The following is a 144,179-nucleotide window of genomic DNA, read 5'->3' on the forward strand; positions in this document are numbered from 1 at the left end:
AGACTTTTTCATGCTATGTATAAAATTCAGGAAATGAGAAAATTAACATTTTGGAGACTGGAGAGAGTCACTGGAAGGGTATTAATAAAAAACATGTAGCCTGAGCAAATAACCTCCTTTATTCACAACTAAGGATGTTCTTTATGATGGAATAAACTATTACCTTGAATTCAAGTGAGCACATTAAATAAAATTTAGAAGAGCCCAGATAAGTAACAGGTGTAATTTTCTAATGAGGAAATGTATTTGATGTCATGTATATACAAATAATATATATGCACTTACATGACTATAGATGTATCTGAGTCCCTCATTATTACCAAGGTATTTATCTTCTTAATTCTCAGCTATCTCCAGATACACAATGCCTATTTTTTCTAAGTTTTGGAGTGAATCAGTGACGGAAGCAGAGAAACAGTCCAGAACTTCTGAGGCCTCCTCTTTCTCTTGTACAAATGAAACACATGACTTTGTTTTTATGACCTTGAAACCTTAAATTTTAATAATTTAAGTGGACTGCATATGTGACTTTAAATATCAATTTACAGCCTTTCCAAAATTAATTGACTAAATAGTTATGATAATCAGCTGTTTCTGCCACTACTGTTTTTTCTTTAATGTCCAGATAAAAATGGGAAGACTCATGTACTTGAATATAGTTAAAAAATGGACTCTTCTAGTTGTTGTGCATAACAAAGCAAAGGTTAAATAAGGTAAAACTGGACTACATTTATGCTGTAGTAGACTTTTCAAAATATTTAGCATACAATCTTGACCTTTGAAGAGGTTGAGAAGACAAGTGCTGTCAAGTGGCTTTTACTCATACAAAACTGAGCCAGCATCAAAAATGTCGGCAGAATACTTTTTTATTTTAATTTAATACTCTTGGCATTTTAATTGGAAATGCAAGTACATTTTAATACCAGGCTGCCAAAGCTAAGGAATTCTCTACTCTGCACGGATGATTTTGCTGCTCAATATGTAGCACAGTTAACCACTTCTCTAAATTTGGAGCGCTGTATGAAAGAGGGGGGCAGTCACCTTTTCACAAAATTAGAACACTCAGAGATGCAATAAACCAAAGATAAAAATACTCAGAAATAGTCCTGGCAGGACAGAAGTCAGAAGATGGTGCTATTATAACAGAACTTCAGAGGCAGCTGGGGCTCTACAGGAAACCAAAGCATACAAGTCAGGCTGAAGAGAAACTAAACTCCAAGTCCAAATTGAAAGCTGATTTCAATATATGTTGATGCTCAGCATCTCACTGAGTACATCTTACAGAAATGTACTCACTGAAAGGTCCTTTGATTTCACACTTTGGCTTGCTTGAACTGATCACATCAAAGGAGAAATACACAGAAAATCATACACTTTAAATTACCATTCACAAATTTCTGCAAATTTGTTTGAATCTTACCAGCTCACTTTAGGGACTCTAAGAGGAAAATTGGAAGTTGTCCAACTTTTCATAAACAGACTACTAAATTTTATGCAATATCAAAAGATTAAATTGTGACTGTGAAGGAGAAAAACCTGATATTGGTGGGAAAATGGATAAACAAAAATATAATTACCAAAACATTTGGTTGCATGTAAATGAGCAGAGTAATTACCCACATAACAAGTGGGGGATTAGAAATTCATGAAATTAGAGTAGTTCACAGGAAGGCTAATTGTAGTAATTGATATGAAGAGTGAGATGGATTCTGCAGGCTTTGAGCAATTATTGAAATGAGATTAGAGAGAAAAAGACAGAACCATTAACCAGAAAACACCACAGATGTGTTCAATTGTCTGACAGAGTTTTCTTTCTTTCTAGAAAAGCCATAGTGCAATTTTTGATATCTAGAATATAAAGAATGCGCATTTACATTATGGAAGTCCAACTGGGGACAGGCGTCCTCATCACGATCCAAGCATGTTAATGAAAGAGGTGACAGTCCCTGGCTACATTTCTGTACCTTTCTGAAGGATATTATTCTATTGTGTGAACTTCTACTGGAGCAATTTGTTTAAAAAAAAAAAAAAAAAAGGGCAAAAGTCATATCTGTGAGCTGAAACAGCTTGATTAGCCTGGCCTTGCATGAACACTCAAGCAGACTCTCCTGGAAAGCTGATAGGCTACAGTGCTTGGACATGCACGTCACCTGATTCCTGCCCTGACAATCATGATTTGACTCATTTCTTACAGCATTTTCAACAGCAGAGGTCACGTAAGGGAAAAGTCAGAGGAGTGAGGAAAAAAACATTGCAGGAAGCATTTTGCAATGATGCTTAGTTGTTCTAGAGTAAATCTGGAGGAACACTGCTGCTTCTACTGTAGTGTGTGTTTACATCATGGGAAAAGAAGAGAATGGTAAAGACTTACAGACAGTCAGTGGAAATGGGTTGTAACATGATTGAAGAGAGGGGTCAAATTCTTTCCTGCCAAAAATGAGTAAACCTCTGTGAAAATGTCAGTGAAGCTTCACTCAGAAATGTCAGGAGAAATTTTAGCCAGTGTGGGAATTTCCCAATGAATATTTTTCTGTCGTTGAAACAGAGCCACATCTTTAAGCACTTCTCTGATTAAATGCAGGCATTTTCATCAGGCTCTGTGTCAGAGAAGGGAACCCTGCAGCTTCCAGGCTCCTTTCCACAAATACGTGAACTCACAGTCCATAGGCCTGCTGGCTCATTGTCAGGGTACATCGGCATCCCATGGCCACAAACCTTGCCAGGCTGATCGGGCTTCTGGCAGGTGTGGACACAGTCTGGGCTCCCCCTTCCCTGGTGGCCATTTCCACAACATTGGTGTGGGTTCTGCAGATCAGCAACAATATGTTTAAAAACTCTAAAAAAATGCTTTCATGATCCTTTTTAAAACTTCCAGTTGAAGTCTGGGAATTTTCACATTCAGTTCAGTTCTGAAGCATGAAATTCCTTCCCTGGAATTTTAAGTCATGACCTTCACCCATTCTTTGTTGTGGGTGGGTGCTTATAAGAACACGACATTAAATAATCAACCAGTTAATAGTATTCTGGAATTAGTAACACTCTTATTGCCTCCCTGCCTAATACACATAAACAGAAATAATCAGAAATATGTTTACTGGTATGAAATGGAACTGTTAATTTTGATAGATTTTGTATTTATAATGTATCTGAAAATGAAAACCTGGTCCTTGAATATACGTCTTGAGGTAAGCAATGTAGACCCACCTAATTAACAACTCTTCAATTTTGAATAAATTAAAAGATTTCAAAAGATGAAACGTAGTCTCCATAATTTGCCTCCAAGTTTTTTACTAGCTACATTAATTACATTTTTAAAGAGGAAATTGTGGTGAAGAGGTTATTAAATTTATAAATATGAAATATGAATTACGAAAATAGTATTTTTATTAATTATCAAACTGTTAATAACCAATAAATCACCAACTTATATACATGTTCTAGTGCACGTTCATGAAATAGATTCCACAAGTGGCTTAATGTTATGATTAGAACTTAATTGAACTATCTATAGACCCTTTCTATATTTACATAACGAAGGGTGCAGTTTCGCCGCTTGGCCACTAGCCCCGGCGGGACGCGGGCAGCTTCTGGCTATACACAGCAATATTATAATCTTTCTATGTGTCAGCGCTTACTCTGCTAGACGCGGATACTTTGAACTGAGTGCTAGTGGATGGAAAGCACGTGGATGATATTCTGTAGCTGTTGTTTGTAGCAAGGTGGGGGTCCTTGCAGACGGTTGCTGCTGGACTGGTTCCTAGTCGAGTTGGACGGCAGTGTTGGGTTACTGTCTCCTCTCTTCACAACAGTGGAGAGGGAATAATGGAACCTGGGCTTAGCACGGAAGCAGGTTCCCTTCAGGACTCGGTCGATTCCCTCCAGACAACAGGGATCGGTCCTGGTCAGGGTCGGCCCGTGGGGTCGGCTCTCAGAGTCGGCTCGCACGATGGGCGGGGCGACGGTTGCTGGTAGGCGGGCTCGGAGGACGCGGCAGCAGGCAAAGCTACAGGGTCGGCCCAACCACGGCGATTCTTGGGGCTGATGCAAACAGCCTTGGGGAGAGAATGCAGCTACGTTAGGTGGCGGATTCTTGTTTACTGAGCTTAAAGGAGCAATGGGACTCTCAGAGTGGTCCTGGGTTCAGTGCAGTATAGGCACGAACAATGCCTTAGTCTTCCCTGAGGTTCACAGGGCTCAGAGCAGCACACGGGGCGGCTCGTCTCCCGCTATGGCGGGGCTAGGCATACGTGGACTCGGTATCGATCAAGCCCCTTCTCCCCGGCAACTGGGCAGATCTTACCCTCGGGGGTCGGTCCAGTCCTCCGGTAGCACGGTGGGCTCTCCCGGTCGGTACAACTGGCTGTAGTGATGCTGGGCTCCTCAGCGTCGCTAAGGTCCTCCCTCTGTGCTTCTCATGATGCAGAGGCTTTCGGTATGCGTGCATGTATAACAGGAGCTAACAACAATAAGCTCAATGGCAAAGGCTGCAGCTCAAGAGTTGCTCTCTTGAGCAATCACAGAGACAAAGTGAAAGAGGGGGCAACTTGTTTACCAACTGGGGTGATACTTATAGATTCCTCGAGGCTGGGCTTGACCAATGGGCACTCTCATAAACAACTGACTTCAGCCTATAGAAAGTGTGAAGCTAGAATTATGCCCATACTTGGTGTCAGCACGAGCACTGCATGCGCTGGGTGCGTGCTGGCCTGGCTGATGCCTTGGCTTTTGTCTTCCTTCTGGAGGAGGGGGAACTTGTCCACATGCTGGGACAAGATTCAGTATCTGGGCATAATGTGCCTTCACCACAGAAACCAATTACAAAGTTTTGTTTCTTGTGAAATGCACATTTCACAGAAAGGTTTTGTGGAGATCTGTGCACTTGCCTACGTATCTTTCTCCACAAGAATTTGTGTCAAGATAGCAAATCAGAAAAAATCTAAATGAGTATTAAAAAAAAAAAGTAAACAAGGTTTCTCAAAGATTCACATTCCAATTAAACAAGTAGCTGACTTGACAGGTTTTGTCTTTGTTCCATCCCTACAGCAGTCTATGAAAAAGCATTCCCTGTTGGGAGCTATTAGTCTTGAATAATAAAGCAGATAACATGCAGAGAAGGCTGAAAAAAGCCATTGCAGAGGTTAAGGGAGAAAAAATAATTTGGAAAAGGAATCCCAGGGGCCCGAGTAAAGGGGAAGGCACTTTCTTGTGGCAAGTTAATATAAGACAGCTAAGTAACCAAGAAAGTAATCACGCCTGAAAAGCTTTGAAGTGTTTATGTGTCATGTTTCTCTACCATTTTTTGTCCAACTTTTGTTCTCTGTGCAGTTGAGTTAGATACAGGTTTGCGCCTGGACTTCTTTGTGAAAGAATTTCTGAGGGGCTGAGATGCCAGAAGAAGCTCCCTCCAAGTTTTCTCCTCACAATTTAATCAAAGATCTTTCTAATTTTTACAAAGGTTTCTGCTCCAAGTAAGAGACCCAGAAGTGACCAGGACAAGTTACACAGAGAAAATCCTGCTCCCGTATCTCTGCTTCAGCGTTATTATCTGAGTTGTTCCCTAGAAAATGTGTTTCTTTCATATCTCCAGCCATCTGCTCTGAGATCCTGTGGTACACAGATCTTAACACAGTCTCACTCTTAACACATTGCTGAACTTCCCACTGAGCAGGAGGAAGATGTAAGGAAGAAAAGTCAGGGATGTATCACTGCCTTCAACTCTACTGGTGCAGATTTATGACAGTGCTGAAAAGGTGCTCCAGGATCTGCTTCAAGGAGATCTTGGTCAGTTTCCAACAAAGCTTTAAAATATGATAGCCTTCACATAGGAAAGATGTGGTCCGCATCCTGCATGTGCTCCAATTTTCCTGATTACTGTCCATATTTCCGCAGTCATGAAACTAGAAAAGTACTTGGTAAGTGCAAGTCATCCATTAAAGTTATGAGCTGCAGGGACAGAGCTGTCGAGTGTATGCATCACATAACCGGAGTGTGGAATAAGGGTTAAAGCACTGGGATCCTGGAGATCTGTTTGTCTTTGCTCTACTGCCTCTCATCTGCTCTTCTTCCAAACAAGTCTCTTCACTTCTCTGTACCTGTAAAGTAGCAATACTAACAACACACACTTCTTTTGTAAAGCATTAACATCTGCTAAAGCAATGAAAATATCTTAATTCATATTAATAATAACTGATGGTGCCCATCTGGAAAGAAAAAAAATTCAGGAACAGAACAGAAAGTATTTAGTTGGAAATATAGCAGTCAGGAAAAGTGTCTGTGTCATGTGTTGTATATATGGAAAACAGTATACAAAAGACCCATTTAATTCACATGAGATTCCCAGTCCCTCATGTACCACGTTTGGCACTGATTTAGTTGAATTAAGATGGCAAGAAAACCTCCTCTTGCTGCTTTTTGTTAGATTTTTAGTTTAGCTTTCTTTTGTTTTTAATCAAGTTCTTGCTCAAACCATGTGAGTAAGAATTGAGCAACACATTGTAAATCACAGTTTGCCAGTTCTGTGACTGCAGATGAGATAGTAAAAGATAATGCTATATAATTCACATGTGGCTTGTTTGTCATTCAGGCACCACATGCCAGATTCTCCCTATGTACAGCTGAATGTATGAGCAGCAAAGTTAGTAGAGATTGCAAAGAGCAACATTTTAAAGTCCTGGTTATTAGAAACCTTTGGTTATTGCTGAATCAATTCAGAATCTTAGGAGGACAAACCCAAACCAGTTTTTTTAACCATCTTTGAGTAAAAGTCATTTACCATGAAGCTGTTCCAAAAGAGAAACTGATAAAAAAAATCCCAGAAAAATGATGCAATCAGCAATCAAACCTTTTCCAAGTAAATGGAAGAGAAAATTATATTCCAAGATGGAAGTGTCTGACATCCCATCATGATAACAAAAAATGTCTGCAAGCTTCGCATCCCAGTTAAAAATCCCAGTAAAATTTTTTCAACAATGTAACACTATTTTAAAGGTACCAGGGATTGTCATTGACTACAGTTGCTCAGACAAGGTCTGTAACTGATACATTGTCCTAAACCTACTTTGTAGTCTTTGTAGGAAATACAGCAGAACTGCAATCCAAAGGAGCAATTTATGTTGTCCTTAAGGAATGTCTCAGTTTGAGTTTCTACAGTATATAGAAAAAATGATAGAATAAACCAGGTTGGAAGAGACCTTCAAGATCATCATGTCCAACCTATCACCCAACACCACCCAATCAACTAACCCATGTAACCAAGCACCCTGTCAAGTCTCCTCCTGAACACCTCCAGTGACGGCGACTCCACCACCTCCCCAAGTATAGATGTTACTCACAGCAATTTCATATATACCATTTAATAAAATAACACCCCAGATTGACTCCTATCACAATATAAAGACTACCTACAATTCCATCGTCCTGTACCTGCCAGTGTGCAAAATAAACAGCTGTGCATTCCTGTGCAGTTATAATGGACTGGTTTCTTATTCCTGGAGGTACCTGAGCTCTTCATATTGCTCCATTTATATTGCCTACCAAGTCACACAACGCAAATGCATATGTACCTAAAAGTCTAAACAGACCACTGCAAAAATACAATTCATGAGGTTGTAAAGAACCTCAGTCAGGACAACCCTTCAGACAGAAACACAACAGAATAAGGAATGATCATCCTTTTTGTTTGAAGACATGAGTGTTGATTGGATATATTGCCATGTTGTCAGCTACCAGACAGCTTTATATGTATTTGATTTTGAGCTTGATCTTGTATCAGAAAACTCCTAATGCAATCCAAACGTGTGTTTTTGGCTATCAGCAAGTGTCTCCCACTCTTGTTCTGTCATTAATGAATTTGTAACTATTTGCCATATATGAATATATAAATATATGAAGTTATTGTCGTGTATTTCAAAAGCAAAATCACAGAAGAAAGTAGTATTTCAAGTTTATTGTGTCTCAAAATACAGAAATATATTCCAACAGCATATTTTAAAGAATAATATAATAATAATCTTCAATGTCTTATTCTCAAAATGCTACACCATTATTTAAAAATATATTACTTAATGTACCAAAAATTCAATTTCCATCAAATTCCATTTAGAACAAACTGATTTCAGAAAAGGATATCCACTTACCCAATTTATACAGAAATGAATTAACTTCCTGAAGACAACCCAGGAATTTACTTCACTCCAGAATGGTAATTCAGTTGAAAACACTAAATTTTGCTACATATCCTCGTGCATGTACTGCCCATAAACATAGATATGTAGGTAATATCAGTATAAAATGGAGATGGAATTGGAAAATTGAACTATTGTATTAAGAGGAAAGAGTTCCCAAAACTGAAATCAGAACTCTTAATTTAAAAAAAAAGAAAAAAGTTAGTGTACACATAAAGAGGCATTTATTTATTTATTACTCCAATAGCAGAATAAAATAAATTAGTTTCTGAAAAACAAAACAAAACCAAACAAAAAAAGCCCCAGTTGCACATTCACACGCATGTACAGAGTCATATGCACATGTTGATTTTATCAGTCTGTAATAATCTGAGTTTTCTGATATATGCTTTAAATAACCAGAGAAGTCAGAGTTTACATGAATAGGTTATCTAAGGAGAAATGGATGCATTATGTTCATATTTTGACAGCTCTTTGAGAACTATTTAAATGAACCCTTTTTAATCAAGGCAATTGAAGATAAAAGCATATATATTATAGTTAGCCATGTAATAAAGAGAAAACAGAGTTTCTATTTTCCCATTATCATAACACTAAAACAAAGGAGTGTCCAAAAATATTAAATGTGGTTGATTCAAAATAAACATATGGGTGGCTGCGGTGGGAATGATAATCTGCAATTAACTGTGCAATTCTCAACCACAGGATTTAATTTATTATTTGTATGGATTTAAGAATTTTCTATATTACAATAGTTAATGCTAAAAAAGGGAAATATATCCCATCTTACATCTTATGATTTAAACCAACCTCCACTTGACAGAAAAGCAGATGTATTGAAAGAAGACTGCAAAATACCCAATGGCTCATTATGAAAGGTGATTTTTCATCTTTGCCTGAAAACAGCCACCATCAGGGACAAGATTTTCAATTAAACAACTGCTGCATTCCCTGTGTCTTCCCTTGCACGCTCTGAAAACACATACAAAAGTGGGAGCTAAATAAAGCAAAGTCCTTCCATACCCTTGTCTTCTGTATATTTTGTGTGTATAGTAGCTCCTGTATATAATGGGAAGGCTTGCGTGGATTTCTTTGTTTGATTTTACCTTGTGCTGTTATTGTTAAAACGTTTACTGGAGCAATATAGTGGATAATAAACTGATGTGGTTTGAGGTAAGAATGTTGTAGTTAAATTTTTAGTCTTAACTTGGAAAGTCACAGATAGAGGCAAGAGTCTGTCTGCACAGAATTCCCAAAGCTTTGAGCCTTTTGCAAACTCTGCAGCCCACAAGCCAAGAAGTAACATACTCCTCCAGTTACACTCATCTTGTTAAAGAAAATAGAACAATTATGTGCAATCTTTTCACCTCTATTTTCTATCTACTATTTATTTACTTAAGCACTGTTCAACGTTTCTCTTTTTCTAATGGAGCAGAACATCTGAAAGAAAAAATATGTTTAGACAAGCAGTTTTGTTTAGTTTTTTTTCTGTGCCTTTCTCTAAGTAAATACCCCACCACAGTTTTCATTGGAACAATGTGACCAAATTTTTAGTTCCTTTAACAATACAAAGCAGTTACAAAAGTTCTGGAGTTTCTACCTTTAAAAATTTCTCTACAAAGACTGTACTTTAAAATATTGAAGTGGAATGAAATGGATTCCATTATGGTCAATTGGAAAATTAGTGAATTTCTACTGCATAGTGAAGTGACCCATAAAATAAGTGGGTTTGGAATTTTGTTCATACAAAAGAAATTATATACTTTTAAATAAATAAAAGCTACTATATACATTATACTGTACATTTAAATGAGAGATGACATGAAATGGAATAAATTTAGGATTGACTTTTCATCAGCAAGTCTCATATCTTGACTTTATTACAACTCTGAATAAAATCCTGTGCTTTAGATTAACTTATTTTTTATTTTAGTGGCAGCCACATGAACGCACCACCATATTTCTGTATTTTTTTAAAATTACATTGGAACTGTCATCAAAGTAGAGTACGGAGATTGCATTCAGTTTTGTTGGTGCACAGCATGGCTTTGGTACATGATCAGGGAACATCAAGTGAACCTGAAAGACAGATAAATACATAGTTCATATATCAAACAGAGAGGTACAAGGACAATGTCAGTGCAAAACATGTCTTTGCAATTCAGAGAGTGCTGTGGTCACAGATTTTCCTCGGTTAGCAACTTTAAAGCACAGCTTACCTCCAGAACATTGCTCTGATTTCAATTGCATGGGTAGAATTATACAATAATAGCAGATGGAGAGATAAATGAGGAAGGCCAGCCAAGATGGAAAGCTGAGTCTCACATGAAATTTAGAAAAAGGTTGGAGTCAGGCAGCTGCTCAGGAAAACACTTAAACGTATTGTTAGTAACAGCTGTGCTGAGGACAGTGCTTAACATGAAGCACAGGCTCAAGTCCCTGGTCTCTTGGGGCTCCCAACATATGCTAAAATGCTTTCCTCGGTCAAGGTCTCAGAGTGGAGTAAAGTCTGTTGCAGACAGCAAAGGTCGCGCAGGCAAAGGCTCATACTGAAATTGGTTTCAGCCTATGTGTGACCGTTTGAGGCTGTGCCTTTAAGAAGAGGACAGTACTGGGGCACTCTGGCTGAATGTTTTGTAAACAAAAGACAGGTCTAAACAAATTTCATTGGTAGATTGGTAGAATGCAACTTTAAGTTTAGAGTGCAGCTGAGACATTGAACAGTATCCCAGAATGAACAAGATCTTGTGGAAATATCTGAAAATGGGGGAAATAAAAGTTCTTTGTACTTGAAGGAAGGCTGAATGCAATGTTCTACACATGCTGAAGACTTGGAAACTGGGGAGGTCAGAAAAGAGTGAGTTGTAATAAAGAGGGCAAGAGATTATTAAGGGATGAATGAAGAGTTCAGCAGTAATAGGTTTCATTTGTGCATTATGTCTTTGTAAATAAGTTAGAGCCATCTGTTTTACAGTGATATAAGACCAGAGCTTTTGCCAGACAGCAGAGAACAGTCTACCAGGAAACAATTTTTACATAACTGTTACCAATAAGAAGAAGGGCAGGAAGAACCTGCACTCCCTATTCGACCTGGAGGGGAACATGGTGACTGAAGATGAGGAGAAAGCTGAGGTCCTGAACACCTTCTTTGCCTCAATTTTTAACAGCAAGGCAGGAGTTCAGGACGAGTGGCCTCCGGAGCTGGGCGATGGGGTTGGGGAGCAGTGTAATGCCCCAGAAATCCATGAGGAATTAGTTCGGGACCTTCTGAGCCACTTGGATATTCACAAGTCCATGGGACCGGATGGGATCCATCCTAGGGTGCTGAGAGAGCTGGCAGATGTGCTAGCTAGGCCATTCTCCATCATTTTCCTCCAGTCCTGGCTCACCGGTGAGGTCCCAGATGACTAGAAACTGGCCAGCGTGGTCCCCATCCACAAGAAGGGTCGGATGGAGGAACCTGGAAACTACAGGCCGGTCAGCCTGACCTCAGTGCCAGGGAAAGTGATGGAGCAGATTATCCTGGCGGCAATAACTGCGCACCTGAAGGATGGCCAAGGGCTCAGGTCCAGCCAACATGGATTTAGGAAGGGCAGGTCCTGCCTCTCCAACCTGATCTCCTTCTATGATCAGGTGACCCGTCTGGTGGATGTGGGGAGGCCTGTGGATGTGGTCTACCTGGACTTCAGCAAGGCCTTTGACATCGTCCCCCACAGCAAACTGCTATCTAAGCTGTCAGCTCGAGGCTTGGACCACTATGCTCTGTGCTGGTTTAGGAACTATCTGGAGGGCCGAGCCCAGAGAGTTGTGGTGAATGATGCCACATCCAGCTGGCGGCCAGTCACCAGTGGCGTCCCCCAGGGATCAGTGCTGGGCCCTGTCCTCTTCAACATCTTCATTGATGATCTGGATGAGGGGGCCGAGTCAGTCATCAGCAAGTTTGCAGATGACACAAAGTTGGGGGCAGATGTTAGTCAGTTAGAGGGTAGAAAGGCTCTGCAGAGGGACCTCGACCGACTGGACAGATGGGCAGAGTCCAATGGGATGGCATTCAACAAGTCCAAGTGCCAAGTGCTGCACTTTGGCTACGGCAATCCCATGCAGAGCTACAGGCTGGGGTCGAAGTGGCTGGAGAGCCCCCAAATAGAGAGGGACCTGGGTGTGCTGATCGACAGCCGCCTGAATATGAGCCGGTAGTGTGCCCAGGTGGCCAGGAGGGCCAATGGCATCCTGGCCTGCATTAGGAATAGTGTGGCCAGCAGGAGCAGCGAGGTCATTGTGCCCCTGTACTCTGCTTTGGTTAGGCCGCACCTTGAGTACTGTGTCCAGTTCTGGGCCCCTCAGTTTAAGAAGGACATCGAAACACTTGAACGTGTCCAGAGAAGGGCAACAAGGCTGGTGAGAGGCCTTGAACATAAGCCCTATGAGGAGAGGCTGAGGGAGCTGGGATTGTTTAGCCTGGAGAAGAGGAGGCTCAGGGGTGACCTCATTGCCCTCTACAACTACCTGAAAGGTGGTTGTAGCCAGGAAGGGGTTGGTCTCTTCTCCCAGGCAACCAGCACCAGAACAAGGGGACACAGTCTCAAGCTGCGCCAGGGGAGGTTTAGACTCGAGGTGAGGAGAAAGTTCTTCACCGAGTAAGTCATTAGTCATTGGAATGGGCTGCCCAGGGAGGTGGTGGAGTCATCGTCCCTGGAGGCGTTCAAGAGGAGATTGGATGTGGCACTTGGTGCCATGGTCTAGTCATGGGGTCTGTGTTGATAGGTTGGATTCGATGACCCTCGAGGTCTCTTCCAACCTTAGTTATACTGTGATACTGTCTTTTGAAATAAGTGATAATAAATCCTGAAGTAGCAGTTTAGTAAGAGTTTAAACACACATTTAAAAAAAGTTTAACAAATGGATACCAAACACTGGAGAAAAGAATGACTGTGCTTTGTCTAGGCAGATGTTTGCTCTGCCGTAATGCTTGGTCTCGCCAGCTCACCAGCCCCTGCCACTCTGCCTGGAAGCAACATGGTCCTGCAAGCCCCACATCACAGCAATGCCCACAGCCTTTTCAAGAGTGAGCCTGGAAGCCAGTATGATTCAACATACTGATCCACTGACTTGTATGTCCTGGAGGTTAATGCTAGTCCAGCACCTGTTCTGAGTGTGACAGGAAGTGAGAGAGAAGGAAAAAAACTTACACATGGGGTGTTGGACCAGGTGACATGCAAAGATCCCTTACAAAGCCTTCAATGATTCTGTAATTCTATGATAATTCATTACATGCATTCTGTCTTGTATTTATATACATCTCTATTTTCTGTCTGCCTAAGTGCAATCTAAGAAAAAGAAGAGACAGTGAGGCACTGGCCCAGCATTCCTCCTATTCTTGTTGCAAAAGGGGAAAAAAAAAAAGCCAGTAAAATTTGGAGGGGTACCAAGGAACAATCACTTCCCAACCCAAAGAGTGGGCTTTTTGAGAATGTTGTAATCAGTATGGCTTGGAGATTATTACATTTGAGTTAGGGTGTGGTGTATGAATAATTGTTCCACAAGCCATCTCCATGTGCACACCTTGTGTAAATCTCAATTTTGTATAATTTAAACCAGAAAGCATTCAACTACTGTTATCTCATCTAATTTTTGTGCAGTTAAAATTTAATTAGCTTCATGATATTTTTGGCTGCACAACTGAATGCATGTACAGTACATGCAGAGGGAGATACACAATTCCAAAAAGGCCATAAAAAGGAGGGGAAATTTACGTATCCAATATATAAAACAGGAAAAACTGCACAAATTTCTTAACATTGGGAAATTATTCACTTTTGGAAAGGGCCACTTCTAATTTAATAGTCCATAATTGCAGTAGGGAACTCTAACTTGGGGAATCTCACTGATATTGGCAACTTTTCTGGACAGTGTTCACACAATGTTAAACTATTGCTTGCTGACCTGTTTCTTTTTCAAGTCAGAACTGCCTATGTGCTGTTCTTGATCATCTCCTAGGCACTTTGCTATATTCCTTACCAACTGGCAATTGCTGTTCACTTTCACCTGGACTCCTTACCACAGTCCTATTTATTTTCAGCCTCTGACATTTACCCATCTTTTTGTAAATCTTGCTGACTTGCATTCTGGTATAGAAGAATGATTCTTCATTGATGGCTGGGCTTTGAAGATGTGTAAATGAGAAGTTGAACGGAAAGGAATAGTTCTCAGCACATTGCTGAGGTTTTAAAAATGTCCCTCTCCTAGAAATACTTGACAATTTTTACAAGCATAATTTGAAATAATCAAACTTTGTTTCTGGGTGGTGTTTTTGGGGTTGTTTTGTTTTATGAGAGGTTTTGTTTGGAAGGGTGTCCTTCCAGGAGGGTAGTAAGCTACACACATTTCTGGAGGGTAAAAGATTTTTCAGGCCCAGATTTTTTGTCAAAGTCAAAGAAAAAGCTCAACATCCCTGGACAGACTAATCAGCACACTGTGATGATCAGGACACTTCCCTGTCACCAGTTTAAATCAGGAGGAACTTTAAACTCATGGTTCTTTAATTGCAGTAAAGTATCTTGACCTTTCTAGAAGTTAATAAGTTATGGCAACTCTTTCCTGTTCTGATTTTTTACTCCCACTCCCTCCTTGTGTATTAAGTCTCATTCCTCTGCTTTTTAATCCTTACTGATGCTGTTCAGAGCCAGTTCTTCAGCTGGCATGGGTGAAAAATCATGACCAGATATTGGACTAATGGCATCACATTTAGGCATAGTCTAAAGGTCTTAATTTCTGTAGCTGAATGATGCTGGAGTAGAGGAGGCCTTGCCAGCCCCTTCAACTAAGATCATCTTTTTGGCTGCTATAGTCGATGCACAAGACTAACATAAAAATTAGCAGAGGCAGAAAACTGGCTGCAAATCCCCTTTTGCTTGTACCAGGCAGAGTAACAGATCCAAATACACTTATTTATAAATTGCATGTTAGCCAAGCATGACTGAACACAACTTCTTACATGCAAATGCATCTACTTGCAAAGCTTCACATTAAATTCCTTTTTAAGTATCTCTGCCAACATCTGACAACAGAGGTCCACAGAGTGGCCAAGTGTCAACATTTCTGGAAGGTATAGCATGGAGATGTTAACACAGTTCAAATAAGGTGCAAAAAAAGCTCTTGGAAATGAGACTAGAGGGCCCCTTTGGTTCTTGTCTACACAATTCTCCAGGAAATATGACACAATCTTCTCATGTATTAAAGAGAAATTAAAGAGAAATCTACCACACAGGCCACTCTGGACGGTTCTTCCTCTCTCCAGCATAATCATCAAAGCACATCTTTGAAATGGGTCATCATTTACCCATAAATAATTGAAATTCAATAGTAGTGTATAGAGAGGAAGAGACAGCTGCTGTGCCAAAACACAACTGCAAAACAGGCATCTACAACATAGGCAGAGGCATACCAGAGTCTGAACAATGGCATGGTTTGTTGCATTCATGTGGGCATTGAGAGGGAAAGAACACTCTCCATCGCAGTAAAACGCAGCATAGCCCTCCGGTGCAATAATCCAGTCCTAAAACAAGAATAAATGAACCCACTCACTTTTTTTTTTTTTTTTTTTTCTTCCCGCAGAGAATTTAAAACTATATTAAACTAATATTTGTCCAATTAATTTCACAATGTGTCATGCTAAATTAGATCTTTTGCCCCAAATAAACAAACAGAAAAGTATTTGCTTTGTTCATGAAAAATGCAGATGAAGATTAAATTAAGTTTAGAAATCTGTACTTAATACCAACTAATGAGGCTGTAAAGGGTCTATATACCTTTGCCAGAAGACTTTTCTTTGCAGATCAAAAATCTTGGGTTCAAAAAAAGTAATTAAAATTAATCCTCTTTCTTCTGGGTACTCAGTACCATTAATTGTATTATTGCATGAGACGGAGGGTTGCTTGACATTACCCGTTGGAATGTCACTGAATCATGCATTTTGAGTATTTCTAGCAACATAGCAAGAGGAAAAGACCACAAGAGGGGAAATATTTTAAAATGTTAATGAAAGCTATGTGTTTAGTTTGATGAATTCGTCTTTTGCCAGACAAAGGTAATGGAAGTGTTGTGGGAAGGAGAGAGTATCAAGAACTTAATTTGTGGGTTTTGTTTCTTTTTTTTAATCTCATTTCACCCTGCATTTCACTGATCAGATATTGTACAGTGTAGTTTTGGTTTTCCAACTGAAATTTTGAATTCTCCAAGTATTTTTCCTAAAGAAAAGGGAAAAAAAATATATTTTCTCTATGGCTGCTTTGAATGACTGATCTGAGAGTCTCACACATCTCAGGGTTTATCAGAATTCACTGTTTATAAAAATGAAAAACCTGTTGATACCTGAAAAAAAAATCTGAGCTCTAAAGAGAGACAATTGTTCACTTGTTCGACAGACTGAGTTCAGGTCAGTACCACAAGCCTGCTGTGTGGCTGTTGTGGCCGGTTGACGTTGCCCCCTTAAGAAAGGGAATATGGTGGACGGAAGTTGGTAAACGGAAGGAATAGTCTAAACTAATTTCATTGGACGAGTGGGAGGAAGCACCTTCTGAGCTGGGACTATACTGGGCACTCCGGCACCTTATCTTCAGTCTTGCTTCCGCCTTTCCATGGTGCAGCAGCTCTGCAGCTAACTCTGTGCTGGGCTTTCTGCCAAGGCCTCGGCCTTGAAAACAAGATACCAGGCCTGTATATTAACTCTTTTCCAATTAACACAAAACTGCTTTTAACTTCTTTCTTTCGCTCTCTCTCTCTTCTAACCTAATCTGGGGAAAGGGGGGAAAGAGGGGAAAGAGGAGGTGGGGAACCCCCTCTCTGCCGAGGGGTTTACTCTCATTTCTGTGTTACTCTGTTGTATATCTTTGTATATATTGTAGATATTGTAAATTTGTAAATATTCCCCCTGCAAATCCTACATTGCTTTGTAAATATAGCTCCACTGCTTTGCTAATTCAGCTTGCGAGTTTTTTTTTTCCCTTCCCTTCAATTTTTTTTCCCTTTTACTTTACAAGGGGGAAGGGAGGAGGTTTCTTGGCCTTGCCCTTCCACCCACCACATTTTTTTTTATTGGCGCCCAACGTGGGGCAGATAATTAGTTTAATTTATTATCTGATTGATTTAGTGTTTTCCAGCTGAATTAGCAAACATGAAGGTATTGTGGTTTGTGGAGCGATTATTCTTTTCAATTTTTGGGGCTCTGGTTTACAGATATTGTTTGGGTTTGATTTTGGATTACCTGGGTAAATATTTGGTGCGGACAATTTATATGTGGGTTATGTATAGAGTTAAATTATGGTATGGAAAATGTATTAATTTATTATGGCCAGTGAGATACAGGAATGTTACCTCCACCACTCTCCCAATTGAGATAAAGGGTTTTAAGATTCCACCTGAGGAGACAGTAACTTTAGGTGATGCCTGGGATCCAAAGGTGATTTATCTCATGTCTATAATTCTGCTGCTGGTGATAACTAATGTGTATTCTCTGTATTCCTGGCGTCGGGAGAAAAAGGTGTCCAGAGCTTGTTTTGTTATTAAAACTAGATCAAAAAGAAAACGCCGTGGCTCTGGATCAGTCCCAGAGTCATCTAGTGACGAGGACCGTGGAGAACCCGTGTCAGTTAAAAAGAAGGCTAAAAAGTTAATTGGTAAGGCAGCTCTAAATGACTTTGCTGATTCTGGCAAGCAGCCAAGGGCATCGGCTGGTATCAACATGGTGCCTGCTCCTTTTCCTACTCCTTCTCCTTCTTCTTCTTCTCCGTCGGCCAGTAATGGAGCAACGTCACTTCCACCCACTCTCTCGGTGGGACCGGAAGTCACTGCCCCAGCAGCTGATTTATCTCAGGACCTGTCAGCTTCCATTAAGGTGGCTGTAAATTCAAACACAGCTCCAGTTAAGGTGGCTCCTTTAAAGACTAGAGCTGGAAAGGGCAAAGATGGAGAAGAAGAGGAGGAGACTGATCCTGGTGAGGGGCCCTCTACTCTAAAAGATCCTGCTCAGGAGGAAGAGAAGGTTTGTTTTAAAGATCTAGCTAACCTAGTGAGATCAAAGCAGGATAGAGATGAAGCTAGGAAAGCAGCTGGCAAAGGTGGTTCTCAGCTTAAAGAGATCCTTAGGAGAATGACAGCAGGATTTTACGGGCAAAGAATTCAGGGAGATGAAGATCAAGATGATATTACAGACTGTTCGTCACCACGGGAGGAATTGCAAAATGTCCGTAAAGATTTCACCAGGGCAGATAAGGAGCCAGTTCTAGCTTGGCTTAGTAGATGTTATGATACAGGTGCTTCAGCTCTAACAGTTGGAGACAAGTCAGCAGCTCAGTTAGGAACTCTCTCAAGGGACAATGGAATAGATAGACATCTAGGTGAAGCTCTCGGTAAGGTTAATCTGTGGATACGCCTTTTAATGGCGGTTGCCCTGAGATACCCTTCCCGAGATGATCTCCCATGGAATCCTAAACCCTGGACTACCATAGATGAGGGAATTAAGCGCTTGAGAGAATTTGCTGTTAGAGAGCTACTCTATGGTGAACATGAAACTCTGAATCCTGATGACATTCCTGTGGGTATTGGTCTAGCTAAAAAGATCATCAAACTTGCTCCTTCTAATTATGCAAACATTCTGGCAAGCAGAATTGTGTCAAGAAGTTATGGTGGAGCTTCTCCTACAGTTGGCCAATTCAGTGATCAAATGAGACAACTGGAGGATAGCATGACACGTGGTTCTTTGGTTTCAGCCATTAAGACTATGTCTGGTGATATACAAAATTGCATAAGAGAGTTAAAGCATGAATTTAGAAATTCCATATCCCAATTGGCACAAAGGGATAATTTCAATTCTTCCTCCAGGTGGGTACAAGCATCATCTGTGAGGAATACACGTCCTCCAAGGAGGTCATTCCAAAACAGGACATTCCAAAACAGGTCGTTCCAAAACAGACCACCAAGGCAATCACGTAGAACTATTTGGATAACTCTGCGTGATCAATTTGGTGAGAACATGAACCGCTGGGATGGCCAACCAACTTCTAATCTTTTCAGGAGACTGAGGGAATTGCAAAGTGGCAGAACCCAAGGTAACAATACCAGAAGGGTAGCTGTTACTTCCACAGTTCCCCAGAACAACTCTTATGGCTCCAACAGTGGCTCCAGTCATAACATGCAAAGTTATAACCCTGCACAATATGTGCAATGCACATGTGCGCATGTTCCCCATAACTAGGGGTGCCCTGCCTCCCGCCAGGGGGAGGAGAGGGATAACAGAGATAATAGAATCTATTGGGATGTGTACATCCAGTGGCCTGGCACTTCACAATTTCAGAAGTACAGGGCCTTGGTTGACACAGGAGCTCAGTGCACCATAATACCATCAAATTATCAGGGATCAGAGCCCATAACTATTCTGGGAGTCACTGGTGGATCTCAAGAGTTAAGTAAGGTAGAGGTTAATATAAGTTTAACTGGTAAACAATGGAGAAAGCATACAGTTGTGACCGGACCTGACGCACCTTGTATTTTGGGAATTGATTTTCTGAGAGAAGGGCATTTCAAAGACCCTAGAGGTTACAAATGGGCTTTTGGAGTAGCTTCTATAGAAATTGATGGACAAAAATTGAAGCTATCTGCCAGACCTGAACTTTCTGATGAATCTGCAGTTGTGGGACAACATAAGATACAGGACATTAAATTGCCGGTTGCTTCTCAGACTGTGCATCACAGACAATACAGAACCAACCGTGACTCTTTGTTGCCCATTCAGAATCTGATTCGTCAGTTGGAGAGTCAGAAAGTCGTCAGTAAAACTCATTCACCTTTCAACAGTGCAGTGTGGCCTGTGCGGAAGCAGAATGGAGACTGGCGTCTGACGGTAGACTACCGAGCCCTGAATGAAGTAACACCACCTATGAGTGCAGCAGTACCAGACATGATGGAGCTACAGTATGAGCTGGAATCCAAAGAGGCCAAATGGTATGCTACCATAGACATTGCTAATGCATTTTTCTCTATTCCCATAGCAGAGGAATGCAGGCCTCAGTTTGCTTTCACCTGGAGAGGAATCCAGTACACTTTCAACAGGCTGCCAATGGGCTGGATCCACAGCTCAAGCATCTGTCATGCAGTGATCCATGATGCTCTGGAGAAAGGAGGTGCTCCAGAACACATCCAGTTCATCGATGACATCATCGTCTGGGGCAAAACTGCTGAGGAAGTCTTCGAGAGAGGTAACAAAATCATTGACATTCTTCTGGATGCAGGTTTTGCCATCAAACGAGACAAAGTGAAAGGACCTACCACAGAAATTCAATTTCTGGGAGTGCGATGGCAGGATGGACGTCGACACATTCCAGTGGATGTGGTAAATAGAGTCTCTACCATGGCAAGTCCCACAAACAAGCAAGAGACCCTATGTTTCTTGGGGATAGTGGGATTTTGGAGACTGCACATTCCTGGATACAGTCAGATTGTGAAACCTCTGTATGATGTGACTCGAAAGAGAAACCATTTCCACTGGGGACCTGAACAACAAGCAGCCTTTGACCAAATAAAGCAAGAGGTAATTCAAGCAATGGGTCTGGGACCTGTCCGAGATGGTCCAGACATTAAGAACATTTTGTACACGGCTGCAAGTGACAATGGTCCAACCTGGTGCTTGTGGCAAAAAGCTCCAGGTGAGATACGTGGACGACCTCTTGGTTTCTGGAGTCGAGGTTACAGAGGTTCAGAGGCTAATTATACTCCAACAGAGAAAGAAATCTTAGCTGCCTATGAAGGAGTGAAAGCATCTTCTGAAGTGATTGGAACTGAATCACAACTTCTTCTAGCTCCCAGATTACCAGTTTTGAATTGGATGTTCAAAGGCAAAGGATCCACACCACATCATGCCACAGACTCAACCTGGTCTAAGTGGATGGCTCTGATAACACAGAGAGCTCGAATGGGAAATCTTGAAAGACCTGGTCTAGTGGAGGTGATCTCAAGTTGGCCTGAAGGCATCAACTGTGCTAAACCTCCAGAGAAGAAAGTAACTCGTGCTGAGGAAGCTCCTCCTTATAATGACCTTTCTGATGATGAAAAGAAATATGCTTTGTTCACAGACGGTTCCTGTCGTCTTGTTGGGAACAAGCGAAGGTGGAAGTCTGCAGTGTGGAGTCCAACACGCCGAGTTGCAGAGGCGAAAGACGGAGAAGGAGAATCCAGTCAGTTCGCAGAGGTAAAAGCTGTCCAGCTAGCTCTCGACGTGGCTGAACGTGAGAGATGGCCAAAGCTTTATCTCTACACCGACTCATGGATGGTAGCCAATGCTCTATGGGGTTGGCTAAAGAACTGGAAGAAGAGTGGTTGGCAGAGGAAAGGAAAACCCATTTGGGCAGCCAACCTGTGGCAGGACATTGCTGATCGAATCGAGAGAATTCCAGTGAAAGTGAGACACATCGATGCTCACATTCCTAAGAGCAAAGCTACTGAGGAACAGCAACACAACCATCAGGCAGATCTAGCTGCAAGAGTTTCTCAAGTAGACATGGACTCTAATCTTGATCTCGACTGGAAACACCGAGGTGAGATATTCTTAGCTCGGTGGGCTCACGATTCGTCAGGACATCAGGGCAGAGATGCAACATACCAATGGGCTCGTGACAGATCCATAGACATTTCCATGGATGCTATCACGCAAGTCATCCATGACTGTGACATTTGTGCTGCTATTAAGCAGGCAAAACGACTCAAGCCCTTGTGGTATGGTGACAGATGGTCCAAGTACAAGTATGGTGAAGCTTGGCAGATTGACTACATCACTCTACCACGTTCTCGTTCTGGTAAGCAATACGTGCTTACTATGGTAGAGGCAAACACTGGATGGTTGGAAACTTATCCAGTTCCACATGCAACTGCACGCAACACCATTCTTGGTCTGGAGAGACAGATCCTATGGAGACATGGAACTCCAGAGAGGATTGAGTCAGACAACGGAACTCATTTCAAGAACAACCTTGTAAAGAACTGGGCAAAAGAGCACGGTATTGAGTGGATATTCCACATTCCCTACTATGCACCAGCTTCAGGGAAGATTGAACGCTACAACGGTTTGTTGAAGACCACTCTCAAAGCCATGGGAGGTGGATCTTTGAAAAACTGGGAAAAACATTTAGCACAAGCAACCTGGCTGGTAAATAGTAGAGGTTCAGTGAACAGAGCTGGACCTGCACATTCAGATTTGCTACGGAAAGTAGAAGGTGATAGAGTTCCTGTTGTTAGAGAAAAGAACCTGTTAGGTAAAACTGTTTGGGTATTTTCACCCTCAGGAGAGGCTAAACCTGTCCGAGGGGTGGTTTCAGCTGAAGGTCCGGGTCACACTTACTGGGTAATGCAAGAGAATGGTGAAATTCAATGTATTCCACAAAGAAATTTAACTTTAGCTGAAAGAAGTTAATTTCGAACTGTTGTACAGCTACATCGCGTCCAAAGGAAGAATCAATGAGGAATCTACGGTGCACGAACCCTGAGATCCCTGAGAGCCCTGAGTCATCTTCAAAAAGGGCAAGAAGGAGGAACCAGGGAACTACAGGCCAGTCAGTCTCACCTCTGTGCCTGGAAAGATCATGGAACAGATCCTCCTGGAGTCACTACTCGCTCAAAAGAATAGTGAAGAGGTGATTGGGAACAGTCAGCATGGCTTTGCCAAGGGCAAATCCTGCCTGACCAACCTGGTGGCCTTCTATGAGCAGGTGACAAAATTAATAGATGAGGGGCGAGCAACTGATGTCATTTACCTGGACCTGAGCAAAGCCTTCGACACTGTCCCGCACCACATCCTGGTCTCCAAACTGGTGACACATGGGTTTGATTGGTGGACCACTAGATGGATAAGGAACTGGCTTGATGGCCGCACCCAAAGAGTGGCTGTCAATGGGTCCATGTCCCAGTGGAGGCCAGTGACAAGCGGAGTCCCTCAGGGATCAGTCCTGAGACCTATCTTATTCAACATCTTTGTGGGGGACATGGACAGTGGCATTGAGTGCACCCTCAGCAAGTTTGCTGATGACACCAAGCTGTGTGGTGCAGCAGACACGCTGGAGGGAAGGGAGGCCATCCAGAGGGACCTTGACAGGCTGGAGAGGTGGGCACAGGCCAACCTCATGAAGTTCAATAAGAGCAAGTGCAGGGTCCTGCATCTGGGTCGAGGCAATCCCAGGCACAAATACAGGCTAGGCAGTGACTGGCTGGAGGATAGCCCTGAGGAGAGAGACTTGGGGGTGCTGGTGGACAAAAAGCTCAACATGAGCTCTCAGTGTGCACTTGCAGCCCGCAAAGCCAATCAGATCCTGGGCTGCATCAGGAGAAGTGTGGCTAGCAGGTCGAGGGAGGTGATCCTCCCCCTCTACTCAGCCCTGGTGCGACCCCACCTGGAGTACTGTGTCCAGTTCTGGAGCCCCTATTACAAGAGGGATGTGGAGGTGCTGGAACGTGTCCAGAGAAGGGCCACGAGGATGATCAGAGGGCTGGAGCACCTCTCCTATGAGGACAGACTGAAGGAGCTGGGGCTGTTCAGTCTGCAGAAGAGAAGGCTCCGAGGTGACCTAATTGTCGCCTTCCAGTATCTGAAGGGGGCCTACAGAAAGGCTGGGGAAGGACTTCTCAGGATATCAGGTAGTGATAGGACTAGGGGGAATGGAATGAAGCTGGAGGTGGGGAGATTCAGGCTGGATGTGAGGAGGAGGTTCTTCACCATGAGAGTGGTGAAACCCTGGAATGGGTTGTCCAGGGAGGTGGTCGAGGCCCCGTCCCTGGGGGTGTTTAAGAGCAGGCTGGATGAGGCTCTGTCCAGCCTGATCTAGTGTGGGGTGTCCCTGCCCATGGCAGGGGGGTTGGAACTAGATGATCCTTGTGGTCCCTTCCAACCCTGAATGAAACTATGAAACTATGAAACTATGAAACTAAGAGACCCTGAGAATCCCTGTTTCCCTTTTCTTCGCTTCGTCAGTGAAGAAATGAACTGTTTTCCATTTTTCTCATTTTCTGATTTTCTTGGACTTTTGAATCATCTTCATCTGAGCATAGCCGGAATGGACTATGAACTTTACTCACGAACTGTAAATATAGTTTTGGATTGGATGGACAGTATGAACAGCCAATGAAATTGTTTAGAAGGGGTGGACTGTGGCCGGTTGACGTTGCCCCCTTAAGAAAGGGAATATGGTGGACGGAAGTTGGTAAACGGAAGGAATAGTCTAAACTAATTTCATTGGACGAGTGGGAGGAAGCACCTTCTGAGCTGGGACTATACTGGGCACTCCGGCACCTTATCTTCAGTCTTGCTTCCGCCTTTCCATGGTGCAGCAGCTCTGCAGCTAACTCTGTGCTGGGCTTTCTGCCAAGGCCTCGGCCTTGAAAACAAGATACCAGGCCTGTATATTAACTCTTTTCCAATTAACACAAAACTGCTTTTAACTTCTTTCTTTCGCTCTCTCTCTCTTCTAACCTAATCTGGGGAAAGGGGGGAAAGAGGGGAAAGAGGAGGTGGGGAACCCCCTCTCTGCCGAGGGGTTTACTCTCATTTCTGTGTTACTCTGTTGTATATCTTTGTATATATTGTAGATATTGTAAATTTGTAAATATTCCCCCTGCAAATCCTACATTGCTTTGTAAATATAGCTCCACTGCTTTGCTAATTCAGCTTGCGAGTTTTTTTTTTCCCTTCCCTTCAATTTTTTTTCCCTTTTACTTTACAAGGGGGAAGGGAGGAGGTTTCTTGGCCTTGCCCTTCCACCCACCACAGCTGTGTACAGGGTTATTATGCTCTACAGACTTGGGAAAACAGTCTCTGACTGAGTCTTTGGGCTACTGTGAGGATAAATATACTACAAAGTATCAGACAGAGCAATGAGGCTGTATAGCAGGATAAGTCTTTCCCAGAAATTATATAAACTTAGCATGGTGTTATAAAGACCACAGAACAGTGATCCAAGCTCTAGTTCCCTACAGATCCTACTCCAGTGAAATCTCTCTGACCTGTTATAGTCTGCACTGAACCACGGAAAATTCAAATGTTCCATTGCTTGCTGTGGGGATTTTGGTTTTGTTTACCACAGATCTATTAATATCTTGAGTAGCAGTTCAGATTTATCTTTATGTGAACTAATCCAGATCTTAAAGCCATTAGTGCATGCAAACTCTTTGAGAGAATAGCAGCCAAAAAAGGTAAATTGTCAGTGACATGGATTTGTTACAAAATGCATTTAAAGAATTTGTCTCTCATCAGTAAAATGCCAATTACCATGAAGAAAACAGACTGTAAATAACGGGATGCTGTAAAACAAATTGTCCCAATTTGAACTGATAGGAAACACCATTTATGACTTTCATATCTGCCATCCTAAGTCTCGGAAGCTCACATAAAGTTCATGTTTCTTACAGGCTTGCTTTTGCTCGCTTGTATTATAATCTACAGAAAGAAAATAACAACAATAAATTGTTTAGAAGTATTGCTAGATCAGACAAGATTTAGCTATTTTCGAGCTCATCACCAAACTGTGCAAAGGAAAAGAACAAGCATACTGTCAGTTATATTTCTAGGGATTTAAAAAGGCAGTGTAAAATTGGAAATGCAGAATCAACAGTGTTGGCCTGATATAACTTTTACGCATGGACAAAACAATGCACAAAGCATTAAAGGAAACAGGTTTAGAGGTTGCCTGGTTGCTGGCTAGCTAGATAACAGCTCAGATAATATGAACACAGTAGATCCAAGCACAAGTGAGAACAAGGAAGCTGCCCGAGCAGCAAGAGTCCTGGTTAGGAAAGCCAAAGCAGAGTTTGAGTTGAATCTAGCCAGGGAGATTAAAGGGAATACTAACAACTTTTACAGGTATATTAATGGGAAGAAGAAGACTAGGGAAGGTGTGGGCCCCCTCAGAAAGGAAAATGGTGACATGGTCACATGTGATGAGGAAAAGGCTGAGGTACTTAACTTCTTTACCTCAGTCTTCACTGCAAGGGCCTCTAGCCACACTCCTGATGTTATGGAAGTCAAAGCCAGGGACGGGGAGGAAGAACTGCCCATTGTAAGTGCAGATCAGGTTCGTGATCATCTGAAGAACCTGAAAGTGTTCAAGTCCATGGGACCCGACGGGATACACCCACGGGTACTGAGAGAACTGGCAGAGGAGGTTGCTAAACCCCTCTCTATTATATTTCAAAAGTCCTGGCAGTCTGGTGAAGTCCCCACAGACTGGAAAAGGGGAAACATTGCCCCCATCCTCAAAAAGGGCAAGAAGGAGGAACCAGGGAACTACAGGCCAGTCAGTCTCACCTCTGTGCCTGGAAAGATCATGGAACAGATCCTCCTGGAGTCACTACTCGCTCAAAAGAATAGTGAAGAGGTGATTGGGAACAGTCAGCATGGCTTTGCCAAGGGCAAATCCTGCCTGACCAACCTGGTGGCCTTCTATGAGCAGGTGACAAAATTAATAGATGAGGGGCGAGCAACTGATGTCGTTTACCTGGACCTGAGCAAAGCCTTCGACACTGTCCCACACCACATCCTGGTCTCCAAACTGGTGACACATGGGTTTGATTGGTGGACCACTAGATGGATAAGGAACTGGCTTGATGGCCGCACCCAAAGAGTGGCTGTCAATGGGTCCATGTCCCAGTGGAGGCCAGTGACAAGTGGAGTCCCTCAGGGATCAGTCCTGGGACCTGTCTTATTCAACATCTTTGTGGGGGACATGGACAGTGGCATTGAGTGCACCCTCAGCAAGTTTGCTGATGACACCAAGCTGTGTGGTGCAGCAGACACGCTGGAGGGAAGGGAGGCCATCCAGAGGGACCTTGACAGGCTGGAGAGGTGGGCACAGGCCAACCTCATGAAGTTCAATAAGAGCAAGTGCAGGGTCCTGCATCTGGGTCGAGGCAATCCCAGGCACAAATACAGGCTGGGCAGTGACTGGCTGGAGGGTAGCCCTGAGGAGAGAGACTTGGGGGTGCTGGTGGACAAAAAGCTCAACATGAGCTCTCAGTGTGCACTTGCAGCCCGCAAAGCCAATCAGATCCTGGGCTGCATCAGGAGAAGTGTGGCTAGCAGGTCGAGGGAGGTGATCCTCCCCCTCTACTCAGCCCTGGTGAGACCCCACCTGGAGTACTGTGTCCAGTTCTGGAGCCCCTATTACAAGAGGGATGTGGAGGTGCTGGAACGTGTCCAGAGAAGGGCCACGAGGATGATCAGAGGGCTGGAGCACCTCTCCTATGAGGACAGACTGAAGGAGTTGGGGCTGTACAGTCTGCAGAAGAGAAGGCTCCGAGGAGACCTAATTGTCGCCTTCCAGTATCTGAAGGGGGCCTACAGGAAGGCTGGGGAAGGACTTCTCAGGATATCAGGTAGTGATAGGACTAGGGGGAATGGAATGAAGCTGGAGGTGGGGAGATTCAGGCTGGATGTGAGGAGGAGGTTCTTCACCATGAGAGTGGTGGGACCCTGGAATGGGTTGTCCAGAGAAGGGCAACAAGGCTGGTGAGAGGCCTTGAACACAAGCCCTATGAGGAGAGGCTGAGGGAGCTGGGATTGTTTAGCCTGGAGAAGAGGAGGCTCAGGGGTGACCTTATTGCCCTCTACAACTACCTGAAGGGTGGTTGTAGCCAGGAGGGGGTTGGCCTCTTCTCCCAGGCAACCAGCACCAGAACAAGGGGACACGGTCTCAAGCTGCGCCAGGGGAGGTTCAGACTCGAGGTGAGGAGGAAGTTCTTCACCGAGCGAGTCATTCGGCATTGGAATGGGTTGCCCAGGGAGGTGGTTGAGTCATCGACCCTGGAGGCGTTCAAGGGGAGATTGGACGTGGCACTTGGTGCCATGGTCTAGTCATGGGGTCTGCGGTGTCAGGTTGGACTCGATGATCCTCGAGGTCCTTTCCAACCTAAGTGATACTGTGATACTGTGATACTGTCCAGGGAGGTGGTCGAGGCCCCGTCCCTGGGGGTGTTTAAGAGCAGGCTGGATGAGGCTCTGTCCAGCCTGATCTAGTGTGGGGTGTCCCTGCCCATGGCAGGGGGGTTGGAACTAGATGATCCTTGTGGTCCCTTCCAACCCTGAATGAAACTATGAAACTATGAAACAAGATTTAGCTATTTTCGAGCTCATCACCAAACTGTGCAAAGGAAAAGAACAAGCATACTGTCAGTTATATTTCTAGGGATTTAAAAAGGCAGTGTAAAATTGGAAATGCAGAATCAGCAGTGTTGGCCTGATATAACTTTTACGCATGGACAAAACAATGCACAAAGCATTAAAGGAAACAGGTTTAGAGGTTGCCTGGTTGCTGGCTAGCTAGATAACAGCTCAGATAATATGAACACAGTTGATCCAAGCACAAGTGAGAACCTGATCCAAGATATGAGCGGCCTAATTCAAAAGAAATATTGACAATTATAAAAATCTTATTGAAACAACAGAATTTCCATATGTCTGTTATTTAAATATTGGGAAATTTCATACTTACTTTTTAACACTATTTTCTGGAAATATTCACCACTTGATGATATTTAGTTGGTAATACTAATGTAAACAAGTAGATTAACTGATGCCTGAATGTTCCTGTACTGTCAGTGATGTGTCAGGATAGGACACAGAGAACCTTCCATACATCCTTCTCCAGAACACTTAATCCTGGAGAAAATCTGGTACTTTTTGCTTACTGCCTCTGAGAAACAGGAAAAGAAGGGAACAGAGTCATGCCTTCACCACATTAGCACTCCAGAGTTGGTTTATAGTGCTATTCAAGTGACACCATCAGTGAGGCATGCGATAGAGCAGGGATGACAGGCTGTCTCCTCTGGTTCCCTTTCAAGAATGCTTAAAGTTGCTTTTTTTTGCACCAAAAATAACAATTGTGGAAAAATACCAAACCAAACAGCCCCCCCAAAAAACCAAAACAAAACCACAATGGTGGAAGTTCACAATAACAAAAAAATCCCTTAAAAACATGGAAGACACTGGAAAAGAAACAAAACATTCATTTTTTTAGAATTTTTTTTTTATCATTAAACATCTTGAGGATGGGATGGGAGGGTCTCTATTGAAAAATTCCTAGAAAGTTGAGAGGCCTTTTTCACATAAAATCAAAGGAGAGGAGTTCTACAGTTTGTGAGATAACCCACTGTAGTGCTTCATCTGCAGAAAACGCTTCCAAACAGATGACCCTAAAAGAGCTTTTCTGCAAATTTACCAAATGTTCTGATCTGCTCTATCATTCTTTCTCTGGGTTCTCTTCAGATTCGTTCTGTCTTTCTGCAGATGTGACAGCCAAAATTGAGTACAGTGCCAAAAAGTAAAATAATTATTTCCTATGATATCCAGATTATTTGCCAGGCAGCCAGTACCAGAACAAGAGGACACAGTCTCAGGCTGCTCCAGGGGAGGTTTAGGTTGGATGTTAGGAAGAAGTTCTATACAGAGAGAGTGATTGCCCATTGGAATGGGCTGCCTGAGGAGATGGTGGAGTCACCATCATTGGAGGTGTTCAGGAAGAGACTTGATAGGGTGCTTGGTGCTATGGTTTAGTTGTTTGGGTGGGTTGGATTGGTTGATGGGTTGGATGCGATGATCTTGAAGGTCTCTTCCAACCTGGTTTATTCTATTCTATAGTCAGTAGATTCCAGAACAGGAGCTTTGTAGCAAAACCACACTATCAAATGATTAGCTTCAGAGCCTTTTTTATATACTCCTGCCTCATTGTCATAGGATTATGTTGTAGATTAGGTCCACTCATATGCAGGTCAAGCAAATATGTCATAAAACCATTGTGGCTGAGTAGGAAACTTGACTGAGCTCAAATTCAAATAAGAAGTAGATGTAATGTGGAACTGGGATGAGGTACACAGAAATAACGTAAACATAGTGCCTGGGCATTCTTTGTCTTGTTTTTGACTGGTAAGATTCATCCTGAGGACTCCCAGTTCCTGAACCTAGTGAAGCTGAACCCACAGTAAAAGAATTTGAAGATATATGAGTCCATGTGAGCATAAGGAATGAATTTCAGGGTGGGGAATGAGCTGACCAACATTATTGTGAAGTCGCTTCCTGCTGGGTTTTGAGTATTCATAGTGACTGGATGATATTTCTGATGATTCAAAAATGGAAAATGTCACACCCGTGTTCAAGAAGGGCAATCAGCTTAACTTCAGTTTCTGGGAAGTCTGTGGAGCAAATTGTCCTAGAAGCTGTGTCCAGGCACATGAATTACATATTTGGGAACAGTGAGCAAAAACTGTGCCTAACCAACCTGATCATTTTCTGTGATGAGCTGACTAGCTTTGCAGGCTCTTGAAGAGCATTGAGTGTTGTTCACTTTGCTTGTAGGAAAGTTTTTAATATAGACTCCCATAGTATTCTTAAAGCCAAGCTGGTCAGATATGGTTTAGATAGGTAAAGGTAAAGGATAGGTAAAGGATACAATGGATGGGCTACTGGGAAAAAAAAGGGTTGTGATCAGTGGTACAAATCCATCTGGAATCTGGTTATTAGGGATGTCCCTAAAGGATCAATACTGATGCCAATAGTGATTAATATCTTTGTTAACAACCTGGACTATAGAACAGAGCATGCTCTCTGCAAGTTCACAGACTATACCAGATCTGGGAGGAGTGATCAGTCATTCAAATTACCAATAAAATGTTGGATTGATTCAGATCCAGAAGAGACTCAATGAGATGTCAGTCAAAATACCCATCCAAATTTTAATCTTATTAGTAATGTAGACTTTGGATGTGATTTTAATTTTTTTCTTTTATTTTTTTTTTTAAACAGGCTGCATACCTGCTTTCTGTTTAATATGCCTGGGCCCCATCTCCTGAAACTCTTTCAAAAGCTGTGCACAAATCAAGATCTAGCCATTTGCAGTACTAAATAACTTGTTCTAGTACCACCAGGGATCTTAACTTGAACAATTTTTTAAAAAATTATCAGTTGGAAGGGAAGAACTGAATTGCCCAGCGGGCCTTTCTTTTTGCCATGCTGAGAATACAGTAAAAGTAATTGCGAGGTGCAAGAAATTAGAAAATAAGGTGCCAAAAGACAAAATGCAAGACACAATAGGAAGGTGGGGAAAAAAAACAACAAAAAACAAGGGGAAAAAAGAAACAGAAGAGGAAGAAGAAAAATCAAGGAGAAAAGGAAAGCATGAATGTAATGAAGTAAAAAATTATGTGTAGAGAGAAGTGTAATCAAACTCTGATGTATAAACAATAACTATCTGAGTTTGGGTGCATAACATCTGGCTGGATAGATGAGCATTTTTCACTGTTAATATTTTGCTTAGATGGTGTAGAAACAAGATTATGGAACAAGGCTGGAAACTGAAGATCTACATTAGACAGTGAGATTTGTCCATCACTGTGTCATTTACATCAACTGTGTATCGCATCAGGGAGTGAATGAGAATTGAATATGGCCTGTTGACAGTCCACCATGTGGAAGATGAAGGGTAGAATATTTTGGGGGTTTTTGTGGTTTAAATATGGAGAGACGAATTATACTTCTAAAGTGCTGCTCATTATCGGAAGCTGTAAAGAACTAAGAGAATCAGCTTTCTTGCACAAGTCTACAGGGATGTAATCTATCCTTCAGTTCCTGGGGCTGGTGAATAGGAGGAAAAGGGAGTAGTTTTTTCCTGATAACCACACTCCCCATGGAAGAATTGTGTTCTGCAAAGATGCAATGACTGGAGTAGTAAAAATGTCTTCTCCCCTCCACGTGCTTTTGCACACTGGAGCATCTGGGTGGAATTAGCATGTTGCCTTTGCCATCAGTGTGCTCATCTATATATTTTAATGAGTATTGTTCCAACAGTTATTAAAACAGAAAGGATTTGGAATCACAGTGTGAAAAGTCTTATCACTGATCATTAATGGCAGGAGGGTTTGTATTTGCAATATGAGAAATGCTATTGCAAACTGCATGGCAACAACATAGAAGCTCATTTTTTTGTGGTGCAGGAGCTGCTCCTCCACAGAGTTTTGCTACAGAAGATGTTGCTCTATGAGGTTGTGGTTACTTACATGTTTTCAGCTTCATCACTAGTTCCAGTGTGCCTGTATCCTTCTGCCTCCACCTCCAGTCAGAGTTCAATGTCCTTGCCTTTGATGCAACTGCACATGCAATTGTTCCATAACTTGATTTTATTTTAATAGTATGTTTTTCTTGAAAGCAAATGTTTTTCAACAGAGATCTGTCATATCAACATATACAGTGATGTACCTCTATGCATATTCAGACCAGGGGCTTAAAGAGTTTAGGAGAAAATTTGTTTCATAATGTACATTTTACTACAGATGCTCTGATTTTTCTTGTTTTACATTTCTGGAGCACGGCTTGATGCATAGATGAGGCTGACCAGTGTTTTGAGACACAGAAAGCTCTTCCTGAGGTGACTGTCATACAAATGCAACTTGCTGGCATGTGTTAGAGTCAAATTTTTCCAGGGAAGTTTGTGTTCTGCAATAACCAAGAAGCTTAACAAATCTCTTCAGTTCTCATTTCCTTGTCAGCTAGAATCATAAGATTCAATCTGAAAGCGTGACATTCATATTTAGGTATCTTGTATATACCATGTACTCAGATGATTTTCCCTTCTCCCAAAATAACGATTCTCAAAATATGTAGATACTTTCTAAGAAATGTGAAAAATCTTTCTGTGATATTCTTTGTGCTGAATGTTACTTACCCTTGAGATAAGAGATTGTGTTTTGGACTGAATGCAGTTGCACAGATCATAGTTGAGTGTATTTAAAGAGAAACAAAATCAATAAAACAAAACACACACAAAAAAACCCCCTCATGTCATGTCATTCCATTCAAAGCCCTTTTATGAAAATAGAGAAGTGCATCATAGAGCACCAGCAAAATAGAAGGAACAGTCCCTGCAGGGGAAAAAAAAAAACAAACAACTGATCATACTAGAATTACACAAAATGCAGATTCAATTTGTCTACTGATGTAAATTTAGAGAGAGCATCAGCTAGCAAGCCTAACTGATGTATCTGTTTGAGCCACATCTAAACCACAAGATGCTAAGGTGATTTTTAACTTGCACTGTTACCAAAAAATCTGAAGAACTTTGAAGCAGGTAATGAAAAGAAAATGGTTAGTCAATATAACTTTATAAATAATAAACAACTGAAAAAATCCGCTTTGCTACATATATGTAACGATTTTATTTGTTTTTACTAACAAATAGCTAAAGTTGTCCCATTTGGGACGTCTTTCATTATTTCTTTAAAACTGCTACCCTGAAATATTCCTTAGTAAGGGGTCAGAACTTAACTGTGCAGATGAGTTTTGTTGTATAGTTATACAGAACGTGTGAGAATTTTACAATACTCAAAAAAACAAAAAAAAAAAAAACAACCAGCGAACAAACAAAAGAACACCAGAAAATAGAGATCCCTAACACCTTAAAAGATGTCAGGGGCTTTTCAAAAGCTAATGTCCTCAGGGAGACCATGTGCATCTCTAAGTCATGTACCTTGAGGTTCTCAGTGGAAACTAAAGAAATTGCACAGTATTTTTTCTACCTATAAATCATATACAAATAAACTGAGACCATTACTGAAACCAGTAATAATTTCTCCTCTTGATCAAGCCCCTTTTTAAGTTTCTAAACATGTTTAAATACTTATTTTTAACGTTAAAGTGGATTTTTATTCCAGTAGATCACAAGGTAATCTTTATGTTTAGAAAGAAAAATATTATAATAATTTCTATTATTTCTTTAGTTTCTCAATAACAATTTGTCCTTGTTAAGGCAAAATTCATCCTTGTGCAGAAGATCAGGAAAGGCTTATGCATTACATTAAAGGGGCTCTCTAACCTGCCACTATTGAAGTTTTGAGATGGATAGTTCTTAAATAAATTAATTCCACTCCAGGGCTGATTTTTTTCCACTAAATACTAATTTGTTTATTTGTAGACATCCATGTAGCTTAAGAATAGCGCCTATACTGAGGTTTTGATGTGCTGGTACCAGGTCTGTCATGGTTTTAGAAAGATAAAGACACTCTACCCACCCAAACCAGAAATGGTTGATCAAAAGGAAGAATATTTATAAAATGACCTTATGCCTCTAGATGAAAGAACAGGTATAAAATCGTTTCCAGACTCTAAGGGTATTAACAACATTTTCACATGCATTTTTTTCAGTACCTTTCAGGTAAATAATGCACCAAATGACATCTGCTGGAGAGGCAACACAGCTAGGTACCAGCAATCCAGGGTGTTCCTGAAATGCATAGATGACAGCTTCCTCCTCCAAATGGTAGAGGAACCAACAAGAAAAGGTGCTATGCTGGACCTTGTTCTTACCAATAGGAAAGGGCTGGTGACCGATGTGAGGCTCAGGGATAACCTTGGCTGCAGTGACCATGAAACGATAGAATTTAAGATCCCCAGGGCAACTAGGAGGATGTGTCCCAAGCATACAACCCTGGACTTTAGGCATGCAGACTTCGAACGCTTCAGGGATCTGCTGGCCAAAGTATCATGGGACAAAGTCCTAGAGGGAAGAGTGGCCCTGGACAGCTGGTCAGTGTTCAAATATCATCTTCTCTGTGGTTTGTGACCATCTGAAGAGCCTGAAAGTGTCCAAATCCATGGGACCTGATGAGGACACCCACAGGTGCTGAGGGAACTGGCAGATGAGGTCACTGTGTGTGGTGCAGAAGACACACTGGAGGGAAGGGAGGCCATCCAGAGGGACCCTGACAGGCTGGAGAGGTGGGCCCATGGCAACCTCATGAGGTTCAACAAAACCAAATGCAAGGTCCTACATCTGGGTCAGGGCAATCCCAAACACTGATATAGGCTGGGCAATGACTGGCTTGAGAGCAGCCCTGAAGAAAAGGACCTGGGGGTGCTCGTGGATTAGAAGCTCAACATGAGCCACTAGTGTGCACTTGCAGCCCAGAAAGCCAATCACATCCTGGGCTGCATCAAGAGAAGCATAGCCAGCAGGTCGAGGGACGTGATTGTCCCCCTCTACTCCACTCTGGTGAGACCCCACCTGGAGTATTGTATCCAGTTCTGGAGCCCCTACTACAAGAAGGATGTGGATGTACTGGAACATGTCCAGAGAAGGGCCACAAGGATGATCAGAGAGCTGGAGCACCTCTCTTATGAAGACAGACTGAGAGAGTTGGGGTTGTTCAGTTTGGAGAAGTGAAGGCTCCAAGGAGACCTTATTGTGGCCTTCCAGTATCTTAAGGGGGCCTACAAGAAAGATGGGGAGGGACTGTTTAGGGTGTCAGGTAGTGATAGTACTAGGATGAATGGAGCAGACATAGAAATGGGCAGATTCAGATCAGATGTTAGGAAGAAGTTCTTCACCATGAGGGTGTTGAGACACTGGAACAGGTTGCCCAAGGAGGTGGTAGAAGCCCCATCCCTGGAAGTTTTGAAGGCCAGGCTGGATGTGGCTCTGATCAACCTGCTCTAGTGTGAGGTGTCCCTGCTCATGGCAGGGGGGTTGGAAATAGATGATCCTTGAGTTCCCTTCCAACCCTAACTTTATGATTCTATAATTATAAATTCTTTCAATTCAGGGATAACCTTTGTATTTACAACAGCAAGTATCAGCTGGTCTGAATTCTGTCATAGGTTGAGTTTATGCTTTCACAGATTGGTTAAACTTCCACATTTGCAGTAGTCAGGTAATTGTGTTACATCTTGACTTCTTGCACTCAGTCTCTGGCTGAGGCTTCCTAGATGTGCAATTGGGGTGCAACACTTTACTCTCTCTGGTTTTCTACTCTGTGTAGCAAAGATCTCATCTGGTTCCTTACTACCTAGGACTAATTTCAAGCTCACATACAGCCTTACCCAAACTACTTGGTCCTTTCACCTTGCAGGAGTCCATAATGGATGTAAGTGATCTGACACATGGTAGACCATGCTCAGGACCAACACAATAGAAGAGGTTTAAGCAAAGCTAGAGGAGTATATAGAAATAGAGTGGGAACACCCTTTCTGACAGTTCCACCAGGTACCAGTATCTTTGAGCTGCTCTGACTCCAGTGCATTTGAGCAGGTGCCCACAACTCCCATAAATATGCTAGTAAATCACAGCTTCATCTTACCCCCGATACTTGGCATTCTAGAGGATTCCTGATGACTACTGGATTTGTTGCGGTTTTGATTTTTCCTTTTGTTGGCTGCTCGGACAGAACGGAAAAGCACTTCACTTGCCTTGAAGAATGCAACCATGAATGGTTGCTTTGACTGAGGGCCATGTCTTCCAATCAGGCCGGCAGATTTAACATTGATACTTCGACCTATAAAGTAATGGAAATTATAAGTTAAAAGGTGGACTCCTGCCTCTCTTGAAGCCATGGTGGGAGTTCAGCTGCTGACTGAAGCATGGAAAGGATTTTGCCCATAATCCTATATATATGTGATTAAAAAACCTAACAGCATTTTTTTGAATGGAACATAAAAGACACCAAAAATAAAAAAAAAGGCAACAATTTGCAAGTTCCAACAGCTTTACAGCTAGTTTGTCATTGCATAAAATTGCAGTCCCTTTGTGTTACATGTCTCATTCATTACACAGATATTTTAATTTAGTCTCATGCACACGTCTACAGAATTGAAAATTAAATGAGCCTCATTAAATTCTATAGGGTCTAAAAAGGATAATATAATAAGGTCATCTAATTTTTGTGTCACTTGAGTGTGAGTTGTGAAACCTTATAGTCCCCAAAGCAAATAGGTAGCAAAACAAGTATAGATAATAAATATACTTCTGCTATAAAAATAAATACTGTGAAGTGTTACTCCAACTGATATTCATTCACTAGCAAAGGTAGAAAGGCATTTAGTCATTTAAGAGAACCGAGTTTGAAATATGTACATTATTGACTCTGGTTCTGTTCCCAGGGGGTGTGCATATTTCTTTAAAATATTTGTTTAGTCAAGACTGTGTGATAATCTCACTATATTATAGGATCTAAACCTCACTAAAAGAAAAGAAAGCAAAGCAAGTCACTGAAACTGCATCAGTGACATTTTAGCAAATAAACCCTTGCTCTTAACAGAATTTATTTTGGCAGCATTAACGCTTTTGTGCGTACATGTATTATACAGAGCCCTTCAACAGTCAGAAAATGAGACAGTGTCATGTGAAGCTGTGCAGCTGTGCTGGGTGGGGGACACAGAGGTCCTTTAAACGGGAAGGTGCAGACACAGGCGTTGTGTGTGCTGTGTGGCATCGGGACACCTGGGAATTCTTCCGAAGGAACTGGAAAAGTTTGCTTTGTGCATGACGAAGGCACATCTGCCTCACCAACGTGTAATACCTCTAACACAATCATCCTGGAAAAGAAATCGCAAATAAGCATAAGAGCAAACCTTATAGAAATAAGCATATAGGTTTCCTTTTCAAACACAAACTTACAGTGGCTGTAAGCCAGAGTCTATATTTCTTAGAAAAACTCTATCACTGGCGTAAATGAAAGAGGCAGTTTGATTTGTGGTTAAAGTAGTTTCCATTCTACTTCCACTGTAACAAATGTATTAATTCAGCTCAGACTTCCTTCTTCTGGCAGCCTTTTTGCAGTAAAAAGAGAAATTAGAAGTTCCAGCCAAATACCATACCTTGAACTGACCCACTTCTATACATAAACACTTTTACAACATGTTTATTCAGGTGTAGCACTTTAAATTGGTTTAAGATGTTTCCAGTGACAGAGAACCCAGCAAAGGCAGGAGAAGAACTGAGAAAGTTAGTAATTATGGAGCAAAGTAATTGGCAACATATTCTGAACAATTTTGATAATTACTTTTTTGACTGCAAAGGAAAAATATATTTGTTGAAGCTTCTGATTTCATTTTAAATGGCTTTTTAAAAGTCCTGTGTTTCTTTAATTCGCCTTTTCATGTGTTTGAGTTTCTATTAAATAATTCAGTAACATTAGTTTCTATATGTTCCAATCTTCTGTTGCAAGTCAGATATGAAAAACTGTACAGACTATTTTCTATTATTGCAACATGGACAAACTAGTCTCCTAACACAAAGTTCCAAGTTTCCCCTCATTTCTACAGGGAATATTTTTGCTATTTTTCTTTATTTTGTGTTCCAATATCTTTCAGAATTTTAATTTTATCTGTAGAAGATTAATACCTTACTGGTGGACATTTTAAGAATACTATTAGATTTATATACTGAGGGCTGTAAAGATATGTGGAGCTTTTCTGAATTTAAATCTAGAGTCTCTGAATTTACAATGGTGGATATTGTGTGTGAATCAAAATATCCTTCAAAACAATGTGAACTCCCTTTAAAATAACATTTAATATTATTAAGTTTCCTCTGGGTTTCCTTTAGACTTCAGCAATAAGATGGCTATTAAGATTCCACAAGTTAAGGCTTGCTTGGTTATTCAAGGTATAGAGATATACTATGAAAATTAATCCTGTAACCCACAGCCTTTTTAAATACAGAAACAGCTCATGTGACTTTATTCCTTTATTTGCTTGATCTTTTAAGCCGCCAGCATGAGTTTTCAGGACTCATTTGTTCAATTCATGGATGGTATATGCACTGGATTTGCTTCTAGTGCAGTGAATAGGAAAACTTTTATTGACTTCTGTGTGTTCGTCATTAAACCTTTTTTCTCTTGGTTTATCATACATCTTAGCTTAAGTGCAGCTTTCAGAAAATGAGGACAAAGCTTTCAGAAAATGAAGACAAAGCAATCAAAATATACACTGCCCTTGAGATGCTATATTTCTTCCAAGGAGGATCTCTGAACTATTTGGTTTGGAAATTCAAACCACATATGCTGTCTCCATTTTAGTTTGAGAAAGAGAGAAAGAGAGATAGGAAGGGAGGGAGGGAGGGAGGGAGGGAGGAAGGAAGGAAGGAAGGAAGGAAGGAAGGAAGGAAGGAAGGAAGGAAGGAAGGAAGGAAGGAAGGAAGGAAGGAAGGAAGGAAGGAAGGAAGGAAGGAAGGAAGGAAGGAAGGAAGGAAGGAAGGAAGGAAGGAAGGAAGGAAGGAAGGAGGGAAGGAAGGAGGGGGGGAGGGTGGGTACATGTGGGAGATTTCCTTCAGTCTAAAAACACAAAGCTATGTCCCTTCCTGAACAGAAGGTATTTCAAAGTACCCTGCTTCTGAACTGCACCAAGATTTCTACTACTGCTGTAGTAGAAGTCTGTAGCCCTCACCTTTGTCTGTAACATGGATTTCAGAATGCAGTAAGAAAAATCTTACCCTTATCTGAATTGGCCTTTGTAGCAAAAAACTTTCACAGACTTTATTTATAGTACACTGATTTAGTCTATGATTTCTTGTAAGCATTTACAAAACTCTTGGTTTCAGTGACAACTGGAAATTCAGCTCTCTAGCACACAGTTGTTCCATACTGTTGTGTTAGAGAAATATTTTCTAAAATCAGCTGAATTACTCGGGCTGACCTGTTCAAACTACACCTTCCTTCAGAACTTCATGCACATGAAACTGGTAAAACCAAAAGAGCAAGGTGTGTGTCTCTGCTTTTTTTTTTTTTATTTTTTAAGCATCTCTGAACAAGAATTTAATTCTGAACAATTGGGTTGGTTTTAACTTTCCATCATATCTTTAATTCTGAGGAAAAAAAATAAATAAAAGAAAAATATAAGAAACTGATAGAAATCAGCAATCATATAATTAAGTTAATTAATACCTGCTTCACTGAACCTAGCCACTGCAATTTCCCCTGCACCTAAAAAAAGAGAAATAAACATAATGGATTTACTCTGTGCAGGGGCAGTCCAAAGCCTTTGTATACCTCACATTCTGGCATATGCTTCACTGTCCTGTTATCCTAATTTATTCTATGTTCATACTGACAGCTATGTTTGAAGACTAAGACTTAAAGCATTATGCTCCAAATCTGCTGAACTCCTTAGTCCTTATTCATATAATTTTGAGTCTTTGGCAAGATGCATTTGTTTGACTTGGCATTTAAACTTATTTTTGGCTTTCATTCTTTTTGATAGTAAAGTGCCCCTAGCAGTTGACATAAAAGCAAGTAGGGAAGTGATGGTTTGACTGACTGAGCTGAATTAATATTATTTGCCTTTTCACAGTCTGTCCCCTAATAATAATAGAATCGCTGCTGCAGAAATTCCTGTGAAGTTCAGTTTATGTAAATGTCCCAACTTGACAATCCTGATGATTTTTTCAGTCACAAAGTAAGAATAGCACTCGGAACGATAACTGTGGGGCTATTTTCTGTGTCACTATGTCCACTCTTCCACTGTCACTTGCTGTGATATCATACAAATTTTTTCAAGAACTGTTCAAGGTCTATCTTAAAAGTTCATTTTCCTGCTCAGCTGCTCCAAATGGAAATGTAAGACCCCTTTGAGCTTTCAATAGCAATCTATCTCACAGATCTGACCTGGAGATATTGCCTTGTTTTTCATACCATTCAGAAAGCTGACTATTTCTGAGATCATCAGTGTGGATGCCAACAACAGTGGTAAGATTTGTGACTTGGCTGTCTCTCGTCTGGCAGTATATATTTTATGTAAGGCATTGAGCAGACACTAATTTTGCAAGAGCTTTCAGCCATTATGCATCTTGGCCAGATTTACACTGGCAAAACAGAACAATGAGTGTTTCCAAGGTCCATAATTTTGTCCTGAGTCATCGAACTGCAGCAAACCACTCATATTGTTATGAAAAACAACCACTTATTTACTTTCAAAAATGTTCTACAAGCCACAAAACACATTTTACAGATTAACTACTACTGCTAGGTCACAGTAGTTATTTTGGTTAGAATTTTATATATTTATAGATGTGAAAACTTTAGTGATGCTGAGAGCTCATTTCTGGATTGCTGGAAAAAAATAATTTCCAATGTCACACCTATGGTTTCCTTCTCAAGGAGACTGATATCTGAAATAAAGATTGTGAAAGGCTTTTTGGAGAAAGACCCTGAGCATACAAGGTCAAATAACATCTAATATTTGAGCAAAGAATCTTCCTGAGGCTTTGAGTCTAAGAGTTTGCAAAATAATTTTCAAAATTAGACAGAAATTTGTATGGTTTCTCATGCCTGAGCAGTGCTTTTGTGAACAATGGGATTTCACAGAAACAAAAGAATTGAGGTAGAGTTTGGCTACCAAAGCTTAAATTAAGACTTATTAAAAATGGAGAAGGGGAAACCTAACAACATGATATGGTTGTCTCTTAGCTGTGTTGGCGGGGAAGACAGAGAGGACTCGCACCCGGTTCCAGGGGAGGACCGGCGGGCTGTCATAGGGATGCTTGGGCATAGGGCCTGCGAGGAACCGCACCCGGCAAAGACCGGCGGGCTGTCACAGGGACGCCTGGGCATAGGGCCTGCGGGGGAGAAGCGGACACCGGCAAGAAAGGCAGCGAAGCATAGGGCGCGCAGACGTCGGTGAATATGGACAAAGAGGTAGCGCTCTCCTTATTTCATTGCTTTTTAGAAAAGCATAAGGCGGAGATCTCGCCCAAAGTAATTCCTGGGGTTTTGGCCCATGGATCCGCTTTAGGGTATTTCCCTAGCGGAGATAGTTATTTTGATGAAACTTGTTGGAGAGAGTACGGGACCAAGTTGTGGGACTTGGTAATAGATAGTGATAAAACTGCTATCAAGCTGCAAAAGCCGTGGCGAGAATGCATAGACTGTATTAAAAAATATAAGTTAGAACAGCAAATGGCTGCTGCAGTTACAGTGAATTTGTCAGGACGAGATGCAACCCCAGTCCTATCTGAGTTGCAGCCGAACGATGTATTTGAAAAGTATCGACCGATCGACCGGGGCCGCCCCCAATACATCTTGCGGTGACCACACCACGTTTGCCAGCCGCCACCACTGCCGTTTCGCCTCAAGCAGAGAAAAAGCCAAAAAAGGGCAGCAAAACCTGTGCCTCAGTGTGTTCTATCCCGTTCATCAACATCTTCCTCTGACATCGCCAGCAAGGGCTCAGATTCGGAAGATTCAAACAGCGCCGACTTTGCTTTACAGCCCCTCTTAGAAAAAATGGAGCGCTTGGAGGCTCGCGGTTACGGCATTCCTACGACCACACCCCTCCCGCGACCCCCAATGGCCCCCACGGGCACCGACGGCTCCGGCCGAGGCCGCACCGACAGCTTCGACGACACCAGCAGCACCGACCGTAGCGGTGGCCCCGGTGGCTCGCACCAGTGCCCCCCCCCCCCAGCGGCTCCAGCTGCGCTACACCACCCACCCCCTCCCCCCCCCAGCGGTTTCTGGTACGACTAGTCTACCAAAGCTCTGTTCTGATTTAAAGCAACAGTGCTAATTTCATCATTTCTGATTGTAATGTCTTTCAGAGTTTTGTTATTTAGAGTTTTGCTAAGTTTTCCTAGTAAGCATAATGAATGGCAAGCATTTGGTATTTACAGGTATTTAGTACATAGTAATTGCAGTAAGGTGTATGTACTTAGTAATGACTTCACATTGTAAGATTTTCTTTTAGTTCAAACCTTCTTAGTTGTGTGCCTAGGCATTTCAAAGGAGCTCTATGTAATATAGTTAAGGTTTGTAGTAAATAGGTATTCATTTTTAAAAGTATTCCTTTGCTAATGTGCAGAAGAATCAAGACTATGAGGAAACCGCATTTCCCATGAAGTCAAACATCGATCACAATAACTGTTATGATAATCTGGGATAAAAAGCATCAATCAGAAGAATGTAACACAGCATCATGTGAATTAGGACTGAATATTATGGTTGGTTGATTGTTGTGTGATTAGAGAAAATGTTCATAGGGACTTATATGTTATCTCACCAGTTTGCTATAATTTTACACACCTAGAGGGAAAATCAAAACTCATAACAACACAACATGCATTTTCATTTTCGGTTGAAAACATCAACAAACAAATAAATAAATAAATTAAAAAAAAAAAAAAGGGAAAGAGAATACCCCATAGCAAAAAAAAGTGTTTTAATGGTACCAATAAGAGATTAGTGTTACTAGGATGAGCAAAAACACATTATTATGTGTAATTTTATATTGGGCAAAGCAATGAAGCTCTTTTGCTCTTGCTGTTTGCCTGCAAGTTTTCTGTCTGTGAAGCTAGAGCCTGGCCAGATCTACCTTTACAGATTAAAGAAATCTTGCTACCATTAAACAATTTATGATTTTTGACCATCCTAGAGAAAATAAAGATGCAACATACCCCTGAAGCAGATTGTAAGAGACAGTGCTAAGGATTGCATTTGTGTCTTAGTTTCTGTGTGCAATGCATACAGGCATAATCAAGTCTTCTCTGTCAATAAGAGGCGTGAAATGTAAAGATTGGAACTACTAAGATCTAAGTTCTTCTTTACAATGTCTGTTATCTTTGACCATGTATTATGCCAGCTCTGTTAGAACATTCTAACTAGTTCAACTTAAGCTTTGTGCCTTGTATGGGTAACATGGACCAACATGACAGGCAATAACGAATTTTGTTTGAGCTTACAAACTGGGTGAACCTTGTCAGACATGTTTAATAGGGATACCCAGATTTGATGTAAATATGTTTGTTAATTATAGTAGTAATAATTTTAGTAATGAGAGTGAAGTGGCAAATTGTAGTGCATTATTGATTAAGGGACTGACTCAGCAGTTACTGTATGATCCTGAAGAACTGTGACTGTTGGGCTCACAACAAGTTGGCAATGCGTCAGCTAACCATAGTCACACATGTATGATATTTGGAGCAAAGTTTCAAGGACAGCAGGGCTTTTGAGCAAATGTTGGCACAATGGGGTACAATACCGCTTGAGATAACAAATAGTTCTGAAGGATGTTACCACTCAGGTGTTGGAATAGTTATTGTTAGATCAGAACTCATTGAAACATGTGTTACTGCAAAATCATGCTGCAATTAATTTTTGTTGTTAGCTCAAGGGCATGGATGTGAAGATTTTGATGGAATGTGTTGTTTTAACCTGTCAGATCATAGAGTGTCAATACATGCTGAGATTAAGTGACTAAAGAATCATACGCATGCTGTTACAATTGTAAAAAGTCCCTTGAATGATTGGTTAAGATCAATTCTTGGGAATGTGTCACAGTGGGTTATACAATTGATAAAAGAAGCTTTAAGGTTTTTAGGTATTATTGTACTAATTTTGATTATTGTTAAACTTGTTTATAATTGTATTATGCAAAGTATTCAAAGGATAACCTCCAAGGCCTTACTTGCACAAAAGAAAAACGGGGGAATTGTTGGGGTTTGGTTTAAGCAAGAGGGGACATGAGTCCCAGGAACACCTGTGCAATTCAGGCCTTGAAGGATTCTCTGTTGATAATATAGCAATGGAGTAGGAGCTGTGGGGAAGTGCTGATTGCTTTGGTATGCTGAGGTCAAGCTGCCCCTGAGAAGAGGCAAGCAAGATATGGAGGAGGCAAGATCTGGGAAAAAGAGCAATTAGACTGAGTAGAAAAATTCCAGAGTAGTGAAAACAATGATGTAACCTTTTAGAGAGAAACCAATAGTATGTGTTAAATTAGAATAGAATTAACTATGCATAAGATAAGACTATAAATAATGAAGTGTGGAACAATAAAGTTGGATGATTACTATCACTCATATTGAGTGCTGTCGTCCCTGTCTCCATTCTCGTCAACTAATCAAGGTGAACTCACTCCTGATATTTTGCCTTGTAAATACCAGATCCATCAAAAAACTTAAGTGTAATAATCTTGCATCATCCTTCAGAGTACCTGACAGTTAACATGGTCATGTAAGCTAGTTGTCAAGGTTGACTGGGAACTACAGGATGAGACTGATAACATTTAATGTTGTAAAGGTGAGGCTGAGGCCAATGTAAAGTATTCAGCCAACTACCCGAAGAAGCCAGAGTGCAGCCACAGGTTCCTATGTGTTGAAAGCAATCCAGCCATCCTATGTGATACAATGAATGTGTCCATGCTGCCTCTATGAAGGCTTTGTTGGAGCAAGGAATCTTGGAAAGCCCAGGTTGAAAGGAGAGGCTAAGAGAGAAGAACCTCACCAAAACTTCCTGCAGCACATAGGATTAGGAGACAAACCCCTTTCCATTATACCCAAATCTGTGATGGAGAGAGCATTGGCTAGTCAAGGCTTCACTTGGATCAAGGAGCCTATTTCTTTTTGGTTTCCCTTTTCTCTGAGGGAAAAAAAACCCAAAGAAATAAAAAAAAAAACCCAACAACAAAAAAACCCAGCAAACTGAAGCCATTTGGTAACAGAAATCACCTTAGTTAGCTTGGACTTTTTCAAGTCAGCACTGTTTTCTTCCCCTCTGATGTGCAGGCTGATGGAAAACACTGAGAGCTGTAGTAAACTAAGAAAAGACACAGAACTACATGGTGGAATACTAGGATATTGGGTGCTGTGTATTTGGAACCTGCTTTATACCATGGATCATCAACAGTCATGACTGCACATTATTCCCCTCTCCCATTTTCTGTAGACAGCATTAGGTTCCCTTCAGCAGTGATATAAACAGCAGAAGGAATATTCTTGCAGCTATTTATACTCCTTCAGGAAAAGTGATGTTCAAACTGATGCTAACTTCCAACTATAAAGATGTTAAATGTTTAATACAAATGTGCTGATTCACTGGAACATGTTTTAAGTCTTAGGAGATGTGGTATATATACAGCAAAAGTGTTGCATGGAGATTTTTGAATTGTTTCTGCATCTGCATTGATTTTATGCTGCAATTCATCACACACACACACACACTTCCACCAGTGTGAAAATGATCACCTGTCATTTTAAACACCATGGAGAGTTTTGGTGTCAAAAGGATAGAAGTAGCCAAAAGGGGATGCTGCAGAATGTTGAGGAGACATTAAAAAAGAGAATAAAAAAACCTGATCCTTAATTTACCAGAGCCTCAGGGAAAGAGTGCATTATATGTTGACAGCTTCCACATGTGTCATGCAAACCTTTTATTCTTACTGTTCAAAATAAAATGTTCCATTAAGACAAAAAGTCTACATTTCATGCAAAAATGAGATGTATGATACCAAATACTGTCTTAAAGAAAAAAATAAAAAATACTCCAATGTCATGTGGCTTTTTGTACTTTTTCAGCATTTTCAAAGGGGGAAAAGTATGAATTACAACAACCAGACATTCTTCCATAGCTATTTTTATCACACTGTTATATTTAGTTACTTTTAAAATTATTATTATTAATGTAGACATTATTATTATTTATGCAACATCTTCAAAGGTCACTGAAGAAATATATCTACACAAGTAGCTGCCTAAAAAGTCACTGAAGTAAGAAAGTGTACTCTTAGTGGATATAACAATGTAGTAGCACCTCAGTGTCTTAGTCATTATTAGCACCCGATTTTAAAGGTGCTGTGTGAATAAACATGAAGATTAATACGTGTTTATTGACTTGATTATCCAAGGCCTCTGCGCAGCATCTGAATACCTCAAAAAGATCCTCTGACCTAACAGAATCCCATTTAGCTTAATGGTCTGTTGAAATAGGTCGACAAACCAGGTCTTATCATGTGTCTCCAGTTATGCGGGCAGTTCTCTTCTACCCCACATAAACACAATGAACAGCTGAAGGCATGGAGAAATGTGCTTCAGACCTGTACAAACTGAAATTCACTTGAGCCAAGAGAAGTTTTTTTCAGCTGATTTGAACCAGTCTCTGAGCTTTCATAGAAAATTGGTTGGAGGGAAGGTGGGTGGGGTTCTCTGGGTTACAAACTGAGTCCACTGCATACTGAGTCATGTATAAAAATTCATGTTCCATCTGTACACAAACGTGTCATTCAACTGCTGGTGTTTAGAATAGCTTCCAGAGGTAACAGCAACCCAATAAAAATAATCAAAGCCTTAAGAGCAAAATTGTAAGAGCACGAAAGGACGGTTTTCCTTACACTAAGATGAAGTGGTATGGCACAGGTCTTCCCTGTAGTTTTGAAAACTTTAGTCCCTAGAAGGGCATTCTTCTTGCATGAATAAACTGAAAAGGGAAAAGAAAGTGAGGGAAGATGGGATTTCCCTCTTAACTCGAGCAGCTGTGTAGAGAAATTCAAGTGAGGTGCAGAGGTAAATCTGCTTGTGGCTTTGGAATTTAAAATAGAAAATTATTTGTTATGTTTCTGATTATGGAACTAGGATTGGGAAAATGTTTAAATAAACTATTATTTTACAATTTCTTGAGTGTATTAACCTAAAAGTTTCCTTTTATCCATAAAGCTTCCTTGCTGTTTACTAAATGGATATAATTTTAAGGCTAGAGCAAGCAAACCACTGGTTCCAGGTTTCTTAATGAATGCCTTTCATGGATATATTATTTTCCAAAATTTCTGTATTTGAATCTCCTGGAAAAAAAAAGTCAAGGACAGAGTTTATTCTGGAGTAGAAAAGCTGGCCAGAAGCCAGTCCACCTAATTTGGATGCCTGATGGAGTTGTCACCTCTCCAGATATTTAAGGCCTTAAAAATGGCCTCACAAAACCAGGCTGCCTAACAGAGCCACTCTCCATCAGTCCAAACTCAGGTGTGATGCCTTTGAAGGCTGTCTGAATGCAGCAGCATGGTCTGCTTCACATTGCTACCTCCCTTTTACACTGACCATGTAGGCAATATTAGGTGAAATAGTTGTCTGCTCTCAGCAGCCAAAGAACTTGCTGAAAAGGTATCAGAGGCTTTGTTCACAGCCCAGTGGAGCCTAAGGGAGAATTCAGATAAAAAACAATGAGAAAATGTAGTCAGAACAAAGGAAGAAGAAGGAAAAAAATTAATCCGTACACCAGGGCTTCTTCTGCTACTCATTAACATTATGTCAGCTAAGGTTTAGATTAACTGGCATCATAGATCTCTTGACCTCTGACACGAAAAGCTTCTTGAGTATAAAGAGCTAAATCCAAAAGTTTACTTGTAATGTAGCATGGACTGAGTGAACCATCAAAGAAAAAAGACAGTATATAAGTCTCTCTTTATTAGTTTCTAAAGTCTAAGTAAATAACATTTCTTCTAAAACTAGTATTTTGCATTGAGATGCGTTTTCACTTTTTACTGAAGAGCATAACTGTGAATAATGTAGTAGACAAATAAGTCTGCACTAAAACCACACAGCTCCTGATTGCAGGTTTGATAGTGTTCTTTCTCATTTTCAGCTAACTAAAATGTTTGAGATTTCAAATTGTTCTATGCTTATAAACTCTGAATTGTCACCTGTTATAAAATAAATTTTATATAGATTGTAGATTTACCTCAAGCAACACTTCCAGGACAAGATGTAGGCAGGCAAAGATGCTTATTACGTTATACAGCAAATTTATATAGTCTATCAGAAGGTACGTGTCACATCTTAATTAGTCATTTTCCTACTGGCATGCATGTAATTAAGGCATACAATAGGTCAAAATAATAAAGCAATATTTTAACACATCCGACCAAATTCTGCCTAATTTCTCTCCTTCAGTTACAAGGTGTTTACATTCCCGTCAGAGTCAAAGACAAAACATAGATTTCTCTAATTTGAGCAAAGGCAAGTCTTCCCTATAGCCTTCCAAAGCCATCTGAAAACAACCTCTTCCCACATCTCCCCCTTTCTGTTTTCTAATAGAACAACACTTTTGATTGACCTTTCTAAAATTCTTTGCATACATAGAAGCAAGCAAGTTAAAGTTAACTATATAGCAAAAGCTAAAGTTCTATAACATAGTGTTAAAAAACCCCAACACCCTTTCAGAACAGATTCCTAGGAAGAAGTGGTAAGAGCATTATGATCTACAGTTATGATCTTACCGTCCTCAGTTTCAACACAGAGTTGCAAGCCCAGATTGTTCTGTGGATTAATCACCCAGTGGTTGCTGGTCACAGTAATGTCAAACACAAACCAGCCTACATCAGAAGCTTGAGCCTTTCTTGTGTCTAGCAGGAACAGGTCTGCATCCCTAAGTTAATGGAAAAAAAAGAGAGTTAAGACATTCAAATATTACTGTTTTTTGACCTTAATTTCCTTTATGACAATAGCTTCCTGGAGTCTAAATGAATAATCGTTTGACATATCTTTATCACGTACACAGTACATTATGTGCTGTAGCTAACATGCAATTGTTAACTATAATACAGATATCTCCCCGAGAGGCATTTCTGAAATGAATCTCAGCACATAAAAACTACATCTCTAAGGAAACAGAAAAAAATCAGCTTCCTCATATAAATACACAAAATATATAACAGAGGCTTTGTATAAAGGATTCCTCTTTCAGCACCAGAATGTCTCAGGAAGATAAAATTTTATAAGCCATTCAGCATAAAAGACAAAAAAATGTCAAAATCATGTTCCAATTTTAAGTATAACTCAAAGGCATACTGTTGCTAAATAAATCTATTATTAATAACATATGGCAGCAGCTATATCATATGACAAAACATGAGTAGATGGCAGTCCAGGCAGTTTTATATTAGCACAGATGTTTAGAAAATAAGTCTCTATATCAAAGTAGAAATTATCTATTTATTCATTAATGAAGTTATTGCATTTTAACCCTCAGTTCCCTGGTATATTCTCAAATTTATTCCCATGAAATCTTTCAGTAATTCAGAACGGCTGCTCAAGAGAGTTAGTATAATTGTGTTAATAAATGGTTAGCATGGATTGTTTATTGGTTCTGTTTTCACATATGCCCTGACACAACTGGTTCCTGAATCACATCTGTATTGCAAATAATTTAATATAATGACCTCACTAAAACCAAGATATTTAACTTTCATCAGTTTTGTTTTACATGCTTCTACAAAACAGCATGGGTTACTGAAAACTGGTTTGACCATTTAGCCTTTTAAACTTACATCTATAGTCATAGGAACCTATTTCTTTTCTGACCTAGACAGTAATCAAAACAATATAATCAAACAATTGTAATCAAAACAGACAATACTTTTTTCCTAAGTTTTAGCTGTCCAAATCAACTAAAGACAGACTTGGCTTGCACAGTCATCACAGACTGCATGAATATATGCTTAAAGGGGTAAAACAGAAATAAGCAGCTTTGTATATAAAAAGTGGATTTACAATGGTCCTGCCACTATTTTCTTATGTTGCTTAATTACAACGACATCATAGGACATTACTGTTTTATTTAGACTAAACACTGTAAATGCATCCAAAAGATCTGATACTAAAAAAGAGAATAAACCTTTATTAGAATAAACCTTTATTAGAATAAACCAAACCAGGTTGGAAGAGACCTTCAAGATCATCGTGTCCAACCCATCTACCAATCCAACCCACCCAAACAGCTAGCCCATGGCACCAAGCACCCCATCAAGTCTCCTTCTGAACACCTTCAATGACGGTGACTCCACCACCTCCCCGGGCAGCCCATTCCATAGCGCAATCACTCTTTCTGTATAGAACTTCTTCCTAACATCCAACCTGAACCTCCCCTGGCGCAGCCTGAGACTGTGTCCTCTTGTTCTGGTACTGGGTGCCTGGGAGAAGAGACCATCATCAGCCTGTCTACAACCTCCCTTCAGGTAGTTGTAGACAGTGATAAGGTCACCCCTGAGTCTCCTCCTCTCCAGGCTAAGCAGCCCCAGCTCCCTCAGCCTCTCCTCATAGGGCTTGTGTTCCAAACCCCTCACCAACTTTGTTGCTCTTCTCTGGACTCGTTCCAGCAAGTCAACATCCTTCCTAAACTGAGGGGCCCAGAACTGGACACAGTACTTGAGGTGTGGCCTAACCAGTGCAGTGTACAGGGGCAGAATGACCTCCCTGCTCCTGCTGGCCACACTGTTCTTGATGCAGGCCAAGATGCCATTGGCCCTCTTGGCTGCCTGGGCACACTGCAGGCTCATGTTCAGCCTACCATCAACCAGCACCCCCAGGTCCCTCTCTGCCTGGCTGCTCTCTAGCCACTCTGACCCCAGCCTGTAGCACTGCATGGGGTTGTTGTGGCCGATGTGCAGAACCCGGCATTTGGATGTGTTAAATCTCATGCCGTTGGATTCTGCCCATCTGTCCAGCCTGTCGAGGTCTCTCTGCAGAGCCTCTCTACCCTCCAGCAGATCAACTCTTGCCCCCAGCTTGGTGTCGTCAGCAAATTTACTGATGATGGACTCAATGCCCTCATCCAGATCATCAATCATCAAAGACATCTTGTGTAGCTCTGTGATTGTTCAACACTCAGGGAAATAAGACCAAATGAGCTATGACAAATATATGTTTACTTCCTTACATATGAAATAGCTGCAGAATCAAATTAAAGAGCTTGGGAGCTAAAAAGGAGGTAGGAAAAGAAAAGGAAAATAGGAGGGAGAGGAGAGGTTCAGAGAAGTTTGGAGAGGAGAGGTTCGGAGAGGAGAGGTTCAGTTCAGAGAGAGGAGGGGAGGGGAGGGGAGGGGAAGGGAGGGGAGGGCAAGGGAGGGAAGATAAAAGAAAAGTGAGGATAAATGAAAAGTGAGGATAAAAGAAAAGTGAGGATAAAAGAAAAGTGAAAATAAAAATAATGAAAAAATATGAGAAAAGAAAAGAAAAGAAAAGAAAAGAAAAGAAAAGAAAAGAAAAGAAAAGAAAAGAAAAGAAAAGAAAAGAAAAGAAAAGAAAAGAAAAGAAAAGAAAAGAAAAGAAAAGAAAAGAAAAGAAAAGAAAAGAAAAGAAAAGAAAAGACAAAAGAAAAAAATTGAAAGGGCTTTTTTTCAAGTCACTTTTCTTCTGTTAAGGGATATTCTTTTGCTGAATTCTTATCACTGCCATTCTAGTGGGACTGTGCCAGTGACCACGCAAGTAGAAAACATACCTTCTCCCTCTGGAGTTAACATGAAAACAGTCTTACCATTCAGAAGAGCCTGGCCTACTATGCTAGCACTGAACAAATTAACTATGTACCACAAGCTCAGAAATAGTACTCTCTAGAGTTTTGAAGGCCAACTTTTTTCTCTAATGGGCAGTTTTATCAGAACTTTAAATCTGAAAGGCTTCATTTTGAATGTGGTAGTCTTTAAGATTTTTGTTTAGAAATACTTATTTTATCATTCAATAGGTTTAATTTAAAAAACTAAAAATTGTTTTTAATATAAAATATTACAATATTACAGCGTTATAATTTCACATTTGTCTTGTCTCCTCATAGAATATAATAAGCGTTTTCCAATGCATATTCTTTCAGCTCCAAACTTTGCTGGGACTGATACAAAATGTTCACGGAAGTCAGACTGCACGATGTTTCATATGCTAAATCAGAAGAGGGCACTGCTAATGATAGCATCCAGAAATCCCTATAAAGTACAAATTTTCCCCATGGATCTCTCTGCTATGTGACTTTTTTACTTTGTACTGCAGCAGAAACTAACACCAAAGTGTCTTTGCCATTAATACCTCAGTCTTCCTGCCTACCTTCATGCAAGCATAGTGATCTGCTTAAGGTAATAGACTCAAAGAGACAGATGATTCTTACTTATCAACTCATCAAATGAACTGAAATTCAGTTGTATCTGGAGAAAACTGGAACTGATTCTTGACAAAGCATAGTAGAATTCAGAAAATATCTCCACAACAAAGATAGTGATTTAGCCCACAAAACAACAATTTACTACAGAAATTCAAATTATTTGTCAGGGAAAAAATCAACTTTTAAAAAGATTTATACAAAGATAGGTTGAAAATCTGCTCCTTGAGAAGGCAGTAAGAGCTCTGAGATTAGCTGGTGTCTTTCACACATACTTCTAATCACATTTTGTGTCATTTTTAATTTAAAAATTCTCCTTTATTCTGTGAAAAGGAAAACAAACAAACAAACAAACAAAACTCCCAACCAACCAAACAACCTCACCCACCCAAACAAACCCCCAAAAGATCAAATTTAAAATTAAACACAGTTGCACATTTTGGCTCTAATTTTAAAAATTATTCTGTTTTAATAATAACCTGCAATGCATAAAGAATGACATAGTATGAAACTTACTATGAAATAGTATGGCACTGTGTTGTAAATAGCCTGAAATGCAGCAGTGAACAACACGTTCAGGCAGAGTATGGCTGATTAACTTTACCTTTGAGGAGGCTGGTTAAGTTTAGTGATCTCAGTCTGGTCCCAAATGGACAATTGTATACATCAGAAATGCTACTACAGTCAAGAATTTCAGCAAAAAGGCTGTAGGCAGATCATCTAAGAAGCTTCACATCTCCTGGGCTACTTAAGGAAGTAAAGGTGGAATGAACCATCTATACCTTCCTTGAAAAACAGCAAAGTTTTTGGCCAGTTACTATGTAATAGGGCATCCCAATAACACTGTTTCACCTCTTGCCTCATTCCAGAAAGCTGCTTTAGTGTCTTAATGCCACTTGAGGATTCTCTAATGTGGGAAAAATTCTTGGGGTTTAGTTAAATTAGTGGCTCGCTGCCACCAGATCATGAACAAGGATTTGGCCTGTTGGACTATATTACTTTTGTCATGAGAAAAGCTCTGGGTAGGAGTACATTGTCAGGACTGTGCAGGAAAGTTTGCCTTGCCATGGGCTGCACTTTGCACACTTCCTTAGAACAAATAGAAACCCTCAGTCCCAAGGACTGTAATTTCAGCAAACTATGTTTGAATTCAATACACACACATTTCAGTTGCCTCTGCCACAGAGACAGAAAACTGTCTGAGACTACTTCGTCTGTAACTTGGAAACACTAAACCCCGACAGCTCCTTGCCTGAAAGCATAGCAGGGCTGCATTTATGGTTACAGAACCCTGTCTGACATTCATGTTTCCTGTTCAGAGCAAAGAAGGGTGGAGAAGCAGGGCCAAACACAGCATTTTTTTCTGTGGTATGGCACTAGTAAGGAGTGTGGGACATAACAGAATCCTAGAATCATTTAATGGTTTCTGTTGGAAGGGATCTTTGAAGATTATCAAGTCCAAACTTCCTGCCACAGGCAGCCACAACTTCCACTAGACCAAGATGCTTAAAGCCTCATCCAACTCAATTTTGAATACTTCCAGTGAAGGGGCATCCACAGCTTCTCTCAGCAACTTATTCCAGTCCGTCACTATCCTCACAGTTCTCTCACCCACACATTCTGCAGTTCTAGCTTCTGAAAATTTAGCACCTAAAATTTCATGTATGTATATAGGACAAGTTTGAGTTTACAAAGTCAAGAATAACCTCAGTGATGTCTGTCTGGGCACCAAAGCAAAATCTGTGTGGCCTAGATTAAAAACAAACAAACAAACAAACCAAAACAAAACAAAACAAAGAAACCCCCATATAGATAGACAGATAGATATATTCCTTGTTTCTAATTTGAAGAATGAAGAAATTGAGAGCTTGTGGGTTTCTCACATCCTGTCCCACTGAGGCATTTGCCTCTATGTACTCCATATATTGGTAAGGATTGGCAAAATCAACAACAGACAGTAGGAGGGAAATAGTCTAAAGCTTCTGTAGCTATACTGATGAAATAAAATGGATGGTACACAGTTTCATGTCCCCTTTTCCAGCATCACACTTCCATAAAAGGACATGGGGCTTTAATGGCTTTAAATGGAAATTAAAATACCTATAAGTTTATGTTTATATACTGAAATAAATCAAAAGTATTCTTCAATGGTTTCACAGGGAAAGTTTGCATTTTAATGTCTGATAATATTAAATTGTGATAGCAATGGTGCCTTACCAAGGGTATGCTTATGATCAGTTATTGTGTCCTTACTTAAGATAGAAACATGAAAAGTAATTCAACATCCATGCCAAGAGGGTACCTGTTTGGATACTCCTTGATGATCTGATATATGCTGATCTGAATGGTTTCATTCTCGAAGCGGCTGTTGCTTCTATCTTTGTATATGCGGAATTCAGCTGTGGTCACTGCCTCCCCATGCGGGATCTGAGTAAGGTCAAAGCGAAACCCTTTGTAGTGCCTTCGCTGGTGGGAGAAGTCCTTGTCCCTTTCAACTGTGAGAAAAAGAGTTGAATGTAAATTAAGGAGATGAAACAAATGTCCATTTCCCATGATTAATGGAGTGTTTCCTGTGCTTGGGAGTAAACAAACAGGACAATAGAAAACTGTGCAAATGATAAAACCACAAGCTAAGACATACTTCCAGTTAAAAGAAATTCCACCAGCCCAGTGCCTTCAGTTCAAAAGAAAAAAACAGCTCAGTGGCTCAAAAGAAAAAAACAGCTCAGTGTCAAAAAAAGCTGAAAGGAGGCATGTTGTAAAGTAACTGGAAATATGGATAAACTAAAAGCTGTGAAAGGATTGAAGACTTCAGTGTAGTCATAAACACAGCAGTAGTAATGTCAGTTATAGATGACTTTGGAAAACTCTAATTGCCACTAATAACCAAGTAGGTTAGAGGGATGCTGGTTATTTCTACATAACATAATAAATTCTTAAGTGGTATTAGACCTCACTGTGACAACTACATATTCAGGAAGCATCTACATCATGTAAATTAACACATTGTACTCTAATGGCATAAGCATCATCCAGCCAGTAGTCAGAAGGAACTGTGAATCAGGGATGAGTAATTCTGACACCCTGGCAGCAAAGGGACTGCACTCCTGTCTTGAGAAAGCCCCTCAGACCTGCTGTGGGTGGACGGATGCAGCTCCCACTGCTTCTGACACTGCCACAATTTGAGGTAAAAAAGTTAACCTCATAATTTCTTAATTCTGGATTGCACAGGATTTCCAAGGAGCGTAAGGTTTTGTTTCTTTCACTTTGCAGATTATTTGGTACTAATTCCACTGCCTGGTGCAGTGCTGACCCTAAGTGTCTTTTACAATCGAACACTCATTTTGAAATGGCAGCAGAAACTACAGGCCATAGTACTGGCTAGTGACCATCTTATGGGATTAATACTTCATATTTTATGAATGTGGAACAGAAAATTATCCATGATTTTCCACTACCATGGAGTCCAAGATATCACTGACCTGTGAAAATGCTGTGCTCTGTGAGAAAAGAGAACTTCTCACTTCTGGAGAAGTTCTATCTGCCTTGTAAGATAGATGCTCTGGTTTGCTGATGGTACAAAAAGCCTAAAATACTCAGAGATGGGATTTGTTTTGAATAACCAGATAAATATTTGCACTTGCACCCAATTACACTGTGCTCCCTCCTATAACCCCTCTCTTTTATTGTGTTTTAGTATTAACTGTCCTTGGTTTGAGGGAAGAACAATGTCAGTTCTAAAAAAGCACACATTTAGATTACTGAAAGTTACATAATTGTGTATGCTACTACTATATATGTGTATTTATACCTATGTGATCTTGTATACATGTACACCTAAGTAATTTTGTCTACGTGCACAATGTGTATGTGTTCGTGTGCATAAATATGTATATTTATATATAAACCTGCATATGCATATTATAACATATATGTGGTCTTACAAAATAGAAATGAACAGACACAGCAAAGTAAGAACCATTGAAGAAAAAGTATTTACATTCTTTTCAGAGTAGAAGTTACTAGTAAAGTCACCTATGGCCATGAAGCTAGCCCCTTACTGTGTACTTCTCTTCCATCCTTAAAAAATGTAAACTACTCTTGTTTTCATTAGTACATATTCTTTTAAAGTGTACAAATCTATGTTACCTTAAGAACCACCAAAAATAAGACATAGGATATTGAGAACACTTTATCTTCAGTGTAAATGAGCTTTTTCCTGGTTGACAAAAGGAAAATTGTCTGCTAACTGTGAGGTTCACTTGGCTCAAGTGCATATTTAGCTTACATGGGTTTGCCATCATACACCATGTAGAAAAAGTAATGCAGAAAAGAGGCAGAAACATGTGAACTAGCTGCTCAGTACCTGAAGATGAATGGGCTGCTACTGAAGAGAAACAGGATACAGTCTATTTAGCAGCTCCAATGCCCATTTCTAAACTGTAAGATATATACAGAAGTCTGACTTGAGGTTTGGAGATTATTTGTTGGTTGTTTTGTTTTAGTTTATTTTAATATCCATGTAAAGCCATTCATTTTGGAGAGAACTTGGCAGAGATTAGCATATGCAAATGCACTCAACCAGAGAGGATTTATTTAATTTTACTGTAGAGTCTGCTGCAAGTTTCTAAGGTTATAACTGAGCATTTCAAACCTGACATGAAGCACATATGTCAATAACTTTCAAGTGAGAATTTATTAAAGGCAGACTTACTGCGGCAACCCTTTCTGATATCTCTTCCTAGTATTTATTCAACAAGTATTTACTAAAATGTATGGGTAACTAAGTATTACTCACTATGAGCAAGCATTGAAGAATCAAGATTCCAAAAAAAAGATCTAAATACTCCTGGCCTGTTTCTTTTTTGTTTGGATTTGAGGTTTCCTTTTGCCTAGTTTCTTACACTCTGTCGGTTCGGACAGAGAACTTTACAATACCCTGTGATAGCATTGGTGGGGTTCTCTCAGGACTGCTCACAGCTGCTGAAAGAACACTGATAACTTCTTCCTGATGGGCCCAAAACTAATTATTACAGCTCACACAGATAGTACTTATCTGTGTTTCCATATATACCCAAAGAAGAGACAGCACTGCCATCTGAAAGGAGCATAAGTTCAACATTTCCTCGGGTCAAGACAGCATTTACAGGCAGGACTTGGGAGCAGCAACAGCCTGCAGAAATGAAGGATTGTAGGAAACAGGCACTGAACACTGAAAAACTCTGAGGCAAGGAAAGTCCCATTGTCTGCAGTGAAGCCAGAATCTCTATCTGCCAGCCAGTGAACAAAACATAAAAAATGTTTACAAATTTAGACAAGCTTAGATCTGGCATTATATGGCAGTATGCAAAAAAAAGCAGTGATGGTGATGTTGCAGTAGTGACTAATGGCTAATATGACAGCCAAGTTATAAAAGTGAAATGTTATTTCATTATATTGAGTATTTAATACTGAAAATAATACACAAGTCTTGATCCCTTCTGCATCTAATAAATACTTCATCAGGGCAGACAATGAATGCTCAGAAGGGTATCTCTCAGGTCTTTTGTCCTGCTGAAATGGCATGAAGTGTAGGGGAGTACCATGTATCAAATATTTTTATTTCACATGTGAAAGCTTCTCAGTGCTAGCAGTCTGAAAAATACAGGTTGAGACTTTTAAGTATTCAGTTCTTCCACAGCATTCTCATGTCATTCCAGCTCTCCTCAGTTCATCTGCCAAAATGCTTCTCTGTGGGACCGATCACAGCATCTAAAAATGGGTTGGTCAGAAAATCAGGAAGTTCGTTTTTAACCATTGAATGAATATAATTTTTCTAAGTAAAAATAGCTAGAATATTAGGGTTAATGCTGATTGCAACAAAATTTTTCATTTACTCTCACTGATCAGGATTCTTGATATAAACATTTTTAAATGTTATTTTTATACCACCTGAAAATAACATATTCGGCCCTACATATATGGTTGGACAATATAGTAAGCAATCAGCATTTTACCAGTTCAGCTATAAATGTCTAATTAACTGTTGCACGAGCTTAAAAAATGTAAAAAGTACTAGCAATGAATTTAGTGATGAGTTTAGTAATGAGTTTTCATTAGTGGTTAGCTACCCACTGACATGTGCTTTGCTTTTCCTGAAGAAGTTGGTATGTTGTGATAGGTAGGGAAAGTGAAAGCTTCTTTGGCAAACCAGGGAACAAACCAAAGATATGTTGTAATAAGTTGATTGTACAATGAAAGATCCCAGGATCCCAGTAGGATTCACAAATAGTGTAGCCTCATTAATCAGCTTCATGTCACTGTTTAACTACTAAATATATATGTCAAGGAAAAAGGGAGGTTCTTACTGACCCCATGTAGCTATAAGGGGCCATTTACGCTAATCTCACTGAATTTCATTGTTTAACTCTGAATTCTTTGTATAAGCGCTAAGTAAACCAGTCAGTTTTAATCACTTCAAGGTGATAAAGGTAAAGTAAGCTGATACACTACAAACGATGCTAGTTTACATCTTGAATATAATGAAATGATAGTTTATCTGCAGCGATATCGTGGTTATCTGACAAAAACAGGTCAAAGGTTCCAGGAGTTTTCTCCTGAAATTACTCATTGATGCTTCTAATGACTGTTAATTGAAAGCAGAGGCTGGAAATATCAAATGTGGTAGGGTGACAGATAAGCAACAGATTAATGCATGTACTCTGTTACAGGACACTAAAAGGTCAGAGGCCCTAAGAATTAGATGTTGTGCTACTGCAGAAAGACAGACATCAAATAGCTGTTTACCTCATTCTTACTCTTCTCTCCAACATTCAAATTCTGGAAACTTGTGTTCTCTCTTCCATGATTCAACTATTTAAAGTGGCTCACTTTTTACAAAATAAGGCAACAAATGTTTTGCAGGGCATGTGGATAGGAGAAAAAAAATGTGATCCCAGAGCAGAATGGAGGATTTTTGTAAAGAAGCAGCTATGCTATGTGTAAATAGTTTAATAAAGCACAGAAGAGAGAAGTTAAGAAGCACATTCATCAAAGCATCATTCTCAATTGAGGAGACCAGATGACAGATTTTAAAATATACACTTTAAATCATCGTAACTTTGCTTAGGCTTTTACACTGTATAAAACTAACATTAACTTTAGAAACTTAGATTAAGCTTATCTCAGTAAGTATATCTTTCATCTTCTTACTCTGGAAATCCTAAAAAAGCAACATCTAATTCACTTTGTTGAAGTAAATGTCAGCCTTTTGGCTGCCATTGTCCTTTGATTGAGGACTACAATCTTCTAACAGAGGTTTTAATTCAAGAGGATTTTTGAAGTCCAAGTGTGATGAAAAATACTTTTCCTGAAGTGATTACTGAAAAAGGCCAAGACAATGTAGCTATTTGTCTATGCACTACTTCTTTAGCAGGTTTAATCTGTTTTACAAAATGGTAAAAATCCTTATCCAAGAAGTGGATTGTTGTCATGGGAGACTAACTTCCAAGAGAACTGAGGGCTCAATATGCAGACCTAACTCTCTTCTTAGGGATGTGTGCTGCCTCCCTGGGACCTGAGTTAAAAATACAAAGAGAAAGTTTCCTGCTCTCAGATTGCTATTCATTATTGACTTTCCAGGTAGGCAGAGATGGAAGTACAAGGGCAACCAAGAGACCTCAGGGCTTTGGGATGAGTGATAAAGGAGAACAAGCACTGTTCTCTTTTATCCTTCCAGTTGTAGGGAATTATGAGAGAAAAAACAGGAAAACCCATCAGATTCTGTCTCCAAGTGTGCTGTCACCAGAAGAATTTTGGATGTTGTGTTTTGGTTTTTTTTCCTATCATTGATCAGCCTACATGACACCAGGCTTTCTGACAACTGATGGGGTACACTTGTCTCAAAAGGGAAAAAGAATCTTTGCACAGGAGTTAGTAGGGCTTATCAAGAGAGCTTTAAACTAGGCTTGAAAAAGGAAAGAAGTAAAGCTCACTATAGATAAGGATCAGGGCAGCATGCAAATAGAATAGAATAGAATAGAATAGAATAAACCAGGTTGGAAGAGACCTTCAAGATCATCACGTCCAACCTATCACCCAACACCACCCAATCAACTAACCCATGTAACCAAGCACCCTGTCAAGTCTCCTCCTGAACACCTCCAGTGACGGCGACTCCACCACCTCCCCAGGCAGCCCATTCCAATGGGCAATCACTCTCTCTGTGTAAAACTTCCTCCTGACCTCCAGCCTGAACTTCCCCTGGCGCAGCCTGAGACTGACTCCAGGCTAAGCAGCCCCAGCTCCCTCAGTCTCTCCTCATAGGGCTTGTGTTCCAAGCCCCTCACTAACTTCGTTGCCCTTCTCTGGACTCGTTCCAGCAAGTCAACATCCTTCCTAAACTGAGGGGCCCAGAACTGGACACAGTACTCGAGGTGTGGCCTAACCAGTGCAGTGTACAGGGGCAGAATGACCTCCCTGCTCCTGCTGGCCACACTGTTCTTAATGCAGGCCAGGATGCCATTGGCCCTCTTGGCTGCCTGGGCACACTGCAGGCTCATGTTCATCCTACCATCAACCAGCACCCCCAGGTCCCTCTCTGCCTGGCTGCTCTCCAGCCACTCTGACCCCAGCCTGTAGCACTGCATGGGGTTGTTGTGGCCAATGTGCAGAACCCGGCACTTGGATGCGTTAAATTTCATGCCGTTGGACTCTGCCCATCTGTCCAGCCTGTCAAGGTCTCTCTGCAAAGCCTCTCTACCCTTTTGAGGGACAGTGTGATAGTGAGGTCCTTTGGTCTGTCATCTCAGTGGAGATAGGGGATGGAGACCCCTGTACCAGCAAAGACACAAGGGCTACCAGTGTGTCAGAAACCACCATGAGAATGGCCATGTAGGAATTAGGTCTCCTTTCCCTGCAAAAGAGGGAGGTATCGGTAGCCCAGCTGAAGGGTATCTACCCAATGCTTGCAGCATGGGCAACAAACAGGGGAAGATGTAAGTTATTATGCAGCAGATACGGTAGGAGTCTGGTTTTGATCACCTAACCAGGATGAAGGGGCAGATGACATATTCTATAAGCAGATGGGAGAATCACACTATCACGCAAAATCATATTGGAAGGGACCTCAAGGATCACCTAGTCCAACCTTTCTTGGCAAAATCACAGTCTAGACAAGATGGCCCAGCACTATTAGCAGTAGATTCTTAAAACTGCTCAATGTTGGAGAGTCAATCACTTCCCTGGGGAGGTTATTCCAATGGTTTATTGTTCTTATAGTGAAAAATTTCCTCTTGTCACACAATTGATAGCCCTTGGTTTTGTGGAGGACTTCAATTTACCAGATGTCTGCTAGAAATATAATACAGCAGAGAGAAAATGGTCCAGGAGGTTCATGGAGTGTGTAGAAGATAACTTCCTGACACAGCTGCTGAGTGAACAGATCAGGGAAGCTGCGCTGCTGGACCTGCTGCTCATGAACACTGAAGAATTTGTGGGTGATGTAGTGAGGCAGTTGTTGGTGTCATCTGCAAAGTAACAAGCAATAGGACAAGAGGAAATGGCCTCAAGTTGCACTAGAGGAGATTTAAGTTGGATATTAAGAAAAATCTCTTTATCAAAAGAGTTACCAAGCATTGGAGCAAGGTGCTCAGGGAAGTGATGGAGTCACTATCCTTGGAGTTATTTAAAGGATGTGTAGATGTGGCACTTGGGATATGGCTTATTGGTGGACTTGGCAGAGCTAGGTTAAAAGTCAGACTGCATGATCATAAAGGTATTTTCCAATCTAAATGATTCTATGCATCTGTGATCCTGCAAGTCAAAAATGTAGGCAGGATTTGGCAGTAAGTGTCCCCAAAATTACATTCCAAACATATGATATCTTAAACACAAAACTCATTGTCAGAAACTTACTTCAAATTTTGATCCCCTTCCAAATGAGGCAAAACTATTTCTGCAATCAGTGAGAATTTTGCTTAATTAGGGAGGGTAAGTCTGCAAAAACTTTTTTTATTCATTGCAACAGCTCTGTTCTTAAGAACTGCTTTATTGGAGAACTGCATATTTTAGTTTCTCAGTATTTATTATTATTAGACTGGTTGTATTTAAAGTAATTATAGATTTAAAGATGTGGCTTTGAAAGAATGATGTAAATTGCTTTCACATAAAATATACTTTCTTATTAAAATAAAAAGCAGAAAACTTGATAGGTCAGATTCTGAAGCAAGTTACACTGCTGTAAATTGAGAGTTATTTCACTAAATTCTTTGTTTTCACGTCAGCTACTGACATCAATGAGCAACTTTTGGCTATTTTGCTTAACTAAATTAGGGACAGTTTGAAAATTATTTGATGCAATACTGGCAAGTTAGTGGCAGTTTCAATAAGTTAAAAAACATCCATTGTATATTCAATACAGACTTCTAATGGTAGACCATCCCTTCCACAATTGCATAGAATACTGAACTGTATGAATTGCTTAATAATTCAAATCAAGATAAGTTCAATTAATAAAGCCTTCAGTAACTGCAACAAGAATCTAGACGATGAATTAAAAGGAAAACCATAATTAAAAAAAAATAATTAAAAAGAATACATCGCCTGGACTTTTTTTCCAAGCACATATTAATTTTCTTTCTTTATCCCACATAGAAAAAATGTACTTAAATATCTTATTAAAAAATAAGTTATAATATTCATGTATGTTCCAAAAGCTAAAATCTAGCATGACATCTTTTGAAAATTATCAGGAAAGCACTGCTCTATTATTGACATTTTAAGTTCTTAATGTTGTTGTAGTCAATAAGATCTGATAGTTTCTTACCAGTTAACAAAGCAGATTTTAAAAAGTCAAAATTATTTGAAACAGTCAATTATTATTAAGGTGGACTTTGAAATGATCTGATATCTACTTTCCAATCCTCACAAAACACACACAAGGTATTCAACCTTAACAAGTGGTAAGCAACAACTGGGCAAATAATAGAAGTTTAAAAACCATGGAAGAATATAAATGAATATATAAAAGTTTTTGTGTTTTTTTTTTTTTATTTTAATCATTAATTAAAGAATTAGAGCTCAGTACTTAAAAGATTTCAGCATTCACCCTGAGCAGGAAAGCATTCCCATGAACTGTACAACAGTGCCTGCCAGGAAATTTTTTAAGCAGAGATCTAAAACAATGCTTTAATCAAAGAGGTATAAACTGTGCTTTGCTTTATCACACATAATTTCCCAGGTGTTCTCTACACTGAGACTACCTGTGATGCCTCCTTGCTACTTCACATTAAAATATGGGATATAATAGTTGTTTTAAGGCAATTGCTGGTCTTCATTTACTAGCCAATGGTTTGCTGTAAATTTCAGTGGTAAACGCGTTTTTCATTCAATTTACTCTTGCTCCAAGTCAAATGCACTTGGTCAACAAGTTGAAACAAGTGTTATACTTCAGCTGCTCCAATAATAAATACAGAAAGTCTTTCAGTTGTTGATATAGAATAAGTGGAAAAGCAACGCCCTGCTCTTCTTATGCTGATTTGGTCCCAGCCAATGCAAGAGCAGGAGTAAATAACCAGAAAAAAGAGGCTGAGTTTTGGATGAGAATAGAACTATAAACATCTACATCTTGGTATTATCACAATCCTAATATAAAAGATGGTTAACAAAGTGATTCTTCAATATTTCATTTTCATTCTGTTTTTGACATTTATAATGCAAGATATTCTTCAACATTCAAATGCAAAACTTTCAGTCCAGTTGCTCAGCTGTAGCATGAAGCACAACAAAAGATTTTCATTTCATATGTGTGCTGCTTAATTCTGCTACTAGTGGTAGCAGAAGAAGCAGTAGTGGAAGAAGATTCATCTGGGAAGAGGCAATGAAGGAAAAATCACATGCAACTTGCTATTTCGGATGTATTAAGGAAGGACCCTGTGATTTCTTCATTGTTTTAACTCACACTGTATCACAAAAGTACTGCAATCACAAATGCCTTTATTAAAAATACAAATATATTAGATTTTTAGTTGTGTTCATGTTCATTAGTGATAAATCTTTTCTTGAAGGGATACAACAGATCAGACCAAAGATCACTGTATCATGTAGCTTTGAGCTCATGCATCGATAAATTAGCTAATCTTTACATCACCGTGGCTGAATTCTGTTTGAATTTGCAGTGATGTCTGTTTTGCCTGATCTTTGGCAAAGACAAATTTGCCAATGGAATTCCTTTTCTTTCCCACATTTAATTTTTTTTTCTGTAATCACAGATCATCACAAAGAAAACTAACAATTATTCCCAGGTTTCTAACTGTGTGCAGAAGTCAGGATGTCAGATCAACGCAACCTCAAGGTTAACAAATGACAGGAAAAAAAGATCCCTCTTGGGTTCAGCTGCAACTGACTAGGAACAGAAGTTATACCTCTGGGATCCAATGGTCAGAAAATAGGTGTAAGTTATAACTGTTTTGACACTGTAAAAGTATACAGACAGAACATAACTTCAGAAGAGGGTGAAAGGGTGTATATCATCATAGGGCAACTGGCAGGGGAGTAAAAGCTAAACATTAAAGCCTATTCTATCTTCCCACATCTCCTTAGTTCCTGCTCATGTTAACTCTCTGCTCACTTCCACTGATGCCGAATTTTGCCCCAAAAGGCAAGAATAACTGCCTAAGAGACTCAGTTTAAGTCAGATAGACAGGAGGTATTTTATTAGCAACGCGTTGGAGAAATCACTAAATGGATTTCTACCTTTCCCGTAACAAAAGCATGTCTTTTATACAGTTTTGGACGTAGTATTGCATCAGATCACATACATAATCATATCTTTGCATACATATTCATAAGAGGCGTGGTGTAGGTGGAGCGTGGGCAGGGACATCTCTTTTGAGGATCTTCTTGGTGGTCATTCCGGTGGCCTTCATCATGGGCAGGGGTCTTCTGATGAGTCTTCCTCTCTTAAACTTTTGAACTCTTTTCCTAATTTGGTCAATTCCCGGTGTGCCTGGCTTGGTTCCGCTGACTTGACAAGGCTGTTAGGGTTAGTTTGACCTTGTCGGCCCTGAATCATGCTTGCTCTGTCAGTTCTTATCACTTATCTCCTTTCTCTGTCACAGTGTCCCATGCCTTAGTCGATTTATTGCTCTATGTGATTTGTGCTTCCTTCAATTGCTAACCCATTATTTCTTAAAAGCTATCTGTTTTGGGGCTTCATTTCCCCCCTTTTTCTTATAACTTACGAATTCTTTCGTCAAATTCTAATCCAATAGGGCTCTGATACGCTCGTACCATAGCCCAAACCATTTGGGTCCTTTTTAGTATGATTCTTAGTCTCCACCACATACAAATATTTGCGAGAGTTAATAGTAACAGAACTACAATTACTATTAGCATTGGGTGCACCAGATAGTTGAAGACCTGTGTAGCTGTTGGGGAGTATCCTGTAAAGATGTCCCACCAATGTTGCTGGCCTACTTGTTCTACTTTGGTCAGGACATCCTTTATTTTTTCTGAATTATGTTCTACCTGCCATACCATTCGTTTAGTCGTTTGATTCACCTTTTGCACCAATTTCTTCACTTTAGGATGTGCAAGCATCGCTTTAAGAATTTTGACGTCCATCCCTATTTGTAATTTCGGTATCTCTTGATATAGGTTAAAATCTGCGTTAATTAGCTGTTGAGTAGTTATTGGGACAGTATAATGAAAATCACAACCCACTATCTTGGTGAAGTTGCACACACAGAAGTTAGTATTGTTAGTCTCCTCTTGGCAATTATCTATAGTGACGTTGTCACAAGCTGTCCTCACGCAAGCACACCCATTCCCTATATAGTAAACTTGTGATTGTGTTCTATTATGTGAAAGCATTTCAAAGGTACATACACTATTTTCGACATCTAAGCATAAATCTTCTGCTTCTACTACAGCGTTTTCGCAAACATAACCTAGTTGTCCTCTAGGAATACATGCCTCTGTGCTAACTGATTGCCACCTATTTTTGGTATAATCGTAACTGGCCCAGACATTGTGGTCTATTGGTCTGACTATGACATCTTGATGTATTGTCCCTAGAGTGAGGATAGGAAAGATAGCTCTTTCTTCTGCCGCACTGATGGTGAGGACATAGGCTTCAATGTGATCTCGTTGAGGCTCATAAGTGAAATTTACTAATTGCCACCAGGCTTGGTGGTCCTTCTCAAATTGTGTAGTATGATTGTCCTTTAATATTGTTTCCCTTATTTCTTGAGGTAATGTACCTGACATTCCCTCTCTCATTATTCCTGCCGCTACTGATTGTACCCATTGTTGTGTCTGAGAGCATTGGATAGCGAGTGCAATGTCTCTACTAAGTTCCCCTGTATAATCAGCGAGCTTCACAAAATCCTCTGCAGTATGGTTTGCTACCATGGTTAGTAATTTTACTACTAGCGATTGTGTTTCTGCTAATGTAAGCACAGATGAACTCAGGGGCACTTTGAGTTTTCCTAAGTTGGTGGTGACAGTACTTAATTTGTTCACCAATACCTCTTGATCCACTGCATTTAGTATTCCAAATCCAGTGCCGACCCATCCACTTATATCTCTTTGCGCCCGTCTGTGATAAGACCTAGTTGCCAGCCATGCATTCCATCCCTTAAGGCTTTGCTGTATAAATGGTCGGCAATCCTTCTGCAAATGTGTAACATCGGCGTGAATGTTCATCTGCACCTTTTTCAGGGAATAAGTGGGGTCTAACAATAATTTTAGTTCGTTAGATCTTCTTATCACTTGAGGCCCTATAAAGGTTAGGTTATGTACTATTTTACATCCTATTGGTAGAGTGGTTTCTTGGGGCAAGTCTAAATCTGGATACAATGGGATCACGTCCCCCGGTAATTGCACCTTATATTCGACAGCATGCCCAGGGAAGCCTAAACCCTGTTCCAGCATTTTCAACTGTCTTTCGCATACGAAGGACATTGATTGATCCAATCTAAATGCTATTTCACACCGTGCTTTCCCTTCCTCAGGACCATTAGATGCTACGATCTTTCCCGCAGGAAAGAGAAGAGGGTGTAGGTCAAGGGTTAGGTTTTGGGGATGTAGTTCCCCAAGCGGATCTTCTCTATAAATTATCGAGTTATGGGGTTGTAATCCGGGTGGATCTTCCCTGAAGTCACTCCACTGGCATGAAATTGGACCCTTTTGCTGGACCCAGACGGTGGGCTTGCCCATTTTCACTGGACTAAAGGTAATTAGGTTATGTTTAGAGTCTGGCATCAAGGGTCGAATTGTTAATACTAGCTGCCTTGTTTTTCCTTCCACTGGGTCAAGCTCTCGACACCCAATTTGGATTTGATCTCCCTTGTATGCTACCATGGAGGGCTGATGCCATACTTTACTCATGTATGGCTGATTGTTACGTAAGGCATAAACCTTGAAATAGGGTCCCTTCTCTCCCCTCTCCGGGTGGATACACTGGTGTGCATGAGACCATGGGTCTATTGGGGCAGAGCCTTGGGGAAGAGCTATACTTATCGAGAGTCCAGTGATCAGAGTTGTAAATGTTTGAGGTGGAGTCAGGATCATGACGTCTGCTCCTCTGGTTTGTTCTCCGGAGCTTTCTTGACTCGTGAATAATGGATCCACATAGGTCGCTCCTTGATTCGAACCGCGGTGAAGGTAGTCAGCAGCACTTGGAAAGGTCCTTCCCACTTCTCTTGTAGGGGTTTCACTAAAAGATTCTTAACATACACCCAATCACCGGGATTAAACGAATGCAATTTACAATCAGGTTGTTTAGGTTGGTGCTCTATCACCACAGTAGCATTTTTGTCGAACTGTTTTCCCACCGTAATTACATAATCATAAATATACTGATCACCGATTTGGCCTATAGCGTCCCCATTCACGACTTGCATAGCATAAGGTCTACCATACAAAATTTCAAATGGGCTTAACTTTTCTTTTGATCTTGGTTTGACTCTCAGCCTCAGTAGAGCAATAGGCAGAGCTTGATACCACTGCAAATTAGTCTCCTGACATATTTTGGCAATTTGCTGTTTAATAAGGTGATTCATCTTTTCCACTTGCCCACTGGCCTGTGGACGGTAAGGCGTGTGTAATTGCCATTTGATTTGTAATGCTTTGCTTATTGCTCTCACTGCTTTTGCACAGAAATAGAATAGAATAAACCAGGTTGGAAGAGACCTTCAAGATCATCACGTCCAACCTATCACCCAACACCACCTAATCAACTAACCCATGGCACCAAGCACCCTGTCAAGTCTCCTCCTGAACACCTCCCCAGGCAGCCCATTCCAATGGGCAATCACTCTCTCTGTGTAAAACTTCCTCCTGACCTCCAGCCTGAACTTCCCCTGGCGCAGCCTGAGACTGTGTCCTCTTGTTCTGGTGCTGGTTGCCTGGGAGAAGAGACCAACCTCTGCCTGTTTACAACCCCCCTTCAGGTAGTTGTAGAGAGCAATAAGGTCACCCCTGAGTCTCCTCCTCTCCAGGCTAAGCAGCCCCAGCTCCCTCAGTCTCTCCTCATAGGGCTTGTGTTCCAAGCCCCTCACTAACTTCGTTGCCCTTCTCTGGACTCGTTCCAGCAAGTCAACATCCTTCCTAAACTGAGGGGCCCAGAACTGGACACAGTACTCGAGGCGTGGCCTAACCAGTGCAGTGTACAGGGGCAGAATGACCTCCCTGCTCCTGCTGGCCACACTGTTCTTAATGCAGGCCAGGATGCCATTGGCCCTCTTGGCTGCCTGGGCACACTGCAGGCTCATGTTCATCCTACCATCAACCAGTACCCCCAGGTCCCTCTCTGCCTGGCTGCTCTCCAGCCACTCTGACCCCAGCCTGTAGCACTGCATGGGGTTGTTGTGGCCAATGTGCAGAACCCGGCACTTTGATGCGTTAAATCTCATGCCGTTGGACTCTGCCCATCTGTCCAGCCTGTCAAGGTCTCTCTGCAAAGCCTCTCAACCCTCTAGCAGATCAACTCCTGTCCCCAGCTTGGTGTCATCAGCAAATTTACTGATGATAGACTCAATGCCCTCATCCAGATCATCAATAAAGATGTTAAAGAGGATGGGGCCCAGCACTGATCCCTGGGGGACTCCACTACTGACTGGCTGCCAGCTGGATGTGACACCATTCACCACCACTCTCTGGGTTCGGCCATCCAGCCAGTTCCTAACCCAGCTCAGAGTGCTGCTGTCCAAGCCATGGGCTGACAGCTTGGCCAGGAGTTTGCTATGGGGGACGGTTTCAAAGGCCTTGCTGAGGTCCAGGTGAACTACATCCACAGGCCTCCCCACATCCACCAGACGTGGTCACCTGATCATAGAAGGAGATCAGGTTGGTCAGGCAGGACCTGCCCTTCCTAAATCCATGTTGGCTGAGCCTGATCCCTTGGCCATCCTGTAAGTGTTGTGTTATTGCACTCAGGATGACCTGTTCCATGATCTTGCCTGGCACTGGTATTCTTCAGTACCCCAAACCGTGGAATAATTTCATTCAACAGTACTTTAGTTACTTCTCTTTCCTTATTTGTCCTGCAAGGGAATGCTTCAGGCCACCCAGAAAACGTATCAGTTAATACCAACAAATACCGAAACCCCCCTTTTCTTGGGAGTTCAGAAAAATCAATTTGCCATACTTCACCTGGGAATTTACCTCGATTTATGGCTCCTTGGTGTACCTTGGTTCCCGTATTCGGGTTGTTTTTCAGACACCGCTCGCACTGGGATGTAACGTGTTTTATAGTAGTAAATAATTTCGGTCCTGCTATCCTGGTTTGCAAATATTGGTAAAGCGAATCTAGACCCCAATGGGCCTTCTCATGTTCTGCCTTTACAAACTGCCACATCACGTTTCCTGGTATTACTAACTGTCCTGTTTCCAATTGACCCCAACCATTTTCTATTATTTTGCCCTTCCTTCTTCATATCCACCTATGATCTGATTCCTGGTAATCTGGCTGGATGTTGGTATCCAGCTCTCCTGGTATTAGGGCCGTTATTTTCACTTCCCTAGTCCTCGTGGCAGCCAATTTAGCTTCTGTATCTGCCTTCCTATTTCCTATTTCTGGAATAGTGTTACCTTTCAAATGTCCCTTACAATGCATTATGGCCACTTGTGCTGGGAGCTGGACCGCCTCTAGCAATCGCAGAACCTCCTCTGCATGTTTGACCGTTTTTCCTTGTGTAGTCAACAGTCCTCTTTCTTTCCAAATGGCTCCATGAGCATGTACAATGGAAAAGGCATATTTAGAGTCTGTCCATATATTAATTTGCATGTTCTCCGCCAATTCCAGGGCTCGAGTCAGAGCTATCAGTTCTGCCTTTTGAGCTGAGGTCCCTGCAGGCAAGGGGTTCGACTCAATTACCCTTTCTGTAGTAGTGACTGCATAGCCAGCCATTCTTACTCCTCGCTTCACGAAGCTGCTGCCATCTGAGAACCAGTTATCCGCATCTTCGAACGGCTCTTCTTTGAGATCCGGGCGACTGGAGTAGACTGCTTCAATTGTTTCCAGGCAGTCGTGTTCGATGGGTTCTGCTGGGTCTCTTCCTTCTAGAAATGAAGCTGGGTTCACAATGTTAGTTACTTGAATGGTTATGTCATCTGATTCAGCCAGGATGGCCTGGTATTTTAGGAATCTGGAAGGCGACAGCCAATGGTTGCCTTTCTGTTCCAGCACAGCTGACACAGTGTGAGACACTAACACAGTCATCTTTTGACCCAACGTGAGCTTCCTGGCCTCTTCTATGTTAATTATTACTGCGGCCACTGCCCTCAGACAGCCTGGCCATCCTTTACTTACTTCATCCAATCGCTTGGAGAAGTAGGCCACAGCTCTCTTGTGTGGTCCCAATTGCTGTGCTAGGACTCCTAGGGCCATCCCTTGCCGCTCATGGGAGAACAGCCAGAATGGTTTTGATACATCTGGGAGACCTAAGGCCGGTGCTCTCATTAGCTCCAGCTTCAACTTCTTGAAGGCCCCTTCTGCCTCGGGAGTCCAAACTAGGACGTTCTTAGTCTCCTTCAACAAATCATACAGTGGTTTAGCGAGTATCCCGTACTGGTAGATCCATAGCCGACACCAACCTGTCATCCCCAGAAAGGCGCGCAGATCTCTCACCGTCTCTGGTTTAGGTATCTGGCAGATGGCCTCTTTCCTAGCTGCTCCCAGGGATCGCTGTCCTCTGGAGACTTCGTATCCCAGGTACACCACTTCTTTTTGCACTAGCTGTGCTTTCTGTTGAGAAACTCGATATCCACTTAAACCCAGGAAATTTAACAAGGAAATAGTCCATTCAATGCATTCTTCCTCTGTCATTGTTGCTATTAGGAGGTCGTCTACATACTGCAGAAGGGTGCCATCTCCCAGCGGCCTTTCCCACTGTTCTAATTCTTTGGCTAACTGGTTCCCAAAAATCGTGGGGGAATTGCACCATCCTTGGGGCAATACCGTCCAGGTAAGTTGAGTCTTTCTTCCTCTATCTACAGATTCCCACTCAAAGGCAAAAATCTTTTGACTCTCGGGAGCTAAGGGAAGGCAGAAGAATGCGTCTTTTAAATCTAATACGGTGAACCAGGCCAAATTATCCTTCAGTCTAGTTAAAAGTGTGTATGGATTAGCAACTACCGGATGTAATGTCTTGGTTATTTCGTTTACTGCTCTCAGATCCTGAACTAGTCTATAGGCTCCGTTAGGTTTCTTTACTGGCAGGATTGGTGTATTAAAATCTGATTCGCATTCTACCAATAACCCCAGTTCCAAAAACCTTTCGATTATGGGCTCGATCCCCTTCCTGTCTTCTATCCTCAGAGGGTATTGTTTTCTTATCACCGGTTTTGCCCCAACTTTAAGTTCAACAACAATCGGTACTGCTTGTTTTGATTTTCCAGGTATATCAGTAGCCCACACTAATGGGTACGTCTTGTTCAGAATTCGCTCTAAATTGTGATTCTCAGGTTTAGGTTCCACACAACTGATCGTTAGGCTTAGAGCTGTAATCAGTTGTTCCTCATTTACTTGTAATTCCAATTTGTCTTTGTTGAACTTTATTATGGCTCCCAAGTTCTCCAATAGGTCTCTCCCCAATAAGGGCTTTGGCGAATTTGGTAAATACAGGAACTGATGAATTCCCATTTGTTTCCCAATTTTGTATTTAATGGGTTTCAAAAAGTAAGCCTTTTCTGGTTGGCCTGTTGCTCCCACAACTTGTACAAATTCATCACTCTTAGGTACCAATTCCTGATTTAAAACCGAAAAAGTTGCTCCCGTATCAATCAAAAAGTTCAATTCCTTTTTACCTTCCCCTAGCTCCATTTTAACCAGTGGGTCTGCTAGGGTATGGCCCACCGGTCCCCCTCATTCACTATCCTGATGTGTGGTAGTAGTAGTGGCCATGAGCCTTTCCCTTCGTTGGGGGCATTCTCGCTTCCAGTGTCCCATCTGTAGGCAGTGCGCACATTGATTTGACCCCACCCTAGCTGGGTGGGGTTGGAGTCTCCCTCCCCTTCCTGCTGGGTTGCCTCTACCTCTTCCCCTGGTTCCAGGTTCCGAGTAACCTGTCTTCTGAGCTGCCACTGCTACAGCCACTACTCTCGCTATCCTCCTGTCCTCTTTTTTCTTCTCCTCAATCTCTCTATTATTGTATACTTTCCATGCCTCATTCAGCAGTGTCTCTAGGTTTTTATTTGCTGGATGCTCAAGTTTTTGTAATTTCTTCCTGATGTCTGGGTTACTCTGTCCCATCATCAACCCTAACAAGTGCTGTTTCCCTTCCTCTGTTGCTGGGTCCAGGGGTGTATATTGTCTCATCGCTGCCCTAAGTCTATCCAAAAACTCTGATGGGGTCTCATTCTTTCCCTGTCTGATGTCATATAGCATTGACCAATTGATAGCCTTAGGGATCGCATTACGCAAGCCCATCGCTATCAGTTTTCTATACTGCACTAGCTGTTGATAGTGCTCGGCATTGCCCGGGTCCCATTCTGGTTTATTGCTGGGAAAATTATCTTCTAGTCTTCCTGATAATACTTGAGCATGTCGTTTTCCTGTTTCCAATACGAGTTCCCTTTCTGTATCTGTCAATTCTGACAGCATCACTTCTATATCCTCCCAATCAATATCTAAATTCTTTGCCATTAATTCAAACCTCTTCGCCACTCCCTCAGGATTTCTCCTGAAATTCCTTGCCTCATCCCTCCAACTGTTCAAATCATTTGTCGAGAACGGCACCTTTACTCTAGTCTTTTCCCCTAACGTTGGTACAACTTGTCGGAGAGGAGCTATCGTATGGTTCCCTTCCTCTCTTTGCTTTGCTTCCCCCCGTGCCACAGATCTGGTATAATACGAGTGACCGATCTCTTCCCCGGGATCTCCTTCCTGTGCTTCAATGTCTCCCCTATTCTTTCTCTTCTCTTTCCTCTTCCCCCTTTCCTGTTCTTCATTTTCCCCTCCTATCTCTATTACACAATCCATCCGATTCTCGTCCTGCGTCTGTCGCCCTTTTTGTATCTGCCGGCTCCTATCCTGTCCCGGGCTGCTGTCCCTCTCATCCTCTGCTCCCCTCCCATTTCTCTCATCCTTTATCTGAATTACTATATTAAGTTGTTCTCTGCCCCCCTTTTTGCATGTCTCGTTATCATCCTTTTCACTATATCTCAATTCAGAGATGTCGCCTCTCAGTTTAGAGATGCCGCTTCCCAGTGAGTTACTTTTGTCCCCAGTCCTTGGTGTGCTGGTTTCCATTCTACAAACGTCTCCACTTCTGGATGTGTTGTTATCCCCATATGGACTGAGCTCGGGCAGGCTACGTGTCTCCCTTTGGCTCTCTGCTCCTGACGGACTGCCTTCCTCCCTTTCGACTTCTAGTCTGGGTGGGCTGTCAGCATCCATGTAGCTCCCCGACCCCTGTGGACTATCTAGTCCCTGAGGGCTGCTTTTCCTCTCGTCAATCCCCGATTTTAATGGACTATCTTCCTCCCAACTGTTGTCTAACTTCTGAGGGCTGTGCCCAAACTTAGATTTCCACCATTGCTCCAGTTCCTTTAATGGGCTGGGATCCCCTTGTTCCTCTTTTGGCCTGGGAAGAGGCCCTTCCCACCCTGGAGCGAATGGATGGTATTCCCTCAGGCTTATTTTGCTCTCCTTTCCACTATCTCTTCTTGTTAGCTTGAGACACTGCTGTCCAATACTACATGCATCACAGCAACATTCTTTAGGCTTTGGACCCTTCTTATCCCTTTCCAGGGCTAGTACTAGGGGATCCTGAGGGGCTACATTAATTCCGCACTCTTTTTGCCACTCAGGTTTATTCCTTAGAGTGAAGAACATGTCTGCGTACATCACCTCATCCCATTTATTGAGCCGGCGGAGGAAGAGCATCAGTTGTAAAACAGTGTTATAATTAGTTGTTCCCTCCGGTGGCCATTTCTCATTGTCGTCTAACTTATACAATGGCCACCACTGTGTACAATATTTAAGGAGTGTCTTTTTACTTATGCTTCCCCCTGGAATTCCTCCCAAGTCCTTCCAATGCTTCAAGATACATCCTAATGGAGTTTTCATATTTACGTCCTTACTCTGTCGCCCTCCCATGGCTGTTCCCGGAATAGTCTCTTTCTCCCACAAGCACTATATACCAATATATATATTTTAACACACAATTTCCAATCGCTTTGTCCGTCTCCGACCTGGCTTCTCGCGAAGAACAGGAAATGCGGATCAGGACTCCCTCTCGCTTCGCAGCGATGCTGCGTCTCATTTACTCACACTCTTAACGCATCCATCCAAACTATCCTACCTTTCCGGTCTACCCGAGTACACTGCTTTACCACGAGATGTCGCTGGTCAACCGTATAATACCGATACCAGTCAGCTTCGGGATGTCAGCTGTAAACCAAGGTATGGTTTGCAGATGATATCACAATAAATTCTTACACACAAAAGAGATTACAGTTAACACAAAATACCGAGTACTAAATTGCGAGATTCTTGCAGACAACATAACAATGTTAGACAAAAGTATAACACAAATGTATCCTCTCAGAAGCACAGCAACAACATTAAGATGAAAGAGAAACATACACCCGATTAACAAACACCCAGTGGGGACTCGAACCCCTATTTCCAGCGGGGACTCCAACCCCTATTTCCAGTGGGGACTCCAACCCCTATTTCCAGTGGGGACTCGAACCCCTATATACGGGATTTTGCCAGGGCGTCCCCGGGCCTTCCCATCAGGTGACCACGTCTGGTCCCCGTTTCCCAGTCAAAGCGCTTTATCCCAAAATCAATAAACAATTAAAATACCTCTTGATTGGAGCAGGAGATGCAGGTAACCCTTCGTCCACCAACGAGCGCTGGTCCGGGGGGGTCTCTTCAGACAAAAAGTCGTCAGGGGCGCCCAGAGGGTCCCGGCCCCGGACCCGGCTCGGGAGGACCCCTTAAGGTCTGGATCTCCTGTCTGGCTCCTGCCTGGCTCGCCAGAAAATGATGCCGAATTTTGCCCCAAAAGGCAAGAATAACTGCCTAAGAGACTCAGTTTAAGTCAGATAGACAGGAGGTATTTTATTAGCAACGCGTTGGAGAAATCACTAAATGGATTTCTACCTTTCCCGTAACAAAAGCATGTCTTTTATACAGTTTTGGACGTAGTATTGCATCAGATCACATACATAATCATATCTTTGCATACATATTCATAAGAGGCGTGGTGTAGGTGGAGCGTGGGCAGGGACATCTCTTTTGAGGATCTTCTTGGTGGTCATTCCGGTGGCCTTCATCATGGGCAGGGGTCTTCTGATGAGTCTTCCTCTCTTAAACTTTTGAACTCTTTTCCTAATTTGGTCAATTCCCGGTGTGCCTGGCTTGGTTCCGCTGACTTGACAAAGCTGTTAGGGTTAGTTTGACCTTGTCGGCCCTGAATCATGCTTGCTCTGTCAGTTCTTATCACTTATCTCCTTTCTCTGTCACAGTGTCCCATGCCTTAGTCGATTTATTGCTCTATGTGATTTGTGCTTCCTTCAATTGCTAACCCATTATTTCTTAAAAGCTATCTGTTTTGGGGCTTCACCACCCAGAGATGTCAAGACACTTCACTATTTACTACTCACACATGCAATCTAACAAACTCCATTCATTTCTCATCATGGAATTTGTCAGAAAAGTTTCCCTGGAAGTTGTGTCTGCATGCCAGACAACGTTGCCTGGAAAGGCACTGTTTACTGCTTACCCTGTGCTCACAACTATTTTAATATTACCTATACCCATTAACACTGACCAAACATTCCATAAGAAATAGTCCATCTGTAACAACAATGAAGAAGAAAGTTTTCAAGAACAGCCTATTTAGAAGGTAGAGAAGTGTCATATTGCATACAATATATCCTGATATGATGTATTAAAAATAGGATATTAAATACATTTGGGAAAAAAATAGATGGTCACAGGCCATGTGCATAGCAGGTATGTCAGTATGTCTCAAATAATTTCAGAGTTCAGACTGGAATTCCATCCTGCATACTCATTTTGAAGGTCTGCCCTATAAATGCCCACTGTTGGCCAACACCAAGGACCCACCTATGAAAGCATAAGCAGTGGTGCTGAGAAAGAGAATTACAGGGGCAGAAGCACAGCAGGGATGGACCCTCTCAGACATATACAACAGATGTTAAGGAGGGATGACCCAGGAGACTGGCAGCAGTGGTGAGGAGTGGAACTTTCAGACAGCAGGTTTTAACAGCCATTTCGGGAGCTGGCTGTGATTTTGACAGCTTGTGATACTGATTCAATACCCATCCTCTCCTCTACAGCTGTACTAGTCTAATCTGATCATTATTTGTTATTGGAAAAACAGATTTTTTCAACTATCTATAACCCTCATACAGAAAAAATCCCCTCAACAAGAAGGAAAGAAAACACCTGTAATTTTTTTGACTGAAAGAAACTTAAAACTTACCAAATTTAATAAACATTTCAAGCCTCTTTCAAGGGCAGAAACCAACCATCAATGAATTAAAAGATCTCTGGGTTAGCCATCAAGCATTACACCTTCGCTGATGGAAAGAAGAGTAAAGGAGGAAAAGTACACATCACAAAAATATTTTTGCCACGAAAAGATTAGCTTTACATCACAGTATCACAGTATCGCTAATGTTGGAAGAGACCTCGAGGATCATCGAGTCCAACCTGTCACCACAGACCTCATGACTAGACCATGGCACCAAGTGCCACATCCAATCTCCTCTAGAACGCCTCCAGGGATAGTGACTCCACCACCCCCCCAGGCAGTCCATTCCAATGACCAATGACTCTCAGTGAAGAACTTTCTCCTCACCTCGAGCCTAAACTTCCCCTGGCGCAGCTTGAGACTGTGTCCCCTTGTTCTGGTGCTGGTTGCCTGGGAGAAGAGACTAACCCCTTCCTGGCTACGACCACCCTTCAGGTAGTTGTAGAGGGCAATGAGGTCACCCCTGAGCCTCCTCTTCTCCAGGCTAAACAATCCCAGCTCCCTCAGCCTCTCCTCATAGGGCTTGTGCTCAAGGCCTTTCACCAGCCTTGTTGCCCTTCTCTGGACACGTTCAAGTGTCGCAATGTCCTTCTTAAACTGAGGGGCCCAGAACTGGACACAGTACTCAAGGTGCGGCCTAACCAATGCAGAGTACAGGGGCACAATGACTTCCCTGCTCCTGCTGGCCACACTATTCCTAATGCAGGTCAGAATGCCATTGGCCTTCTTGGCCACCTGGGCACACTGCTGGCTCATGTTTAGGCAGCTGTCAATCAGCACCCCCAGTCCCTCTCTGTTTGGCAGCTCCGAACATGAAAATAGATGGTGATCCCTTACAGTAGGTTACTTTAGTCAGAGAGTCTTGACGATAATCAAAGTCTGAAGGACTCAGAAGTGTCAAAATGGCAGAAAAAGAATAATTTCTAAAACAGCAAAAGCATGACGCTTTGAGCAGACAGAACTGTTCATCCAGCAACTGTCTGAACAAAATCATCACACCACTCAAAAAAACCCCAAACCAAACAAAAACCAGAAAAAAACCGAAAAAAGAATGATTGGTGTCAATGTGTAAAATAAGAGTAACATGCCTCCTCTGATTTTTCACATATATTCTGCCTGGGACAGCATTTATGTATTTGTCACCAAGTTATTTACAAGCAGAATGCTTAGGCTGATTTCAGAGGTGTCTATAGGTGTAACAGAACTCTGGAGCAGAAAAGATATCTCCTGAAGCTCATTTTATTTGTTATAATAATGGCTTCCCCACACTCCTAATAGTTGAGCTGATATCTCTCAGCATTCTGAAAATTAAGCCAGCCCTCCCTGAAACTTTCATGTATTTGTATGATTTCAGTTATGGTTACAGTTGTTTAACTCGAAAGAGAATTTAACTATGTCTTACTATGACATTCATCAAATTCTATATTTTATTTTTAATCATGTAAACTTCTAACTTAAATCAACATGTAAAAACATTTAACTATGCAAATATAATTGTACATAGTTGACATGTAGACTTAACCTTTGCTACCTCTAAGACATAGTATAGGCTTTTAACTTTCTCAACAATATTGTTCAGTTCATGGTCAGAATCATGGACAGTCAGCATGGCTTTGCCAAGGGCAAATCCTGCCTGACCAACCTGGTGGCCTTCTATGAGCAGGTGACAAAATTAATAGATGAGGGGCGAGCAACTGATGTCATTTACCTGGACCTGAGCAAAGCCTTCGACACTGTCCCGCACCACATCCTGGTCTCCAAACTGGTGACACATGGGTTTGATTGGTGGACCACTAGATGGATAAGGAACTGGCTTGATGGCCGCACCCAAAGAGTGGCTGTCAATGGGTCCATGTCCCAGTGGAGGCCAGTGACAAGTGGAGTCCCTCAGGGATCAGTCCTGGGACCTGTCTTATTCAACATCTTTGTGGGGGACATGGACAGTGGCATTGAGTGCACCCTCAGCAAGTTTGCTGATGACACCAAGCTGTGTGGTGCAGCAGACACGCTGGAGGGAAGGGAGGCCATCCAGAGGGACCTTGACAGGCTGGAGAGGTGGGCACAGGCCAACCTCATGAAGTTCAATAAGAGCAAGTGCAGGGTCCTGCATCTGGGTCGAGGCAATCCCAGGCACAAATACAGGCTGGGCAGTGACTGGCTGGAGGGTAGCCCTGAGGAGAGAGACTTGGGGGTGCTGGTGGACAAAAAGCTCAACATGAGCTCTCAGTGTGCACTTGCAGCCCGCAAAGCCAATCAGATCCTGGGCTGCATCAGGAGAAGTGTGGCTAGCAGGTCGAGGGAGGTGATCCTCCCCCTCTACTCAGCCCTGGTGAGACCCCACCTGGAGTACTGTGTCCAGTTCTGGAGCCCCTATTACAAGAGGGATGTGGAGGTGCTGGAACGTGTCCAGAGAAGGGCCACAAGGATGATCAGAGGGCTGGAGCACCTCTCCTATGAGGACAGACTGAGGGAGTTGGGGCTGTTCAGTCTGCAGAAGAGAAGGCTCCGAGGAGACCTAATTGTCGCCTTCCAGTATCTGAAGGGGGCCTACAGGAAGGCTGGGGAAGGACTTCTCAGGATATCAGGTAGTGATAGGACTAGGGGGAATGGAATGAAGCTGGAGGTGGGGAGATTCAGGCTAGATGTGAGGAGGAGGTTCTTCACCATGAGAGTGGTGAAACCCTGGAATGGGTTGTCCAGGGAGGTGGTCGAGGCCCCGTCCCTGGGGGTGTTTAAGGGCAGGCTGGATGAGGCTCTGTCCAGCCTGATCTAGTGTGGGGTGTCCCTGCCCATGGCAGGGGGGTTGGAACTAGATGATCCTTGTGGTCCCTTCCAACCCTGAATGAAACTATGAAACTATGAAACCCTAGAATCTCTCAACAGAGCAGTAACTTCTCTATTTTGTTTAGAATATGACTCATGATGGATGTTCAACCATTTGCAATAATTCCATAATTATGTGTAGTTTACTACTACAAACAATTCTTCATAGCACCTCATTCTCCAATAAGTCTAATTAGCAGTGTTTTAACTAAATAAAATTGAAGGCATGTTCTTAAGCCTTGTGATTGTTGAAGTCTTGGGTCTAGATTTTCACATGGTATTTATCATTCCCTTTTGTTTTCATTTATCATAGGAAATTAAGTTTACTGCAGTCTTATAAATCAAGTTTCTGGAAAGTGAGCTATGGAACAACAGCAGTAGAGGAAGTGCATATATATATATAAAAATATATGTATATATATGTCATCCTTAGTGAAAAGAAAAGCAATATGGTTAAACTCATGTGTTTCAAAAACTGTCAGCTATATACAAGCACTATCAAATAAGAAGGTCTTGTCTCCTATATCATTATATGTGAACTTCAGCCTCTGCAGTATTGTTGATCAGCTTCTCACTCCTTCCTTGATCTCACTGGAGAAAGCTCCATGATGAGATCAGAGAGGAGAAGTCCTTCTCACAATGAAGAAAATGGTATGATTTTATTCTCAGAAGTACCAAGGATCCTAAAAGAAAAAGGAATGGTTTAAGGATCAAATTTTGCAATGAACTGGACAAGGCGCAGCTCTTATTCCCCTAACTAGAGATTACTCAGCTCCTCATACCACTGAATTCTGCTGCCGTTTAAGTCTTCAGCTTTTTGGAGCAGATCCATAAACTCCCCTCCTTATTTCAAAATGTCACAACAGGATGTAATTAAGTACAATTAACAAGGAGGTCAAATGGTCATCTGATAAACACTGGCCCAAACAGGCAGCTTGAAAGGTCAGGGCTGCTAAAGCCACATAGAATTGATGGGAAAGAATATTGTGATTTAAGAGGGAAAAAATCCCAATGACTAAAACTAAAGAGGTACGTGTTTTCTATGATATGTACACAAAGCCATACACACAGATTGATATACATGCACACATGTCTCAGAGAAGCACAAATCTATATTCTGAGAACAAGAGCCTAACAAGCCCACATGCCATCCCTCCATTGCACCAGAACTCACATCTCAGTTTTGATGCTCTAATTCCAGTGTTTCTTTTTCTTTTCCATTATTTTGTAAAAGTGTCTGGTTTATGAACAGGAAATAGATTTGTTGCTCACTTTATTAACCCTTTCTAAAGTAACACTTGAGATCACCATGAGAAAATGTGAGGTGCTGAAAGGCTCTTAGGAGTGAGGTGTTCTACAGCGTGCATAGCCAGAATAAAAAGAGGCTTCACAAGAGGAAAGCTATTCCAATACTCCATAGGGTCAAACTTGTCGTGGGTTGGAAGGGTAAGGCCAGGAAACCTCCTCCCTTCCCCCTTGTAAGGTAAAGGGAAAGAAAAAAAACTCACAAGCTGAATTAGCAAAGCAGTGGAGCTTTATATTTACAAAGCAATGTAGGATATGCAGGGGAATATATACAAATTTACAATATTTACAATATATACAAAGATATACAACAGAGTAACACAGAAATGAGAGTTCCCCCCCCCTTGCTGAGGGGGTTCTCCCACCTCCGCTCCCCCCTCTTTCCCCCTTTCCCCAGAGTGGGATAGAAAGAGAAAGAAAAGAGAGGGAAAAAAAAGTTAGAAGCAGTTTGTGTTAATTGGAAAGGAGTTAATACAGGCCTTTATCAGTTCTCAAGGCCGAAGCCTTGGCGGAAAGCCCAGCACACACAGAGCTGCTGCACTGTGGAGAGGCGGAAGCAAGACTGACAGAGAAGTGCTGGAATGCCCAGTTCACTCCCAGTTCAGAAGGTGCTTCCTCCCACTTCACCAATGAAATTAGTTTAGACTATTCTTTCCGTTTACCAACTTCCGTCCACCATATTCCCTTTCTTAAGGGGACAGCCTCAGCCGGTGACAGTCCACCCCTTCTAAACAATTTCATTGGCCGTTCATACTGTCCATCCAATCCAAGACGATATTTACAGTTCATGAGTAAAGTTCATAGTCCCTTCCGGCTATGCTCAGATGTAGATGATTCAAAAGTCCAAGAAAATCAGAAAATGAAAAAAAAAAAAGGAAAACAGTTCATTTCTTCACCGACAAAGCAAAGAAAAGGGAAACAGGGATTCTCAGGGTCTCTTAGTTGACTCAGGGCTCTCAGGGATCTCAGGGTTCGTGCACCGTAGATTCCTCGTTGATTCTTCCTTAGGACGCGATGTAGCTGTACAACAGTTTGAAATCAACCTCTTTCAGCTAAAGTTAAATTTCTTTGTGGAATACACGGAATTTCACCATTCTCTTGCATTACCCAATAAGTGTGACCCGGACCTTCAGCTGAAACCACCCCTCGGACAGGTTAAGCCTCTCCTGAGGGTGAAAATACCCAAACAGTTTTACCTAACAGATTCTTTTCTCTAACAACAGGAACTCTATCACCTTCTACTTTCCGTAGCAAATCTGAATGTGGAGGTCCAGCTCGGTTCACTGAACCTCTACTATTTACCAGCCAGGTTGCTTGTGCTAAATGTTTTTCCCAGTTCTTCAAAGATCCACCCCCCATGGCTTTTAGAGTGGTCTTCAACAAACCGTTGTAGCGTTCAATCTTCCCTGAAGCTGGTGCATAGTAGGGAATGTGGAATATCCATTCAATACCGTGCTCTTTTGCCCAGCTCTTTACAAGGTTGTTCTTGAAATGAGTTCCGTTGTCTGACTCAATCCTCTCTGGAGTTCCGTGTCTCCACAGGATCTGTCTCTCCAGACCGAGAATGGTGTTGCGTGCAGTTGCATGTGGAACTGGATAAGTTTCCAACCATCCAGTGTTTGCCTCTACCATAGTAAGCACGTATTGCTTACCAGAACGAGAACGTGGTAGAGTGATGTAGTCAATCTGCCAAGCTTCACCATACTTGTACTTGGACCATCTGTCACCATACCACAAGGGCTTAAGTCGTTTTGCCTGCTTAATAGCAGCACAAATGTCACAGACATGGATGACTTGTGTGATAGCATCCATGGAAATGTCTATGGATCTGTCACGAGCCCATTGGTATGTCGCATCTCTGCCCTGATGTCCTGACGAATCATGAGCCCACCGAGCTAAGAATGTCTCACCTCGGTGTTTCCAGTCGAGATCAAGATTAGAGTCCATGTCTACTTGAGCTAGATCTGCCTGATGGTTGTGTTGCTGTTCCTCAGTAGCTTTGCTCTTAGGAATGTGAGCATCGATGTGTCTCACTTTCACTGGAATTCTCTCGATTCGATCAGCAATGTCCTGCCACAGGTTGGCTGCCCAAATGGGTTTTCCTTTCCTCTGCCAGCCACTCTTCTTCCAGTTCTTTAGCCAACCCCATAGAGCATTGGCTACCATCCATGAGTCGGTGTAGAGATAAAGCTTTGGCCATCTCTCACGTTCAGCCACGTCGAGAGCTAGCTGGACAGCTTTTACCTCTGCGAACTGACTGGATTCTCCTTCTCCATCTTTCGCCTCTGCAACTCGGCGTGTTGGACTCCACACTGCAGACTTCCACCTTCGCTTGTTTCCAACAAGACGACAGGAACCGTCTGTGAACAAAGCATATTTCCTTTCATCGTCAGAAAGGTCATTGTAAGGAGGAGCTTCCTCAGCACGAGTTACTTTCTCCTCTGGAGATTTAGCACAGTTGACACCTTCAGGCCAACTTGAGATCACCTCCACTAGACCAGGTCTTTCAAGATTTCCCATTCAAGCTCTCTGTGTTATCAGAGCCATCCACTTCGACCATGTTGAGTCTGTGGCATGATGTGGTGTGGATCCTTTGCCTTTGAACATCCAATTCAAAACTGGTAATCTGGGAGCTAAGAGAAGTTGTGATTCAGTTCCAATCACTTCAGAAGATGCTTTTACTCCTTCGTAGGCAGCTAAAATTTCTTCCTCTGTTGGAGTATAGTTAGCCTCTGAACCTCTGTAACCTCGACTCCAGAAACCAAGAGGTCGTCCACGTGTCTCACCTGGAGCTTTTTGCCACAAGCACCAGGTTGGACCATTGTCACTTGCAGCTGTGTACAAAATGTTCTTGATGTCTGGACCATCTCAGACAGGTCCCAGACTCATCGCTTGAATTATCTCTTGCTTTATCTGGTCAAAGGCTGCTTGTTGTTCAGGTCCCCAGTGGAAATGGTTTCTCTTTCGAGTCACATCATACAGAGGTTTCACAATCTGACTGTATCCAGGAATGTGTAGTCTCCAAAATCCCACTATCCCCAAGAAACGTAGGGTCTCTTGCTTGTTGGTGGGACTTGCCATGGTAGAGACTCTATTTACCACATCCACTGGAATGTGTCTGCATCCATCCTGCCACCGCACTCCCAGAAACTGAATCTCTGTGGTAGGTCCTTTCACCTTGTCTCTCTTGATGGCAAAACCTGCATCCAGAAGAATGTCAATGATTTTGTTACCTTTCTCGAAGACTTCCTCAGCAGTTTTACCCCAGACGATGATATCATCGATGAACTGGATGTGTTCTGGAGCACCGCCCTTCTCCAGAGCATCGTGGATCACTGCATGACAGATGCTTGAGCTGTGGATCCAGCCCATTGGCAGTCTGTTGAAAGTGTACTGGATTCCTCTCCAGGTGAAAGCAAACTGAGGCCTGCATTCCTCTGCTATGGGAATAGAGAAAAATGCATTAGCAATGTCTATGGTAGCATACCATTTGGCCTCTTTGGATTCCAGCTCATACTGTAGCTCCATCATGTCTGGTACTGCTGCACTCATAGGTGGTGTCACTTCATTTAGGGCTCGGTAGTCTACTGTCAGACGCCAGTCTCTATTCTGCTTCTGCACAGGCCACCCTGGACTGTTGAAAGGTGAATGAGTTTTGCTGACGACTTTCTGACTCTCCAACTGACGAATCAGATTCTGAATGGGCAACAAAGAGTCACGGTTGGTTCTGTACTGTCTGTGATGCACAGTCTGAGAAGCAACCGGCAATTTAATGTCCTGTATCTTAGGTTGTCCCACGACTGCAGATTCATCAGAAAGTTCAGGTCTGACAGACAGCTTCAATTTTTGTCCATCAATTTCTATAGAAGCTACTCCAAAAGCCCATTTGTAACCTCTAGGGTCCTTGAAACGCCCTTCTTTCAGAAAATCAATTCCCAAAATACAAGGTGCGTCAGGTCCGCTCACAACTGTATGCTTCCTCCATTGTTTACCAGTTAAACTTATATTAACCTCTACCTTACTTAACTCTTGAGATCCACCAGTGACTCCCAGAATAGTTATAGACTCTGATCCCTGATAATTTGATGGCATTATGGTGCACTGAGCTCCTGTGCCAACCAAGGCCCTGTACTTCCGTACTTGTGAAGTGCCAGGCCACTGGATGTACACATCCCAATAGATTCTATCATCTCTGTTATCCCTCTCCTCCCCCTGGCGGGAGGCAGGGCACCCCTAGTTATGGGGAACATACGCACATGTGCATTGCACATAGTTTGCAGGGTTATAACTTTGCATGTTATAACTGGAGCCACTGTTGGAACCATAAGAGTCGTTCTGGGGAACTGTGGAAGTAACAGCTACCCTTCTGGTATTGCTACCTCGGGTTCTGCCCCTTTGCAATTCCCTCAGTCTCCTGAAAAGATTAGCAGTTGGTTGGCCATCCCAGCGGTTCATGTTCTCACCAAACTGATCACGCAGAGTTATCCAAATAGTTCTACATGATTGCCTTGGTGGTCTGTTTTGGAATGATCTGTTTTGGAATGACCTGTTTTGGAATGACCTCCTTGGAGGACATGTATTCCTCACAGATGAGACTTGTACCCACCTGGAGGAAGAATTGAAATTATCCCTTTGTGCCAATTGGTATATGGAATCTTTTAACTCTCTTATGCAATTCTGAATATCACCAGACATCGTTTTAATGGCCAAAACCAAAGAAACACGTGTCATGCTATCCTCCAATTGTCTCATTTGATCACTGAACTGGCCAACCGTGGGAGAAGCTCCACCATAACTTCTTGACACAATTCTGCTTGCCAGAATGTTTGCATAATTAGAAGGAGCAAGTTTGATGATCTTTTTAGCAAGACCAATACCCACAGGAATGTCATCAGGATTCAGAGTTTCATGTTCACAATAGAGTAGCTCTCTAACAGCAAATTCTCTCAGGTGCTTAATTCCCTCATCTATGGTAGTCCAGGGTTTAGGATTCCATGGAAGATCATCTCGGGAAGGGTATCTCAGGGCAACCGCCATTAAAAGGCGTATCCAAAGATTAACCTTACCGAGAGCTCTGCCTAGATGTCTATCTATTCCATTGTCCCTCGAGAGAGTTCCTAACTGAGCTGCTGACTTGTCTCCAACTGTCAGAGCCAGAGCACCTGTATCATAACACCTACTAAGCCAAGCTTGAACTGGCTCCTTATCTGCCCTGGTGAAATCTTTACGGACATTTTGCAATTCCTCCCGTGGTGACGAACATTCTGAAATATCATCTTGTTCCTCGTCTCCCTGAATTCTTGGCAGAAAGCCCAGCAAAGACAGAGCTGCTGCACTGTGGAGAGGCGGAAGCAAGACTGACAGAGAAGTGCTGGAATGCCCAGTTCACTCCCAGTTCAGAAGGTGCTTCCTCCCACTTCACCAAAGAAATTAGTTTAGACTATTCTTTCCGTTTACCAACTTCCGTCCACCATATTTCCTTTCTTAAGGGGACAGCCTCAGCCGGTGACAAAACTCTTCAGGTTTTTCCTGCCTGGCTGCTCAGACATTTCACTCTCCAGCTTTCACATTTAGGCTAGTCTGGGGGTGTGACCGGTTGAGACTGTCCCCTTAAGAAATGGAATATGGTGGACGGAAGTTGGCAAACGAAAAGAAGGATCTAAACTAATTTCATTGGTAGAGTGGGAGGAAGCACCTTCTGAACTGGGAGTGCAGGAGGGTATCCTGGGCATTCCGGCACTTTTATCTTCAGTCTTGCTTCCGCTCATCCTTAGGGCAGCAGCTCTCTGTTCTGGGCTTTCGGCCAAGACTTGTCCTTGAAAACTGATAAAACTGCAAGGCCTGTATTAACTGCTTTCCAATTAACACATAACTGCTTCTAACTTTTTTCTCTTTCTCTCTCTTTCTAACCCGCTCTGGGGAAAGGAGGAGTGAGGGGGCAGCAGAGGTGGGGAACCCCCTTAACAGAGGGGGGAACTCTCATTTTTGTGCTACTGTGTTGTATATCTTTGTATATATTGTAAATATTGTAAATTTGTATATATTTCCCTGCGTTTCCCTGCTTTGTAAATATACAGCTCCACTGCTTTGCTAATTCAGCCGTGATTTTTTTTTCCTTTCCCTTCAATTTCTTTTTCCTTTACTTTACAGGGGGGAGGGAGGAGGCTTCTTGGCCTTACCCTTCCAACCCTACGACAGGGGGCAAGGTAGACTCACTACAAAACATTGGCACAGATTTAACATATGAGGCAGCAGGTGACCTCGGAAAAGCACGGACTGCTGCTGTTTTTGACCTGAAGGACCCACACAGCGTCTCTGCGCTCGGCAGGAATCGGCTTTCACCGATTCTCCACGTGTTCGGGATCGTTCGGGTCCCTGCGTGCCGCGGCAGTTTCAAAGCCCGTGGCAGCTCGCGGCAGCTCCCATTTCAGCGGTGAGCTCCATTGGGGACACACATCGAGACCAGAAGCCTCGGAAAAGCACGGACTGCCGCTGTTTTTGACCTGAAGGACCCGCACAGCGTCTCTGCGCTCGGCAGGAATCGGCTTTCACCGATTCTCCACGTGTTCGGGATCGTTCGGGTCCCTGCGTGCCGCGGCAGTTTCAAAGCCCACGGCAGCTCCCATTTCAGCCCGATTTCTCGCTCGGACGCGCGCGCCGCCACGCTTTTTTAAAAAAAACAACATTCTCCAGTAGGTCCGGTGGGCAGGGCTAGCCATGGTGGTAACTCGCCGCAATAACTCCTTTAAAAAGTCAGTCTCGACTCAGACTGAGGGGGAATATAAGCAGATAGGTAGGTGTCATAAGCAAGAGGTAGGTGTCCAGGCATCTAGCTGCAGACAGTGCTGGAACCTGGCACTTGAGATGCAGGGTAGCGGGGACAGCTCCTGCTTTAGGTGTGAGCAGATTGACTGTCTGCTTAGCCTGGTGGCTGGACTGAAGGATAAGGTTGCTAGACTTAGAGATGTATGCAATTGCAGAAGGGTAACGAACCTGAGTAACCAGGCTCTGCAGGCCCCCCCCCAGCAGAGGCCAGTTATCCAAAAAGAAGAGGGGAATGGATGCAGGTTCCTATCAAAAGATGCAAGGTTAAACCTCCTTGCCCCCCCTCACCCCCCCCCACTGCCCTTGGAAAACAAGTACAGGGCATTGGAGGTTGAGGGTGAGGTGATTCTGATATCGGAGGGCAGGCCATCTGGGGTTTTCCCTGTGGCAAAACAGCCTAAGGTGAAACGACCTAAGGTGAAACAGCCTAAGCTTAAACAGCCTTCCCCCGGCATCAGGACTTGCTCCCTTAAAAAAAAGAGGAGGGTAATTGTTATTCGCGATTCCCTCCTGCAGGGAACAGAGGGCCCCATATGTCGGCCAGACCCTACTCACAGGGAGGTTTGTTGTCTTCCAGGAGCCATGGTTGGAGATGTTACCAGAAGACTGCCTGGTATGGTGCAGCCCTCTGACTATTATCCCTTGATAGTTATGCAGTTAGGGAATGATGATGTTGCAACCAGAACTCCCAGGGCTATCAAAGATGACTTCAGGGCCCTGGGAGATCTGGTTGAGGGATCAGGGGCACAAATAATTTTTTCGTCTATACCCTTAGTTGCAGGTGGGAATACCATAAGGAACAGGTCAGCAGCTGAAGTCAACAAGTGGCTTAGAGGCTGGTGCAGGCAAAAGAATTTTGGGTTTTTTGATCTTGAAAAACTTTCTGCTGCACCAGGCCAGCTGGCAACAGATGGAGCACATCTGTCCCAGAGGAGGGGTAAGATCAGAGTGTACGAGAATGGCCTATCCCTCAAAGGGAAAAAGATTCTGGGGAGGGAATTGGCAGGTCTCATAGACAGGGCTTTAAACTAGTTTCGAAGGGGGAAGGGGTTGAAACCAGTCCCCCCAGGCTGGGGTCTGGGGGTGGTAAGCCAGAGCCAGAGGTGAAACCAGCAGCCCGGATGAAGTGCATGTACACTAATGCACGAAGCATGGGCAAGAAACAAGAGGAGCTGGAAGCCTTGCTGCAGCAGGAAAGTTATGATGTAGTTGCCATCACAGAGACGTGGTGGGACGACTCACATGACTGGAATGCTGCAATTGATGGCTACAGGCTCTTCAGGAGAGACAGGCAAGGAAGAAGGGGTGGAGGGGTGGCCCTGTACGTCAGGGAGGCACTAGATGCCATTGAGACGGAGATTAGGGACGATCGGGTTGAGTGCCTGTGGGTAAGAATTAGAGGGAAGGCCAACAGGGCTGACATCCTGGTTGGAGCCTGTTATAGACCACCCAACCAGGAGGAGGATGTTGATGAGTCATTCTATAGGCAGCTTAAGGCTGTCTCAAGATAGCCTGACCTTGTTCTCATGGGTGACTTCAACCTGCCTGATATCTGCTGGGATATTAACATAGCAGAGAAGTGGCAATCTAGGAGGTTCTTAGAATGCATGGAGGACAGCTTCTTATCCCAGGTGCTGCGAGAGCCTACCAGGGGCAAGGCTATGCTTGACCTCCTCTTCACCTATAGGGAAGGGTTGGTGGGTGATGTGGTGGTCGGAGGGTGCTTAGGGGCCAGTGACCACGAGATAATTGAATTCTCATTATTTGGTCAAGCTAAGAAGGGTAGCAAGAAGACCTCCACTCTGGATTTCCGGAGGGCGGACTTCAGGCTACTCAAGGAACTAATTCAGAGGGTTCCTTGGGATAAAGCCCTTAAAAACAAAGGGGTCCAGGAGAGCTGGTCCTACTTCAAGGAAGAACTGTTGAAGGCTCAGGGACAGGCTGTGCCAATGTGCCGGAAGATGAGCCGCCGGGGCAGACGGCCAGCCTGGATGGTTAAAGAACTTTTAATGGAACTAAGGGAAAAAAAGAGGGTGTATCACCTTTGGAAGAGAGGGGAGGCAACCCGTGAAAAATTTAAGGATGTTGCTAGGTCTTGCAGGAAGAAAATTAGGGAGGCAAAAGCGCATTTGGAGCTTAGTCTGGCCTCTGCTGTGAAGGACAACAAAAAGTCCTTCAATAAATACATGAATAGCAAGAGGAAGGGCAGAGACAACCTCCACTCCTTGGTGGACACGGAGGGGAACATTGTGATAAGGGATGAGGAAAGGCCAGAGATACTTAACACCTTCTTTGCCTCAATTTTTACTAGCAGGACAGAATGTCTTCCAGACAGCTGGCCTGCAGAGCTGGCAGAAGGAGCCAGGGAGCAGCATAATTTTCCTCTGTTCCAAAATGGGGTAGTTGGTGATCTGCTCAGCCGCCTGGATCCCCACAAGTCCATGGGACCAGATGGCATTCATCCTAGGGTGCTGAGAGAGCTGGCAGATGAGCTGGCCAAGCCACTCTCCATCATTTTTCAGCAGTCCTGGCTCACTGGCGAGGTCCCAGAGGACTGGAAGCTGGCCAACGTGGTGCCCATCCACAAGAAGGGCCGGTTGGATGAGCCAGGGAATTACAGGCCTGTCAGCCTGACCTCAGTGCCAGGCAAGATCATGGAACAGGTCATCCTGAGTGCAATAACACAACACTTACAGGATGGCCAAGGGATCAGGCTCAGCCAACATGGATTTAGGAAGGGCAGGTCCTGCCTGACCAACCTGATCTCCTTCTATGATCAGGTGACCCTCCTGGTGGATGTGGGGAGGCCTGTGGATGTAGTTTACCTGGACCTCAGCAAGGCCTTTGACACCTTCCCCCATAGCAAACTGCTGGCCAAGCTGTCAGCCCATGGCTTGGACAGCAGCACTCTGAGCTGGGTTAGGAACTGGCTGGATGGCCGAACCCAGAGAGTGGTGGTGAATGGTGTCACATCCAGCTGGCAGCCAGTCACTAGTGGTGTGCCCCAAGGATCAGTGCTGGGCCCCATCCTCTTTAACATCTTTATTGATGATCTGGATGAGGGCATTGAGTCTATCATCAGTAAATTTGCTGATGACACCAAGCTGGGGACAGGAGTTGATCTGCTAGAGGGTAGAGAGGCTTTGCAGAGAGACCTCGACAGGCTGGACAGATGGGCAGAGTCCAACGGCATGAGATTTAATGCATCCAAGTGCTGGGTTCTGCACATTGGCCACAACAACCCCATGCAGTGCTACAGGCTGGGGTCAGAGTGGCTGGAGAGCAACCAGGCAGAGAGGGACCTGGGGGTGCTGGTTGATGGTAGGATGAACATGAGCCTGCAGTGTGCCCAGGCAGCCAAGAGGGCCAATGGCATCCTGGCCTGCATCAGGAACAGTGTGGCCAGCAGGAGCAGGGAGGTCATTCTGCCCCTGTACGCTGCACTGGTTAGGCCACACCTGGAGTACTGTGTCCAGTTCTGGGCCCCTCAGTTTAGGAAGGATGTTGACTTGCTGGAACGAGTCCAGAGAAGGGCAACGAAGTTAGTGAGGGGCTTGGAACACAAGCCCTATGAGGAGAGACTGAGGGAGCTGGGGCTGCTTAGCCTGGAGAGGAGGAGACTCAGGGGTGACCTTATTGCTCTCTACAACTACCTGAAGGGGGGTTGTAAACAGGCAGAGGTTGGTCTCTTCTCCCAGGCAGCCAGCACCAGAACAAGAGGACACAGTCTCAGGCTGCACCAGGGGAAGTTCAGGCTGGAGGTCAGGAGGAAGTTTTACACGGAGAGAGTGATTGCCCATTGGAATGGGCTGCCTGGGGAGGTGGTGGAGTCGCCGTCACTGGAGGTGTTCAGGAGGAGACTTGACAGGGTGCTTGGTTACATGGGTTAGTTGATTGGGTGGTGTTGGGTGATAGGTTGGACGCGATGATCTTGAAGGTCTCTTCCAACCTGGTTTATTCTATTCTATTCTATTCTATTCTATTCTATTCTATTCTATTCTATTCTATTCTATTCTGCCATTCACTCTGCTCTGGTGAGACTTCACCAGGAGTACTGTGTCCATCTCTGGGACCACCACACAAGAGAGACATGGACATGCTGGAGCAGGGTCAGAGGAGGGCTTCAAAGATGATCAGAGTGCCAGAGCACTCTGAAGACTGGCTGAAAGAATCAAGGGTGTTCAGCCTAGAGAAGAGAAGGCTCCAGGGGGACCTTATAGCTACATTTCAGTATCTGAAGGGGACCTACAGAAGGCTGAAGAAGGACTGCTTAGAAGGCCTTGTAGGATAAGGGGCAATGGTTTTAAATGGCAGGAGGGTAGATTTAGGGTGGACATATAGAAGAGGTTCTTTACAATGAGAGTGATAAAATACTGGGACAGGTTGCCCAGGGATGTGGCTGAGGCCCTGACCCTGCAGACATTCAAGATCAGACTTGATGTGGCCCTGGGCAGGCAGATCTAGTTGGAGGTGTCCCTGCTCACTGCAGGAGTTTGAACAAGATGACTTTGAGGGTCTCCTCCAACCCAATGCAATCTGTGAATCTGGTTACAAGGTTGCTATCTGTTTCCCTAAACCTAGAGTTCGGGGGAGATCATATCTCGATCTCTGCTAGTAATTCCACTGTGGATGCAGCCCAGGATCCCATTTACTTGCATTGCTGTAGCAGTGCACTGGTGACTTGCATTCAGCTTGTTGTCCACCAGGACCCCCAACTTCCTATCAGCAAGGCTGCTCCCCAGCCAGACAGTTCCTGGCATGTACTGGACTCCTGGATTATGTTGTCCTTTACACCTAACTTCATACAGTTCTTGCTAGCTCACTCATCCAGCCAGTCCATATGCCCCTGTAAGATGTTTTTTCCTTTTGATATATCCATCGCAGCACTCAGATTAGAGTCATCAGCAACTTGGTGCTTCTAATCCCCCAGGATCATAGAATGTTTTGAGTTTTTATTAGAATTAGAATAACCTTTAGAATAAACCAAACCAGGTTGGAAGAGACCTTCAAGATCATCGTGTCCAACCCATCAACCAATCCAACCCACCCAAACAGCTAACCCATGGCACCAAGCACCCCGTCAAGTCTCCTTCTGAACACCTTCAATGACGGCGACTCCACCACCTCCCCGGGCAACCCATTCCATAGCGCAATCACTCTTTCTGTATAGAACTTCTTCCTAACATCCAACCTGAACCTCCCCTGGCGCAGCTTGAGACTGTGTCCTCTTGTTCTGGTACTGGGTGCCTGGGAGAAGAGACCATCATCAGCCTGTCTACAACCTCCCTTCAGGTAGTTGTAGAGAGTGATAAGGTCACCCCTAAGTCTCCTCTTCTCCAGGCTAAGCAGCCCCAGCTCCCTCAGCCTCTCCTCATAGGGTTTGTGTTCCAAACCCCTCACCAACTTTGTTGCTCTTCTCTGGACTCGTTCCAGCAAGTCAACATCCTTCCTAAACTGAGGGGCCCAGAACTGGACACAGTACTCGAGGTGTGGCCTAACCAGTGCAGTGTACAGGGGCAGAATGACCTCCCTGCTCCTGCTGGCCACAGTGTTCTTGATGCAGGCCAGGATGCCATTGGCCCTCTTGGCTGCCTGGGCACACTGCAGGCTCATGTTAAGCCTACCATCAACCAGCACCCCCAGGTCCCTCTCTGCCTGGCTGCTCTCTAGCCACTCTGACCCCAGCCTGTAGCACTGCATGGGGTTGTTGTGGCCAATGTGCAGAACCCGGCATTTGGATGTGTTAAATCTCATGCCGTTGGATTCTGCCCATCTGTCCAGCCTGTCGAGGTCTCTCTGCAGAGCCTCTCTACCCTCCAGCAGATCAACTCTTGCCCCCAGCTTGGTGTCGTCAGCAAATTTACTGATGATGGACTCAATGCCCTCATCCAGATCATCAATAAAGATGTTAAAGAGCACAGGGCCCAGCACTGATCCTTGGGGCACACCACTAGTGACTGGCTGCCAGCTGGATGTGGCACCATTCACCACCACTCTCTGGGCTCGGCCCTCCAGCCAGTTCCTAACCCATCGCAGTGTGCTCCCGTCCAAGCCATGGGCTGACAGCTTGGCCAGCAGTTTGCTATGGGGGACGGTGTCAAAGGCCTTGCTGAGGTCCAGGTAGACTACATCAACAGGCCTCCCCACATCCACCAGGCGGGTCACCTGATCATAGAAGGAGATCAGGTTGGTCAGGCAGGACCTGCCCTTCCTAAATCCATGCTGGCTAGGCCTGATCCCTTGGCCATCCTGTAAGTGTTGTGTTATTGAACTCAGGATGACCTGTTCCATGATCTTGCCTGGCACTGAGGTCAGGCTGACAGGCCTGTAATTCCCTGGCTCATCCAACCGGCCCTTCTTATGGATGGGCACCACGTTGGCCAGCTTCCAGTCCTCTGGGACCTCGCCAGTGAGCCAGGACTGCTGGAAAATTATGGAGAGTGGCTTGGCCAGCTCATCTGCCAGCTCTCTCAGCACCCTAGGATGAATCCCATCTGGTCCCATGGACTTGTGGGGATCCAAGCTGCTAAGGAGAGTTCCAACTACCGCCTCATGGAACATAGGGAAACTGTGCAGCTCCCTGGCTCCTTCTGCTAGCTCTGCAGGCCAGCTGTCAGGAAGACGTTCTGCCCTTCTAGTAAAAATTGAGGCAAAGAAGGTGTTAAGTATCTCTGCCTTTTCCTTATCCTTGGTTACAATGTTCCCCTCCGTATCCACCAAGGAGTGGAGGTTTTCCTTCCCCTTCCTCTTGCTATTAATGTATTTATAGAAGGACTTTTTGTTGTCCTTCACAGTAGAGGCCAGTTTAAGCTCCAAGTGTGCTTTTGCCTCCCTAATTCTCTTCCTACAAGACCTAGCAACATCCTTAAACATTCTGTGGGTTGCCTCCCCTCGCTTCCAAAGGTGATACACCCTCTTTTTTTCCCTCAGTTCCATTAAATGTTCATGAACCATCCAGGCTGGCCGTCTGCCCCGGCGGCTCATCTTCTGGCACATTGGCACAGCCTGTCCCTGAGCCTTCAACAATTCTTCATTGAAGTAGGTCCAGCTCTCCTGGACCCCTTTGTTTTTAAGGGCTTTATCCCAAGGAATCCTCTGAATTAGTTCCTTGAGTAACCCAAAGTCTGCCCTCCGGAAGTCCAGAGTGGAGGTCTTCTTGCCGCCCCTCTTGGCTTGACCAAAAACCGAGAATTCAATTATCTCATGGTCACTGGACCCCAAACACCCTCCAACCACCACATCGCCCACCAGTCCTTCCCTGTTGGTGAAGAGGAGGTCAAGCATAGCCTTGCCCCTGGTAGGCTCTTGCAGCACCTGGGATAAGAAGCTGTCCTCCATGCATTCTAAAAACCTTCTAGACTGTCTCCTCTCTGCCGTGTTGAGTTCCCAGCAGATGTCAGGCAGGTTGAAGTCACCCACGAGAACAAGGTCCGGAGATCTTGAGACAGCCCTAAGCTGCCTATAGAATGCTTCGTCAACATCTTCCTCCTGGTTGGGTGGTCTATAACAGACTCCAACCAGGGTGTCTGCCCTGCTGGTCTTCCCTCTAATTCTTATCCACAAGCATTCAACCCGATCATCCCTAGCCTCCATCTCAATGGCATCTAGTGCCTTCCTGATGTAAAGGGCCACCCCTCCACCCCTTCTTCCTCGCCTGTCTCTCCTGAAGAGCTTGTAACCGTCAATTGCAGCGCTCCAGTCGTGTGAGTCGTCCCACCACGTCTCTGTGATGGCAACTATATCATAACTTTCCTGCTGCATCAAGGCTTCCAGCTCCTCCTGTTTGTTACCCATGCTTCGTGCATTAGTGTACATGCACTTCAGCTGGGCTGCTGGTTTCACCTCCAACTCTAGCTTGTCGCCCCCAGACTCTTGTCTGAGAGGACTCTCTTCAGCCCCTTCCCCCTTCAAAACTAGTTTAAAGCCCTGTCGATGAGACCCGCCAATTCCCTACCCAGGATTTTTTTATCTTTGGGGGACAGTCCGTTCTCATATACAGTGATCTTTCCCCTTCTCTGGGACAGATGTACTCTATCTGTTGCCAGCTGGCCTGGTGCAGTGGAAAGTTTCCCAATATCAAAAAACCCAAAATTCTTTTGACTGCACCAGCCTCTAAGCCACTTGTTAACTATAGCTGCTGACCTGTTCCTTACTGTATTCCCTCCTGCAGTTAAAGGTATTGATGAAAAAATTATTTGTGCCCCTGACCCCTCAACCAGGTCTCCAGGGCCCTGAAGTCATCTTTGATAGCCCTGGGAGTTCTGGTTGCAACATCATCATTCCCTAACTGCATAACTAGTAAGGGGTAGTAGTCAGAGGGCTGTACCAGTTTAGGCAGCCTACTGGTAACATCATTAACTTGGGCTCCTGGCAGACAACAGAGTTCCCTATGAGATGGGTCAGGCCGACATATAGGGCCCTCCATTCCCCTCAGAAGGGAATCACCAATAACAACTACCCTCCTCTTTTTATTGAGGGAACAGGTCCTGATGCCAGCAGAAGACTGTTTGACCTTAGGCTGCTTTGCCTTAGGCTGTTTAATCTTAGGCTGCTTAGCTTTAGGGAGAACCCCAGATGGTGTGTCCTCCAGCATCAGGACCACCTCACCCTCAATTTCCAGTGCTCCATATCTGTTTTCTAAGAGCAGCGGGGAAGGTGAGGGGAGGCAAGGAGGTTTAACTTTGCGTCTTTTGAGAGTAACCTTCATCCATTCACCTCTGCTTTTTGAATAACCAGCCTCTGCTGGGGGAGCCTGCAGAGCCTGCTTACTCCGATTCAACTCTTTCCTCTTCTGATTCTGATTCACCTCTTTCCTCCTTTGGTCCATCTCCTTCCTTTAAAGGTCTAGATCTACTTCAACCCTGTAGTGAGCCAGGACATCTTTAACTAGATCAGGTTGCTCAGAGTTCCATCCGGCTCAGTAGCCATCCCTGGGAGACCCCAAGCCTAAGATTACTGATCACCACTGTGTAAGTGTGGCCTGCAAGCCAGTTTATTACCCATCTTGCAGACCACCCATCCAATCTGCATCTTGCTCATTTGTCTCATTTTAATCTAGATCATTACACTGACATGATTGGACAGCACCACAAAAACCACTGAGCTGGCATGAGAAAGGCAGCAGTGACATCTGGGCTGGGATGACAGCCTACTGCTGAGTCACAGACAAATCCCAAAGTTTTGATTACTGTAACTTTATCTCATTGCTTGGAAATTGTCTCTGCCAGCTAGGCACTGAAAAGCAAGGTATGCTGTGACACCAAAGCCTTTAATTTGCTCTAGCTATAAGTGCCCTGCCAAAAAAAGGACATGGTCAATCATGAGGAAAAGTTGCATAAATGAGTCATGAAGGATATTTTGTGGAGGATTACTGATTGTAAACAAGAATAACAGTGACTGTTTGCTGCCTGGTATTTGTTCAATGCTTTGTACAACAAGACATGGTCTTGTCTTGAGGTTTCCAGTGGCCACTCTCACACAAATAGCAAGTCATAGTACCATGTTTATCACAACAGTAAGTCAACTATAATGACCATAAATGTAACTTGACCTTCACTTTGACTAAACCCTGTTTCCTTCTTGGTTATCTCATATCTCAGTGCATATTTATTCCTTGCTTTGTTTATCTGCTGCCTTATGTTCAAAATGTAAATTACCAGCTTTCTAAAATAGGATTTTTTTCCCTTATATACACTGCCTCACACAAGAGGGCTCAGAATTTAAACTCTAGAGCTTTCTAAGCCTACTGAAATTCCAACACAGAGAGCTTGCCATCATTCTACAGGTTCTGACTGCTCAGTTCCACTCATTGCTTATCAAGCTCAGGCCACATGGAGAGAGAAAAACAAAAAAAGACCCAAAGCAAAACCAATTTGTGACTAAAGTCCAGAAGAGTAGGATGAGATCCTCTGACCACAGTTGCTTAGTTCAACACATCTGGTCTCAGCTATTTGAAGTAATAAGTATAGCACATTATCTGAGAAGAAACGTGGAATTTTGGCCTGTAACACAAGGGAAAGGAGACAGATTGCCAAGAGTAGTTTTGCAAACATGGGCTTGCTGTAGTGGCTCTGGTTTGGGCAGCATTTCCATCTGCAGAATGGAATAGGCTGTACTGACGCTCACAGTTGAGCGTGTTGTGACATCAGCGTTAGAGTATGATAGAAGTTAGAAACTTCGCCGTCACTGGAGGTGTTCAGGAGAAGACTTGACAGGGTGCTTGGTTACATGGGTTAGTTGATTAGGTGGTGTTGGGTGATAGGTTGGACGCGATGATCTTGAAGGTCTCTTCCAACCTGGTCTATTCTATTCTATTCTATTCTATTCTATTCTGGTCAGGAGTAGCAGCTTAACCTTCAGGATCACTAGCATGTTATGACTTGTAGTTATTGACAGATACTCCAGCTGAGCTAACCTTAGGAACAACCTTCCCCAAGCTATGTTCTGGCTGGATCTCAGCCATCATAAATCATCACAAAGACTATAGCTGTCATGGAGTTGTATGCTGGGCTCACTTTTGCTCCCATGGCTTCATCACCATGCTACTATTTGCCCATTCTTTTAATTTTTCAGCTGACATTTTAGCAAACCATACCACTAGAATCCTATGGCTCCAGGCTCTAGGTGCCATTAGGTGTCATCTATCTCCTGCCAGGACAGAATATAACACCTCTATCTCCAAAACTGATGCCATCCATATGGTAAAAGTCAAACACAGTATGTTTTTGAAAATATTTTGAAGTACATTAAAGATGAGTGGCCCACACATATTTCTCCCTCACTTTAAAGAAAAAAGAAAGGATGTTTTAAATGGATATGCCTAAAGAAATTTTTATCAATTTACAATTATTCTGGATTATGGGTACAGCTTTTCCAGATGAGATGAATATAGCTTTATTAATCTGACTACAGTGAAATAAATGAGAATTAGAAAAACAATAATTTTATTTAGTATACACAGTCTACAAAGTGATATAATCAGATAATTATTGAGGCTGGAAAAGATCCTTAGGATCTCATGGGGTCTGAATGGGTAATATTGCTCAGTCGAAGATAACCTAACAGAAATTTCAGCTATTCCAATTCCTACCTCCTCCTGATTCTCCTCCAAAAAGAGATTTAGGTGGAATTTTGCTTCTGCAAAGTGACTGGTTGTTAGCTATGGATATGCACCAGCACCAGCTGTCCTGATTAGCTTTATAGGCTTTGACTCAATAATTGTTATCTCATTTCACCCTGAATTACAGTGGAAAGAAAAAGTAAACCGACGTTCTGGCAAGGTACATTCTGGCCATTGAGCGGTAAAATAGCAGTCGGTAAAACCAAGTTCTCAATCTATTTCACCAGAGCATTCACTCAAAAAGAGTTGGAAACTAAATGTTTAGATTCATCTTTTGGAATATCTCTAAACAGTAGTGAGAAGCTTCTCAGTGGAGAGATGAGCTGTAAAATCTCCTCTTTCCTATTTGTTTTACTGTCATTATTTGTACAGAAACAAATTCATAATTCAATACAAAACACAAACCAGCTCCTGCTTGGTGTACTCCACCCACAAACTTAAATAATGTAGTTGTCAGGGTTGACATATTCTGCCTGCTGTAGCATTTCTGTGTTTTATAGGAAATTTTAACCAGGGGTGTTATTTTAAGAGATGAGCAAATGGGGAAACCCCATGGCCTGGCCAATAAAATATGGTGCAATGGAGCACTCATAAATATGACTCAGAACAAGGGGATTCATTGTTTCTCTCAACCCCTTTTAGCTGCTCCTCTGATCTCAACCTCTCTGTGTGCGTCATGGCAGCCCTCATCCTTTAACCTGCGGTTTTTAAAAGCTGGTTTCTACGTTATTTATGGCTGCAAGTGTTAGCAGCCTGTCTGTGTACTCCCTGCACACATAGTGAAGGGTGGGGGAAGCTGCATTTTATTTTGCAAAGACAAAAGCTTTTGCCCAGGGAGCCAGGTGCCTGGGGAACTTGAGGTAGTCATTCTGCCATGAGGGACTGAGAAGAAAACTTCTCCCTTCACCTGCAAGACTTATTCGCATAAACCCATATGTGGACTCATTTTCTCTTTTGTATTATTATCTATACTTATGATGTCCTTTGCTCTTTCTCTGTCTGCAAACACCTTCTCCCTACTATGGTGAACTTTCCTCTGCTTTTGTAGCTCTGCTGGCATGAGAAATGCTCTCAATGCTAAAACATCACGCTCCCTGTGAGACACAGAGGAATGGGACTTAGCACTACAGTAACACTATTTCCTGCAGAGGCTGTTTCTCTGTTGTGAACGTTTCCCATGCCCAGCAAGCCTGTGTCTAGTCCTGTTGCCTGTTGAGAAGAAAAGGAGTGTCCTCCCTGTAATGCTTGTTCTGTGCTTTGCCATTTTTCACTCATGCCTGCTCTCACTCCTTCCCTTTCCATCTCCTGCACCGTCACCTAGCCTGATTGCTTCTCAGCCTTTAATCCCTTCTGTAGCCAAATGCCATGACACAAAATTAAAGTTTGGTGACCCTGCCTAGACAATGGAGATTAGAGACAAGAGAAAGGACAAGTGGAAGTGGATGGGGAAAAGTGTGGGAATAAGTCTGGTAGCAGCCAGAGCTCTCCCGAAGCCCTGGGGAGTCTTTCTTTTGCTGGAGGCTGCAATTGGCACTTCATAAACTGCACATTCTCATCTATGTGGAAACACCAGATGACACCTAGACAGATCAGACTGTAATCAATCAATTTTATACAAAACTCTATTAGTTTGGGGGCCTATGAAAGCAAGCTGAAAGGAACTACAATGGCTAAGCAGAGAAGAAAAAAAGGAACTGTCCATGTCATAATTGCCTCCATAACTCAGGCAGTAAGTAGGTAGGTAGCCATGGCAAAATTCTTTGCATAATTTAACATTCAGAGAAAATAACAGAAGCAGTAAGTGTGGGAGGTCATGTATGTGCCAAAGTTGTCCTGTGATTTAAGCAAATAACCTGGGTTTTATGAAGACAACCAAGAGGCTCTCTGTCTACTGAATGGCAGGCAGATTCATCCTGTAATATCCTCCATGCAGGGGCATCTCCACAAGCCTCCCTATTTCTCTTTCATGGCTAGCCAGTGTCTTGCAGATTGTGTTTTCCTGGGAAAATATGTACTGTACAATACATACAATCCCCACAACCCCACCCAAAGTCTGTGTTTAGTCTAGACAGGAGCACTTTCTAAAGAAGAATTGAAACTGGGTCAGCCATTCACCCCAGTAGGAAAAATATTAATATTAATATATATTTTTATATATCCATCCATATATATAGCTTTTCACCATGCATGTCTAACCATCTGCTAAATCAGTTTCTCTTCAGTTATCTGCAATTTCTTTCAAATCTGTCGGCAAGGAAAGTCAGACAGTTTTATACCCTGGTTAATGGAGAGCTTGAGATTTTTTTGGCTGGGTAGATACAATAATTTACTTGGATTTAAAGTGTTAACTTTGGCAAAAAATTAATTGATAGTTATAAAAACATTATTTTGTTAGATGATATTTATGGATTGCACAGAAACCTATTTTGAGGTAGAGCTATATAATTCATAAGGTTTGTGTAACATCAGAGAGATTTCAAAGGAAATACAAAATTCATGAATATAAAACAACAAATGTGGTGTAATTCCAAAAAGGAATATGGAGAATATTTCTTGCTCAAAACAAAAAACAATTCCTAACAACCTGCTCTGTCATCACATAAAATTTGTTAAAGCTTCCTAATAAATCGTAAGGATTAGGAGAGGGGTTTTAGGGAATGTCATCCCATGGATAAATCCTTTTGTTCTTGAAATAAATCTATGTAGCAAAAAGCTGTGTTAATATTTAATTTGACCATCAAAAATAATTTAATAATTAATAGTTATTTCTAATACATCATTACATATATAGGTCACAAAAATATTAGTTCGGCTTGCTGATTGGGTGACTTAAATTTTATTGAGGTTAAAAAAAAAAATCAGGATTTCAAGATGCCAGTGGGGTCTGCTTTGGGTGAAGATTATATGAGACATGCTTAATCTAATCTATTTTAAACTTATGTAAAAGAGTGAAAGATACCATCTTTTGTCTTTGCATTGCCATTCAAAATAACTTCACAGTGTTTTCTCATTTTTTTTCTCAGTATTGATCCAAATCTAAAAATAAAGACATGGGGTCTATTTGTTATTTAACAAGTTTTATCTCTGTAATAGCATCCCTCTGTCCAAGGCAAGATAATAGCACTATTTCCATCACTCCAGTTAAGGCTGTGTCAATATTTTCATTGGAAGCCTGCATTTTACAGACTAAAACTGTACCTCAGCCAAGGAAATCCACGTAAGGTTAAAATTAAGGCAGCAACATCTGAAATCCAGTGGAAAAGAAAGAAAGTGTGCTCATTCCTAAGCCTTGAGGAGAGAAGTTAATGATCCTGAGGCCTTTTTGTGTGTATCCTTCAAACCCAGCTCCCCTTCCACAGCTCCTGGCACTTTACAGCTTATCACTCCATATCCCTCACTGATGATATGTTAACTGTGAGTAGAAAGTTGTAGAAACCAAATTAGTCTAATTTAAGAAACTAACTACTATATACACTCAAGGTCCAATTACAGTCAATAATCCTTTTTTGTTTTGTGTGCAGTGAGAGTATGTTTATATTTTGTGTGGATTGTTGTACTGTAGGTTTATCAAAGTAGATGTATGAAAGTTGTTTTCTGCCATGTTAGCATTCTCCAGTTAATACAATCACTGTAAATCTTGTGAGCTTCTGTATTTGCGTAGTGACTCAGGTTTTAAAGAACATAATCTCAAGACAGTGTACATACTTGAGGCAAAGAAGTTGGAGAAACATGAACAACCCTCTGTGACTCAAATAAGCAAAATTTCCTTTGATTTCCATGTCTGATTTAAGAACCAATCACAGCAAATGTGGTTTGAGAATTATTCTAATTAAGATTGTGGAATCACATTGTGTGTGAAGAATGCAAATTGTCTTTCAGTTACTTTCAAACTCTCCATAATATTATATCCTTCTTTAAATCACCATGTTTAGGTCAGAGCCACAAATTTTACAGTGATCTTCACTGTTGAGTTTTTAAATTAATTTCATATTATGAGAAAGGAAACATAACAGAAAACCACAAAACTTGCATATATGCCTTATCTTACAGAAAGTTCATATCAACTCATAGGAAAATGTGGAGAAAGAAAACCATTGCAGCAAACTCTTAGGAGCAAAAATTACAGAGATATTGTAAAGAAATGAAATACAGACCATTGGAATTGCATGAGAAGGAACACTTAAGTACAGAGGATTTAATGATCACTTTGATGCTAATGGAAAATTCAATCCTTGAAATTTTTAAATGTAGTTTATAAAATTGCTGCTGTTTCTCCAAGCCTGAATAGTGTACATATTTTTTCATTCAAGTCCCACTCTTTTGGTGAGAGGTGAAGAGTGAGAACACTAACATTTATCTTTAAAAATTCCTGCCCTAACTAGATTTTGACTGAACAGAAAAGTGAGTAGGACTACATGTGTATTATTTCTCTGTTCTCTGAGGAAAAAGGTATCCTATATATGTAATTTTGGGACACTGGCCTAAAACAAGATACCAGAATTCTAAACAACCTTGGCTTTGCAACAATACAATAAACATCATTAAAACAAACAAATAAATAAATACAAACAACCCACAAAAAAAACCCCACCCTAAATAAAATCCAGTAAGGAAGACAAAGTCCTGAACTTGTAGGTGATATAATCAGATCTTTGAAAACTGCAGTGTATTTAGTGAGGATTTATTCTTTGACTGCTGGACCAATCCCAGTTAACTCTTCTGTTACACTCATCAATACTTATGGCGAGCTGCCAAAACACACAGCCATACAAAAGACAGGACAAGGCATAGTCTCAGTCTTGTTGTATCTTTCAAGAATGAAAGAGATGCAAATTCTGGTATAAATTCCAGTATAAAGAGCAGGTGTTTGGAATTTTAACTTCAAAAATAAATGCAGTCTTGTTTTTCTCCCTAGCTGCTTGACAGAATTATAATTGCAGTTGCCTTAATGAATATTTTGTAAATTTGCTTTTGAAAGAGAAGCATTTGCAAATCTGACAGGTTGATATTTATAAAAATTAGCATATAGGTTTCAAATTTTATTCTGCAATAGCACCATTTCTTGTTGGTTCCTCCACCATTTGGAGGAGGAAATTGTCTTCTATGCAGTCCAGGAACATCCTGGATTGCTGGTGCCTTGCTGTGTTGTCCCTCCAGCAGATATCCGGGTGGTTGAAATCACCCATGAGGACCAGGGCTTGTGACCTGGAAGCTGCTTCTATTTGCCTATGGAGGGCCTCATCTGCTTGGATCTGCTGGTCAGGTGGCCTGTAGGAGACCCCCACAGTAATATCTTCTTCCCCTGTCCTGCCTTTAATTTTGACCCATACACTCTCAACTAGCTTATCATCCCTCCCCAGTTGGAGTTCCACTGATTCCAACTGGCTATTGACATAGAGGGCAACACCTCCTCCTCTCCTTCCCTGCCTATCCTTCCTAAAGAGTTTATATCCATCTATGCCTACATCCCAGTCATGGGATTCATCCCACCAAGTTTCAGTAACAGCCACTATGTCGTGGCATCCCAGCAGCACAGTGGCACTTAACTCATCCTGTTTGTTGCCCAAGCTGCGCGCATTCGCATAGAAGCACTTCAGCTGGGCTGGCCCTGTCCTCCTCTTGTGCCAAACCCCCTCGGTTTCCACAGAATGTCCTGGTGGATCATTCGTGGCTTGCCTCAGGGTAGCAAGTTGAGAGCCCTTACCAGCTCTCCTTCTCTCTACTGCTGGTGAGCTGCCCCTCTGTTTGTCACCAGCCAGCAGGAGACTATTAACCCCTTCCCCCTTCAAATCTAGTTTAAAGCCCTATCAATGAGCCCTGCCAATTCCTGCCCCAGGATTCTTATCCCCCTCTGGGACAAGTGTGTCCCATGAGTTGTTTTCAGCTCTGGTGCCTTGAAAACCAGTCCGTGATTGTGGAACCCAAAGCCCTGTCGATGGCACCAGCCCCTGAGCCATGAATTGATCTGTTGGCCCTTCCTCAGTGTGTCCTCATCCATTGCTGACGTTAGAGGGATGGCAGAGAACACGACTTGAGCCCCTGATCCCTTTAGCATTTGCCCTAAGGTTCTGAAGTCTTTCTTAATAGATTGTGAGCCTCTCATTGTTACATCGTCACTGCCCACCTGAAAGACCAGCAGTGGGTAGTAGTCCGAAGGACTCACGAGGTTGGGAATTCTATCTACTACGTCTTTTACTTGGGCACCAGGGAGGCAGCTGACCGCTCTATGAAATGGGTCTGGTCTGCATATTGGGCCCTCTGTTCCCTTCAGTAGGGAGTTTCCTATGACGATGACCCTGCGAGGTTTCTTTTCTGGGTAAGTTTTGGTGGCTGGCCTGAGGCAACCTGTCATTGGTGCAGCTTCTGACCTTCTTGAGTCCTCGACCTTACCAATGACCTGTTCCTCCTGCAGAGCCTCATACCTGTTCTGTAACTGCACTGGAGGCAGCGTGCTGCTCACAGGAGCAGACTTCCTTTGTTTGCATTTCTTCCGTCGGGCAGAGACCTGTTCCCATTGGCCCTGCTCATGTGGGTTACTACAGGGAGGCTGAGAATCTTGCTTCTGGGAAGGTATCAAACTCCCTGTTCCCCTAAGTGTTACCCTCTGTTCTGGTTTAGAAGAGATTACATTATGGGAATCATCAATTTTCTGCTCGCCATCTCTTCTAGCTCTTAGCCTTTCCACCTCTTCTTTTAGTTTGACCACCATGCTCATCAGATCACTGACCTGCTCACACCTGAAACAGGAGCTGCTCCCTCCAGCCTCCATGTCGAGTGCCAGGCTCCAGCACTCACTGCAGCCACCTACCTGAACATCTGCATCCTTGTGTGTGGTCTCTGTTTTGGTGCCCACTGTCCTTCTGCTAGCCTTTGCTCTAGTGGTGACCATCTTGCAGTAACCACCCTCTCCACACAGCTTTTTTTTTTTTTTTTAATTTTTTTTTTATTTTATTTTTTTTTTATTCCCCTGTCAGTGAGAAGGTGAGCTGCGCTCCTCAAGCTGCCTCCTCTCTCCTCAGCCACGCGCTGGGTTCATTGCAAAATGTTTCTACCACGAGACTGACCTCGAATTTCCAGTCCACTTTTCCTGCCAGTGGAAGATGTGGCCAGAGCACATTTTGGGGCAGCAGAATCTCAAAGGTGGTTAACAAAGCTGAGGCCTAATCTTTCCCTGGAGCCCATTGCCTTTTCCTGTTCTAGCAATGCTCACAGGAGCATATGGGAAATACCTGCCTGAAAATCAGAGAGTGTTTTCATTGATTTGTCCCAGTGCACGTTTTATCACCAAAAGATGATAAAGAGGAGAAAATGAGCACAGAAAATATTGGGCAGCTGTTCTGAGGAACTACTGTGAGAAGGTACCCCAGTGTGCTTGTAGAAGAAAACTATACCTGTTGGCTGCTGTTGATATAACTGAGTAAACTAAAGAAATTTCCCATGTGTCATCTTAGTCTAAACTATGAATGAATAAAATCCAGTTTATTTTTATGATTGAGTGCTAACATTCTAGAGAGCCAGTTACAGTTTTTGATGAGTAGAGCTGAACAACAAATAATAAAACCTATTGTGAATCCATTTCCCAAAGGAAATGACTGTTCTGCAGTCCCAGTCTACATTTCTATCTGTCTTATAATTTACATGGCGTAACTAGAATTCCTCCAGGAAATACCATTTGTTCTAAATTAAGGTCTGAAGGCTAAGGAAGGATCACTGAATGTAGTAAAGCTAAAGAACCAAAAATGAAGGACTGCTCGTGTGTCTCTACCATGTTTAGATTACACTGCAGTTTCAGATTCAAAGGTTGCAATGTAAATCATGTTCCTCTTGATTAAGCCTGGAGCACAAGGGACATGGATTACTCTATTTAACATCATGTTTTCAGACCTCTGGCTGCATAAAGGTGAGTTTAGGAGCTGAAGTGATCGTTCAACTTCAATGTACTGATTTTAGTGCAAATGAAGATGTCGTAGGGCTGGGGGAAAGGCCAGGCCTCTCCCCCCCCACTGTGAGTAGAGGGAAAGAAAACTGAAGGGAAGGAAAAAAAAACCTCACAGCTGAATTAGCAAAGCAGTGGGTGCTGTATATTTACAAAGCAATAAAGGATATGCAGGGGAGTATACAGAATTTACAATATTTACAATATATACAAAAATATAAAATAAAGTAGCACAAAAATGAGAGTTCCCCCCTCTGCTGAGGGGGTTCCCCACCTCTGCCCCCCCTTCTCTGCCCCTTTCCCCAGAGAGGGTTAGAAAGAGAGAAAAGAGAAAAAGGAGCAGTGATTCATTAGAAGCAGTTAGGCCGTTACGTGTTAGAAAGTTCTTATCTCTTCCCAAGACCGAGTCTGGCCGAAAGCCCAGAAGCAGCGAGCTGCAAGCCACCGGAGGAGGGGAAGACAGACTGACCAGAAAAGTGCAGGAATGCCCAGGATACTCTGCTGCACTCCCAGTTCAGAAGGTGCTTCCTCTCAATCTACCAATGAAATTCGTTTAGATCCATTTTTTTGTTTACAAACATCCTACCACCATATTCCCTTTCTTAAGGGGACAGCCTCAAACAGTCACAGTCCACCCCTTCTAAATAATTTCATTCGCTGTTCACACTGTCCATCCAATCCAAAATGATATTTACAGTTCGTAAGTAAAGTTCATAGTCCATTCCGGCTATGCTCAGATGTAGATGATTCAAAAGTCCAAGAAAATCAGAAAATGAGAAAAAAAATTGAAAACAGTTTGTTTCTTCGCCGATGAACCAAAGAAAAGGAAACAGGGAATCTCAGGGTCTCTTAGTTGACTCAGGGCTCTCAGGGATCTCGGGGTTCGTGCACCGTTGATTCTTCCTTTAGACGCGATGTAGCTATACAACAGTTTGAAATTAACCTCTTTCAGCCAAAGTTAAATTTCTTTGTGGTATACACTGAATTTCATCATTCTCCTGCATTACCCAATAAGTGTGACCCGGACCTTCAGCTGAAACCACCCCTCAGACAGGTTTAGCCTCTCCTGAGGGTGAAAATACCCAAACAGTTTTACCTAACAGATTCTTTTCTCTAACAACAGGAACTCTATCACCTTCTACTTTCTGTAGCAAATCTGAATGTGCAGGTCCAGCTCGGTTCACTGAATCTCTACTATTTACCAGCCAGGTTGCTTGTGCTAAATGTTTTTCCCAGTTTTTCAAAGATCCACCCCCCATGGCTTTAAGAGTGGTATTCAACAAACCGTTGTAGCGTTCAATCTTCCCTGAAGCTGGTGCACAGTAGGGAATGTGGAATATCCACTCAATACCTGGATAAGTTTCCAACCATCCAGTGTTTGCCTCTACCATAGTAAGCACGTACTGCTTACCAGAACGAGAATGTGGTAGAGTGATGTAGTCAATCTGCCAAGCTTCTCCATACTTGTACTTGGACCATCTGTCACCATACCACAAGGGCTTAAGTCGTTTTGCCTGCTTAATAGCAGCACAAATGTCACAGTCATGGATGACTTGTGTGATAGCATCCATGGAAATGTCTATGGATCTGTCACGAGCCCATTGGTATGTTGCATCTCTGCCTTGATGTCCTGACGAATCATGAGCCCACCGAGCTAGAGAATATCTCACCTTGGTGTTTGCAGTCGAGATCACGATTAGAGTCCATGTCTACTTGAGAAACTCTTGCAGCTAGATCTGCCTGATGGTTGTGTTGCTGTTCCTCAGTAGCTTTGCTCTGAGGAATGTGAGCATCGATGTGTCTCACTTTCACTGGAATTCTCTCGACTCAATCAGCAATGTCCTGCCACAGGTCGGCTGCCCGAATGGGTTTTCCTTTCCTCTGCCAACCACTCTTCTTCCAGTTCTTCAGCCAACCCCATAGAGGACCTGACCTGCTGGGTCCTGAAGGGGTGCATCTATCTAGAAGGGGTAAGAGAGTCCTGGCACTGGAGTTGGCAGGGCTCATTAGGAGGGCTTTAAACTAGGTCTGAAGGGGGTGGGTGAGGCAATCTGTCCCTCTGCAGAGGTAAGAGTAGGGCACAAGGTAGGGTCAGTTGAGAAGTCAGGAACCCAGCTGTGATGCATGTACACCAATGCACACAGCCTGGGCAACAAGCAAGAGGAGTTGAGGTCCTAATCCATCAGGGCAACTATGATATAGTCGCCATCTCAGAAACTTGGTGGGACAGCACCCACGATTGGACTGCTACAATGGGGGGTTACAGGCTCTTTAGGAGAGACAGGCGAGGGAGAAGAGGAGGAGGGGTGGTTCTGCATATTAGAGAGTCACTCTCTGCCACACAACTTGAGGTGGAAGATGAGGTAGTTGAGAGCCTGTGGGTCAAAATCAGAGGACAACCGAACAAATCTGACATCCTGATTGGAATCTGTTACAGACCACCCAACCAGGATGAGGAGGCTGATGAAGTATTCTACAAGCAGCTGGAGGCCGTCTCAAGATCATCAGATCTTGTCCTTGTTGGCGACTTCAACCTCCCAGATATCTGCTGGGAACTTAATTCAGCAGGGAGGAGGCAGTCCAGAAGATTCCTGGAGCGAATGGAGGACTGCTTCCTGACACAGCTGTTAAGCGAGCCTACCAGGGGACAGGCTCTGCTTGACCTGCTGTTCTGCAATAGGGAAGGGCTAGTGGGAGACGTGATCGTGGGAGGCTGCCTAGGGTGCAGTGACCACGAGATAGTGAAGTTTTCAATATGCAGGGAGATAGGGAGGAGCACCAACAGGACCTTCACCTTGGACTTCCGAAGGGCAAACTTCAGCCTATTTAAGAAACTTGTCTGCAAAGTCCCCTGGGTACCAGCCCTCATGAGCCAAGGGGTTCAGGAGGGTTAGACCTACTTCAAACAGGAGCTCCTGAAGGCACAGGAACTGGTAGTTCCCACGTGCCGTAAGGCGAGCCGGCGGGGAAGGCGACCGGCCTGGATGAGCAAGCAGCTCCTGGAGGATTTAAGGGGGAAGAGGAGGCTGTATCACCTTTGGAAGGAGGGGAAGGCTTCTCGAGGTATGTTCAAGGAAGCTGTTAGATTATGTAGAAATAAAATCAGGGAGGCTAAGGCCCAGCTGGAACTGAAGCTGGCCACCACAGTTAAAGACAATAAAAAGCATTTTTATAAATATATTAACAATAAGAAGAAGGGCAGGAAGAACCTGCACTCCCTAGTGGACCTGGAGGGGAACACGGTGACTGAAGACGAGGAGAAGGCTGAGGTCCTGAACACCTTCTTTGCCTCAATTTTTAACAGCAAGGCAGGAGGAGTTCAGGACGAGTGGCCTCCGGAGCTGGGCGATGGGGTCAGGGAGCAGTGTAATGCCCCAGAAATCCATAAGGAATTAGTTCGGGACCTGCTGAGCCACTTGGATATTCACAAGTCCATGGGACCGGATGGGATCCATCCTAGGGTGCTGAGAGAGCTGGCAGATGTGCTATTAATGGTTAAATGGTTACCTATCTCCATGACTTACTTCATTTATATGTTAATTATACTGAAACATAGGATTGTTTAATAAAAATGTTGAAGCTAATCTAGACTGGCCATCAATATTTCTTACGCATGTTACACAGTGGAATGTGTGATAAACCACAATATCCAATATGTATAGAAGGACATTTAAGTGAATTAAGACTTAGATTCACTTAGAGCTGAGACGTACAAACCTGGTATTTACACAGTCATTTTTAATGAGTGAACGGTGTCTATTAATCATAACAACTAGAAAAATTAAGCATCTCATCCTCAGTTTTCACAATTTAGTAATGTAATATATCCTTTAGCTTCTTGAAATTTCTTTCTTAAGGTAGCACTGGCTTTCTGATAAAATGAGAAACACACTAGAAACTTCCCAGTCAAAGAAAGGCACTCAGTGGAAATTTGTGTTCTTCCACAGAGGGTTTTTTTCTGGGGAAGCACAGCAGGAACAGACTAGGACATATCTGACACTGAGCATTCAAAGACCTCTACTCATGTACTGCAAGAAGTCCTCTTGAAATCAAAGACATTTTGTGAAATCAAAGGCTAGGTCACATTGTAAATAGTCCTTAGGGCCACTGATAATATGTTCTGTGACTTATTTACTGGTGGTATTTTTCAGAACACATGAGGAAAATTTTTGCAGCATTGGGGCCTTGGCTAATACTTAGATCAGAGTTGTTTCCTATTTTCTTTTGTAACATTGCCGTTTTACATTCAGCTGACTCCAGATATTCTGAGTAAAGCAAGGCATATAACAATAACTTCAAAGTAACACACTGATAACATGCAACTCTTTCTTAGGAAGAGGAATACATTTTCAAATAACAGAAATGTCTTTTTTATTTTCCCCTGGTCTGATATTTTAGGAGCAAGAGCAGCGTACTAATGTATTTAGAGTTGTGGACATATGTTACTATTAAGCAAAAATAAGTCAGAACTGAACACCTCTTTATCTGACAAATAACCGATGAAAGATAATTTTACTATTATAACTAAACTCTGGAGTGTCTTTTTCCTAGAAATGTGAGTTGTTGAGGACTTTACTTTTTGGAAGCAGTTTTAATCCTGCAGCAAGCATTAAAGTAGACATAAAAGGTACAGAATATGTGTGACAATCTGAAGGTATCTCAGAACATGAGCTGTTTTAAAAGTTTCTACAGAAAGTATTATCAAAAAAAAAAAAGCAAGAGTTCATCAGATTTTTTTTTACCAGATTATGGAGAAACTGAGTTTTCAGTTAAATTTCTTGCTCTTCAGATGAAATAAGAAGGATTTTTTTTAGCTAACTTCATGAGTCTTGAAGCATTTAAAATACTTACAAAAACTTATTTACAGCTTTCTTAATAAGACTTAAGTTGCCTTCTACTAAAGGAATCTTGAACTACTTTTTTAGCCACAGTGTAACTGGTAAGCATGTTTATTATACTCAGAAGCTAATATAATTTACTTTAATCAATTTTTGTATCTGAATTGATATAGTTTTCAAAAGCATTCTTTGCTTGCATGTTTCTGATGTTTAATACCCTATTTATTTCATTTATTTATTATACAGAAAATAAAAACTGTTGCAGACTCTGAGCACCATGGCAGTGTACTAAAACACAGCCTGTGGTTATTGCAGAGAAATAACAAAGAAGCAACAACAGATTATTTAAAATCCAGCCATCCAGCTGAAAAGATAATAAAACTCTGACTGTTACTAACAGAAAAAGACTACTCAAATAACCTAAGAAATTGTTGGTTTTTTTAAATGGCTTGATTTTCACTTTCCCTAACATTCAAGGCTTTAAAATATTAAAAAAAGCTGTTTGTTCACATTTGAGCTTTGAGGAAAACAGTGAGGGAAATAACTGAGCAATAGGTTTAAGTAATTGATTTTTTTGAGATTTAGGAAAAAAAATAGAGTTAGTTGGCCTAAGGCTAGAATTTTCATTACATGAATGAAAGAAAGAAAACAGAAGCCAGCAGAGGGGAGTTATAGAAACTGACTTTATATAAACAGTGCAAAAAATCTATTTTCCATGGCCACCTACAACGTAGCTACTTTACCACCAGTACAACTTTTACCAGTAGCACAGCAGCCTGGGCCCGATCCTGCTGTTTCAGGACAGGCTACGATCCAGCCAAGAGGTGTGCCCCTTGCAAGATCAGGCTAACAGTTTGTCAAAGAGAGAAGAAACAAAAAAATTTTCCACGTACCTAAATTGACAAAGCTCATGACCATCTCAGCATCATTCAGAAAGTTGGTGTCATGCAGGCTGGCTAAGGGAGGATTCTGTGTGGTCAGGGGGGTCATGCGAGATAATTGTATTTTCCGTGCATATCCATTTGGAGAGGCAGGGTATCCTTTCCGTATCCCTCTGCTCTCCCATGCCATTGATCCCTTCAGTGAATACTCCAGCTCCTCTGTATCCTCTTCATTTGTCATGGCATTATACAGGTCCAGCATGAAGAGGGGTGCAGAAGAAGCCTGCTTTCCTGGTGAAAATGGTCTGGGTCTGTGAGGTAAACCCAGGATAGAGAGAATCTCTCTCTGAATCTCCCTTCTCTCATGATTCCGCAGCCTCCTGTAAATAAAACTTGAATGGACATGATTGTCTCCTAAACCTCCCTGTGCATGACCCACCAGAACCCAGCAATTCCAGAGCAAGCCCACAAAAGCTTTGAGTGCAGTTAGGTTCATCTTTGAAAAGGAAAAGAACGCGGGGGGGGGGGGGGGGGGAAGTACATTAGAAAAAAAAAAAAAAGAAAATTTTCTCCTACTTGTTCTGAGTTCCTATGAGGTCTGCTTTCCCAGTGGCTGAAAAACAAAATTTACCTATTCTTCATGTCAATATCATCTCTAAACGTAACATCTTTGGTGACTTCTCTCCCCCCCACCCTGTTTAAATATTACAGAATGTGTCAGGCTGCAGTTATTTCTAAGAAAGCTGAAATTCAGACTTCCAGTGTTCCACTGTTGTTATTGGGTTTTCTGCATTTATGGAGCAGAAGATAAGTATTTTGTCAGCTGACCTAGGCATTCCTATATAAACCTTAGATAACCAGGTCTTTGGTGGGGAGCTGTATTAGCAAGAGCTGTTCTTCTGACACATTGTAGTTCCCAGAGTTATCTTCACTTGTTATTCTGATTTCTTCGTACACCTTGTGCTCTTCCCAAGATAAAATCCTGAGTCACGTATTTCTCTTGATTTGTACCTTGGTGATGTAACAAATATTTGTCCAGCAGCCTGGCGATAACTTTAACATCTTTTGAATCGCTTGAGTGTAAAGTAATTCTAAAGCATGTACTAATCAAATTAATGTGTTGACATGAATTTACTTGCAAGAAAAAACCTTCTGTAAATCCATTCAACACTTTGCAGCTTCTGAACTGTTATTTCCAGCTCTAGCAGGCACAAATATAACAGCTCTCTTCAAGAGAGATCTAAAGACTAATGTAAGCACAACCCTACTGGGAAAGAAGAGGCTTCTCGTAATTTGAAACGGGTATAGCAAAAAAGTCCCTAACCCCTCTCTTGCCAGACAGAGCTTTAAACCTTCCCCCCCCACCACTCCAATTTACAGTAGTAGACCTAATTTTGGCTACTGTATGGTTTGTTGTTGGGGTTTTGGGTTTGTTTGTTTTGTTTTGTTTCTTTCCTGAGAACATGCAGAATTTATTTTAACTTCAACAATTTTTGGAAGAAAGAAAGAAAGAAAGAAAGAAAGAAAGAAAGAAAGAAAGAAAGAAAGAAAGAAAGAAAGAAAGAAAGAAAGAAAGAAAGAAAGAAAGAAAGAAAGAAAGAAAGAAAGAAAGAAAGAAAGAAAGAAAGATGGATGAAGGGTGGTGTAATGCGGACACTCTTGTGCATCTCCTTAGATGTTTATAGTTTAAAAAATTTGAATAGGAAACTCTCATAACAGATTAAATAGAGTCTCATTAATTCAAGAAATGCTTATATTTTAGGCAAGTATATCAAAGAAAGGTGAACTTTTTAATAAACTATGTAGGAAATTTTGTCTGCAAGGCTTGACCCATTCTTCTCTAAAAATGCAAGGAATACAACTTGAATGAAAACGAATTTATTCAGTAAGCAAGATTTCAAATTGTGCGTAGCCAACAGTGTAATTATAACTGTAGTAACAACTTCCCAAAACTGTAATTTGCAATGATAATTTATTCAAATTATATTATGACTCATAAATTTCTATGCTACATTTCCCAGTAAATATCAAAAGCTACGATTTAATCCCACAGCCTATTATGAACTGGAGAAATAAGCAGCTTAATTGAAGAAATAAGAAGTATTAAATATATTTTAAACCTGCTGCCCATGAAGTTAAGGTTCAGTTTACAATTTTTTGACTGCCAGCAGCTGGTGTCTTCCTCTCACTAGAACAAAATCACAATGTAAAACTTCACATAGCTCAGATTATTGGTAGTCTTTCTGCTCACTCCTGTAATTTGCCTTTGCTCTTGAGACTTTCCTTTGATGAAGCGAGGCGGGGGGGAAAAGGACAAAAAAAGGTTAATACATGATGGTGAGGGGAAAAAAACAGGCACATAAAATGCATACTGCTGTGTTTTCCCTTACATGAGTAGCACCTACTCAGCAAATCATGCAGTTGTTAAGTAAATTAGGGAGTGTAACAGCCCTCATCCAGGAACAATTTATCTAGTGTATTAAGCACAAATGAGCTTTTCTCATATATTGTGAGTCCTAGTCTATATTAACAGTCTAGTTCAATTATCATTAAAATGCAGCTGATTCTCTCTCATAAGTCAGCACATGTAATGGACAATGCTTCTCCCAAGGAAGGATTTATTTCATGCTAGACCTGTGAAATTGCACTGAAATTAATTTTGAAGCTATTCAGCAAAAGTTTGGTTCTTTTCAAGCAGAAGAGATGTCAGAATCAGAATATGTTTTCTCTCTTCATTGAGATTTTCCCTCAAAATCCATTTGTTACAAGAAAAGTACCACCACAGTTAAAGATAATAAAAAGCATTTTTATAAATATATTAACAATAAGAAGAAGGGCAGGAAGAACCTGCACTCCCTAGTGGACCTGGAGGGGAACACGGTGACTGAAGACGAGGAGAAGGCTGAGGTCCTGAACACCTTCTTTGCCTCAATTTTTAACAGCAAGGCAGGAGGAGTTCAGGACGAGTGGCCTCCGGAGCTGGGCGATGGGGTCGGGGAGCAGTGTAATGCCCCGGAAATCCATGAGGAATTAGTTCGGGACCTGCTGAGCCACTTGGATATTCACAAGTCCATGGGACCGGATGGGATCCATCCTAGGGTGCTGAGAGAGCTGGCAGATGTGCTAGCTAGGCCACTCTCCATCATTTTCCTCCAGTCCTGGCTCACCGGTGAGGTCCCAGATGACTGGAAACTGGCCAGCGTGGTCCCCATCCACAAGAAGGGTCGGATGGAGGAACCTGGAAACTACAGGCCGGTCAGCCTGACCTCAGTGCCAGGGAAAGTGATGGAGAAGATTATCCTGGCGGCAATAACTGCGCACCTGAAGGATGGCCAAGGGCTCAGGTCCAGCCAACATGGATTCAGGAAGGGCAGATCCTGCCTCTCCAGCCTGATCTCTTTCTATGATCAGGTGACCCGCCTGGTGGATGTGGGGAGGCCTGTGGATGTGGTCTACCTGGACTTCAGCAAGGCCTTTGACACCGTCCCCCACAGCAAACTGCTGGCTAAGCTGTCAGCCCGTGGATTGGACCATTACACTCTGTGCTGGGTTAGGAACTGGCTGGAGGGCCGGGCCCAGAGAGTGGTAGTGAACGGTGCCACATCCAGCTGGCGGCCAGTCACCAGTGGTGTCCCCCAGGGATCAGTGCTGGGCCCTGTCCTCTTCAACATATTCATCGATGATCTGGATGAAGGGGTAGAGTCAGTCATCAGCAAGTTTGCAGATGACACAAAGTTGGGGGCAGATGTTAGTCAGTTAGAGGGTAGAAAGGCTCTGCAGAGGGACCTCGACCGACTGGTCAGATGGGCAGAATCCAATGGGATGTCATTCAACAAGTCCAAGTGCCGAGTGCTGCACTTTGGCTACGGCAATCCCATGCAGAGCTACAGGCTGGGGTCGGAGTGGCTGGAGAGCTCCCAAACAGAGAGTGACCGGGGGGTGCTGATCGACAGCCACCTGAATATGAGCCAACAGTGTGCCCAGGTGGCCAGGAGGGCCAATAGCATCCTGGCCTGCATTAGGAATGGTGTGGCCAGCAGGAGCAGGGAGGTCATTGTGCCCCTGTACTCTGCTTTGGCTAGGCCGCACCTTGAGTACTGTGTCCAGTTCTGGGCCCCTCAGTTTAAGAAAGACATCAAAACACTTGAACGTGTCCAGAGAAGGGCAACAAGGCTGGTGAGAGGCCTTGAACACAAGCCCTATGAGGAGAGGCTGAGGGAGCTGGGATTGTTTAGCCTGGAGAAGAGGAGGCTCAGGGGTGACCTCATTGCCCTCTACAACTACCTGAAAGGTGGTTGTAGCCAGGAAGGGGTTGGCCTCTTCTCCCAGGCAACCAGCACCAGAACAAGGGGACACAGTCTCAAGCTGCGCCAGGGGAGGTTTAGACTCGAGGTGAGGAGGAAGTTCTTCACCGAGCGAGTCATTCGTCATTGGAACGGGTTGCCCAGGGAGGTGGTTGAGTCATCGACCCTGGAGGCGTTCAAGGGGAGATTGGACGTGGCACTTGGTGCCATGGTCTAGGCATGGGGTCTGTGTTGATAGGTTGGACTCGATGATCCTCGGGGTCCTTTCCAACCTAAGCGATACTGTGATACTGTGATACTGTGATGAGTCGGTGTAGAGATAAAGCTTTGGCCGTCTCTCACGTTCAGCCACGTCGAGAGCTAGCTGGACAGCTTTTACCTCTGCAAACTGACTGGATTCTGCTTCTCCATCCTTCGCCTATGCAACTCGGGGTGTTGGACCTCACACTGCAGACTTCCACCTTTGCTTGTTTCCAACAAGACGACAGGAACCGTCTGTGAACAAAGCATATTTCTTTTCATCATCAGATAGGTCATTGTAAGGAGGAGCTTCCTCAGCACGAGTTACTTTCTCCTCTGGAGGTTTAGTACAGTTGATACCTTCAGGCCAACTTGAGATCACCTCCACTAGACCAGGTCTTTCAAGATTTCCCATTTGAGTTCTCTCTGTTATCAGAGCCATCCACTTAGACCAGGTTGAGTCTGTGGCATGATGTCGTCTGGTGCCTTTGCCTTTGAACATCCAATTCAAAACTGGTAATCTGGGAGCTAAGAGAAGTTGTGATTCAGTTCCAATCACTTCAGAAGATGCTTTTACTCCTTCATAGGCAGCTAAAATTTCTTTCCCTGTTGGAGTATAATTAGCATCTGAACCTCTGTAACCTTGACTCCAGAAACCAAGAGGTCGTCCACGCTTCTCACCTGGAGCTTTTTTGCCACAAGCACCAGGTTGGACCATTGTCACTTGCAGCTGTGTACAAAATGTTCTTAATGTCTGGACTATCTCAGACAGGTCCCAGACCCATTGCTTGAACTACCTCTTGCCACCGCACTCCCAGAAACTGAATCTCTGTGGTAGGTCCTTTCACCCTGTCTCGCTTGATGGCAAAACTAGTTTAAAACTTTAGGGCTTTAAACTAGATTTGAAGGGGGAAGGGGTTAATAGTCTCCTGCTGGCTGGTGACAAACAGAGGGGCAGCTCACCAGCAGTAGAGAGAAGGAGAGCTGGTAAGGGCTCTCAACTTGCTACCCTGAGGCAAGCCACGAATGATCCACCAGGACATTCTGTGGAAACCGAGGGGATTTGTCACAAGAGGAGGACAGGGCCAGCCCAGCTGAAGTGCTTCTATGCTAATGCGCGCAGCTTGGGCAACAAACAGGATGAGTTAAGTGCCACTGTGCTGCTGGGATGCCACGACATAGTGGCTGTTACTGAAACTTGGTGGGATGAATCCCATGACTGGGATGTAGGCATAGATGGGTATAAACTCTTTAGGAAGGATAGGCAGGGAAGGAGAGGAGGAGGTGTTGCCCTCTATGTCAATAGCCAGTTGGAATCAGTGGAGCTCCAACTGGGGAGGGATGATAAGCTAGTTGAGAGTGTATGGGTCAAAATTAAAGGCAGGACAGGGGAAGAAGATATTACTGTGGGGGTCTCCTACAGGCCACCTGACCAGCAGATCCAAGCAGATGAGGCCCTCCATAGGCAAATAGAAGCAGCTTCCAGGTCACAAGCCCTGGTCCTCATGGGTGATTTCAACCACCCGGACATCTGCTGGAGGGACAACACAGCAAGGCACCAGCAATCCAGGATGTTCCTGGACTGCATAGAAGACAACTTCCTCCTCCAAATGGTAGAGGAACCAACAAGAAATGGTGCTATGCTGGACCTTGTTCTCACCAACAGGGAAGGGCTGGTAAGCAATGTGAGGCTCATAGACGGCCTTGGCTGCAGTGACCATGAAGCAGTTGAATTTAACATCCTCAGGGCAATCAGGAGGAAGTATTCCAAGCTCATGACCCTAGACTTTAGGCATGCAGATTTTGATCGCTTCAGGGATCTGCTAGCCAAAGTGTCATGGGACAAAGCCCTGGAGGGAAGAGGGACCCAGGACAGCTGGTCAGTATTCAAGGACCACCTCCTCTGTGTCCAGGAGCTCTGTGTACCAACAAAGAGAAAAGCAGGTAAGAATGCTAGGAGGCCTGCCTGGATGGGCAAGGAGCTACTGGACACACTATTACTTAAAAGGAAACTCTACAGGAAGTGGAGGGAAGGACAGGTAGAACAGGGGGAATACAAGGAAGCTGCCCGAGCAGCAAGAGTCCTGGTCAGGAAAGCCAAAGCAGAGTTTGAGTTGAATCTAGCCAGGGAGATTAAAGGGAATACTAAGAACTTTTACAGGTATATTAATGGGAAGAAGAAGACTAGGGAAGGTGTGGGCCCCCTCAGAAAAGAAAATGGTGACATGGTCACCTGTGATGAGGAAAAGGCTGAGGTACTTAATAACTTCTTTACCTCAGTCTTCACTGCAAGGGCCTCTAGCCACACTCCTGATGTTATGGAAGTCAAAGCCAGGGACAGGGAGGAAGAACTGCCCATTGTAAGTGCAGATCAGGTTCGTGATCATCTGAAGAACCTGAAAGTGTTCAAGTCCATGGGACCCGACGGGTTACACCCACGGGTGCTGAGAGAACTGGCAGATGAGGTTGCTAAACCCCTCTCTATTATATTTCAAAAGTCCTGGCAGTCTGGTGAAGTCCCCACAGACTGGAAAAGGGGAAACATTGCCCCCATCTTCAAAAAGGGCAAGAAGGAGGAACCAGGGAACTACAGGCCAGTCAGTCTCACCTCTGTGCCTGGAAAGATCATGGAACAGATCCTCCTGGAGTCACTACTCGCTCAAAAGAATAGTGAAGAGGTGATTGGGAACAGTCAGCATGGCTTTGCCAAGGGCAAATCCTGCCTGACCAACCTGGTGGCCTTCTATGAGCAGGTGACAAAATTAATAGATGAGGGGCGAGCAACTGATGTCATTTACCTGGACCTGAGCAAAGCCTTCGACACTGTCCCGCACCACATCCTGGTCTCCAAACTGGTGACACATGGGTTTGATTGGTGGACCACTAGATGGATAAGGAACTGGCTTGATGGCCGCACCCAAAGAGTGGCTGTCAATGGCTCCATGTCCCAGTGGAGGCCAGTGACAAGTGGAGTCCCTCAGGGATCAGTCCTGGGACCTATCTTATTCAACATTTTGGCCATTTTGGCTCAGTAGCTGATCGGGACCGCTCGTCCGGAACCGCTCCGCTTAAGCTGTGAGTTTCTCGGGGTTTTTCTTTTGCTTTTGCTTTCCTTTCGGGGCTTCGCGGGTCGGGAGGACTGCTAGTAGGGGGAGGAGCCGGCAGGATCGTGCTCACGAGAGCCTGCACGGGTCACGGGAGCCTGACGTCAGCCGCGGCAGTTTTAAAAGCCGCCCGGGCTGTGCGCGCGGCGCCATTTTGGCTCAGTAGCTAGGCTAGCAGCCGGGTGACAAAAAAAAAAAAAAAAAAAAAAAAAAAAAAAATCCCAAACAGAAAACCCGAACCTTAAACATTGCATCATGGTCGTCACTCGGACGAAGGGTAAAAAAGCAGCATCTGCCCAGACAGAGATGTTTCACCAACATGCTGGAGTCCAGGCTGTCAGCTGCAGAGAGTGCTTCAGCCTGGCACTTGGAATAGAGGGGGAGGGAGAGGACAGCTGTGTCCGGTGTGAGCAGGTGAATTTTCTCCTCAGCATGGTGGCAGAGCTGAAGGATGAAGTGGCCGAGCTGAAGGAGGAGGTAGCTAGGCTAAGGACCATAAGGGAAAGCGAAAGGGAGTTAGACTTGCGGGAGAAGGCTCTGCAGATCTCCCCTGCTGAGGGAAGGGTTTCTGGAGGCAGAGAGGGATGGATACGGGTCCCTGCCAGGGGTGGCAAGAGAAATCCACCCCGACCCTCTCCTCCTCCTCCTCTGCCCTTGCATAATAAGTATGAGGCCCTGCAGGCTGAGGGCAGTAAGGATGAGAGGGCTGAGTCTGAGGAGCAGCCATCCAGAGGGGAGCCTAAGGCCAAGCAGACCCCACCAGCTGTAACGGCCAGCTCTGGGGGGAAGCCTAAGCCCAAGCGGTCCACACCGGCTATAACGACTAGCTCCACAAAGAAAGGGAGAAGGGTTATAGTTGTTGGGGACTCTCTCCTGGGGGGTACTGAGGGACCCATATGTCGTCCCGACCCATCCCACAGGGAGGTCTGCTCCCTACCAGGGGCAGGGGTTAGGGACATTGCGAAGAGATTCCCTGAATTAATCCAGCCCACTGACTATTACCCTCTGATGGTAATACAGGCTGGGAGTGATGAGATTGACAGGAAGGGCACTAGGACAATTAAGAAGGAATTCAGGGCCCTTGGACAATTGATTGATGGGGCAGGAGCTCAAGTGGTGTTCTGCTCAATTCCTTCAGTGTCAGGGGTGTACACTGAGAGGAATGGGAGAACCCACACCATCAACAATTGGCTCAGGGGATGGTGCCAGCGGCAGAACTTTGGGTTCTATGACCACGGGGCAACTTTCACTGCACCTGACCTGCTGGGTCCTGATGGGGTGCATCTATCTAGAAGGGGTAAAAGAGTCCTGGCACTGGAGTTGGCAGGGCTCATTAGGAGGGCTTTAAACTAGGTCTGAAGGGGGTGGGTGAGGCAATCGGTCCCTCTGCAGAGGTAAGAGTAGGGCGCAAGGTAGGGTCAGTTGAGAAGTCAGGAACCCAGCTGCGATGCATGTACACCAATGCACGCAGCCTGGGCAACAAGCAAGAGGAGTTGGAGGTCCTAATCCATCAGGGCGACTATGATGTAGTCGCCATCTCGGAAACTTGGTGGGACAGCACCCACGATTGGAGTGCTACAATGGGGGGTTACAGGCTCTTTAGGAGGGACAGGCGAGGGAGAAGAGGAGGAGGGGTGGCTCTGTATATTAGAGAGTCAATCTCTGCCACACAACTTGTGGTGGAAGATGAGGTAGTTGAGAGCCTGTGGGTCAAAATCAGAGGACAACCTAACAAGTCTGACATCCTGATTGGAATCTGTTACAGACCACCCAACCAGGATGAGGCGGCTGATGAGTTGTTCTACAAGCAACTGGAGGCTGTCTCAAGATCATCTGATCTTGTCCTTGTTGGTGACTTCAACCTCCCAGATATCTGCTGGGAACTTAATTCAGCAGGGAGGAGGCACTCCAGAAGATTCCTGGAGCGAATGGAGGACTGCTTCCTGACACAGCTGTTAAGCGAGCCTACCAGGGGACAGGCTCTGCTTGACCTGCTGTTCTGCAATAGGGAAGGGCTGGTGAGAGATGTGATCGTGGGAGGCTGCCTAGGGTGCAGTGACCACGAGATAGTGAAGTTTTCAATATGCAGGGAGATTGGGAGGAGCACCAACAGAACCTCCACCTTGGACTTCCGAAGGGCGAACTTCAACCTATTTAAAAAACTTGTCTGCAAAGTCCCCTGGGTACCAGCCCTCATGAACCAAGGGGTTCAGGAGGGTTGGACCTACTTCAAACAGGAGCTCTTGAAGGCACAGGAATTGGCGGTTCCCATGTGCCGGAAGGCAAGCCGGCGGGGAAGGCGACCAGCCTGGATGAGCAAGCAGCTCCTGGAGGATTTAAGGGGGAAGAGGAGGCTGTATCACCTTTGGAAGGAGGGGAAGGCTTCTCGAGGTATGTTCAAGGAAGCTGTTAGATTATGTAGGAATAAAATTAGGGAGGCTAAGGCCCAGCTGGAACTGAAGCTGGCCACCTCAGTCAAAGATAATAAAAAGCATTTTTATAAATATATTAACAATAAGAAGAGGGGCAGGAAGAACCTGAACTCCCTAGTGGACCTGGAGGGGAACACAGTTACTGAGGATGAGGATAAAGCTGAGGTCCTGAACACCTTCTTTGCCTCAATTTTTAACAGCAAGGCAGGAGTTCAGGACAAGTGGTCTCCGGAGCTGGGCGTTGGGGTCGGGGAGCAGAGTAATACCCTGGAAATCCATGAGGAGTTAGTTCGGGACCTGCTGAGCCACTTGGATATCCACAAGTCCATGGGACCAGATGGGATCCATCCTAGGGTGCTGAGAGAGCTGGCGGATGTGCTAGCTAGGCCACTCTCCATCATTTTCCTCCAGTCCTGGCTCACTGGTGAGGTCCCAGATGACTGGAAACTGGCCAACGTGGTCCCCATCCACAAGAAGGGTCGGATGGAGGAACCTGGAAACTACAGGCCAGTCAGCCTGACCTCAGTGCCAGGGAAAGTGATGGAGCAGATTATCCTGGCAGCAATAACTGCGCACCTGAAGGATGGCCAAGGGCTCAGGTCCAGCCAACATGGATTCAGGAAGGGCAGATCCTGCCTCTCCAACCTGATCTCTTTCTATGATCAGGTGACCCGCCTGGTGGATGTGGGGAGGCCTGTGGATGTGGTCTACCTAGACTTCAGCAAGGCCTTTGACACCGTCCCCCACAGCAAACTGCTGACTAAGCTGTCAGCCTGTGGATTGGACCACTACACTCTGTGCTGGGTTAGGAACTGGCTGGAGGGCCGGGCCCAGAGAGTGGTCGTGAACGGTGCCGCATCCAGCTGGAGGCCAGTCACCAGTGGTGTCCCCCAGGGATCAGTGCTGGGCCCTGTCCTCTTCAACATATTCGTTGATGATCTGGATGAAGGGGTAGAGTCAGTCATCAGCAAGTTTGCAGATGACACAAAGTTAGGGGCAGATGTTAGTCAATTAGAGGGTAGAAAGGCTCTGCAGAGGGACCTCGACCGACTGGAAAGATGGGCAGAGTCCAATGGGATGGCTTTCAACAAGTCCAAGTGCCGAGTGCTGCACTTTGGCTATGGCAATCCCATGCAGAGCTATAGGCTGGGGTCGGAGTGGCTGGAGAGCTCCCAGACAGAGAGGGACCTGGGTGTGCTGATCGACAGCCACCTGAATATGAGCCAGCAGTGTGCTCAGGTGGCCAGGAGGGCCAATAGCATTCTGGCCTGCATTAGGAATAGTGTGGCCAGCAGGAGCAGGGAGGTCATAGTGCCCCTGTACTCTGCTCTGGTTAGGCCGCACCTTGAGTACTGTGTCCAGTTCTGGGCTCCTCAGTTTAAGAAGGACATTGAGACACTTGAGCGTGTCCAGAGAAGGGCAACAAGGCTGGTGAGAGGCCTTGAACACAAGCCCTATGAGGAGAGGCTGAGGGAGCTGGGATTGTTTAGCCTGGAGAAGAGGAGGCTCAGGGGTGACCTTATTGCCCTCTACAACTACCTGAAGGGTGGTTGTAGCCAGGAGGGAGTTGGCCTCTTCTCCCAGGCAACCAGCACCAGAACAAGGGGACACAGTCTCAAGCTGCGCCAGGGGAGGTTCAGACTCGAGGTGAGGAGGAAGTTCTTCACCGAGCGAGTCATTCGGCATTGGAATGGGTTGCCCAGGGAGGTGGTTGAGTCATCGACCCTGGAGGCGTTCAAGGGGAGATTGGACGTGGCACTTGGTGCCATGGTCTAGTCATGGGGTCTGCGGTGTCAGGTTGGACTCGATGATCCTCGAGGTCCTTTCCAACCTAAGTGATACTGTGATACTGTGATAACATCTTTGTGGGGGACATGGACAGTGGCATTGAGTGCACCCTCAGCAAGTTTGCTGATGACACCAAGCTGTGTGGTGCAGCAGACACGCTGGAGGGAAGGGAGGCCATCCAGAGGGACCTTGACAGGCTGGAGAGGTGGGCACAGGCCAACCTCATGAAGTTCAATAAGAGCAAGTGCAGGGTCCTGCATCTGGGTCGAGGCAATCCCAGGCACAAATACAGGCTGGGCAGGGACTGGCTGGAGGATAGCCCTGAGGAGAGAGACTTGGGGGTGCTGGTGGACAAAAAGCTCAACATGAGCTCTCAGTGTGCACTTGCAGCCCGCAAAGCCAATCAGATCCTGGGCTGCATCAGGAGAAGTGTGGCTAGCAGGTCGAGGGAGGTGATCCTCCCCCTCTACTCAGCCCTGGTGAGACCCCACCTGGAGTACTGTGTCCAGTTCTGGAGCCCCTATTACAAGAGGGATGTGGAGGTGCTGGAACGTGTCCAGAGAAGGGCCACGAGGATGATCAGAGGGCTGGAGCACCTCTCCTATGAGGACAGACTGAAGGAGTTGGGGCTGTACAGTCTGCAGAAGAGAAGGCTCCGAGGTGACCTAATTGTCGCCTTCCAGTATCTGAAGGGGGCCTACAGGAAGGCAGGGGAAGGACTTCTCAGGATATCAGGTAGTGATAGGACTAGGGGGAATGGAATGAAGCTGGAGGTGGGGAGATTCAGGCTGGATGTGAGGAGGAGGTTCTTCACCATGAGAGTGGTGAAACCCTGGAATGGGTTGTCCAGGGAGGTGGTCGAGGCCCCGTCCCTGGGGGTGTTTAAGAGCAGGCTGGATGAGGCTCTGTCCAGCCTGATCTAGTGTGGGGTGTCCCTGCCCATGGCAGGGGGGTTGGAACTAGATGATCCTTGTGGTCCCTTCCAACCCTGAATGAAACTATGAAACTATGAAACTATGAAAACCTGCATTCAGAAGAATGTCAATGATTTTGTTACCTTTCTCAAAGACTTCCTCAGCAGTTTTACCCCAGACGATGATATCATCGATGAACTGGATGTGTTCTGGAGCACCGCCCTTCTCCAGAGTATCGTGGATCACTGCATGACAGATGCTTGAGCTGTGGATCCAGCCCATTGGCAGTCTGTTGAAAGTGTACTGGATTCCTCTCCAGGTGAAAGCAAACTGAGGCCTGCATTCCTCTGCTATGGGAATAGAGAAAAATGCATTAGCAATGTCTATGGTAGCATACCATTTGGCCTCTTTGGATTCCAGCTCATACTGTAGCTCCATCATGTCTGGCACTGCTGCACTCTTAGGTGGTGTCACTCTATTCAGGGCTCGGTAGTCCACGGTCAGACGCCAGTCTCCATTCTGCTTCCGCACAGGCCACACTGGACTGTTGAAAGGGGAATGAGTTTGTCTGACGACTTTCTGACTCTCCAACTGACGAATCAGATTCTGAATGGGCAACAAAGAGTCACGGTTGGTTCTGTATTGTCTGTGATGCACAGTCTTAGAAGCAACCGTCAATTTAATGTCCTGTATCTTAGGTTGTCCCACAACTGCAGATTCATCAGAAAGCTCAGGTCTAGCAGACAGCTTCAATTTTTGTCCATCAATTTCTATAGAAGCTACTCCAAAAGCCCATTTGTAACCTCTAGGGTCTTTGAAACGCCCTTCTCACAGAAAATAAATTCCTAAAATACAAGGTGCATCAGGTCTGGTCACAACTGTATGCTTCCTCCATTGTTTACCAGTTAAACTTATATTAACCTCCACCTTACTTAACTCTTGAGATCCACCAGTGACTCCCAGAATAGTTATAGACTCTGATCCCTGATAATTTGATGGCATTATGGTGCACTGAGCTCCTGTGTCAACCAAGGCCCTGTACTTCCGAACTTGTGAAGTGCCAGGCCACTGGATGTACACATCCCAATAGATTCTATTATCTCTGTTATCCCTCTCCTCCCCCTGGCGGGAGGCAGGGCACCCCTAGTTATGGGGAACATGCCCACATGTGCATTGCGCACAGTGTGCAGTGTTATAGCTTTGCATGTTATAACTGGAGCCACTGTTGGAGCTACTAGAGTTGTTCTGGGGAACTGTGGAAGTAACAGCTACCCTTCTGGTATTGCTACCTCGGGTTCTGCCACTTTGCAATTCCCTCAGTCTCCTGAAAAGATTAGAAGTTGGTTGGCCATCCCAGCGGTTCATGTTCTCACCAAACTGATCATGCAGAGTTATCCAAATAGTTCTATGTGATTGCCTTGGTGGTCTGTTTTGATTTGATCTGGTTTGGAATGACCTCCTCGGAGGACGTGTATTCCTCACAGATGAAACTTGTATCCACCTGGAGGACGAATTAGAATTATCCTTCTGTGCCAATTGGGATATGGAATTTCTAAATTCATCCTTTAACTCTCTTATGCAATTCTGTATATCTCCAGACATAGTTTTAATGGCCAAAACCAAAGAAACACGTGTCATGCTATCCTCCAATTGTCTCATTTGATCACTGAATTGGCCAACCATAGGAGCAGCTCCACCATAATTTCTTGACACAATTTTGCTTGCCAGAATGTTTGCATAATTAGAAGGAGCAAGTTTGATGATCTTTTTAGCAAGACCAATACCCACAGGAATGTCATCAGGATTCAGAGTCTCATGTTCACCATAGAGTAGCTCTCTAACAGCAAATTCTCTCAGGCGCTGAATTCCCTCATCTATGGTAGTCCAGGGTTTAGGATTCTCAGGGCAACCGCCATTAAAAGGTGTATGCACAGATTAACCTTACCGAGAGCCCTGCCTAGTTGTCTATCTATTCCATTATCCCTCGAGAGAGTTCCTAACTGAGCTGCTGACTTGTCTCCAACTATTAGAGCTGGAGCACCTGTATCATAACATCTACTAAGCCAAGCTTGAACTGGCTCCTTATCTGCCCTGGTGAAATCTTTACGGACATTTCTTATCTCTTCACGGGGTGACGAGCACTCTGTTATGTCATCTTCTTGTTCCTGTCCCTCAGCTGGTTGCCCTAATAATCCTCCTGACATTTTCTCAAGGACCTCTTTAAGCTGAGAACCACCTTTGCCAGCTCCTATCCTTGCTGCATCTGTATCCTGCTTTGCTCTCACTAAGTCAGCTAGATCTTTAAAACAAAGCTTCTCTTCCTCCTCAGCAGGATTTCTTAGAGTAGAGGGCCCCTCACCAGGATCAGTCTCCTGCTCTTCTTCTCCATCAGCTGTCGTCTTTCCACTTCTAGTCTTTAAAACAGCCACCTTAACTGGAGCTGTGTTTGAATTTACAGCCACCTTAATGGAAGCTGACAGGTCCTGAGATAAATCAGCTGCTGGGGCAGTGACTTCCAGTCCCACCAAAAGAGTGGGCGGAACTGATGTTGCTCTGTTAATGGCCGACGGAGAAGAAGGAGGAAGAGAAGGAGTAGGCGCCATGTTGATATCTGCTGCTGCCCCTGGCAGCCTGCCAGAATCAGCAGCAAAGTCATTTAGAGCAGTCTTTCCAATTAACCTCTTAGCTTTCTTTTTAACTGACACAGATTCTCCACACTCCTCATCACTAGATGACTCTGGGATTGATCCAGAACCACGGCGTTTTCTCTTTGATCTAGTTTTAATAACAAAACAAGCTCTGGATATTTTTCTCTCTCCCCGCAAAGAAAACAGTAAATATGCAATTACCATCACCAGCAGCAGATTTATACACATCACATAAATCACCTTTGGATCCCAGCCGTCACCTAAAGTTACTCTCTCCTCCAGCGGAATCTTAAAACCCTTTATCTCAATTGGGAGAGTGGTGGAGGTAACATTTCTGTATCTCGCTGGCCATAAGAAATCCACGCATTTTCCATACCATAATCTAACTCTATACATAACCCACAAATAAATTGTCCGCACCAAATATTTACCCAGGTAATCCAAAATCAAACCCAAACAATATCTGTAAACCATAGCCCCAAAAATTGAAAAGAATAACCGCTCTACAAACCACAACACCTTCATATTTGCTAATTCAGCTAGAAAACACCAAATCAATCAAGTAATAAATTAAACTAATTATCTGCCGCACATTGGGTAAGCCAAGAAAAAGAAGATGTTGTAGGGCTGGGGGAAAGGCCAGGCCCCTCCCCCCCCCACTGTGAGTAGAGGGAAAGAAAATTGAAGGGAAGGGAAAGAAAAACTCACAGCTGAATTAGCAAAGCAGTGGGTGCTTTATATTTACAAAGCAATAAAGGATATGCAGGGGAATATACAGAATTTACAATATTTACAATATATTCCTCTCAAAAGATGCAAAGTGAAACCTTCCTGCCACCCCTCACCTTCCCCGCTGCTCTTGGAAAACAGATATGGAGCACTGGAGATTGAGGGTGAGGGGAGGTGGTCCTGATGCCGGAGGACACACCATCTGGGGTTCTCCCTAAGGCTAAACAGCCTAAGGTTAACCAGCCTAAGGCAAAGCAGCCTAAGGTTAAACAGCCTTCCGCTGGCATCAGGACCTGTTCCCTCAAAAAAAAGAGGAGGGAAATTGTTATTGGTGATTCCCTTCTGAGGGGAATGGAGGGCCCTATATGTCGGCCTGACCCATCTCATAGAGAACTCTGTTGTCTGCCAGGAGCCCAAGTTAATGATGTTACCAGTAGGCTGCCTAGACTGGTGCAGCCCTCTGACTACTACCCTTTACTAGTTATGCAGTTAGGGAATGATGATGTTGCAACCAGAACTCCCAGGGCTATCAAAGATGACTTCAGGGCCCTGGGAGACCTGGTTGAGGGGTCAGGGGCACAAATAATTGTTTCATCAATACCCTTAACTGCAGGAGGGAATACAGTAAGGAACAGGTCAGCAGCTATAGTTAACAAGTGGCTTAGAGGCTGGTGCAGTCAAAAGAATTTTGGTTTTTTTGATATTGGGAAACTTTCTACTGCACCAGGCCAGCTGGCAACAGATAGAATACATCTGTCCCAGAGAAGGGGAAAGATCACTGTATATGAGAACGGCCTGTCCCCCAAAGGTAAAAAGATCCTGGGAAAGGAATTGGCAGGTCTCATCGACAGGGCTTTAAACTAGTTTTGAAGGGGGAAGGGGCTGAAACTAGTCCCCTCAGGCAAGAGTCTGGGGGCAACAAGCTAGTGTTGGAGGTGAAACCAGTAGCCCAGCTGAAGTGCATGTACACTAATGCACGAAGCATGGGTAACAAACAGGAGGAGCTGGAAGCCTTGATGCAGCAGGAAAGTTATGATGTAGTTGCCATCACAGAGACGTGGTGGGACGACTCACATGACTGGAGCACTGCAATTGACGGTTACAAGCTCTTCAGGAGAGACAGGCAAGGAAGAAGGGGTGGAGGGGTGGCCCTGTACATCAGGGAGGCACTACATGCCATTGAGATGGAGATTAGGGACGATCGGGTTGAATGCTTGTGGATAAGAATTAGAGGGAAGACCAGCAGGGCAGACACCCTGGTTGGAGTCTGTTATAGACCACCCAACCAGGAGGAAGATGTTGATGAAGCATTCTATAGGCAGCTTAGGGCTGTCTCAAGATCTCCGGACCTTGTTCTCATGGGCGACTTCAACCTGCCTGACATCTGCTGGGATCTCAATACAGCAGAGAGGAGACAGTCTAGGAGGTTCTTAGAATGCATGGAGGACAGCTTCTTATCCCAGCTGCTGTGAGAGCCTACCAGGGGCAAGGCTATGCTTGACCTCCTCTTCACCAACATGGAAGGGCTGGTGGGTGATGTGGTGGTTGGAGGGTGTTTGGGGTCCAGTGACCATGAGATAATTGAATTCTCGGATTTTGGTCAAGCCAAGAGGGGCAGCAAGAAGGCCTCCACTCTGGACTTCCGGAGGGCAGACTTCGGGTTACTCAAGGAACTAATTCAGAGGGTTCCTTGGGATAAAGCCCTTAAAAACAAAGGGGTCCAGGAGAGCTGGACCTACATCAATGAAGAATTGTTGAAGGCTCAGGGACAGGCTGTGCCACTGTGCCGGAAGATGAGCCGCCAGGGCAGACGGCCAGCCTGGATGGTTCATGAACTTTTAATGGAACTAAGGGAAAAAAAGAGGGTGTATCACCTTTGGAAGAGAGGGGAGGCAACGCACAGAATGTTTAAGGATGTTTCTAGGTCTTGTAGGAAGAAAATTAGGGAGGCAAAAGCGCACTTGGAGCTTAAACTGGCCTCTACTGTGAAGGACAACAAAAAGTCCTTCTATAAATACATTAATAGCACGGAGAGGAACAATGTAACAAAGGATGAGGAAAAGGCAGAGATACTTAACACCTTCTTTGCCTCAATTTTTACTAGAAGGACAGAACGTCTTCCTGACAGCTGGCCTGCAGAGCTGGCAGAAGGAGCCAGGGAGCTGCACAGTTTCCCTATGTTCCATGACACGGTGGTTGGAACTCTCCTTAGCAGCTTGGATCCCCACAAGTCCATGGGACCAGATGGCATTCATCCTAGGGTGCTGAGAGAGCTGGCAGATGAGCTGGCCAAGCCACTCTCCATAATTTTCCAGCAGTCCTGGCTCACTGGCGAGGTCCCAGAGGACTGGAAGCTGGCCAATGTGGTGCCCATCCATAAGAAGGGCCCGTTGGATGAGCCAGGGAATTACAGGCCTGTCAGCCTGACCTCAGTGCCAGGCAAGATCATGGAACAGGTCATCCTGAGTGCAATCACACAGCACTTACAGGATGTCCAAGGGATCAGGCCTAGCCAGCATGGATTTAGGAAGGGCAGGTCCTGCCTGACCAACCTGATCTCCTTCTATGATCAGGTGACCCGCCTGGTGGATGTGGGGAGGCCTGTTGATGTAGTCTACCTGGACCTCAGCAAGGCCTTTGACACCGTCCCCCATAGCAAACTGCTGGCCAAGTTGTCAGCCCATGGCTTGGATGGGAGCACACTGCAATGGGTTAGGAACTGGCTGGATGGTCGAGCCCAGAGAGTGGTGGTGAATGGTGCCACATCCAGCTGGCAGCCAGTCACTAGTGGTGTGCCCCAGGGATCAGTGCTGGGCCCTGTGCTCTTTAACATCTGTATTGATGATCTGGATGAGGGCATTGAGTCCATCATCAGTAAATTTGCTGACGACACCAAGCTGGGGGAAGAGTTGATCTGCTGGAGGGTAGAGAGGCTCTGCAGAGGGACCTTGACAGGCTGGACAGATGGGCAGAATCCAACAGCATGAGATTTAACACATCCAAATGCCGGGTTCTGCACATTGGCCACAACAACCCCATGCAGTGCTACAGGCTGGGGTCAGAGTGGCTGGAGAGCAGCCAGGCAGAGAGGGACCTGGGGGTACTGGTCGATGGCAGGCTGAACATGAGCCTGCAGTGTGCCCAGGCAGCCAAGAGGGCCAATGGCATCCTGGCCTGCATCAGGAACAGTGTGGCCAGCAGGAGCAGGGAGGTCATTCTGCCCCTGTATACTGCACTGGTTAGGCCGCACCTCGAGTACTGTGTCCAGTTCTGGGCCCCTCAGTTTAGGAAGGATGTTGACTTGCTGGAATGAGTCCAGAGAAGAGCAACAAATTTGGTGAGGGGTTTGGAACACAGGCCCTATGAGGAAAGATTGAGGGAGCTGGGGCTGCTCAGCCTGGAGAAGAGGAGACTCAGCGGTGACCTTATCACTCTCTACAACTACCTGAAGGGAGGTTGTAGACAGGCGGATGATGGTCTCTTCTCCCAGGCACCCAGTACCAGAACAAGAGGACACAGTCTCAGGCTGCACCAGGGGAGGTTCAGGTTGGATGTTAGGAAGAAGTTCTATACAGAAAGAGTGATTGCCCATTGGAATGGGCTACCCAAGTAGGTGGTGGAGTCACCGTCATTGGAGGTGGTCAGGAGGAGACTTGATGGGGAACTTGGTGCCATAGGTTAGCTGTTTGGGTGGGTTGGATTGGTTGATGGGTTGGACACGATGATCTTGAAGGTCTCTTCCAACCTGATTTGGTTTATTCCAAAATAAAGGTTTATTCTAAATATACAAAAATATAAAATAAAGTAGCACAGAAATGAGAGTTCCCCCCTCTGCTGAGGGGGTTCCCCACCTCTGCTCCCCCTTCTCTGCCCCTTTCACCAGAGAGGGTTAGAAAGAGAGAAAACAGAAAAAGGAGCAGTGATTCATTAGAAGCAGTTAGGCCGTTACGTGTTAGAAAGTTCTTATCTCTTCCCAAGACCGAGTCTGGCCGAAAGCCCAGAAGCAGCGAGCTGCAAGCCACCGGAGGAGGGGAAGACAGACTGACCAGAAAAGTGCAGGAATGCCCAGGATACTCTGCTGCACTCCCAGTTCAGAAGGTGCTTCCTCCCAATCTACCAATGAAATTAGTTTAGATCCATCAATTTGTTTACAACCATCTGACCACCATATTCCCTTTCTTAAGGGGACTGCCTCAAACGGTCACAGAAGTATATACCTTCTCCCATATTTCAGTTTTTCTCAACCACTGTAACAAAGCTCTGAGGGAAATAAATGGGTTTTCTAGGCCAGCAGTATAAAGTGGCTTTTTGCTTTTTAACTTTGCTTTGCCAGCTAAACAAATATTGGGTTGAACAGACTGTTGTAATAGTTTCATAGTTTCATTCAGGGTTGGAAGGGACCACAAGGATCATCTAGTTCCAACCCCTCTGCCATGGGCAGGGACACCCCACACTAGATCAGGCTGGACAGAGCCTCATCCAGCCTGCTCTTAAACACCCCCAGGGACGGGGCCTTGACCACCTCCCTGGACAACCCATTCCAGGGTCCCACCACTCTCATGGTGAAGAATCTCCTCCTCACATCCGGCCTGAATCTCCCTACCTCTAGCTTCATTCCATTCCCCCTAGTCCTATCACTACCTGAGATCCTGAGAAGTCCTTCCCCAGCCTTCCTGTAGGCCCCCTTCAGATACTGGAAAACCACAATTAGGTCACCTCGGAGCCTTCTCTTCTGCAGACTGAACAGCCCCAACTCCTTCAGTCTGTCCTCATAGGAGAGGTGCTCCAGCCCTCTGATCATCCTTGTGGCCCTTCTCTGGACACGTTCCAGCACCTCCACGTCCCTCTTGTAATAGGGGCTCCAGAACTGGACACAGTACTCCAGGTGGGGTCTCACCAGGGCTGAGTAGAGGGGGAGGATCACCTCCCTCGACCTGCTAGCCACACTTCTCCTGATGCAGCCCAGGATCTGATTGGCTTTGCGGGCTGCAAGAGCACATTGAGAGCTCATGTTGAGCTTTTTGTCCACCAGCACCACCAAGTCTCTCTCCTCAGGGCTACTTTCCAGCCAGTCCCTGCCCAGCCTGTATTTGTGCCTGGGATTGCCTCGACCCAGATGCAGGACCCTGCACTTGCTCTTATTGAACTTCATGAGGTTGGCTTGTGCCCACCTCTCCAGCCTGTCAAGGTCCCTCTGGATGGCCTCCCTTCCCTCCAGCGTGTCTGCTGCACCACACAGCTTGGTGTCATCAGCAAACTTGCTGAGGGGGCACTCAATGCCACTGTCCATGTCACCCACAAAGATGTTGAACAAGACAGGTCCCAGGACTGATCCCTGAGGGACTCCGCTTGTCACTGGCCTCCACTGGGACATGGAGCCATTGACAGCCACTCTTTGGGTGCGGCCATCAAGCCAGTTCCTTATCCATCTAGTGGTCCACCCATCAAACCCATGTGTCACCAGTTTGGAGACCAGGATGTGGTGCAGGACAGTGTCGAAGGCTTTGCTCAAGTCCAGGTAAACAACATCAGTTGCTCGCCCCTCATCTATTAATTTTGTCACCTGCTCATAGAAGGCAACCAGATTGGTCAGGCAGGATTTGCCCTTGGCAAAGCCATGCTGACTGTTCCCAATCACCTCTTCACTATTCTTTTGAGCGAGTAGTGACTCCAGGAGGATCTGCTCCATGATCTTTCCAGGCACAGAGGTGAGACTGACTGGCCTGTAGTTCCCTGGTTCCTCCTTCTTACCCTTTTTGAAGATGGGGGCAATGTTTCCCCTTTTCCAGTCCGTGGGGACTTCACCAGATTGCCATGACTTTTGAAATATAATAGAGAGGGGTTCGGCAACCTCATCTGCCAGTTCTCTCAGCACCCGTGGGTGTATCCCGTCGGGTCCCATGGACTTGAACACTTTCAGGTTCTTCAGGTGATCACGAACCTGATCTGCACTTACAATGGGCAGTTCTTCCTCCCCGTCCCTGGCATTGTCTTCCATAACATCAGGAGTGTGGCTAGAGGCCCTTGCAGTGAAGACTGAGGTAAAGAAGTTATTAAGTACCTCAGCCTTTTCCTCATCACTTGTGACCATGTCACCATTTTCCTTTCTGAGGGGGCCCACACCTTCCCTAGTCTTCTTCTTCCCATTAATATACCTGTAGAAGTTCTTAGTGTTCCCTTTAATCTCCCTGGCTAGATTCAATTCAAACTCTGCTTTGGCTTTCCTAACCAGGACTCTTGCTGCTCGGGCAGCTTCCTTATATACCCCCTGTTCTACCTGTCCTTCTCTCCATTTCCTGTAGAGTTTCCTTTTAAGTAATAGTGTGTCCAGTAGCTCCTTGCTCATCCAGGCAGGCCTCCTAGCATTCTTACCTGCTTTTCTCTTTGTTGGTACACAGAGCTCCTGGACACAGAGGAGGTGGTCCTTGAATACTGACCAGCTGTCCTGGGTCCCTCTTCCCTCCAGGGCTTTGTCCCACGACACTTTGGCTAGCAGATCCCTGAAGCAATGAAAATCTGCACGCCTAAAGTCTAGGGTCGTGAGCTTGGAATACTTCCTCCTGATTGCCCTGAGGAGATTAAATTCAACTGCTTCATGGTCACTGCAGCCAAGGCTGTCTCTGAGCCTCACATTGCTTACCAGCCCTTCCCTGTTGGTGTGAACAAGGTCCAGCATAGCACCATTTCTTGTTGGTTCCTCTACCATTTGGAGGAGGAAGTTGTCTTCTATGCAGTCCAGGAACATCCTGGATTGCTGGTGCCTTGCTGTGTTGTCCCTCCAGCAGATGTCCGGGTGGTTGAAATCACCCATGAGGACCAGGGCTTGTGACCTGGAAGCCGCTTCTATTTGCCTATGGAGGGCCTCATCTGCTTGGATCTGCTGGTCAGGTGGCCTGTAGGAGACCCCCACAGTAATATCTCCTTCCCCTGTCCTGCCTTTAATTTTAACCCATACGCTCTCAACTAGCTTATCATGCCTCCCCAGGTGGAGCTCCACTGATTCCAACTGGCTATTGACATAGAGGGCAACACCTCCTCCTCTCCTTCCCTGCCTATCCTTCCTAAAGAGTTTATACCCATCTATGCCTACATTCCAGTCATGGGATTCATCCCACCAAGTTTCAGTAACAGCCACTATGTCGTGGCATCCCAGCAGCACAGTGGCCCTTAACTCATCCTGTTTGTTGCCCAAGCTGCGCGCATTCGCATAGAAGCACTTCAGCTGGGCTGGCCCTGTCCTCCTCTTGTGCCAAATCCCCTCGGTTTCCACAGAATGTCCTGGTGGATCATTCGTGGCTTGCTTCAGGGCAGCAAGTTGAAAGCCCTTACCAGCTCTCCTTCTCTCTACTGCTGGTGAGCTGCCCCTCTGTTTGTCACCAGCCAGCAGGAGACTATTAACCCCTTCCCCCTTCAAATCTAGTTTAAAGCCCTATCAATGAGCCCTGCCAATTCCTGCCCCAGGATTCTTATCCCCCTCTGGGACAAGTGTGTCCCATAAGTTGTTTTCAGCTCTGGTGCCTTGAAAACCAATCCATGATTGTGGAACCCAAAGCCCTGTCGATGGCACCAGCCCCTGAGCCATGAATTGATCTGTTGGCCCTTCCTCAGTGTGTCCTCATCCATTGCTGACGTTAGAGGGATGGCAGAGAACACGACTTGTGCCCCTGATCCCTTTAGCATTTGCCCTAAGGTTCTGAAGTCTTTCTTAATAGATTGTGAGCCTCTCATTGTTACATCGTCACTGCCCACCTGAAAGACCAGCAGTGGGTAGTAGTCCGAAGGACTCACGAGGTTGGGAATTCTATCTACAACGTCTTTTACTTGGGCACCAGGGAGGCAGCTGACCGCTCTATGAAATGGGTCTGGTCTGCATATTGGGCCCTCTGTTCCCCTCAGTAGGGAGTCTCCTATGACGATGACCCTACGAGGTTTCTTTTCTGGGTAAGTTTTGATGGCTGGCCTGAGGCAACCTGTCATTGGTGCAGCTTCTGACCTTCTTGAGTCCTCGACCTTACCAATGACCTGTTCCTCCTGCAGAGCCTCATACCTGTTCTGTAACTGCACTGGAGGCAGCGTGCTGCTCAAAGTAGCAGACTTCCTTCGTTTGCATTTCTTCCGTCGGGCAGAGACCTGTTCCCATTGGCCCTGCTCATGTGGGTTACTACAGGGAGGTTGAGAGTCTTGCTGCTGGGAAGGTATCAAACTCCCTGTTCCCCTAAGTGTTACCCCCTGTTCTGGTTTAGAAGAGATTACAGTATGGGAATCATCAATTTTCTGCTCACCATCTCTTCTAGCTCTTAACCTTTCCACCTCTTCTTTTAGTTTGACCACCATGCTCATCAGATCACTGACCTGCTCACACCTGACACAGGAGCTGCTCCCTCCATCCTCCATATCGAGTGCCAGGCTGCAGCACTCACTGCAGCCACCTACCTGAACATCTGCATGCTTGTGTGTGGTCTCTGTTTGGGTGCCCACTGTCCTTCTGTTAGCCTTTGCTCTAGTAGTGACCATCTTGCAGTAACCACCCTCTCCACCCTTGGTGTGTTGTTTTTTTTTTTTTTTTTTTTCCCCCTGTCAGTAAGAAGGCTGAGCTGAGCTGAGCTGAGCTGCGCTCCTCAAGCTGCCTCCTCTCTCTTCAGCCACGCGCTGGGTTCTGTTTGGTTTGCACGCGGTCTCCGCGGCAACCCCTCCCCCAGCTACGTCACTGCCCTCCAGCAGGTATGCAATCCGTGCCCCCTGCCCCTCCTCCTCTCTTCGGGAAGTCCCGAGCCTCCAGCCCCTTACCGCCTGAAAAGCAAGGGAAGTAAAGCCAAAAGCCAAACTCCCAGAGCTGCGCTCCTCAAGCTGCCTCCTCTCTCTTGAGCCACGTGCTGGGCAACAATTGCCCACTGTTGATTAAACTAATTTCATCAGCTGTGGCAAATTGCAATCATTTTGCAAGATAAAGGCATTACATACTAGAAGGGAGTGTGGTCTCACAAAAGAAATTAATAAAACTAGTATTTTATGTTAAAGATGTTTCATGGCTTGTGTTATGGCCATTGCCACCACACTGCTACTACATGTTGGCTGATGGAATAAACTCAGCCCTGGAGAGTTTGAATGGTCTCTGTGATATGTTGACACACTTGCTTGTCTCAGTGAATCTTGGTTGCTACCATCTTCAGAATACTTTTGTTGATAATTTACTACAAACACAAAGGATACAAATAATGTCCTTTCTGGCTGAGCTAGTATGGAAACAGTGCCAGCAGAAGACCATTTGCTGATATTACTGGATAATTAACAAAATCCCTAGTATCATACTGCTGGTTCTTATCTGACTGATGTTGTCTGTTTTCCTGAAAATGCCATTGTGTTGAAAACCTTGCAGCATTTTGTAGATGTGTTGTTGCCAGTTCTTCATCTGGGCCTGGCCTGACTTCCTGATGGATCCCCACACCTGTAAAACATCAGCAGGTCTATGTAGAAAGATTAGTTAGCACACACCAAAGTTTTTGGGATGTGCGTAGTGTAGCAATAGTCCTATGCACAACGGTTTCTTTTGCAATCCTTCTCCGACAGCAAGAGATGACTTGTCTCTCAAGAACTGTGTGATTCATGGTGGTGCTCACTTAATTGAAAGTACTGGAGCAGCAGCTCCTCTTACTATCTGAGAACACTTAAAGGAAGTAATGCTGAAAGAAAAAAATAACACCTGTCTATAGATGTATGGCCAGGGAAAAAAGAAATGTGAAAACATCGATGGTGAGAGAAATGGGTTTAAAATTCAAAAAACTCTACCACATCCAAGTGGTAAACTAAACTAAAGAGGTGTCATGGGAGGAAGTATAGGAAAGAGGGAAAATGTGTATAAAAGCAAGCACAGGGAAAGGATATAACCTCCCAAAACCTAATTTACAGCTCTTGAGAGACTGCTGCATCATCTAATTGCCAGTAGAGGTGCTAAAGCCATGGTTATAGAATTTAGTAGCAAAACGTTCAAGGGCAAAAGTAGTTCCTGTATTTAGACAGATAGTTGCATGACATGACCAGTAGTGTAGTGTAGCTACCTAGAAGGTATCTGTTTAGGAATCACAGTATCACAGTATCACAGTATCACTTAGGTTGGAAAGGACCTCGAGGATCATCGAGTCCAACCTATCAACACAGACCCCATGCCTAGACCATGGCACCAAGTGCCACGTCCAATCTCCCCTTGAACGCCTCCAGGGTCGATGACTCAACCACCTCCCTGGGCAACCCGTTCCAATGACGAATGACTCGCTCGGTGAAGAACTTCCTCCTCACCTCGAGTCTAAACCTCCCCTGGCGCAGCTTGAGACTGTGTCCCCTTGTTCTGGTGCTGGTTGCCTGGGAGAAGAGGCCAACCCCTTCCTGGCTACAACCACCTTTCAGGTAGTTGTAGAGGGCAATGAGGTCACCCCTGAGCCTCCTCTTCTCCAGGCTAAACAATCCCAGCTCCCTCAGCCTCTCCTCATAGGGCTTGTGTTCAAGTAGTTCAAAACAAAACAAAGCAAAACAAACAAAAACACAGCAACACCATACCCTCCCCCCCAAAAAAAAACCCAACCCACAACAAAACAACAACAACCACCAACAAAACCAACCAACCCCAAACAAACAAAACACCCCAAAACCACCAGCAAGAGGCAGAAGTTCCCTGAAAAAGCTCTGGGACCAGCCCAGGAACATCACAAAATGCTTATGGCTGTGCTGCAGACGGTGAACAAGTCAACCACAAGGTACCAGTCTGCAGCTGGGGCACAATAAAGCCCTTCAGCAATCTGAGCCAAGAGTAATCTTTAAATGTGCTATGCTTTGCTACTTACAAACGTTGCTGTTGTCCAAGTGTTTTTTATTTGTCTCAGTTCAGTTTGTTTTTTTTAAAACTAATTAGAGTCTTATTGTAAACCAAAGTGGATTTCTGGGAGCATTTTGGGTTTGTAAATTATGCAAATTACAGCACTCTGATGTTGTATCATGTTATTAATTATATTCTTTGTGATTCACATATTCTGAAGGGTATGTGTAAAACAAGACATCCTTTTATTTTCCCCAAGTCCTTGAATATAGTGAGTTAAAAAAAAAATCCTCAGACATTACAGAATTATTTTTCTCCCTTTTCTTAATATTAAAGAAGAGCATATTTTTAATGTTACAGACTAGTCTGTGCTGATAGCTTTACAACATTTTGTTTGTGCTATGAATAGAACAAACTTCACAGATGATTATACTTAAAGCTTGAGGTCTTTCCATAAATTTTAACCAAAGTGTTCTATTAAATGCCACCTATAAAATGCTTGATGACTTACCTCCTAGGTTGATTTCTGATTTTGCTTGAGCTTTTGAAATCTAGGATGAAAAACTCATTTGCAACAGGAAACTGGTTGGTAACTGAATAAATAGCACTATAATCTAAGTATTGAACACTTCCACAGGACACGTATTATTTTGTAATGCATTCCTCTGCATGCAGCATAAAATGGAAACACTTTATATAATCTTTAATGATCCCCAGAGTTACATGTAAAGCATATAGATGTCAGGGAAAACCCCAGAGGTTATCCTAAAATTCCCCTGTGGTTGGGGAGCACAGCTATCTTTGTGGTTTGGGACAGCTATCTTTCCATCCTGATATGAAGTTAAATAAATAACACAAAATAAATTGTTAATTCCAAAAATAACAGTGTTTCTACATCTGAAATTATTTCTGTCGATCAGCTGGCAAATGTGGTGAGATTATTCAGAATAGAAGGGGTTTATATTGATATGCAACATTTACAAATATCATCCTCAATTTAAGTGTCAATTGTCAAATTCCATCATTTTTCACACTGTGTCCATTACAAATGGGATCCCCTTTGCATTAGGAGACTGATACTGAAGAACATGTCGGTGCTTCTGTGTAATGTTTTCAGGGCAAGAGTACAGCTATCATTGCAACACCCAACTCGACAAAGTTTTTTAAAAAGAGTGAGAGATGTGAGAAGTATTTTGTTGGTTGACCATTTGGAACATAGGAATATCTACATACTTATGTTCAAAGGCTTGAATGTACATCTCATGCAGCCCATACCGTTGTAAATCTGACTAGAATACAGGTAGCATACCATGTATCTAACTAGTGTGTGTGTAATTATTCTGTCCTGGAAGAGCCTGAATGACTTGATTTCTTTTTGCTGGGGGATCTATAGTTTTAACCGCTAATGATTTTCCTGCTTTCATTAAAACCTTTCCACAAAAATCTTTCTCCATGTATCTTTGACACAAAAAGCCTTGCAGAGGTAGAATGAGGGTAGACACATGCTTAGTACTGGTGCATCTATTTATTGTATAATATTGATCTGAATGTCAAATTTATCTGGTCATTAAGAGGGAAAAAGTGAGCTGAATTGTTCAGTGTCTGCAAGTAGGTTTTAGACTTAGAATGCAAATATCCTAGAGAGGGGCTGCATTTTGTTACAAATAGAGAACCACTGTTGTGGGAAATCACTCTCAGCTGGTGATATTGAGAACCCAGAGGAATTCTGCATTCAGTAGCCATCCACTTATTTTAAATATTTTTTGAGTAGTGGGCCTTGCCCATAAAAACAATGACACTCTCAGTGATTGCAGTGACCTGATAGGCAGTCCTAAATTTCACACACACCCCACCCCCAATTGTGTTACTATCCATTGGAATCTGAGATTGGCAAGATCTGGATTCAGGGGTTTCATTATTATGATATTTGATATCATATATCATATATATCATATCATATCATATCATATATATCATTATGATATTTGTTCTATAATGTTTAGGTTAGTATTCATGTAAAGAGCTCTGAATTCACTCATTGTGTGCATATATGCCACACTGTTTTAAGAAATTCATGCAACTGCTTCCTATCTCATGCTGCTAAGGGTGCCTGCATAGCGCTCTGCTGCTTTCCTGCCTCTGAAACCCTGCTCTTCAGGTGCTCCACTGGTAATATGCTCATCTGTCAGACATCTATCCTTAATGGGAACTCACTTTTGAAGTAATTTTAATTTTCCTCTTATTTTTAAAGGACAGGATAAAGGCTTATCAGGTGATTTATTATGTTCCTTATGAACATCTGGGGAAGAAAGAAGGCCTATCAGTAGGTAGGTTTTGTATTTCAAAATGCCAGTTTTAGACACAAGGTAATAGTGGAAACTCTGGAGCATCTTGTTCAAGCACTTGGTTTTGATTTTTGGTCATTTTCAAAAAGCTTCAACATTATGCAAACAGCTCAGAATACTTTCTTTGTTTTAAAACTTAAAACTTAAATCTGAGGTGACTTTGAAACTGGGACCTAACCTAAACTGTGTCCAGATAATCTGTGCCAATTTATTTTTACATATCTTATCAAATAAAGTATCTTGACATGCTGAAATTGCATGTGGTATTTTTTTCTTTAGAAGCAAATTGATTCATATTGGAAATGTGAAATGGGACCTATCACATATTACAGATCTTTTTAATTTCTTTAACAAAGGCTTTCAATTTTAGAACTGCCTATCTCTTCCATGTATGATATACTCATGTTAACAACAGTTGTTTATGGAACACAGGTTTATTACAAAAAGACATCACGTTTCTATTAATAAAAACAAGTTGTTGTTTTTTCTTCTAGTCAAGGAAATTTGATGCCTCAGTGTAGGGTAGGTTAATGTAAAATAAATCCTATATATTTAGGTTAAACATTTGCTCGTGGTTCCATCTGAAAATAACAGGAGCAGTTTTTGTCAAACATATGATTACTAGTTTGTATGTTTTCTTACTCAGTTTCTGTCTGGGAAAATGTTTACTACATGAAAGCATCCTCAAACTTGAGGGATATTTTTGGCTTTTTAAACAGGAAAAGATTAACTGAATGTGGAACTCTAGGCACTCTAGTGGGATAATATAGGGAGTTTCTATTGCTGGACATACTGTTGGGCTGAGGACTTAAATCCTCTGAGCAATCAATCCACTGGCTTTTATGAATGCTTAGGGAAAAAATGAAATACATTGCTAGAAAAGAGAAATAAACCTTGTTGCAAAGTACATGATGGTCAAATAAAAAAAAATAATTAAAAAAAAAGACATGTATAGTAAAGTCTCATGTATTATTGCAATTCTCTGAGCAGGACAAGTGAAAGCAAAACAAACCCAGGAAATCACAGTATCACAGTATCGCTTAGGTTGGAAAGGACCCCGAGGATCATCGAGTCCAACCTATCAACACAGACCCCATGCCTAGACCATGGCACCAAGTGCCACGTCCAATCTCCCCTTGAACGCCTCCAGGGTCGATGACTCAACCACCTCCCTGGGCAACCCGTTCCAATGACGAATGACTCGCTCGGTGAAGAACTTCCTCCTCACCTCGAGTCTAAACCTCCCCTGGCGCAGCTTGAGACTGTGTCCCCTTGTTCTGGTGCTGGTTGCCTGGGAGAAGAGGCCAACCCCTTCCTGGCTACAACCACCTTTCAGGTAGTTGTAGAGGGCAATGAGGTCACCCCTGAGCCTCCTCTTCTCCAGGCTAAACAATCCCAGCTCCCTCAGCCTCTCCTCATAGGGCTTGTGTTCAAGGCCTCTCACCAGCCTTGTTGCCCTTCTCTGGACACGTTCAAGTGTTTTGATGTCTTTCTTAAACT

General features: G+C 43.6%; 1 protein-coding gene across 1 annotated transcript; it reads right to left on the reverse strand.

The window, feature by feature from the left end:
• Positions 1 to 8,488: 8,488 nt before the first annotated feature.
• BMP5 (bone morphogenetic protein 5) lies at positions 8,489 to 113,874 on the reverse strand. Its single transcript, XM_068142963.1, has 7 exons — positions 113,381 to 113,874; positions 54,949 to 55,141; positions 49,000 to 49,148; positions 36,330 to 36,524; positions 25,577 to 25,653; positions 15,628 to 15,738; positions 8,489 to 10,262 (listed from the first exon to the last, which is right to left on the reverse strand). Exons 1-7 carry the CDS (start codon positions 113,862 to 113,864, stop codon positions 10,113 to 10,115), a joined length of 1,359 nt encoding a protein of 452 aa, XP_067999064.1. The 5' UTR covers positions 113,865 to 113,874; the 3' UTR covers positions 8,489 to 10,112.
• Between the last annotated feature and the right edge of the window lie 30,305 nt (positions 113,875 to 144,179).

Source organism: Melanerpes formicivorus, unplaced genomic scaffold (assembly GCF_026170545.1).
Source record: "Melanerpes formicivorus ecotype bairdi unplaced genomic scaffold, bMelFor1.0.p_v2 SCAF_9, whole genome shotgun sequence".
NCBI lineage: Eukaryota > Metazoa > Chordata > Aves > Piciformes > Picidae > Melanerpes > Melanerpes formicivorus.

What these genes read in the sequence shown, in the direction of transcription:
- BMP5 (XM_068142963.1), bottom strand. Translation starts at nt 113,864, where the DNA reads ATGAACCTAACTGCACTCAAAGCTTTTGTGGGCTTGCTCTGGAATTGC. An exon ending in TCCGAGACTTAGGATGGCAG is followed by an intron (nt 15,739 to 25,576) that starts ATATGAAAGTCA and finishes TTCTTGTTTTAG; the next exon opens with GACTGGATTATTGCACCGGA. An exon ending in ATGCCATTGTTCAGACTCTG is followed by an intron (nt 10,263 to 15,627) that starts GTATGCCTCTGC and finishes TCTGTCTTTCAG; the next exon opens with GTTCACTTGATGTTCCCTGA.